Consider the following 116,728-nt stretch of genomic DNA (forward strand, 5'->3'; position numbering starts at 1 on the left):
AAACAAATCTACCCGGCGGTACCATTGTCAATTTTCTAACACTGTCATCAAGGAGACACCATAAATGCTTTCTCCTCATTCAAACAACCTTAAATACTCGTACTGTACATTTACTTAAATTATTATATTGAGTTTAGATTATGTATGTTTTTAATATTGATATTCCCCTTCCCTGAAACTAGGATGAATCTTCAATTGATTAAAGGATTTCACGGTCATAGATTGGGAATTTAAAATATTTTTCACAGTACATAATCAAACTGTTCAGAATGGGCTGCCTCTCAGCTTTGTATTGATCCTCATCTCTTACATACTCACTGACTTCTACAAGTGCGCCACAGCGAGGGATGAACCACGGAGGAGAGCAGAAGAGCTGCAGCAGATTGTTCAGGCGGATCGTCAAGATCAACTCTGTCCGGCAGGCAGTCAGCCCAGGCCACGTCTTATTGCCACCCTCCCCTTTGACAAGCCCAGGGCGATGAGGGCACAGACGAAAATACAGAGAAACAGCGTCTTCCCATGCTGGAATGTATTTCACACACTTCTGCACCTCATCTCAGATGATACACCTTTTAATGCATATCTTGTCTCTCTGTATGCTCCATATTCAACGGTTCAAATTCTTCAACCTTGATATTTTTTGTGCTCTTTATGTTATTTATAGTGCTGTCAGTTTTAATCACATTGATCGCAATTTAATCGCATTGATTGCAATTAATCGTGATTAATTCATGGAGAACTGTCAACAATTAACTTTTTTAAAGTTGAGATTAATTGCAATGAAGAATCTAATCCTCATAAATCAGTCCCAATGTCAGGAAAAAACACTATTATCCTCTAGTTCTTTTCTTTGACCCAATTGGCAGACCTCAATGGATTAATCGCGATTAAATTGACAGCACTAGTTATTTATATTGTTTGCATGATATTTTTACACTGCAGCGAATAGGGAGCTTCAAATGTTATTTTATTTATCATAATATGTAATGGCAATAAATGCACTAATTTGAACATTTTCTGAGCTTAATTTGTATTTAATGATTCATCTGCTTAATGTTCTCTGCAGAGTGCAACATTGGATGGACATCTGATAAATGCAGAATAAGTCATTTCAAGTCAACAACTGTTTACATCTTTGCGCTTTTGAAATTGAATTGACCTCATTAAAATTAAAAGTGTCACATAATGTTTTACAAGAAACCAATTAAAAATCACCTTTATGATTTGTTTTTCCTTTGACAGGTCTTTCTGCTCTCATTTTGTTCATTGTGTTTCCATTTGTCAAAAGAGGAAAAGGTTTTTTTTTTTGTGTGTGTAACAAGAAGACAGGAGGACTTAACACATCTAAACACATACTGTATAAACACATCTTACAACATGCAATTCCTCTTAAGTCCACCTCCAAAAAGACCGCTTTTTGTACAATTTTGTAAACTGAATTGTGTCAGTACTCTTTGTAGCTTCAGTTATAAAACTGTTCTTCAGATCCAACCCACATCTTGATATGCATCTGCCCTTTTTTCATTGTGGTTCGAACACAGTCTTCTTTTTTTTCTTTTTCTTAAAGTTTAACTCCCCCTCAAATTATAACCACTTCTCTTTCCATGAAGGCAGTCTGTGTATGTTTTGGCATGAGGTTGCGTCTGGCTTTGTACATGTGTTATATTCATTCAAAGACTAGTGGCCACTCTGCTGCCGATTGATAACTCCTTTTTTTAGGGCTGGCTGCTTCCTTGTGCGTCACAAGGAAAAATGTAACATTTTGAGATGAAAACAGATCCATTGTCTGAACCACTTTATCTGTGATTAAGTCCTCACACCTGTTGGACAACATTATCAGTCCTCTTCAGCAGAGAGAAACTTATGATCCGAGCCGGATAAGTATTCATTAACATAGAAGGAAAACTGGTTTTCATCTGGCTTTTACAAAACAATATCAACAGTACCTAGAAGACAACAACTGTGACTTTATTCTACATTCATGCATGGTGATGTTAATTAATCGAACTATACCAGAGGTGATGAAACCCTATCAAAATACATGAATACACAGGAAGATGCAAACTCAGCAAACAAGGAAGACAACCGCTGTGGCGGTTTGGGAGGATTTACCGCCACACAATTTAAGGTTAAACTGAATTATTTATAGTTAATGTGTGGGAAAACAATATAAATCACTGAAATGAAACCAAACCATACCACTGAAACATAAGTGTGTTTGTGGTACATTGGGGTCAAGGGTCATGGAGTGGCTATGATGAAATAATTCTGATGAGCAGGTCACAGCAGTGTGCCAGGAAATGACGGCGGACAAACACTGTGTGTGTGTGTGTGTGTGTGTGTGTGTGTGTGTGTGTGTGTGTGTGTGTGTGTGTGTGTGTGTGTGTGTGTGTGTGTGTGTGTGTGTGTGTGTGTGTGTGTGTGGGATTACTCAGTGGAGGGCTGGTCCTTGTCGTCACTCGGCTCATGTATAATTAATGAGGAGGCAGAGACCAGGGCGAAACTGGCTGCTTCTGGTTTCCAGGCATAAATACAAAGCGGAGCCGGTCAGAGGGAAAAACGGCACAAAGGAAAGCGGAGCTTTTAAAACTGAAGACCAGGAGAGTCAGGTAAACAGCTCTTCTATTAGAGACAAAAAGAAAGGAAAAAAAAAAACAACAACACAAAAGACAGACACATTGCTCGCTCCGCGGCGGGGATGTTGTGATTGAAGCGCGAGCCAAAAGAAACGGCTGTTATATTTATTTTTTTTTAGCGCACATCGCTGGAGATCCTGACAGACGCGGCGCGTTATTTACTGTAGTTGTCGGGATCGCGTGGCTCCGGGTAATAACAGATGTCACATTGTTGTTCGCGTTGATAAAGCAGGGAGACGCTGAACTGAGAGCAACCTGTGTGTCGGTGTGTGTGCGGCTTAACGGGACAAATCGACCCGGACTACTATATATTTGTATTTTATTCTATGTATCGTAATGCGGACGGGTTCGGGGCTTTGTTTTATTTCATTTTTTACAAACACAGTCACTGACAGGAGTAAAGTTTGCTTTGTTTCAAAGTGCTGCCGCTTCGGCATCACAGTTTCTACGTGGCAGTGAGTGACTGCTCAGCTGTCCACATCAAACTGTCTGCTTTGTTCCCTGCTTCTGCCTCCTGTCTCCCTCAGCTGCTGAGGAAAGTTTAAGCTTCACTTGTTCCCTCTCATCTTTTGGTTTTCTCATGTGCAGCCCGAGAAAAGCTTCTTTTTTTAAATTACTTAAAAGATCACTTGTATTTTAATACTAAATAGTCAGCAGATTGTTGACAACAAAAGCTCTTTATGTTTTATTGGTTTCTGCTTTCATTGATCATGTTTATTTAGGATCAATTTTCACTTCATCTCTCAACACTTACAGGAGCCAGAAAAAGTTGTTGGAATGCTCACGATATCCAATCAGCCAAAGTACATTTTAAAAGGACCAACAGACAATATAATTTCAACTCTAATGATGCTCTTTCTGCTGCAATAGGGATTTCAAACCTGGGTACCTGTACAGAGGCTGGAGTGGACATCCCCGGTCCTGGAGGGCTGCAGTGTCCCTCTGCTCCAACACACCTGAGTTTATCACAGTGAAGCTCTACAGAAAGCCAAATTAGAGCCAGTCAATACTATTTGGTGTGTTGAAATGAGGGCACGTTGAAATCGTGCATGGACGCGGCCCTTTGGGACCAGGATTACTCATCCCTGCTCTCGCCTGTTCAGTCTTGCAATACTTGTTTGCACCACCAGACGTTGTATTGAGCCACTCAAAGATGCAGCTGACAGAATAGGTTACACAATAACCGAAACGTTTGGCTACTCCACCACCCACCCACTGGATTTAACTTGGACTCCTGTAACTGCCAACCAAAAACAAAAGCTGGAGCCCCATGAGCCAGGAAAAGGACAGGAAAGGGACTCAACACTGCCACCACATGTACAATGACATGTCTTAGATTTTTCATAGTGTCCTATCAAATCAAACCCAAACGAAGCTGTTCACCTTAATAGAAACTGGTTAGAAAGGAGTAATTTATATTTTGCTATGTTACGTCACTGTAAAAAAAAATACAATCCCCCTCAAAATCAACCTCAGGTGATTTATAAAAGAAATTTCCAGCTTGTGTTTTGTTAGTTCAGCTAAGTCACCTAACTCAGACAGAAATTCACAAAGACTCACAATGAAATCTCATGCTGTATATTTTGAGGTAAATTAGTTTATCTGCTTTACTGAGCAGAAAAAAGTGATAGTTTTTCCAGAAGGGAATTGATATACTGCCTGTCAGAATGTCCTGCTTTGCATTGCATGTGAAGCTGATTCACGCAAATGAAATCTCTGGAGGTACGATCTTGTTCAGCAGTGGTCATTTGGTCACAGTGACGGAAATTATTGATATAACAAAAGTATGTTCGGACAAATTCAACTCCAGTTGAGAAACCTGCGCGGGAGCATAGCAGAGAAAGCGGCGTGTGTGTATGAGTGTGTGTTACTTCCACTACATCATCCCAGCTTGGGAAAATCAGAGCTCAGAGGGAAGTGTGGAATGTCTAACTGTTGGCACAACGCCCTCAAACTGCACTGCAACTCTTCATGTGGGGATATAGAAGTGTGTTTCTATGCTTATTCCGACATGGGGCTGGAGGGAGGAAATGCAGGCGGGAGTGTGGACACAGCTGGAAAAGGACGTGTCCTCAATCAAAGGAGGGAAGGAAAGGGGAGCAGGGAGGATGAGAGAGCGAGGGGCTCTGTTACGGTTGTGTCAGACATTCCATCTCAAGTAGATTGGCCCTTCTCTGGAGAGGCTCACCAGTAGACACTCTGTACTGTAGATTGCCATTTCTAGGTCAATGGTGGCCGCCGCTCCCCCCACCCCACCCATAGCTGCCTCCATACCCAGGGCCAGCCCGCACATTAATCTGCGGTGGTGGCGTCAAGTGTGGAGCGGTGACATGTGGTGAGTGAATTAACCAACCGTAGAATTACAAGCGACCAAGGAGCGATGCACAGTCTGTCAGAGAATCCAGTGTTTACAGTGATCAGATGCTTTAATCAAATTTGCCGTTCGTCAGGAACGACGAGAACAATGTCTTTGGTTTGTGGGCTTGTTTTTATCGAGAATGAAAGGCTTGAACTCAGCCTTCAGAAAGTCAACAGCATATTAGAAAAGTAAGACCACTCACTGTAGGGGCGCTGTTTTTATATTCACAAAACAAGCTGAGTTTGGTGATGAAATGGGCTTTATTTTTTATTTAGGTCAGGTCAGCATTAAAATCATAATTCTGTGTAGTTGGAGATGTGAAGCTTTGATCCAGAGTTTTCCACATGATGGGACGAGATGGCATTACAGTGAAAACAATTTAGAGCCAACGTTATTTCCAAGGAAAAACTTCCAGTTGATTTCATGCATTCCTCAGGAACATCATGAGTTGAAAACAGAGTTCGCCGAACAACCTTACATCCTTAGCAGCAGTGAGCTTGACATATGAACGGGTTTGGTAACACGCCAGCGGGATGTGGTGGCAGGTAAAGACTGAAGAAAGGAGAGAAATTGACTACAAAACGTTGTTCCGACTTGTCAGCGAAACTATGAACTTGTACTTTATTAATGTAATTTTGATTTGGAATTGTTGCATATTGTGCATCTTTGCACGCCACCCAAGGAGACAGGCTTGAAAACATTGATGCAAAAGTAGTGTTCACAAAATAACCTGTAAGCAGTCAAACAAAAACAGTGCATTACTGCCTGAACATATCAATACCGAAGTGGAGGTATAAATACTGAGCGGCTCCTCTCCTGTGCTTGGAGAGGAGAGGTGAGCTCAGGCCAGTTGAGGCAGCTCAGGGTAAAGCAGAGCAGGGAGGGAAACTGCAGCTCTGAAGAGGTAAGGCAAGGTTAAGACTGAAAAGTCTGAGCGAGAGAATGAGAGGAAACCAAACTGCACCAGAAAGTCTGGAACTGCTTGATCAGGACTTCATGTCTTTCTGGGATTTGTAGACTGAAAGGTCAAACTTATAGTTGTAAAGGGCGCGTTACTAAATCTTTGATGATGGCTGGAAGAGTCCTCCCATCGAAGCTATGACATCAAGTTTCATCATCGACGTTTTAGCACACACACACATATTATTGAAGTGGTGATAAGAGCAAACACTGATGAATCATTTGTGAAAATATCTTTCTAACATGCATGTGTAACACTACAGAGGAGGAGGCTGACTCAGTGGTTCAGTGGAGGCTTAGAGGTCAGACAAGCGGACTTGGGTTCGGACCGGGAGCACGGTAATGTGGCCGCACCTCTGCGTCCGAGAAATGCGTCAGTGAAGAAAGAAGGAATTTCGCCAAGGGGATTCGTGAAGTGTGATGACTTCAATTTAGTTGAGATAGGTCTTCATTATTTGCTTCATGTGGAAAATTGGTCAAGGAAATGTCTTGCTATGAACAGGTTCCTTTTTCTTTTCAAGTTGTTAAATTGTTATTTCCTTTGGGTATAAAAAAAAAGCTACATAGCACACTCTTTGTAATCATCTGAGGAGACTAGTTGTAAAACTAAACTGATGCATGCTTTTAATCTAAAGTCTAATCTAAGTCTAGAGCCAAATCTAATCTAGAGCCAAAGCCTGAAAAAGTGTGACGCTACGCTACAGTAACAAATGTGATACTGACCAGCAAACAACATCAACGTCTATATTTTTTTGCTTTACTGATTTATACACTTATAATATACTTGCTTGTAACTTAACCAACCAACATGTGCCACCTAGCAAGTATAGAGAGAGCCTTTTTAAATCTTTAACTATGCGTTTAATTTTGAAGTTATTTGGTTATCAATATAATATTGTTACAAAAATAGTTGCAGAGGAGGAACCTCATCCCTCACTGTTCTTTCAAGTCCAAGAATGAGTCTATTCATGTTGATGTTGCATTTTAACTTCAGACTGTGGGAATAAAACCGACACAAGGAAAAAAATAAATAAAAACAACCTGATTTCCCTGTGCGCAGTTTTAAGGCAAAAGTCCTTCATGGTAGTGGAACTGAGGCTACCACAGCGATGGGATCCATGAAGTCGCAGTGTGTTTACATGTTCAGAATGAAGTTTCATCTCAGTCAAAACACTCATTTCCCTAGACTGAACGTCAGTGGATGGGTGACTCTCGCTTTATGTTGGTTCTACATTTTGTCTTGCTCGTTAGAATTATAGTGGTTTGTTTTCAAAAAAGTAAGCAATCTTTTAAATGTTCAGATGAAAGGAGTGTCTGTTTCAGTTGATGTCTGGCAGTTTAAACAGGAACCTTAACACTGATAAAGTCATATGAAAATCTGGTATTGCTCCGAACAGTCTTGCTCATTGATGAAGAAGATTGCATTGGACAGCTGAAAATAGCCCTCAGCACACTCTTAGACAGCATCTCTGTGGTGGAATATTATCAGTGTCTCCTGCGAAGACAGAGAACCACGTTTCAAAGAATGGTCTCCTCAGTAAACTGTGTCTGACCCACATACAAGATGAAGGTCGTGCAGACGGGTCAGATGTCACGTGTTGATCGGTGCAGATTAATAGGTTTTATCCCTCCTCTTGTGCTGGAGGTCAGTGGTCATCTGCAACTCTGGCAGAGTTTAAACATAAAGCTGTTGAGATTTACAGAAAGCTTCGTGACGACGTTGACGTCACAGTTTCTCTCCTGTTGAAGTGCTGGCTTGTGGTTTCCTCTCTTGACACGCTGCTTACTACAGTCTCCAAAATGTCAAAGTTGAAAATAGATCAAAACATCAGTAAAGGTAGCTTTGTTTTGTCACTGTAAGCTGGATTTGTAGATTATGCATGCTTTATTTTTTTCCTGTATAACCTGTTTATGTGTAGGAGTCCATGTTTGACCCAAACATGATTTAATATTTACTGAATCATATCTGCAACCTGACCTCAAGCTGGGGCAAACTCGATGTGTATTTTCGGCATAGTATAACGGTTACTGCCGTCTCTTCGGCGTTGCTGTGGCAACGAGGCAGCGAGTACATGTGTGCGTGCACGAATTGTGTAACGACGGGATCAAGAGTTGATACTGTTGCTCGTGCATATTGGTATGTGGGGAAAACACATTAAAACGCAATTGGATTACAGTGATAGTGATGGGTTTTTTTTTCAATCTTATTTCAAAGAAACCTACTACATGATGTTGGTGCTCAATAAATGTCTCTATCGGGTTAACAGAAATGCCCTCTGTACAAACTCCCTCTTTGTTATGCTCACACACAGCTGTCCATACATTCACCGCGAGCCGTCCTGTCAGTAACAAGGTCTCCTGTTTTCTCTTCCCTCTGCAAATGCTGCTGTCTACAAGCAGTTTTAGTTTAATTAAAGGGACTGTAATAGAGATGTTTTTTTTTGGTTTGTTTGTGTGTAGTCTGTTCTGTTGGAAATAACAGGGCTGTCGCAGGTCCTCTAATTTGGTCCCATGCTCAATAAACAGTGATACGCAGTAAGTAGAGAGAACAATGTAAACATGCCATGGGGGGGAAACAACTAGAATAGATTCAGTTAATCATAGCTATAAACCCAGCAGTAACTATAGGTCATTTTAGAGTTGATGCCAATGAGCTGCACTTATCAGCTATAAAAGAGCTTTTGTGGACAGAACTTAATTAGCAGCGCAGGACAGAAGGACTCCAGAGTTTCAGTAGTGCTGCAGGTGCATTGGTAAAGATAAAAAAAAAAAAAAAAATCAGTGTTAAAATGATGCTGTTTGTTTTGTGGCTCCATCAGTGATCAAATATATATTTTCATATTCTTAATCTTTTGTGCAATACACTGTATATATAAAGGATTAACTTAACACTCACTGTTAGGACTTAAGAAACTGAGCAGCTTGCAGTTAATTAAATGTTTTCAGATCATTTTTTTTCCAACATTGTTTGAACAGTGCGCCTTTAAGTAAAGTTAATAATGAGCTGAAAACATCCATCCTTGGCTTGAATAAAAAAAATTTATGCTTAGAGTAACGTGCTCCTCTTCGGTGTGCAGCACAGCGTCACACATCAAACCAGCTAAGGATTAATTCAAACGCATAGATCATCAGATTCTAGAGAGGTAGCTTAAACTATCTAAGGTCTTTTTATTTGTTTCAGTCAGTGTATTAAAAGTATATTAAAATGTGCATGTGTCAGTTTCTTTTGCAGCTTTCTCAAACTGAAGTCTTTTCTTTACTTCTTCCACAGACTTCATTGAAGAGGAGCTTGGACGGCATGCAAAGTTGTGAAATTTCGTCAGACAGCACTGATGATCCTCTTAGTAGCGGCCTACGTATTCATCGGCAGCCTCGAATAGTAGTGATTGGTGCCGGCTTGGCTGGCCTTTCTGCAACTAAGGTCCTGCTAGAAAACGGCTTCAGGGATGTCACGGTCCTAGAGGCGTCGGACCACATCGGAGGGAGGGTTCAGAGTGTTCAGCACGGTGAGACCATTCTTCCCCCTCGTTACCGTGAACCTCTCTGTTCCCACAAAAAGGGATACTTGTGTCGACAAGACATGCTTTTGTTGCGTGCACACGTAACTGTGTTCCAGAGAAATGCATCGACCTCAGACTTCCATCCTGATAAATCCTTTTGACCAGCAAGGCGGAACAAGTGGAGAGGAGCATCTGTTTGTGGCTTTGTGCACATTAAAGGGGTCAAATGTAAAAAAAAAAAATGCTCATTTTGCTTGGTTAAATGTAAACGTAAATGCCTGGAATAACTGTGTTTGTTACATAAATGCATGTTTTCATGCTTGTTATATAATTGTACAACGTAAGGAAGCGGTCTGTCTTCATTATATAAATCACACATTATGTATGCTATCATTGATATTATTCTAAAGTTTATTCTAAAAACCACACAGCATGCAGTGATGCTATTATGACTTATGATTTATTTTGCTGCTGTATTTCTACCTGTTTTGTTTTGTTTTGTTTTGTTTTTTTCCGAATTATCCAACAGTAATTTTTTATAACCCAGTCTCACATGAACGTCTGCTTCCTGTTTTGTAGGAAGAGCTACTTTGGAACTCGGAGCCACCTGGATCCATGGGGCCTGTGGGAACCCGGTGTACCACCTGGCTGAGGACAACGGCCTGCTGGAGCACACGACAGGCGGTGAGATGAACGTGGAGCGCATCAGCCTGTACACCACGAACGGTGTGGCTCACTACCAGACCAACAATGGGAAGAGGATCCCCAAGGACCTGGTGGAGGAGTTCAGTGACCTGTACAACGAGGTGAGGGGACACGTGTGCACAAACCTGCAAAGTGGAGCATGCGCTAGTTCAATTGTCCGCTCAAAAGGACACGAGTGAACGTCAGAGCGTGAAAGTTGAATTATGTCACATAACGTGGACAGCAGGCGCATGGCTTTCTCACTGGGACGTCAAATGTTTGTACGTTTATCACAATAAAAAGCGTTGGTGTTGTTACCGGAAGAGTAAAGTGTGATCTGCCCCAAAGAAATCTGTCATGAACCAAAATAAACTGGTTTCTTATTGTTCCCTGTTTCACCTTCCTCTGCTTTTTTTCCTTCTTCCTCCTTCTTCACCCCCCCCCCCCCCCCCCCCACTAATGACCTTTCCCCTGTTGCCCTTCTTTAGGTGTACGAGCTGACTCAGGAGTTCTTCCAGAACGGGAAGCCAGTTTGTGCTGAGAGCCAGAACAGTGTTGGCGTTTTCACTCGAGACGTGGTGTGCAAGAGGATCATGTTGGATCCCGACGATTGTGAGAGCACCAAGAAGCTCAAGCTGTCCATGCTTCAGCAGTACCTCAAGGTGCGTTCCTGTCTGTGTGAGGGAAACGCACCTCCTGAGTTTTTAATTTTCATTTTTATACAGCTCCATAGCTGTGAATTGAGAGGTATTGCAGTCAGGCGTGGGTGCAAACATTACACCACCTCACCTGCAAATATCAAATCGTATTCTAAAGTTTGTTGTGACATTCCAAGCATCAGTCTCATCTGATCAGTTGTCCTGCTTTAATTACAATTGTATGGCAGCAAAAAGGTGATGATTTCAAATAATATTGTGAGTGAATTGTGGTACCTCCTACTATATAAAAATCTGATGAGATGCAGGTTTAGGCTTTTGGATATTACAAGATAGACGCCATTTGTTTGTGTTGTGTACAACAGCCTGTAAAAACATTTGGAACTTAAACTACCCCACCTTATACATTTGTTATCTTAACCTTTACGCTTTTTAACATTTGAAGGAATTTGGCATGGACTTCTTCTCCAAATGCTCCCATGCACACAAACACACACACAAAGCAATTTTCCTAAGTCACTCGTTCACACCTGGTATGCTACAGTATTTCATCCTTTCATCTGTCGTCTCTACACCAAACACTCAGGGCCATTAATAGGCATAAAGCTCGGCATATCTCACACACACACACACACACACACACACACACACACACACACACACACACACACACACACACACACACACACACGCTGCCACACTGTCAAGATGTTAGTGAGTATATTAACATATATATTTTAACAAATAGGAATATTTTGAACCTGTGAGCAAAAGCACAGAAAGCAGACAATGTCAAGCCAGAACTCTCCGTTTGTTTATTATTTTAGCATTAAAGCATAACGCCTATTCCTAGTTTTTGTAAATCCGTTAATCACTTGACTATGACTCAGGTTTGAAAGTTCTTCTTTCTTGTCTGCTGGTGAAACCTGTCTTGCCCTGTTTTGCACCTCTGAATCGTCTCAACACACCACACTTAGGTATTTAGGTTTAATGGACTTACTAATAACTTAACCAGCTAGTTTGTCACTGTACTTGACCTCCCTTTTTCTCATCTCTCTTTACTGCTTCTGTGCCTCGGATTTGTCATGTGATAGTGCGTTTGGGCAGGTCGAAAATAAATGAATGCATGGGAAACACTGCTGCAGGTGCGACACATTAAGTACTGTGCCAAAAGCATTTTTTTTTTTTTTTTAATGAGGCCTGTGACTTGTAAATGCCATTGTGACCTCTGCTTATATTGTGTTGTGAAATTTTTTGACATGCAGCCTGGTTCAGTGGCATTATTGACACGCTGACATTTCATTGAGATGGATCTCTCTGTTGGCTTGATCTCATGTTTCAGGTGGAAAGTTGTGAAAGCAGTTCTCCCAGTATGGATGAAGTGTCTCTGAGCGAGTTCGGAGAGTGGACAGAAATCCCCGGTGCGCATTACGTCATTCCTAAAGGTTTCATGAAGATCGTGGAGCTCCTGGCCCGGGACATCCCCTCCAAAACCATCTGCCTGAGCAAACCGGTCCGCTGCATCCACTGGAACTACTCGGCCCAGCATCAGGAGGTGAACGCCGGGAGCGACGACACGCGACTCGACAACAACCACAACGAGAACAACCACGGCTGCCAGCCTCACGAGCACCCTCTGAGCCTGGGTCACCCCATCTGCGTGGAGTGCGAGGACGAGGAGTGGATCACGGCCGACCACGTGATCGTGACGACCTCTCTGGGCGCGCTGAAGGAGAACCACGAGACCATGTTCTCCCCGTCACTGCCCAGGGACAAGGTGTTCGCCATTGAGAAGCTGGGCATCAGCACCACCGACAAAATATTCTTGGAGTATGAAGAGCCCTTCTGGAGCCCGGAGTGCAACAGCATCCACTTCGTGTGGGAGGACGAGGCTCAGCTGGAACACCTGGCCTACCCGGAGGAGCTGTGGTACAAGAAGATCTGCAGCTTCGACGTCCTGCATCCGCCGGAGCGCTACGGCTACATGCTGAGCGGCTGGATCTGTGGGCAGGAGGCGCTGTACATGGAGCGCTGCGATGACGAAACAGTCGCCGAAATCTGCACCGAGCTGCTGAGGCGCTTTACAGGTTAGGACATGTACGCAGGATCAAAGAGCTTTACTGCTGTTTCATACGCAGCTGTACTGATACGCTGCTGATATCCGAATTGTGCTTCTCTTCAAATTACTATTGTTAGTATCGTAGATTTAACATACTGTAAACTATTACTACTGTTTTTAAGATTCTTTTGGTTATATATCATTGATTTCTCAATTATTTTACAGCAAAAAAAAAACCAGACAAATCAACTTCCTCCTTCCAGCTAAATTCTTGTTGCGTTTTGACACACACACAAAAAAAAGAGAAATAGAAAACTAGTTTTTACTGTAACAATCGCCTTGGAGTGCTGAGATTGAGTCTGGCAGCACAGTGACTCATACAGGCCGTGATTCTGGTTGGGTCTTTGTGTTTTTAAGAAAGGATGTGACATAAGCTTCAGCTGTGACGTAATCTGCCTTTTCAGGGCGGAAGGTTGGGAGATAATACAGCTGAATGACTCAGGTCTGTTTTTATTTGTGCACAAATTCAACGCTGTCGGGGGGGAAAAAAAAAAAATACCGAGTCACATGTCAGTTGAGACCGAAAGCCCCCCTTCCTCTGAGTGACAGATTGACACACTCACACGGCGTTTGTGCTGTATGGTTTCTGAGGTTGTGATGCTGTCTGTGGTTAAACGCAGTGCGTCACTTTTTGTCAGCTGGGGAAAAACACTGACTCAGTTCTCCAAACCTATTAAAGGATCTGATTTAGTAAAATCCTGTACAAAGCATATTGAACCGCCAGCTCACGGAAATGGAGTGCTTTTATTTTGTGGGATATCAGCTAGGAATAACAACATGTGCAATATTACGCACACAGAGGAGTATTCAAATTCAGGATTTGCATTGAGTATTGCTGGGATTGTCCCTGGAGTGAATATATGAAGCACAGAGCCCACAATCACAACATTACATGTGTTTTTACTCATTGACAGAAGAAGTTATCAGTTACATTAGAACATGTGTTACAATAAATCAGAATATGGCTGAGGAAAAAGAAAACACACCGTGCGAGTTATGTCACAAAGTAAAAGCTGTGAGAAAAAGAAGAGCAACAGAAGTGATGATTCAGAAAACATCGCACGATTTCAGGGGATGAAGGAATGAAAGAAAAAAAATCTTAAAAAAAAAAAAGTCTGCAAATTAAAGTTGTTGTGATCCAGCTGTAGGAATTCCTCTCACCAGAAGAAGAGCAGCGCCTCCGCTTAAGATTGAGCTACTTCAGTTTATTTTATTTTATTTATTTATTTTTTTTATGAAACAAATGGAATACTACCGAACGACATCAGGGCGTGGAAACGGCAGCCAGACATGAGGAGGAGAAGCCGCAGAGCCTGAAACGTTAGAATCACCACAAACACAGACAGGACAAAACATGAGCCATGACAGAATGCTGTAAAATAGATGGTGTTTGCTGTTTTGTACAGTAGATCAGGTCAAAGTGAGCATTAAAGCAGGGGTTTGATCAATCGTTTGATGTTTGGCTTTAGGTTGGCGTGACAGAATAGTCTCAGATTATCTTTTTGTCCGCTTCAGAAATAGGTCAGCGTCACAACACAGTGGCAGCGACTTTCCCTTTATCACCAGGTCAGTGGACTTCTTATGGATGCAGAATGTAAATTACACAGAGAAACTGAACATGCACCAGCATCTCATTGGGGTCAGAGTGGTTAAATCCCCTCAGCTGTTGCTTCATTACATGTAGCCTCACTGGTGCCTCTCTGCTCTTAGTGGGACACGAGTTGATTAGAGATGGCAGATCCCACATCCCAGTAAACTGCTTTAATGTGCAACCGTCACATTCGCAAGTTGAAATTGGTTTCTGTGAGGATTCGGTTGCTGTAGGACTGGTTTGGAGACGTCGTGTTGTTCCAGAAACGAGACTTGATGACCCAGATGATGAGCCTTTGTTGTACAATAAGGAATTTTTGTTTTTGTTTCAGTGGAACATTGCGATTTCACCCTCGTAAATATTAAAGTCCCTCCCTGCAGTAATAAACTTTAATAGTTCTGACCCCATTTAATCTACTGTATCTATCACTAAGAGGAGACTTAAGGTTCATAATGTCAGGCTCTCTTTTCAAAAACCGTCTGACATCAAACAGGTATGTTGTTTAACATGCTAACACTCTGGAAAATGAGCAGCTTCCATGGCTATGAATAGAATTTGTGTTTATACAACACTCTGTGACGGTCAATGTTTTCAAGCAGCTTGCTCCATGTGTTCTCAGACTCTCCCGGTCCATCCCTCCACAGGTAATCCTGACATTCCCAAGCCTCGCCGCATCCTCCGCTCTTCATGGGGCAGCAACCCGTACATCCGGGGCTCCTACTCCTTCACCAGGGTGGGATCCAGCGGTGCAGACTGTGAGAGGCTGGCCATGCCGCTGCCTTATGCCAATTGCACCAAGGCTCCAGTAAGTACTCAACACTTTTTCTTTTCCTTGCACCTCACAAGATACAAACCTTTTAACCCAAATAGAGCAGTTGAAATGTGCTGATGCATAAAGTGGGCTTTAACCGCGGCTCCTCTCTGGCTGTACTGTCACTGTCTGTACGTGTTTGTTTGCAATCCCTGCCTGCGCTGGGAGGGATTCAGGCCAGGGCGGCAGTGTCGTCTCCTCCGTGTGTCAGCGGGGTAATGAATGCGGATTCTTGGCCACAAGTCTAGACCGCGAAACCTGATGCATTGTGGGTGACGGAGAGAAAAGGGTGTGTGGGGGGTGGGGAGGCTGCGAACACTCACTTGACACTGCCGAAGGAACAGCGCGACCTCTCCGCTGACGTCCTTCAACCCTGTCAGAACTGAACGGAGAGGCCCCCGGGAACGCTGCTTCAGCCTGTACATGCAGAGCGCTAACAAGCCAATCAGAAATAGAAAACCGTGCTGCGGGAAGAGTCCACAAATATGTCAGAATAACACCGAAGGGTCTTGCTTTGAATCTGCTTTTCTGCACTCTTATCTCTCCTTCCCTCGCCCTGCTTGTCTCAGCCCCTACAGGTCCTGTTTGCTGGAGAGGCGACCCACAGAAAATACTATTCCACTGCCCATGGCGCGTTGATGTCGGGACAGAGAGAGGCCACTCGCCTGACTGAGATGTACCGGGACTTGCACAGAGCGCAAACCATAAAGCCTAATATATAAAACCTCTGACTAGTGAAAAACATGTCCAAAACTGTTGAGTTTTTATCTTGGTGATTAAGTTATACTTTAAGTTCATAGCTTGGGCATTATCACACTGATAACCGGTGGGTGTCGTTCATATTGTACTGTAGCTTTGAATCATGCAAATTCTTTTGAGGATGTACTGTTCAAGGGTTGCCAATGGTGCTGTCATTACTTGTCTTTATCATTCAGTTTTTTTTAAATCAGTAATTTAATGTTTTTAATAACATCATCTGTAATTTAACTTGTTTTTGTAAGTGCCTTCTATACGTAACGTTATGGTGAAATAATGAAAATACTAAAAATGAAGAGGGTTTAACAAAATAAAAAAATATCATTATCTAATCATACCATTTTCTTTCTTTTTTTTTTTGGAATTCATTAAAATCTTGCATACAAATTTGGCAGATGTCAGATATCTCCTTTTTCTTCTTTCGGTAAAGAAAAGTTCGACCAAAAGCTTTTTCTGAACAGTTATCAAACCGGGAACAGGAAACAGAAAGTGAGAGCATGTGGAAAGAAAGACTGCAGAATGCTGCGCCGGATGGAGTCAGAACAGACCTCAACCCAGCCGTCACGTCTGCTCAACAACATTATCAGCCCAGTGAGGGGCAAGGAAGCATCAATCTGTGATAGGAATGAAAGAAAACAAGTTTTAAATCTGTATTTACTCCCCTTTTTTTCTCTCAGTCTAATTAAAATCAAACTATTTTGAAAATATTGATTTAAAGGTTGATGAAGTGTTTTTCAGATTCAAATGTATAACTTCTGAGGACTTCTGAGAGGCTGATATAAACCCGTAAAACATCTGATTCATGGTTTTTTCTCTGGCGTTTTGCCCATGATGGTTAAAGCAGGCCAATCAAACAATTATTTAATTAATGTGTCTCTTTGTTCTCTGAGTGCACTGGATTCTTCAGCTGCTGGTTATTTTTATGGTTTGCTGAGGTTTTTCCATCTGCACTTTCAGCGTTTGTTAAAACATTTCTGTTACATAAATGTTTCCAGTTTAAAAAAAAAAAAAAAATCCACCTAATGACTTTATCAGAATAGTTCCTCACAAATCAGCTCCTTAGAATCCACAGTAAGCAACAAACTTTGCTGTAGAATCCACAATGAATATGTAAATTCATCTGCTTTTGACAGATTTTTGTCGCAAAAGTCAATGTACAATGTTTCACAAGCAGCTATATACAAATATGGCTACTGAGATCACAACAAGAGATCACACATGATGCCGTCAAAACATCAAAACAAAAGCGCACGTGAACTTTGCTTTCAGCCACACCTTTCTGCTCATTCCTACCCAGAAAGTGACCCAGTTATGAAACAAAAGTGATTCCTGACTCTGACACTGTCAAGTGAGTAGTAAGTACACTGAACCTGGAGAGCCATTAAGGCGCATGCGTTGCCTCATTGGTTCAAATAGATTTATAATTCTTAAAATTTCTATCTTCCAGCTTACATTAATCAAAACTAAGTTCCAGATGAAAAACTATCTAGTAGTTACCCAAAACTCTAAATACCATCCAGTGAAAAAAAAAAACAGCATGTGCTGGAAGTTTTACAATTTTGAAAACATGATTTTCAAATGTTATATTTTCTTTTAATTGGTGAAAAATAAAGAAAATGGCCAAGACATCGTCGTTCAGCCAGTAATGTATTTTTACTAAATGATGTCCATTTTAAGGTCCTTTGAAATCACCAATGTTTATTTACGGAGTCTGATGCTGTCCCACAGACTAGTAATAGTCTCTGCACACAATGTCAGCTAGGAAGATATCAACCTAATGCTTTGTGAGTGGCTAAATCATGGTCATTTCATGGATCAATATCTTCAAATTATGCAATGTTGCTTTAGCTGAGTCAATATGTTTTCCAGCAAAGTCTCCTAAAATCATCAAACTTTAGCTCCCTGCAGATAACCCATGAACTGATGAATCCACTTTTCAAAGACATATGACCAACTGACTGATCAGCTCCAAAAATTCAGACAAATGAAAATATACATAGACCAACCTACAGCTTTTAAGTTTTTTAGTGTTGGATGTGTGAAGCTCAATAGCTCAAAGGCTAAAACTTCCATTTCAATGTAACTTGGCATTTAGATTAAACGCTTCCCTAATATGAATAACTCTTGTGAAAGCAACATTTGACCCAATAAATTAAAATCCATATTGGTTTGCCATGGATTGCTTTTATCATCCATGAGTGCATGAGCTAATGCTGGGAGCCTTCAGCTGCGTCACCAGACAGTGTAACACAGAAAAGTCAGAGCGGCCAAAAAAAGGTCCAGAAAACAAGTCTCAGTAATTTTCTCTTTGTAAATTACATCAGACTTAAAACGGACAAATTTTTATTAACTGCTGTGAAAACTGAGCTGAACCAGCTACAGCACACATTTTTAACTTGACATGGTTTTGACATGAGGCTGGATGAGCCAGACGCCGGTGCTCCTTTCAGCCTGTTTAGCAGCGGTGAGGAAGTTATGAGCATCGCTACGTGTCATGCACTACTCACAGGAATGAGTGGTTAATCATTAATCGGCCATTCGTTGGCATCTACAGTAATTTGAAATGGTCTGACACATTTCCTGCGGCAGCCAGCACCATTACTCAGGTGTAGCTGCAGGACAGCTCTTTGTTATTTGAGGTCCTGGAGATGCAGGAGAATCTGAGTGGGGGGGAAATAGTAAAAGGAGTCTGATCTTTCCAAAATCGCAAGAATTAATCAAGGAGGTTTTGCTCAAAAAAGGTCTGCGAGACATTAGTGAAACATGTGGTATGAGGCACTCGGATGTGATGACGTTGTCAATCACAGGGATGACTTGTTACGCATAAACACCTGAGGAGCTTAAGTTTCTGTCCAGGATTTGTAATTCAACATAACAGTGCTATTTCTCTTATCAGATTTATTTGAATTGCACCTCATTTGTCATATGCATGTGTGCAGTTCCCAGAAGCCGCTTCTCATAAACAGTGGAGTTGTTTACTTTGTGGTATTTAGTCTTCTTCTTCTTTTTTTTTCCACTTTCTGACTTGGACTCTGGCTACTGGCCGTTTGCCATCAGATATGATGTAATCAAAACGTTTCAACACATTCTGGAGACGTATGAGTTCCTCGGATCGGGGGATTATGTTGACATGAATGCAGAGTGCTAAACAGAAATCAAATTTTACCGTTCAATCACAGCGGACTATAAATCACAGATATTTGCAGGAGTAGAGACACTTGAAGGTGGCGTATTTTGATTTGAGGATTGAGAACGTGCACCATGCGGGCAGTTCAAACCCTGACAGGAAACAGCTGAGGCGCTGTTCTAATGACAAAATGATCTAGATCCAAACACCCAGCGAGGACGCAGAACTGAGAGATCTTCTGTACATCGCTTTGTTGCCAGATATAAAAATGAAGGCGCACCAGATGGTGGTTGAGAGAGAACACAAGACCCAAGATCCAGTGTGCAAACTTCCAAAAGCGTAACGTGCCAATGGTGACAGACGTCGAGAGCCAGCAAAGTTCTTATTTTTCAGACATCAGTTCCTTTTAACAAACAGACTCCTCGGTGTTATCTATTAAACTGTTTGGGGAAATAAAGCCTCTTCACATGTCGGCGCGCCGGTTCCACCCACACAGGTGCTCTCACTTTCTGTCTGATTGGACTTTTTTCTCAGACTGCGTGGGCTCATAAAGACTGATTGACTGAAGCTGCTGCCTGGCTCCTGATACTTAATTGCTCTTCTTAAGGTGGGCCTTTTTGTGCAGGTCGCACAAAAGGAGGCCTTCACTCGGCTCTGAACGCATCAGTAGCAAAGTGCAAAAGCAGAGAAATCAGACAGAAACGGCAACTTAGTGAGGAAGTTGCTCCAAATATTTTGGGAAATAACATAAAAAAAAACCTATATAATTTAACAGGGGTTAAGCATACATTCATAGATTAATCATTCTACTCCACATAGTAGAGGCTGGAGCCGGGCTGCAGAGGCAGGATGGATCCTGGTCGCCATACTTCAAACAGAGAGACAAGAATCTCCATAAGCGTGGGAATTCGTGAGGAAGCCAGAGAAAGCAAACACATGAAACGGGAGCTCATATAAACTAGACCCCCGGGCCGAGACTCAATCTGAGGACAGCAATGCTGTGAGGCTAGTGTGCGAACCGCTACACCACCACGCAGTCTTTATGAATAGTGTCATTAAAATTAACTGAATCAGTGAGAGTAAGAGATTTTATTCCCAGCAGGCAATACACTTCATAATCACATCAAGTCAACTTGATGCAGTGTTGAAAGATGATATCTATGAAATCCAACACTGAGATTATCTAAAGTTGTCTGAGGGGATGGATCTGCTCTAATGGTCCTACCTATTCTAAATGTTTGATCACAATGTGGACAGTCGGAGATCAGTGTCCAGCATCCCACTGTAAAGCTGCTCTCCACTCCCACTGGTTATCCTTTGCTTTTTGTGTTTAAAGTAAAAAGAACAAATGCAAAACACACACAAAAAAAGCATCAACCTTGGATTCCACCATCAAAGCCTGAGGAAAGTGTGTAATGATCACATTCATGAGTTTTGTCTCTGGGTGTCTGGTTTGAACTGCATCATAAGGATTTCACAGTGGTTCGCCGATTTTTTTTTGAAATCCTAAAATTAGGCCAAACTGACAAATTTAGTTTCTGTACTTTTACATCCAGGTCTAAATAACTGAATTCAACATTTATCTGTAGATATTTGCATTACATTTGAGAACAAATATCTATATTTGTGCCTCAAACATTCTTAAAACTGGCTTGTTATTTGTTTAAAATGTCGGAATTATAACTCAGAGTTACAATGAAAGGAACTAATAAGCTGAGATATCGACAATCTTACCGTATTGTTTCTTTGTATTCTTTCTTTCTTCTCAAAAACGTCTGATTCTCATGAATGAATCATCGTGAATCACTTCAGAAGTTTGATAATGACTCATTTCAATCAGAAGACTGTGGTAATCAAGGGAAAGAATTAAAAATAATTAAAAAAAAAAGCATCAATTTAACATAAGTGTGCTTGGGCCCACCCAACCAAACCTTTTTGATATGATTCATGTGTTTATTCACTGATTGATGTTAATCTGTCAGAGTAATCTTTGCAGGTTAACAGCCTTTACAATGACAGCTTAATCATCTGCTCCAAACAGCTGCTTGTGCATTATGATGAGGACCAAACAGCTGACCGACTATGAAAACACCGACTTACCAAGCTTAAAGTGTTCTTTCACACAAAGCTGTGAAATCAGCTGTACTGAGAGGATTGCCGTGTGCTGAGAGAGTGTGTGCAAGGCTGCGAGGCTCAAAGCCTGTTTTCTGTGAGCGGCGCGTACTCGCCCTCCGTCTCCATTCACACAGTAAGAAAGCACAGAGGGAAACGTGTGGGGGGGGGGGGGGGGGGGGGGGGGACGACAAAGTTCTGGCAGGGATCCCGTTCCGGCAGGGAGACACGTGAGGCCGAGGAGGACTTGCTCACCATGGAGCTGCAGCAGTGTTTCCTCGCATTCGTGCCCTGCATATTTTAAACAGCTCTCTGCTGCAAAACGCCACAGATTGTCCTGCTCCTCTGATCACTGCCCGTCAGTTTAGGCAAATGCTTATTTTCAAAAAATAATAAATAACTAAATTCATTTCCACTTCACACTTATGCAGCATGTTGTTCTAGTCTTTTAACCTTTAAGTGTGATTTTATTTCCAAAATAACACACATACACAGGTACAATTTAAAGCAATTTTATTGATGACAACAAATGAGTGAAAATGAGTAGTAAAACATTTCCATCTATTGTCATCGGAGAAGGCTGATCATCGTTTGGGAAGGTGTTAGTCAGCAACAGATTTCATACTGGAGCAAAACGGATGAAGTTCATGGATTGACTTGCCGATCGCGGTCAAAAACTGAGGAAGTACAAAGACAAACTGCACACTTAATTGCCCAGTTAAGTGTTGAGGTAATGTATAAAATACCGTTCGGATGAATGGGCATAGTACAATCATTCAGACATAAAATATGTACATGTAGGTACATAAACACTCGCTGTTTTTCTATTGCACGCTAGAATTCGTTGTAACTGCAACAGAGGACACTTGATCTGAAAAGAAATCATAAAATGGAATAGAGAAGTATGAGGAAGCACCTTGATTCACAGGCGATGCTTCAGACTCTAAATCAACAACGTAAACTTGTCATACTTGGAGGTGCACACAGTGAAGATATGAGCACAAAAAAAAAAAAATATACCTGGCACCTCAAATCTGCAGCTTCGGAGCTCCAGATGCTCCGTCACACCACTCAGCAGGTCACTGTGCTTCAGAAAGCAAACATACCGTTGGTACGAGAGTGAAATTTACAGAACAATGCAAAAGTAAAACGACAGATGCAAAACGCTGGGTCTAAGGTCATTCTTGGCAACGGAAAAAAGCACTTGAAAGCAGTTGAATCAGTTTTAACTTCCCAACTGATGATATGAGACACGGTGGAAGAGGGAGGAGGCAAACTGTACGTCTGTTCGTTCAGAGAAGTTCGTAAGTCTTCACCAAAGTCGTCTTCTCATCAAACTCAACATAAAAGTGACGAGTTTCTTTCTTTTCTTTTTTTTTTCTTTCCTTTTATTATTGTCAGAAGACGTCAGCAGGCCTCTTACGGACAAACACCAGCGTCGTTTCCGACTGAACCGATGACCTGCGGGCCTGTCAAAAGTGTTGAGGAAAAAAAGTGCATCATATTTTGTCAAATACTTAGAAATAGCTGAACATTAAAAACAACACTCTTAATATAATAAACATCTGAAATATCTTCTTTTTTTTTTTAAATCTTCACTAGTGCAACAACAGACTTGTTCAAATAAAGAGAAACGTTATTAACCTGCAGGCAATCAAAGCTTTTTAAACATCTAATAATTTTCTTGCCACAGTAGCAGAACAGTTAAGAAGGCAACTTAATGATTGATGCGTGAACACAAACATGCCAACATTATACACGTCGCTCTTTTTTTTATATAGAAATAAATAATTGAATTATCATCTTTATCCTCTTCTTAAATAATTTCCATCTCTATATGACTCTGATGCACATTTAATATAAAGTATCTAATACACAACTGCAATTTCAACACTACTGTTATACATAATATAGTTCTCTATGTTTATCTTTCATTCAACTTTGGAGATAAAATGCTTACAGAATGAAGACCTGTAAACGTCACCTTTTCCACTCGTAAGTACATGACCGTAATATTGTAGAACATCAAATGTTGGTCATTTTATTTCTTGCTTTTCCTCACTTCTTTTTTTTTTTTTCTCAAACAAACGTTATGTACAGAGTAGCTGATAACGAAGGCAGGATTGTCTAAAACTGAAAATCAAACAAGTGCTTGGTGTTTTTCTCTATTGTGTCAGTAAGGTTTCACACATTTCCCTCAGACATTTCCTCTGTTTACAACCGAGGCGAAGAAAGACTCCCAGTGTAGAATAATATCAATAATAATATGCAGTACTGGAAGAACAGGAGGATATGGACGTCCACGACCTGCCGTTGACCTCACGCATTTACCTGGCACGCCATCGCTGTGCTGTGCGGTTTACACGGCTCCCCATAAAGACCGATTAGGAAGCGGGGACCAAAACGGCAGCTTTGTTTATCAGCCCACGTGGCGAACGCCTCGCTCTGCTAGCAGAGCTGAAATGCAGCACTCTGCCCGTCGTACATTTGATTTTCAGACCTACTTCAACGCTTTGTGCCTGTTTTGCGAGAAGATAATGAGAGCTCTGTTTTAAAGGGGCGCTTAGGCAATTCAGCATTGCACTTTTATAAAGCTGTAAAATTTATTAAAGAGACCATTAAAAATCCACACAAGCAGAGAAAATCCTGACTTTTGGTCCATTGTGTGGTTCAGGTTCTAGAAGTGAAGTGTCCTGCCTCTTCGTTGACGTGTTTGGCCCTGTATGCCTGAAGAACACACACTTTTCCTCCACTCACACCCTCGGCTTTCAGCCAACACATCACCAAGGGTGTTTTCTCGCTCGTGACACACACCTGGTTTAGATCCCATCTCGAGAAGCTGAGCGAGAAGCTGTGTGCGTTAACAAACCGATCTGTATAAAATCAATAGGATTGGGTGCAGAAGCGTGCACAGCAAGTGCCTCTACTGTACATATTGCTACTAATACAGTCAGCTAAACTGCAGCCAAACCAGTTACCTAATTCGAAGGTGACACTGAGGACCTGATCCCCTGGTACTGAGCTCTGCAAAACAGTTATGGTGATACTTGTTCCGTGCAGCAAAAAGGGAACAAGTGTCACGTCTCGGCGAGCTGGCCGCCAGCCAGCTCGCCGCGTGGAAACGCCAGCAGAGGGAGGCAGAGGACATCAGCCGAGGAATAGAAATTAGGATTGTACAAGAGCGCAACCGCTGCCAGCTCTCCGAATAGAATTGGCACTGTTTAGTAGGTATGAAACTCAGATGATATACAAACACGACAACACCTTCACACAACCCCAAGACTGTTCTATATGAAACGCAACACCTCGTGTTCAGTAAGAGTCAGTCACACTCGAGTGGAGGTTCAATAAACGTGAGCAACGTCTGACTGAAGAGGATAAACGTCTGCCTCATGTGGAACCTCCACCCTCCTTAATGGCACATTGGAGAAAATGCTCACTGCAATGAGGACAGACACGGTCACAAATGGCACCTGCAACGCCCAGTCCGACTGTCTGACGCACGAGAAGCTCCGCCTGTACTACAACGGTCCAAAACACTGAATCCAGGTTGCTGAAGGGGTAACTGTCCGTACGAGTAAGCAGAAAGTGGTAAAAGAGACGTGAATGCATCGCGGTCATGCAGAAGACTGTCACGGTTTGTGTGTTACGGGGGGAGGGGGGGGGGGGTTGATGGGGGCTGTCCTTGCTCTCTCCTCGGAGCCTGGAGAAGGTGCAGCACAACATGTGTCCGGCGTGGAAGCAGTAGGAGTTCAGAGCCGCTCAGCGTTCGGGACAGGTTGGACGAAATACAGCAATTCGATCTTTCATCAGTCTCTTTATGCATTCGCTCGTCTGCACACACACCGACACGAAGCTGCTGTCGACCGCTGATCGAAACAGATCTTTTCTGAGCCGCTTGTTTATGCACTTCTGTGGAAGGTTTTGTATTCTTGCTTTTGAGCTGTCGGTGTTGAAGGTAGTCCGAGGTCTGTGTGTCGACGCAGGAGGTTGGGTTATGCGCTCTCAGCCGACTCCAGGCAGTTCCAGAAACGGATCCGACTCTGTGCTGAAAGCACCGTCCAGATCCAACCAAAACATTACCCTAAAAACGAGAGCTTTGATATCTGCAGAGTTTGTTACCTTTAAACACCTTTCATCCGGATCATTTCATCACTGACAGTCCGCAGTCGGACCGTTATTATAGAGATATATGTTTCAGATTTCATGAGTTTGTATCTGTTTTGGATTTGCACAGCAGGCCTCGATCCTAGTCTGTCATTGTCATCTTCTTGGTGCTGCAGATGCATTCAATGCCATGAAGAGGGCTCAGAACAGCAGGGTCTTTTTTTTTCTTTTCTTTTCTTTTTTTGGATCAACTGGAGCCCTGACGACGCCTTTCTCTCTCACCGCTCTTGAACCTGCACGAGAGCCGTTAGCAGAGGCTGTCTGCTTTCACATGGAGGATTTTGGAGAAGCCAGGTCGCTTCTTCAGAGCCTGAAAGGTGAAAGACAAGGACCGGCGTCAGGATCGCACGCCAGGATGAGCAACTTCAGTCTAATATTTACAACATTCAGTTTCCACCAATTTCATCATGCTGAGTTTCCTTTCATCGACAGTAAGAGTACAATCGCTGATGGGTGTGAAAGGCTGAGACGCAGCAGCTTAAGGACGACTAGCTTTCTCATAGAGCTTCACCTTTACAGAACCCCTTTTGAAAAACGGGATGATTAAACATGAGAGGAAGCTGTCTGCTCCTTTTAGAACGCTTGCTGAAAGCCACTGAATGGGATACTCACAAAGACTAAACTGTAAATAGACTTATTTCAACATCAATACAATTGTGGGACTCCACAGCCTTCGATGCTTGGCACGGAATGCAAGAGGAAGTGTGTTTGGTTTATTAATTCACTCTAACAAGACAAGCAGACTTTCACAGGGGAGATTTCTTGAATTTTTCATGAGCGTACCCACACGAGCTCTCCTGCTTATCCCACAAATGCGTATCCCTAACAAATGTAGCACCAAAGGAAATGATCAACTTCTAGTGGTGCGGCATTTTATTGAGCCGTCAAATCTGTGATAGCGGAAAGAACAACTAAGATGAAGTTTGTTTTTTCATGTGAAAGGAAATCTCACAAACCCCAAAACACAACTTAGATGAAAAATGTTGAGTTTGCCCAGTTCGGTGTGTTAGGATATGTTTGTGATCTATTTTTGGCTCAGACTACTTTATTTTTCACAAAGCTAGATTTGTTTAACTCTTAATTTTCACACACAATACATGAAAAAAAATGCAAAATCTCAATCTTTCCACATGTGGTCAAAGGGCATGTAAATTCTATCAAATTATAGCAAAATAAAACGTGGTCAAAATGTCCCAAAAGCAATAAAAATGCCAAAGAGCTTCAAAGTTCAACTTTTTTATTAATGGCAATCTAAAGCTGACCAGGTCAGTGTACTGTCCTTTCAGGAACGGCTGAAAGAACAAAATACAACTTATCATGACCGTTTAATTATTGGTTTTTCTATCTTTGGTTCTGAAAATGTAAAGTTGAAGATAAGGCCTGTAAATCCAAAGTGTGAAATCACCAAGCAGCAGCGGCTTGCGGTTGTTCTTATGGTTCTGAAACTGCCAGTCAGCTGTTACGTCTCCAAGTGTGATTATGAGGAGGATGTGAGTCAAACTGTTACCTGCAGCTTGTTCACCATCTCATCAAACAACTTTCTGGCTTCCGGGCTGTTGGGGTCCTCAAAGTAGTCTTCGATTCCAATCTGGACCACGATGGACTTGAGGTTACGACAAACACCTGGTGACAAAATTCATAAAAAAAAAAAACCCACAATAGCAGTTGTGCATTATTTCTATTAAACAAGACTTTACCAACGTCTCTGTAACAGAGTTATTTAAAGCACAGCAGAACCTACATAAGATTGATGCATGCATTAAATTCCTACATTCATAATATATACAAATGATGACAGCCAACCAAAATTCACACCATTAGAAGATAAAAGGTGAATTCAGGAGACCACGTTTTACTTTCAGCGTCCCGCCGCACTGTGAGAAGACTCTTTGAAACTCACTGTTGAAGTGAAGCAGGGCTTTCGGGGTGACCGGGGTGGAGGTGAGCACCAGCATCTCAAGGCCTTTCAGTCCCTCTCTGCAGACCTCTGCTGCCACCTCCTGGTTGATTTCACTCACGTGGTCTAACTCCAAAACCTGCAGGCGCATGCAGTTCCTCGCTGCACAGATGGGGAAGATAAGGAGGGAAAATATAGTAGAGGTCACTCCAGGACATGAGGACTTGTTTATGTCGGAGCTGGCTGCAGCTGAAATTCAGGCCTATAAGCTGAATGCATGAATACACCTGTTCTCATGAATGGAAAGAAAAAAAAAAATATAATGTAATAAATAAAAAATGTCAAAAGTGAACACTTTTTGATGTGGCACATCAGAATGTGGCGGAAACGTAAGAAATGCACTGGAGCTGATATTAAAGGAGAAAGGAGTGCACCCCAGTGCAGCTTAGAATATTCTATCAGAAATGTTTACCCAGAGAGGCCAGACCCTGAATCCCACAGCCGGCCCCACCCACACCCAGAGCGCGGAGGTGTGGCCAGCATCTCCCGATCGTCTGCAGACATCGGTTACTGAAGCGAGCAGGTTGTTGGCTTCAAGACACAAACATTCGAGAAAATCAGTTTATTAGAATTCTGTTTTGAATGTCACAGTATTTGAAGAAACTGGTAGGTTTGTCTTTGCGTTACCATGGGTGTAGTGGAGCCACCTGCAGGGAAATGATGTCTCTGCATCCAGCTCCGAGAGCCCAGATCACCTCCTGGCCCACTGGGTCTGTGGCACTCCTACAAGTCAACATATTAGAGGATTTCAGGGCATTTTTGAGGTCGGTGGAACATAACAGAAAATGTTTGGGGCTCGATGGAGAGCTGGAGAGGGGGTGTAGGCGGCTGGCCTACCTGTAGGTGACGGCCTGGAGGGCTCGGCAGTAGCAGCTGGCCAGCCAGAGGGAGCGATCAGTCAGCAGGTTGGGGCAGTGTGAAATCTTCAGAATCAGCAGGTTACTTCCCGTGGCCTTTAACAACGCCTCCAGACCCTCCTCCAGACAGCCACTTAGATGGAAATGTAAGCGAAGGTCAACATAAAAACACAGACAGAACAGAAGAAGTCATTCGCACGCCGCTCAGCCTACCTGCACTTCAGCTTTTTCCATCCATCCATCCATCCATTTTCTACCGCTTATCCGGGGCCGGGTCGCGGGGGCAGCAGTCTCAGCAGGGATGCCCAGACTTCCCTGTCCCCAGACACTTCCTCCAGCTCCTCTGGGAGGATCCCGAGGCGTTCCCAGGCCAGCCGAGAGACATAGTCTCTCCAGCGTGTCCTGGGTCTTCCCCGGGGTCTCCTCCCAGTGGGACATGCCCGGAACACCTCCCTAGGGAGGCGTCCAGGAGGCATCCTAAACAGATGTCCGAGCCACCTCAGCTGGTTCCTCTCGATGTGGAGGAGTAGCGGCTCTACTCCGAGCTCCTCCCTGGTGACTGAGCTCCTCACCCTATCTCTAAGGGAGCGCCCAGCCACCCTACGGAGGAAGCTCATTTCGGCCGCTTGTATCCGGGATCTTGTCCTTTCGGTCATGACCCAAAGCTCATGACCATAGGTGAGGGTGGGAACGTAGATTGACCGGTAAATCGAGAGCTTCGCCTTTCGGCTCAGCTCCTTCTTCACCACGACGGACCGATACAACGACCGCATCACTGCAGCCGCTGCACCGATCCGCCTGTCAATCTCACGCTCCATCCGTCCCCCACTCGTGAACAAGACCCCAAGATACTTGAACTCCTCCACTTGGGCTAGGGTCTCTCCACCAACCTGGAGGGGGCAAGCCACCTTCCTCCGGTCGAGGACCATGGCCTCGGATTTGGAGGTGCTAATCCTCATCCCTGCCGCTTCACACTCGGCTGCGAACCGCCCCAGTGCATGCTGTAGGTCCGGGTTCGATGAAGCCAACAGGACAACATCATCTGCAAAAAGCAGAGATGAAATCCTGTGGTTCCCGAACCGGAACCCCTCCGGCCCCTGGCTGCACCTAGAAATTCTGTCCATGAAGATTATGAACAGAACCGGTGACAAAGGGCAGCCCTGCCGGAGTCCAACATGCACCGGGAACAGGTCCGACTTACTGCCGGCAATGCGGACCAGACTCCTACTCCGGTCATACAAAGACCGGACGGCCCTTAACAAGGGGCCCCGGACTCCGTATTCCCGGAGCACCCCCCACAAGACACCACGAGGGACACGGTCGAATGCCTTCTCCAAATCCACAAAACACATGTGGACTGGTTGGGCAAACTCCCACGAACCCTCGAGCACCCTATGGAGGGTATAGAGCTGGTCCACTGTTCCACGGCCAGGACGAAAACCGCATTGTTCCTCCTGGATCCGAGGTTCGACTATCGGTCGGATCCTCCTCTCCAGTACCCTGGAATAGACTTTCCCGGGGAGGCTGAGGAGTGTAATCCCCCTATAGTTGGAGCACACCCTCCGGTCCCCCTTTTTAAACAGGGGGACCACCACCCCGGTCTGCCAATCCAGAGGCACCGTCCCCGACAGCCACGCGATGTTGCAGAGACGTGTCAACCAAGACAGTCCCTGCACATCCAGAGACTTAAGGTACTCAGGCCGAATCTCGTCCACCCCCGGTGCCTTGCCACCGAGGAGCTTGCCAACCACCTCAGTGACTTCAGCTTGGGTGATGGACGAGTCCACCTCTGAGACCTCAGCCTCTGCTTCCTCCACGGAAGACGTGGCGACGGGATTGAGGAGGTCCTCGAAGTATTCCTTCCACCGTCCAACAATATCCCCAGTTGAGGTCAGCAGCTCCCCACCTCCACTGTAAACAGTGTTGGCGGAGACCTGCTTTCCCCTCCTGAGGCGCCGGACGGTTTGCCAGAATTTCTTCGAGGCCGACCGATAGTCCTCCTCCATGGCCTCCCCGAACTCCTCCCAGACCCGAGTTTTTGCCTCCACAACTGCTCGGGCTGCAGTTCGCTTGGCCTGCCGGTACCCGTCAGCTGCTTCGGGAGTCCCATGAGCCAGCAAGGCTCGATAGGACTCCTTCTTCAGCTTGACGGCAGCCCTTACTTCCGGTGTCCACCACCGGGTTCGGGGGTTGCCGCCACGACAGGCACCGGAGACCTTACGACCACAGCTCCGAGCAGCTGCTTCGACAATGGAGGTGGAGAACATGGTCCACTCGGACTCAATGTCCCCAGCCTCCCTCGGGACATGAGAGAAGCTCTCCCGGAGGTGGGAGTTGAAAGCCATGCTGACAGAGGGTTCCGCCAGACGTTCCCAGCAGACCCTCACAACACGTTTGGGTCTGCCAAGTCTGTCCGGTTTCCTCCTCCGCCAGCGAATCCAACTCACCACCAGGTGGTGATCGGTCGACAGCTCTGCCCCTCTCTTCACCCGAGTGTCCAAAACACGCGGCCGGAGGTCAGATGACACGACAACAAAGTCGATCATCGACCTCCGACCTAGGGTGTCCTGGTGCCAAGTGCACTTATGGACACCCCTGTGCTCGAACATGGTGTTCGTTATGGACAAACTGTGACTAGCACAGAAGTCCAATAACAGAACACCACTCGGGTTCAGATCGGGGAGGCCGTGCGATCCAATCACCCCCTTCCAGGTCTCACTGTCGCTGCCCACGTGGGCGTTGAAGTCCCCCAGTAGAACAATGGAGTCCCCAGTCGGAGCACTGTCCAGCACCCCTCCCAGGGACTCCAAGAAGGCCGGGTACTCTGCACTGCTGTTCGGCCCGTAAGCCGAGACAACAGTGAGGCACCTATCCCCGACCCGAAGGCGCAGGGATGCAACCCTCTCGTTCACTGGGGTGAACTCCAACACATGGCGGCTGAGCTGTGGGGCTACAAGCAAACCCACACCAGCCCGCCGCCTCTCACTGCGGGCAACGCCAGAGAAGTGGAGAGTCCAGCCCTTCTCGAGAGGTTGGGTTCCAGAGCCCAGGCTATGTGTGGAGGTGAGCCCGACTATATCTAGCCGGTACCTCTCAACCTCCCTCACAAGCTCGGGCTCCTTCCCCGCCAACGAGGTGACATTCCATGTCCCTAGAGCCAGTCTCTGTGTCCGGGGATCGGGTCGCCGGGCACCCTGCCGTCGGCTGCCACCCAATCCACACTGCACCCGGCCCCTACGGTTCCCTCGGTGGGTGGTGAGCCCACCGGAGTTTTTCACACAGGTCAAATTTTATTTTTATTTTTTTTAATCCTGTAATATTCCCAGCAATATGCAAGTAACAACATGTCTCATCAGTCTGTGTTTGAGGAACCATTAGGTAAGTTGCACAAATCACTCTTTTGCAAAGCAACATGCTTTTTGAAGCCAAAATAGTAGATAGTGCTGCGTTAATTAAGCCTCACCGTGTGCTTTTAAGGTAGTCCTCCTTGGTTTCCTTCTTGCCTCTCTGTCTGGGTTTGAGGTTTTGCAGGATTAGCGAGTGCGTCTGTGTGCACCACTGAGACAATGTGCTCAGAAACTAAAGGAGAAATAAAAACATTAATGCAGTGAGAGTCCCGCATGCTTCTTAATATTGATAACCCCTGACGTGAAACACGCACCTTGGAAGAAATGCGAGCGTTTTCTAGCAGCACTCTGGTCCACACTGCGGGGTGGCGAGCCACAAACTTCCAGTTGCGGCAGACCTCAGCAGCTCTCAGCAACGTTTTAGTATCCAGGTAGGTGAAGATGCAGAAGAGGGCCGCACGGATCTTGAGGATCTCCGGACTGATCACCTCATTTGATTTGGACGGGCTCTTTTCGTGGCGACAGGGTTTACTGTAGAGCCCTTCAGACCGACCTGTGGAAAGAAGAAGACTCATCAAAGGAGGAGCAGGTTGTTCCCAGGCACGTACTGTAAAGGAAAAGGTTTGATTTTGCTGCTTGGTTTTCAAATCTTCAGTTACTACTGCTCAACAGACATTCTGTCACATGGTGGCGCCAGACCTCAACGAAACCACAACAGAAATTACATAATTTTTTTTTTCCTCCCTCTACTTCTTTCTGCTGCTATCTATTCCTTGACGCCATGTGTCCAATCCAGGCCCGGTTTATTCCTCCCAGCAAGATTGCTCTCAGATGACTCATTTCATCTCTGGCCTTGGAAGGCGTCTGCTTGAAACCATCAGGGCTATGAACCATTGCTTACACTTTCACTCTCTCTTCCTCTAACCATCATGCACGCGCACGTGCACGCACGCACACACACACATACACGCGCCACCTACGCTCAAGATTTCCAAATGAACTAAAAAAGCCAGGCTGTGTGTTTTGCACGCTGAGGAAAAAAAAAAAAAAAAAAAAACCTGTGGTCATGCAGATACATACCATATAAAACCTGGCAGAGACTCTCCCAATAAGGAGAACAGCGTCAGAGCAGAGGAATGCCAGGAACATGTTGAGCGTTACGTGGAGGAGAGCGTTTCATTTAATGGGGAAGCTATAAGCCGTTCAAAGCGAATTTGTCACAGATCTTTGGCCCGGTTCCGCTCCCTCCAGGACCGCCCCGGGCCCACCTTGTATTTATGAACCCCTCAACAGGTGGGAAAGAGCAGCGCTGCTGCAGCAGCAGTCTTAAAATTTGTTAAAAATCATATCTTGCAATGCAAAAGCAAAAGCTTTTAAAAGATATGCAGGAATGTGCTGAGGAATCCTCCCTCCATCAGCTCACATGAGATTTTGGAGAATATGCTTTTTCGGTCAGTGAGACATGCAAAATATTACAACTGGAACAACTCGACCTGACCCACATTCCCCTATGGCGTCCCCTATGGTTATTTTGTAAGCCCTTTCTTCTGTGAACTCTTGCTCCCATGTGTCTGAGCCGCTGGCTGGATATTAGACTGCAGAGGGAGCATGTGAGATGCATGATGGGGATTTCTAAGAATAACCAGTTCTAGTGCTCTTAACAGCTTTCCCAGAGAGCCCTTACTTGTGTTGGGGCGGTACGCCGCCCTGCTGTGGTGAGGATAGGGTGCGGCGGACTGCTGGACTTCGGCCACGGCTCTCCTCTCTTGTTCCCACATCTCCACTTCGGATTCGGTGGTTCGGGATCCGACGTCAGACACGTCCCCCTCCTCGCCTTCGGTGCTGTTCCTGTAAGGTCGCCGCTGCCAGTTCTGGATGGCCTGTTTACGGAGACCCCAGTTCCTCGACGCGCAGCCGGGGGAGCGCTCGTAGCCCGCGTCGCCCAGCCGGCACTGCATGTGGTAGTACTGGGCCTCGGGACACTCCTCCATGGGATGCATCTCCACGCTGTCGCTGTCGTAACCTCCAGAACCCTGCGACATGGACTTCACCCTCCCAGATGCTCTGTGGGAAAGCAGGAGGTGGGAGGGTTTACTATGAATATACTTTATTTTTAAGGATAATCAAATGCTTGAATGCCTCATAACAACATGAACTGCAGGCTGAATAATGACTGAAGAGACCTAATAAAAAGCCACTACCAGAATCTTCAGGGGAATGTGTGTGTTGACTTTCTGTTATTGAGATAAATAAGAAGAGCAAAGCCTTGTGTTTATGAATCTAGCGTGCGGCCACAGTTGGCAGCTCTGACTCATTTACATATAAACACCTCTGTAAAGTTGTCAGGTTGTTGTTGTTGTTTGACCGAACCAAGAGAGACAACAAGAAGTCAGACAATAATACTTACTGCTTGGTAAACACAAAATCTATGGTAAATATATCACAGTTAGTGTTAAAGTCACAGTTTAAAGTCCACAAACCACTGGCATGAAGCAGGGGCATTTCAGAGGACGTGTAAAGTAAATTAATTGCAGTAAAAATCAGCTTCCATCCATGCACAAACTGATACAGTACTTAAAATAACCTCACAGCTCACATGAGAAAAGAGCAGTTACAAACACCAGCCTGTTAAAAGTAGGGCATTTTTCTCTGATTCTTCTCTCTCTCGCTGCTGCCTCCTCTTTTTCCTTGTGTTGCAAAGCATTCAAAACGAAAGCGAAACAGGTGATGCTTTCTTTATGCATGGAGGAGGTTTAAAATGCACATGGTGCCAAAAATACAAGGTCAGATCTTGCGAAATGGGAACAGTGGTGTCTTTGGTTCGCTGCAGTCTGACGAGCTCCAGGTAAACACCGACATGAGCAACATGCCTTATTGTTTTGTCAACATTAAATCGGCATAATGTGCGGCACGCAAGGTGATGTCGGCTCGACTGCCATCGCATAACGAGAGCCTTCCGACAGCTTCCACTTCACTGGGTGCTTGGTAACAGAGCGGAGGAAACATTTCCTTTGAGCGAGAAGAAACCTGATCTCCGAGCGCGTCCACGAGGCACATTAGCATCCCAGTGTAAACATATATAGCTACTCAATAATCGCTGAGAAACACGCTCCCTCTCGTCTCCTTGTACTGTGTTGTTTACGAATGCTTGAATCAATATGAACAGACTAACACGGAGAGCGGAAGATTTTATGTCCTGGAAGCATTGTTCTCATCTGGGTATGGTGTGAAAAATGGGGACTGCCAGCTACTCGCACTCTCAGTGATGGATTATACTTACAAATGTAGATTTTTGAAGAAAAAAAAAACAAACCACATTTAGTGCAGTGTCGATTTGTTTAAACAGTGTGGGAATTGCAACTCAGTCTGCAGCAGGTATGAAGAGAGATTGTGAAACCTCAAAGTCTCGGTGCACCTGCAGAAGCAGCTCGCAGCTGCCAGAAGTTCGGATGAGGAAAATTTATGGGACACTGGTATTTGTTATCCTTGCCTATAAAATACAGAGGTCGGCTGACATCTGCAGTGAGGCTTTCATAAGTGCTGGAGCCTCTTTTTGCGTGGTTCTGAGGAACTGTTAGGACTGGAACCAGGAATAATGAACAATCGTTTAATATCTTTGTTTCATTTTTCATAGTTGAATCTAATGAATGAACAAACTCACAAAGTTACAAGAGGTACAAGAGAGCCGCACCAAATCCTGACCCAGAAGTTGACCTGGATCTAAAAAGGTAAAGGGGGCACCTTCTCCAGGTGGAGGAGTTTGAGTATCTGAGGGTATTTTTCACGAGTGAAAGGAGGATCTCAAGACCCCAAACGGACTGAGTGGAAATGCATGAAGATGATTTTTCTTTGGGAAAAAAACATCTTGACATAAATTATATTTATAACTACAAACTGGAGTAGTGAAAAGTTGTTTGTGTGCGTGCATGTATGTGTGTGTGTGTGTGATTTAATGGGGAAGGCCTGGCAGGTTCAGTTTGACGTCACACTGGGAAACACGTTCACATACCAACTGGGGATGACAGGGGTGTTAGTCAGATTATGGCACGACCATGTGGCTGCAGTCTCCAACCGAGACCCAGAAATACTTCAATCGCGCCTCATGTAGTGAGACGTCCCACCTGCGTCTGAGCGCTGCCACAAAGTGAGAGCCTCTGACTAAAAATGGGACCTATTCCATCACACAGCTCTGTGCCTCATACTTTCCACACAAAAAAACATAAAAACACACACGAAGGTTCTATGAAAATTCCCAAAAAACATAAACGACTTAGCAATCCAAAGCCAAACAGTTCAAGCTCGAAGTGACGCGTTTTGGTGAAGTACCCTGACATATAGAACTGATGAAGGCAAAACAGAAATGAAACTTTAAGAAAAAAAAAGCAAATTCAAATTCTCACATTTAAGAAGATGTACCCAAAGAAACATTTGGCAGTCTTGTTTCACAAATGAAACTCTCCGATTTGGCTCCAGGGCTCATTTTCACACAAATGTCTCAGTTATTCTTGTAACTCTCACAAACTGTGCTCACGCTATAAAAGCAAAACTCTGTGATGTGTCAGATTTTTATTAATGGCCCCGAACCCCCGACCCCTTTGTTTTAGATGTGTCACTACTAACTTTAAAGAACAAATCATTTTTCATGAAATTGTTTAAAAAAAACCAAATCTGATACATTTTATAAATATATATTTTATACATTGTAGCAATAATTTTGGAAATGAAACAAAGAACACAGTATAAGGAAAAAAGAAAATAACATATTTTAAAATGTGGCACTTTGACCTGTTTTTTGCAGTTTTTCTTGGGGGTTTTGTTTTGTTAGTTGTTTTTTTTTTTTCTCACAGTAAATGTTAGTCTCCACTGCGCTCGCAAACATTTAAGCACAGAGCTCACTGCTCTCAGAGGCTGCGGCCAGCGAGAGCGGTGGTCGTGGTCAGAAGCTCGGGGACTCCGTCTCAACAGCTCTCAGATTGGATTTCACTACCGTCGCTGAGAAAAATGAGCTACAGTACTTTCATCGACAGCCAAGAGCAATAAAACCTCCTGCTGGACCAACAAACACGAGAATCAACACACAACTTCGCAGTTATCTGATGATACGGCACAAAAAGTACAGATTCCTAATCGCGCTGCGTTTGAGGGGGTACATAAAAGCTTGGAGATCTTTCTTTCTTGCCTAAAAATACCAGGGAGGGGAGCGTCATGAAGCCCGCTGCAGCAGGGCGAAGCTCTGGACTGATTACATGTCAGGCTGAGCCGGTGTGAGACGTGTTGCAGCAGCCGGTGGCTTACCCTGTGCTGGGCGACGACCGCCGCTCTGACACCTGGTACATTCCCCTTGTGCTCCCAGAGAGGCTGGAGTTCCTCTGGAGGGACAAAACACAAAAAACAAGTTTAAGCTCCCATGTTGTACAGTTTTTCGGCATTTTGACAAAGGTGCCAGAGGTCCGACAGCATCGTATTCAAAGCGTATTGCCCTAAAACCAGACTGCTGACAGACCGAGCCTTCTCCTCTTTTTACCCTTCATGCAGTCAGTTGTCGGAGGACAGCGGAGGTATTTTTTCTCTATCTGTTGTTTATTCCAGCTCATATTTTGCTCAGGACTGTCAGGGTTTTGAACATTAGGAGCAGTAAGATGATTTTTTGTTGTATTTTCTATATAAATAAATGTGCACTGAACTGAAAAACACACTTTTTTGCTTCCATTGTTAATTTGTTCTACAAATAAAACCTGTATATAAGTTTTGACCGTTATTACCGTTTAAATGATTCCAGAAGGGAAGACAACAAAATCATGTTTGTCAGTTATCGGTGGACGGTTTTCAGAACATACCTCTGGCTGAGGCACGTCAAACTTTCATTAAACAGAATACAATTAATACAAAGTCACCAACACCTTGTATTACTGGATAACCCATTATTTCTCTTTAAAACTATTGAAACGTGTCAAGAACATGCATTTATGGGAGGAGCAGCAGAATGCTCCCAGGAAAAATCTGCTTATAAACCATCAAACAAAAATGTCCTGTTTTGTGCTGTTTGTGTGGATTCATGTTTGCCACAATCAAAGTCCTCCTGTGTTTGTTATTCTATTACATTTTCTATCGTGACATCCCCACAGACTGAGGCCAGCAGAACTAACGAGCATAACTGCTTTATTATAACAAACAAATAAATGGTTTTCCATTAGTCTCGGCAGTAAAATATAAGCTCTATATTCTGGCTTTAGCACCAGTCAGAAGGTCAGCCATTCAAATTTATTCCGGCTCCATCCAAGTTAGGGTCACACATTTAAAATTCTCCATTTATCAATCATCCACACAAACCTGCACACCGACAGCAGCTTCAGCCAGCATTTCTCTCTATGGTGTTACAGCAGAGGCAGCGCAGTGCAAACCACTTCTCCACTGCACCAAAATTTCAGGAGAACACAGGGAGAATCAAACACGGGACTTCCTTCTGCGAGGTGAAAGGACCGACCTCTACGTCACTGTGTCACCCATAGATGTCACTTAAAACTTAAAAAAAAGAAAACTCCCAGGAAAAGTGTTTTGTAAAAAAAATATCATGGGTTTACTGTAATAGAGATAATATTTTATATTTAAAGAAACAAACAAACAAACAAAAAAATAGTTCTCCATGACAGAAACAGGAGAGATGAGGAGGCAGAAGCACTGTGGAGGAGAGAATCATTTTATATGTGTGTAAGATGATTTTTTTCTTTTTGTATTAGCGGTTAATGAAGCCTGGCCACACTAAATTTAATAAAACGACTGCAGGGAAGTCACTATAATCATGAGCAAGAACCAAAAGACTGGAAAAACCCTCCATCACAGCAGAGCTGTTGCAGTCAACATGTCGAATGGACCTGAGTGGCAGGTCGGTCACTCCTCCCATCAGCGCTCTGCAGCGCTGCAAAGACACTCCGCTCCCCCCCCGCCCCGACAATATAAAATATTTGGATGTATCTCTGGCAGCAGGTGAGAGTTATTAAATGTTTCTGGTTGTAGGTGTGCAATCTCTCACTCACTGCAAAATCCTCCCAGTCACTCTTTCACACATCACTCAAAGGTACCTGTGCACTCGTGTGTGTGTGTGTGTGTAAAGTGGTGCCAGGTGGAACTCTGTGTACCAGACCGGCAACGAGCCACTGAGGGAAAATGAGCACAAACACAGACACGGCCACTGCCTCTCCTTTTTCCTTTGCTTTTTTACTCGCGCAGCTTGTTTCTGGCCCGCTGCCAGGGAAAACGGACCTCTGAGAAAAGAGGCAAACAGCATTTGGGCTCTTGTTCCTGTAGAGACTGCAGCAAGGACAGACCTGAATACATCCATGAGAACCAGAGCTGATAAAACACTCATCAGACGGTAACTCTGGTGGCACATGTGTCTCTATTTTCTGCTCTAATATCTACTTTACGCCAAATATTTAGAAAACACAACTATCAGTTTGAGCTAATAACACATGAATTACCACCTGAAGTGTTTCACGAACAAGTTATCCGTGTCGTTCTCTCACTGCCGGTCCTAAAATACCTCTGTAGCTCTACATCCGCTCTCCTGGGAGATCCGGGCGACCTTCTCATTCCGTACAGGGGAATGAAGACTCTGACGGCGAAGGTGCGTGGTTGAGTGTGTGACATCTCTGGGCTTCCCTTCACAGTGACACAAGGTGCCAGGCAGTGTGTGACTCTGCACTTGTACTTGTCACGTCAATTATTCAGTTTTTTTTTTTTTTTAAATAATAATCATGCAGTCATGAAAGTGACAGACGTTTAACCCAAATAGAGGCTGCTTGGTTTGAGAGACATTTGAGGTCAATCACAGGTCGGATGGCTGTCTAACTAAACTTAAAACATAAGAAACTGTACATCCAGTCTTTTTTGTTTTTGGAAATTTTAGCTTTATCTTCCACTTTCTCCTTTATGTCATGTTTGCTAATCTAAAGTTGTGAAATTATGAGAAAGAAAGGCTCCTGGGAAAGACCTCGATCTGTTTCTCCCAGTCATGTTGACCTGATGCTGCTGTCAGCGACTGTATGAACACATCGCATCAGCGAGCCGAGCCGTCCGGTTGACGCTATCTCCGCGCTCAGCGACGGCGATCCAAGCAACAGATATTTACTCAGCTTCACTCAAATAATAAAGCTGTGAATTTCTGTCAGGCAGATCTGTAGCATCTCGCATCACATTAAAAATCATGCTGAAACCTTGAGCTGGAGCAAGAACCGGTTTCCATGGCAGCACACACATTTGTGCAATGTGAAGCAGGTCACCTTTTCTCTGGAAGTGTTGGATAATAATTTGAATAAGTGACATTTTAAGAACAGACGCTGCCTGCTTGTGAGATATTTTTTTTCCCTTCTAATTATTGTGTAATAAGGCAGATCGAAGGAGAGAACTGGTACAGTTCAAGCACTGAACCCAGACAGAAGAGCTGAACTGCAGTTTCCGCAGCAATAGATGTCTTTTTATGAGCGTACACGCTGGTCAGGCGCACTCTGCAGCAGCAGCTCTGATGCTGAATGCTAAACAGGCAGGGATCGAGTCGCGTGTGTCACCTTGTGAACACGAGTCCCACCTTTATAATCCTTTGGAAAGCAGGCATGATTCGATCGCCACGCCGTCTCACACACTGAATATCTGTAGGTCTCAGCCTAACGGTAGATCTCCCCAATGGCTCAAGATTACTGGTCACACTGATACCAGTGAAATATTATACAGGATGTCCACAGATCCAACAGACTACTGTGAAACATGAATAAGAACCTGCAGTGTTTATCAAGTGCTGGTCGCTAATAAAGTGAAAAGTCAATAGCAAAGCCAGCGTGTGCTCCACTGCTGTAAGGAGTGACCTGCACAGTTTACCGGCTGAATGATTCATATTTCTGAAGGGCTGCTTTTTGGCAAAAGAACTGATTACAGCCACCGAACTGCCATGCAGGTGTTTTCTGCCTCTTGGAGTTAAAGAGCCGACAAACAGCTGTCCGTCCATCCAGAGAAGGTAAAACTTTCAGGATCTGTTAAGTCATAATGAAAATTATTGTTGATTTGTTATATCAAACAGAGTCCGTCTCCTTTTTATTTTGTTCTAATGAACAGAGAAAATGAAAAACGGAAATTTAAAATTAGTTTGAGCCTTTTCACTAGTACTCTATAATTTGAGTGTCAGCATCTTTTCTCCGATGATCTAATTTCCCATATAAGGCGACACTGAGAGCCATGAACAGTGGCTTAAAAGCATAACAATGTTTAAGTGTAGTGAAGAATAAAGTTCAGTTTGCAGCACTTCCTCTCTGACATGCTCTCTTTAAATACTACAAATATATTAGACTTTTTTTATTTCCTAGAAATGTTTAATTATTTGAAGCTTTTTTTGTAAAAGGTCACTCCTACGCATCACTCCAAGTAGGAGTGAGGTGCTTAACAACTGTGGTGAAGTCTTCACTTTTCAAATCCCCTCACCTCCCAGGAGCATTTAGAAGTGTAATACTCAGATGTTTCAAAAATGAAGGCCTGACCTCAATCTTCAGAGTGAACCGGAAGGTCCTCACCGTGGAACGTCAGTATTTGACCTTACATATGCTCAACTGGCTTGACAGAAGGAAATCGCTGCAGCTGGCAAGAGCACAGTCTGCTAAAACAAATATCACTGATCATGATCGTCTTTCATTTTATCGAGCCAATGATTGGATTTAAAACATTTAATGTGTCAGAACAATTTCAGGAGCAGTGCTTCCTGCCTCTGTCTTAAAATGTTCATTTCAAGATTCTAAACCATTTTCCATCCACCCAGATATCCTTCATGTTGCATTATCTAGACAACAGCTCTCCGGTTCATCACGAGGCTAAACCTTTTTCCTGCAACATCACATAAAAGTCCTGTTGACAGCGGTGATGTACCGAAGCTGGGACGGCAGAGGGAAAAGCGCCGCCACAAACAGAGACTCGTCCAATTATGAAATCATGAGGTTATATCATTTTACAGACCAGGTAGCGCACTGGCCGGCATATCACGCACAACCACACAAACCTAGCCTCAAAATCAGGTTGAAACGGTCCACAAAATGAAGCCACAGTGTGCTTTCACAGTGTGTTCTGATCGTCACTTTATCACTGCGTATCCTCACGTGCGTTACCTGGCGCCCGTTGCCCTTGGAGGCCTGCAGGCTGCAGCGCCCCAGGCTGCCGTTCGGAGTGGTGCCGCAGCTGCTGATGATCTGCAGCTGCTTCTCGGCGCGGTCCGCCCGGTCCAGGAGCTCCTCGATGAACTGCTGCAAGCGCACCTTGGCGTTGGCTTCGCGAGCCGCCGTCTCCTGGAGGAACTGGTCGATCTGGGCGACCTCCCTGCGGACGGAGCAGGAAGGGGAGCGGCATTAATGGGACGCTCTTTAAACCGGAGGGTTCACTCTGATTTACAAACCAGATTTTCAAGGGTGAGACAACAGATCTGCAGAGAGGTTTCCTGAGGCATTAATTCTTCTATATTACAGTATTTTTATCTTGAACAGATTGTGCTCATTTGACTGCAGGACGTTTTAGCGCACACACACACACACACACACACACACACACACACACACACACACACACACACACACACACTGGCTGTCCTACTCTATATGCATGAAGGCTATTCAGACTGAGGGCTGGCGACAGAGACATTTACACAATGCGAACACAAAAAAGTAAAAGGCAGAGCGCATAGTGGGAGAGAAACAGGGTAAGAGAGCCGCTGGATATTTATACTGCAGACACAGCAGGGCCAAGTTCCCGTCATTTCAAAGGACAGTACGTTACCCAGACACGGAGGCAAACAACCCAGGAATTCTGAGTCCTGTGGCAGTCTGCTCACCGTCTATTTCCTCATCTCTCTGCAGCTAGTCTGTTACGACATCTGCAATTTATGAATGAATCATTACAAATGCGCACTTCCTGCCAATAAAGAAAAAACCTAAATGTTAAGATGTGATTAGATATATCATATTAATTTAGATTGGATTATGATTTACATAAAGGAGCCCCGAATGTTTGGCATCGTGTGATCTGAGTTGGTAGAAGTCCAAATCAGCTTCAAAGAAGCAACCTGTAATATCAGAGGAGAATCACATTCCCGACAGCAGTGTTTACTACATCAAACACAAATTCACCCAGATGTACATAAATTTCACCCCAGCAATTCCACCTCTGTCAACAAACAGCTCAGCTGATCCTTTAAATGTGCAGGAGATGATTTTTTTTTTTTTTTTTTTTTTTTTTTTTTGGGGGGGGGGGGGGCTCTCTGGGGCAGCAGAGACAGGCTGAGTTTACAGAGCATCAGCTAATCTTAAGCTTTTACATGGCTACGGATCAATTAGCATGAAAATTGCATTGCGCTTTCCTTTGCAGATTTCCTTGAAAAACAATGTCTGCGGTGTGTGATCACCGCTTCAAGACGTGTGAGTGGAAGCACACAGAGAGAGGAAAGTTTTTCATGAGGCTGCAGGCTTCAGGTTTTAGATTCATTGCTGTTAACAACCTCTTTTCCACACTAACAATATGAATTTGTTGTTCCTGAATGAATCACTAACACTGCAATTTATTGTCATTTTAACACAGATTGTTTTTGTGTATATACGCCCGAGGGTGGTGGGGCGGTTAGCACTCCCACCCTGGTACAAGTCCAGGCCTGGGGCTGTTTTTTATGGAGCTTGCATGTTATCCTTTTGGATTTTCTCAGGCTACTCTGAGTTTTTTTTTCAACGATTATAAATCAGATGTGAACATTGTAATTTGGGGTTGTCTATTATACTTGGTGATGTGAAGCTACATCTGAGACAAACGGCTTCAAAACTTCAAAAACTGACATCCAGACCTTTTCCTTCTTATGTTCCTGTGCAAACAGTTATCTGCTGTCTCTGCTGTCAAAACAATGCAGCCAGCAGAGCCTAACAAGGTACATCCGCAGCCTGACCTTGAGAAGGCTAAAGGGCCCTTAAAAAGCTCAGCCCATTACTGCAGACAAGTAAGAGAAGCATAGGATCTGTGCCCCGTCGGTTTAAATAGATTTGCGTCGTTCACTGGGTTGATTACTTCCACGTCTTTCTCATGTCGGACATCCACGACTGACAGCCATCCTGAGCTCTCGACGCAAAACAGCAACAACACGCCGAACAAGTTTCCATGAAATGAGGACATTCAGAGGTAAAAATAGTTTGCTTTCTGGCACAGTTCACTTTTATTATCTTCAGGCAAAGATTACAAAAATATGACTCCAAAATTAGTCACAGCGGATGTCCGTAAGACAGAAATGAAAGTGATCTCAGGTCTGTGAGCGAATAAGTTGTGAATGACAACATCTAAAAATTAGAAATCAATCATGTATATGATGATTAAGACGGAGAACATATTTCAGGTTCAAGTGCATTTGCTAATGCACTTGGATCTAAACTGCAAGAATTTGCAAAGAGAAAAACAACAATGTCATTTTTACCTCATTAAAACATCTGTTGCTAGTAATCTTCAATATCTGGGATATTATATTTTCAAAAAGAAGTCACAAAGAGGCAAAAATTACTGTTGAATTTATTCTATAAAATGTATGGTGTGAATGTTCATCTGAAAATGACTGTTCAAAAAAACAAAGTACATAAATTATTACCAAATAATATCTACAATCTGTGTTCACAGTTTTCACTTCAGATAAAATATCTCGACCCCCCCAACAAAAAAGAAAAACAGGATGCAGAAAAGACAGATCAGAAGAAAACACAAATTACTTCAAACCTGAGTTATCAGAGCTCAACTGGGAAACTGAAATTCACAAGGCTCATTATCTATTCACAAACATCTTTTTATGACAAACATTGTTCTACGATAAAGCACAGAAGGAAAATGAAATAGACTGAAAAACAAGAGAACAGCAAAATGCCCAAAATAAATATGTACCAGATGAAGACTTGATAAAAACAGAAAACTAGGGAGGTAGAGAAAATGAGATCATAGAGAAAAGTGGAAAAGATAATTATGGAAACAAAAATAATACCAAAACTAGAATTTGGCACTCAGAGAGCGAAGACCTCTGCCACAGCTCAAATCAGTCACCAATAACAATAAGAACACCATATATACTAAAACAACAATGTGATTGGGGGTGTGATCAGAGCGGAGCGCTGCGGCGTGCGGTGACTCTCTCTCTCGCCCTCTCTCCCTGTGTGTGTGTGTGTGTGTGTGTGTGTGTTTATCTGAAAAGGAAAACCAAAAAGCAACATAATTTGTTATTTTACTTTATTTTAATTTGAAAATTGACCGGATTCTCTCATATTTTCCGTTCCCGACTTCCTGTCTGTTTCATTGCAATCTGTCCATTACTTTTTCTGGAATCTTGCTAACAAACCAACAAACCAACCAACCAACCAACCAACCAACCATCAAACCAACCAACAAACCAACAAACCGACATGATTACATAACCTCCTGGCGGAGGTAACCAGTTCACAAACTTGTTCTGAAGAACAAATACACATATGCACGCACACACACAAATGCAGCCTGACAGCTGTCAATCTCCGAGCGTCCGCTGTCCATGGTGCTGAAAACTGAGATAAAAAGTCACTGGCTAAATCTGTACCATCTTTGATACAGCTTGAAGCAAGATTAAGGAACTTTCAGTTTTCGTTGATTTTGGCGGCGCCAGTGGACAAAAGCGGTAGTGTTTTGCCTGAAGGAATACTACAGTTCCCATGAGGACTAGCGCGTGACGTTGTAAAATGCTGCTCCCGGTGGCATGCTGTCGGACTGAACTCGCCTACATTTGTTTCCAGTGGCTGTGAGAAGGACGGATAGTGATGAGGTAATGAATCTAATGGTGGCTAAACAATGTTATATCATGATGTGACGCATGCCGTAAAGCAGTCCACACATTTGAAGTTTTTTAGTGTGCAGGGTTCCTACCACCCTCCTCACAGTTGCTTAGTCCAAGTGAAAGCAATACTGACGCCCTCAGCCCGTGACAGAGGGGTCATTCAACTAGTTGTAAGTCGATGTATCATCACAAAAGATATTAAAATGTTTTATTAAGGTTGAAAAGTTCCTTAGTGTAGGTTTAAATATAAAATGAACACAGCTGGTCTAAAATTACACAACCTATTCAGATAGATATAGACACGGCTATCTATATCTTTTGGAATATTAGAAGAAAAATAGACTCGGCGGTCTCTTATAGTTGAGAGCAACACAAGGCACATTCAAATAGGCAGGTGTTTAAGACCACAGCATTCTGATAAAGATAATATTTTTGAAGGTTTCACTGACTCACCAGTGGCTCCGATGTTAGGTTTTGGGTAGTACCGCTAGCGGCTAGCATAGTGTTTTGCATACTTCTCATCTTCCCTCAAAAGAGTTCAGATCAAGTGCAAAAGAAAAAAGTGGCTCATGCCGCACAGCCAATCAGCGCTGGCTTACAGCTCTGATGCATTCATGGACAGTCGTAATATAAGAATTGGCAAATTGGAGCCCACACTCATATGCGTATACCTTCTCGCACACACTGCACATTTTATTATAATAATTTATTTACAAGTAAATGTGAACACATCACATGAAAAGGGGCCCTATGACCTTGTGGGCCCTGGGGCGACCGCCCCCTTGCCCCCACTCTGACTCCGCGACAGGATTGTACTCAAAGAGTGTCATGAAAAATAGATCTAAATTGTGTAACCTGAAGTACTTTCTAGATGAGGAAAATGAAATTGGTAACATGAATGACGTGGGAAAGGTTCAATAATTTAAACATCAAATTGAAGTCAGGCTGAAAATCAACAGCTAGAATTCAAAGGTTCAAAATGATAATACTGGAAAACCGTTCCTGTTAGTGAGAGTTAAGATGACAGTGCAAGAGGAATGCAGACAGTAAATAGATCATTTTTATACAGGATTAATTGTTTTCTGTTAGAGGAGCTGCCGATAATGATTTCTAAACGATAATAATACAGTGAACTGAGATTTTTAAGATGTAGTGGAGAAATGGAAATGACAGAAGTCTGTGGTCTCTGGGAATAAAGCGTAGCAGTTTCTTTAGTTTTGATTTGATGATAAATGTATTTATTTGCAACCTCATTTTTTATCAGTAAAACACTTAAATGTGAGTCTTTTGTGTCTGTCTTTTTAAGTGACTCTCTGGATGTGAGGTCAGCTTATTAGTCGTCCTGCTGGAGGCCCTTATGTCTTAAAAAGACTTCTGTCCTTTTAATTTCCTCCAATATCCAGAACTATATTTCCTGTTTATTTTGATGAGAACAGGCTTGACTGTACAGATTAAATTAGGTTGCCCATATGAGGGGAGAGAACCAACAGTGACAGAACAATTACTGATGGGAATTTCTTTTTTCTTTTTTTTTGTACAATACAAGATTAGCTTCATATCTAATCAGATTTACATGTAACAGTCTCCTGTCAAATCAAACCTTTGATCTGGAAGCTTCACAGGGAGATCTCAGCGATCAAGGCCTCCTCTGCCTCTTTGGGCCAAAGGTCTCCTCCTGATCCCTGATCTCACTCTCCAGCCGTTCTTTCAGAGTTCTACATTTGCTTTTCGAATCAGCCTCATTTTGGATCATCTGCGTCTCCAAACTAGTATGTTCTTCTCAGTCATGGCTGCGACTCCGGTGTCTCATCGATCTCATCTTTTTCCTTTTGTGGAGACTGAGATTTTGCTGGTAATTGTCATGCTGAGGTCATGCTGAATGTTTTATGTTTCTTTCTGCAGCAGAGATGCCTTTTTCATCAATCAGTGAGTGGAGGAAAGCTCTCCATTCAGTGAAGTGAACCGACTCCCACTGAACATGGCTGGCTCTGGCCAAGGCAGCCTGTTCGTTGCTCTGCTGTTTTGCACAGCTTGTGCAAGTTGAGCAACACTAGAGGGCGCAGGCAACATAGCTGTGGGTGTTTCTCAGGTGACAGAAAAAGGCTCAATATTAGGTCATAAATCCTTTGCAAATATCTTGTTTTCAGATACGAAGCATAAAAACTGCATGCAAGTCTCTGAAGTGTCAGTTGTGAATTTTGTCCCTGTCTTTACACCTCTATCTGAGTGGATGGTGACCAATTAAACTGTCCAATCAGGGAGTAGTCAGCTTTCAGTCCTCCTGCCCGCTGCAGACTCTTGAGCGGGAGCAGAGTTTTAGCGTGGACCGAGGTGGGAAAATATCTGAAACTCAAGTGGGCTGTAATTTATTATATTATGGGAATTAAATTTCACATTTAATGCCATGAGTTTATTGAAGGGTGCAACTGTCTTCCTATCCAGCCGCCTTGGTCCCGTCCAGGTCAGCGGTTATTCAAGGATCTGATGGCCCAAGGATGAAAACTGTTTAAAAGTCTGGCTGTGCGGCCTCCATCGACCTGCAGCACTTGCCAAAAGGCACTGGTTGGAACAGGTGATGAGTTGGGTGGGAGGGGTCTTCTGAGGACGGCACTGGTCCCTCTCGGGCATCTGGAGCTGGCAATCTCTTCCAGAGAGGACAGCCGATGTTTTTCCACTTAAAACGCTATGATGCTCTGTCTTTTCTGACATCTTTCTGTCAGAACCAGCGATGACTTATTAGCATTATAATCTAAAATGGCTTTTCTGTTGGACTGAAACACACTCTCTGGATTCCACCCTCCATCCATCACTCCGCCCGTATCAAACTCGCTCAAACTGTCTCTGCTATTAATCCATCACCTTTAAAGATCACTTCCTGGATTATATATTCCACCCACTGAGAAAGGCCATCATGAAAAAAATAATCAGTCTTATTCACTTCTCCAGTCAGTGGTCATAATGTTGCGGCTGACTGGTGTACGTACTGTATACTCGAGTAAAACAGTAATAGACACAAAGGCCCCTTAAGAATAGCGAGAACATGCCTCTTTCAGCACTTTAAAGGCTCGTGTGAGACTCTGTCAAAGCTGCATTCATCATGTTTCACATCAATGGTGCCAAATGCTAAAAATGCTAGTCACCTAACTCTTCGTTGCTAAGCAACATGAAAAAAGAGAAGAAAAAAAGACTCCCACGAAATGTCTTATGCTGCTAGCTGTGCCGTGCAGAAAAATGACACCAACCTGATCACTCCTCCTGCTCTTAAAAACCCTGTAAGCACTTATGGAAAGTGTGCAGAGCACCCCGGGTCCGGCTGTTCGGTTCGGTTCGGCTCTCTTCACCGCCTTCGGCTCGCAATTTGGTTTGGAGAAAAAATTTCATTCACAAACAATACACATGGAAACAACATCCACTGGAAACACATAATGATAAACATTACACTATAAGAGTGGAAACGGAATGAGTAACAGAGCCCCCGAAGCATGGCTGCTAAGTGTTTTAATAGCAGCTGGAATAAATGAGAGCAGCTGTAATCAGCAGAAACTGAGGCCCGAGGAGAAGTGAAACACGGTGCGACTGTTATCTCCGCCTGTTAGACTCACTCGCTTTAGAAAACAGCCTCATTTTTTTAAGTCTGTCACAAAATTGTGTTGAAATATTGTTGAGATCTTCCCAATCATTTAGGCTTGCTTGACAACATACGATCAGGTTAATTTAATGGTTCTGATTTCACTATTGTTCCAGAAGATAACTCTGGAGTGATCACATTAAATAGCGATTGCAATTAACTTGTTTGTAATGTTTATTGTTGCTGTTTAATCTGTGGTTCATTATACAGGCAGCCAAGGACATAATCAACAGCCTCAACGCTTTAGAAAGACTGAAGTACAAAGGCACAACATTTTAAAACTGCCGAACATTCTAAAACTGTCCCACACTTGTGTCCAGCCTGGTGGCTTTCAGGTGTGGGCTGCTGATCACCGGCAGGAAGGCTCTCTCATCATGTTGTCTGTCAAAACATTGACAGATGCAATCTATTGAAAAGTCGAATATTTTATATGTCGATTGAGGGAAAGTTATTTTGTGATATATATCTTTAATGTTTCATCGCCAAACCCTATAAGAAAGAACTCAGTGTTTCTGTATCACAGGTCTGGCATTAAGCTTTGTATGCGCAGGTAAATGTATATCCTCTTAGTTTCTTAAAAACAGGCTTTACAAATATGAAATACATTACTTTGCTTAAATTATTTATTCATATTTTGATGTATCAAACAGAAACGGTTGGTTGTGCAGTGACCCTGACCAAACCACTGTGTAAGTCTAGGTTAGGATTTCTGTATCTATATAATTATTGTTTATAATCTAAACAGTAAGACAGTAATTTAGCAGTTTCACCCTCCCCTCATAGTGAAATATCCCTTGTTGAAGTGCAGGCTGGGGGATGTTCTGTATGGAGCTTGCTGGTTCTCTCTACGCATGTGAGCGTTTTCTCCAGCATCCTCTCATAAACATGCATTTGAGGCGAACTGATGACTCTGAACTGCCCCTAACCGTGCACGTGAGCGGTTGCCCGTCTGTGTTTGTCCGATGCTGGACTGTTGATGTGTTGGAGGTGTACACTGCTTTTGTCTTTGTTTGTTTTTGTGTGTGTGTGTGTGTGTGTGTGTGTGTGTGTGTGTGTGTGTGTGTGTGTTCTTGTATTTCTATCCTTGTCGGGGCCAAATGTCCCCACAAGGATAGCAAAACGTGGAACGACGTGCCTTGTGGGGACCTTTTTCCGGTCCTAAGTAGGAGAAACAGTGTTTTCTTGACCATGTTGTTGTTACTGAAAAAAGTAAAAGTGCAAAAACATTTCTTTAGGGTTAGGCTTTGTTGTGGTGTGGGTTAGGGTTAGGGTAAGGGTCAGGGTTAGGGGCTAGACATGAATGGGAGTCAATGGACGGTCCCCACAAGGATAGAAATACAAGACTGTGTGTGTTTGTGTGTGTGTGTGTGTGTGTGTGTGTGTGTGTGTGTGTGTCTCGTTGGCTAGGATCAGATCCAGCACCACAGTGACCGGAAGATGGATAGAGCAGATGGATGGATGGATGAATGGATGAATAGATGTTTATGAAAGCCATGAATTGAGTAGAATACTGGCGGGTGAGGGCAGCGCTCCCTCACTGCAGTTCAGGGAGTGGTGCAAAACATCATTTGTTTAGCTGAGCATATTAGGTCTATTTTCTCCACAAAAAAAGCAAGAAGAGCAGAGCATATTCAGGATTTTATATGATATTCAACACACACACACACTCACACACTATAGCTGAAGTAAACGTCAACCCAGAGGCTTTATTTGCTCCTGCAGCTCAGATGGAGAGGGAGTGCCTTGTGCAGCATTGGAAACATGTCGGCTCGCACGACACACAACACAACATGGAGGAATCTCTCTACCCTTCTTTTAGAAAACATGCCCACCATTCACTGACTGGCGAGCCTGTTTGCAAAGTGAAGCTGTCAGAGCAGAAAGAGAGCTCGTCTCATTAACAGCAGCGTCTGAGACAGAGAAACATGGCGAGGCTTCTGAAGGCCCTCTAATGAAAAGGAATCAAAGCAGGAGTGTGATGCGCAGCGCTCACAGTGCCGCGGACTCTTTGGACAGTGAAAAGTTTGGCAGCTGCCACGTCTATGATGAATAAAGTCTAAAGTGGTTTGCATTTCATTGCGACGGAAGTATTAAATTATTGAGGAACGGAAATGCAGTGCAGTGTAGAAACAGTATCTTCTACTCCAACACTGAAGGATCCAGGAGATGCAAACCTCCAATTTTTTGAATAATGTTCTAATGGCCAGCAGTTACAAGCACGCATTGCAATCGGGGATGATTTAGACATAATTTGTGCGTCCTAATATCTAATATGCACTGTCTTCACTAGCATGCATTGAAAGAATATCTGCAGTACAGTGATAACACCTGCTTTCCTGACAGACAGGCCAGGCTGCAGCGAGTGTGTGATCGGCTGTGGTGAATATCTGGCCTCGGCTGCGGCGGGATTTACGAGCAGCGCTGCCCATTGTCAGTATCAGATGAGGGAAATTGACATGTGTTGTCCTTGAGGATGGGTGAGGAGATCTGATGAGGAAGTAGCACGCAAGATCTGAGGCCGGTCTTTCAAAGGACATGTTTCTCCTTTCCTCTCATTTTGTTTGGACTGACATGAAAGGTTGAAATGACTGCTGGATATTATTCAGATAAAAGATGGATGGATGGATAAGAAAGTAGCACAGCAGAGAATAAAGAACCTCTAAATTTATTTGGAGTGCAGTGACCGGAAATCAGATACTGAGAAGAGTCTGTTCTTTCTTTTTCTAATTAGTTAAGATGAATCAGGGGTTCTATGTGGAGTTTGCATGTTTTCCCTGTGCAGGTTCTACATCTTTCCAGAATCGAAAGTCACGCTTGTTTGCTTCAGAGGCAACTTTGAACTGCCTTTAAGTCGGAGTGTGCGTGGGTGACTGCCTTTCCCTCTGTGTGTTTGCCGTGTGATGAACCTGTCCAGGGCGTCCTCTGCCTTTCACTCAGTGTCAGCTGGGATCGGCTCCTGCTCCAAACCTCTGCTCAGCTGGAAGTTACTCAACACAAAAACTAGACACAGCAGGTTAGTATAGCTGAGTATACTGATGGATTTTCACCATTTGCAAAGGATTAAAGTAATCTTTCGATAAAAAAAAACAACATATTTTTTCTACATTGTGAACTCACCGATTTTTAAATGGCTCGTCAGTGATTCAGTGAAACAATAAGTGATGTTGAACTGATTTCCTCTGTTCTGTTATCCTTTTCAACCTTCCATCCAGCATGTGAAGACAGACTCATTCCCTCCATTTAGAAAAAGGCAGCATAATGAGTTACTTTCTTTTCATCTACCGGAAATGTTCGGCCTCGTCACCTTGCTGCCGGGTGACTCAGCCATCTGTGATTTCTACAGGAGGTCAGATTTTGAGACAACTGGTCAACACACAATGAAATTTTTGTATCCCACCACTGATCTGAGCAGAAGATGGGATGAGTCGTTTGCATGTCTTTCATCAGCTCCTTCCTCTCATCCTTTCTTACATGTCCGTCTCACATCTCCATCTCCACTCCTCGCCCTCCATGTTCTCCACACATCTTTATTTCCTGCGTGTTTGTGGGTAATGCATACAAATGTGTGACATTATGTCATGACGACACAATGTAGCCCACTGAATGTGTCTCACCAGAAAACACACGGCTTGATCCAGGTGTCAAAACAGAATGACACACAAGCAGCTGTCCTTTGTTGAAGCGGCGGAGGCTTGTATTCACACGACCGTCTTGTCTTCCTCATCCATTCTGTCCAGTCAATCATCCCTGCTCTTAAATATTAATGAGGCATAATTTGGAATTAATGGACAGAGATGATGACAACTGTGAAAGGAGGCTGACCGGGGATTATAATTAAGATTTAAACGCAATCCTTCAGAAGATCATGCCTCATTATTCGTGCCTGTTACAGCTGGATGTCTTTGCTATACGGCACTATTTGCTATTTCAGTTACGCACTGGAGAAAATCAAACAATACTATCCATTACTTCTTGGTGTAATCACGGTGGATATCTGCTGAGAACTAGACTATTTGATTCAATCAAACACAAAATCCTAATTTCAAGTCCTAATTATTTCTACATGTTTGTTTTGGGCACAACTACTCTCTCTTAACATTTACAGTTTCAGCTCAGCTATTTTCAGTTATATATTGCATTGATTAAAATATAGACGTCCCATGTAAATGGAAATAAAAAAAAAATCATTTTTTAACACTAATAAACCTCAAGTATATTGAGACTGAGAGGGAGTACCATCTGCTGTGACCAGTTTGAGTTTGTGGGTAGTAAAGAGAGAAAAGAACAACAGATAGCAAAATAACAACAATAATAAGAACAATTAAAGCCGCGAGCGGCGTCAAAAGGCCCTCGCCCGCCGCTTACCTGACCCGCCCCGTTTCATTCTTTCATTGATGTTTGTCAAATTTGGCACATTTCCATGGCAACAAGTAAAATTGATTTGATGGGAGATTTTTCACTTTGGCCCATTAGAATAACATGGGGAACTTCAGCCATCGCCACGGCAACACCGTTGAAATTACAACATGGTTACCATTTGCTTTTTTGATCGAGACGACATGAAGGAATTATCACCCAAATTCCATTCATTTCTGATAAACTAATAATTTTACTTCCCATACAGATATTATTTTGATTCTGTAGGGGGCGCTGTAATGCCGATTTTCAAAATTTCACTGTGTATGTGTCCAGGAAGGATGGATTAATCAGTGCTTAAAATTTGGTTTGGATTGGAGTCATTATGTAGAAATGGCAGCCATTTATCACACTGAAAAAATGGCAAAATTTGACATCAACTTTGCGGCGTTGCCACGCGGAAACCGTGATCTGAAGATTTGTGAATTGGATAACTTTTAATTGTCTACTTGTGTAGATGGTGTCCACCAAATTTCAGCTCATTTGGAGAAGCGCGCGATCAAAACGAACATTTTGTACGAAGCCCTGGAAAACGCTGACTCAGCATTTTTGAAAATTCAATCCCAGATAGCTGCTTTCCTGCCGTTTTGGAGGCGGGGTCATAATAATATTTTTTGTTTGTCCCGACAACGCGCATGTGTATACCAAATTTTGTGGCTGTACGACAAACTTTTTTGCGGACCCCCTCCCATTGACGCAATGCATTTTGGGTTTTGCTGGTGGCGCTGTAGAGCCAATTTTTAAATCCCAATATTGAAATTCATATTAAAAAAAATTTTTCGCCGGAACTGAATTTTGTGCAAAGTTTGGTGAGTTTTCGAGCATGTTCAGGGGGTCAAATTCCAGTTTAAAGAGCAGAAGAAGAAGAAGAAGAAGAAGAAGAAAGAATTAAAGCCGCGAGCGGCGTCAAAAGGCCCTCGCCCGCTGCTTGCCTGACCCGCCCCGTTTTATTCTTTCATTGATGTTTGTCAAATTTGGCACATTTCCATGGCAACAAGTAAAATTGATTTGATGGGAGATTTTTCACTTGGGCCCATTAGAATAACATGGGGAACTTCAGCCATCGCCACAGCAACACCGTTGATATTACAATATGGTTACCATTTGCTTTTTTGATCGGGACGACATGAAGGAATTATCACCCAAATTCCATTCATTTCTGATAAACTAATAATTTTACTCCCCATACAGATTTTATTTTGGTTCTGTAGGGGGCGCTGTAATGCCGATTGTGAAAATTTCACTGTCTATGTGTCCAGGAAGGAAGGAATAATCAGTGTTTAAAATTTGGTTTGGATTGGAGTCATTATGTAGAAATGGCTGCCATTTATCACACTGGAAAAATGGCAAAATTTGACATCAACTTTGCGGCGTTGCCACGCGGAAACCGTGATCTGAAGATTTGTGAATTGGATAACTTTTAATTGTCTACTTGTGTAGATGGTGTCCACCAAATTTCAGCTCATTTGGAGAAGCGCGTGATCAAAACGAACATTTTGTACGACGCCCTGGAAAACGCTGACTCAGCATTTTTGAAAATTCAATCCCAGGTCGCTGCTTTCCTGCCGTTTTGAAGGCGGGGTCATAATAATATTTTTTGTTTGTCCCGACAACGCGCATGTGTATACCAAATTTTGTGGCTGTACGACAAAGTTTTTTGCGGACCCCCTCCCATTGACGCAATGCATTTTGGGTTTTGCAGGTGGCGCTGTAGAGCCAATTTTTAAATCCCACTATTGAAACTCATATTAAAAAAAATTTTTCGCCGGAACTGAATTTTGTGCAAAATTTGGTGAGTTTTCGAGCATGTTCAGGGGGTCAAATTCCAGTTTAAAGAGCAGAAGAAGAAGAAGAAGAAGAAGAAAGAAAGAAAGAAAGAATAATATTTTTTGCAAAAACAATATGCTTTTTTTTTTCTGCCATTATTTCGCCCACATGTTATATATTTTCGGAAAGGTCTCGACAAGCCCGACGCGTCTGTGAGGTGTTTGAGAGTGTTAATGCCTGTGGTCGAGCGCTACGCGCTCGACAATTCATGTTTGTGTGTGAGAGTGTGTGTGCGTTTTTTGTATTTGTACACGTGTGTATGAGTGCATGTCGGGGCGTGTGTGTCTGGACATGTTGGCCTATGTCTGAGGTCGAGCGCTATGCGCTCGACTTGTTATTTTTGTACGTTTGAGTGTGTGAAAGGCCTGTGGTCGAGCGCTGCGCGCTCGAAAAGTCGTGTGTGTGTGTGCGTTTTTGTGTTTGTACACGCGTATGTGTGAGTGCGTGTCGGTGTGTGTGTGTCTGGACATGTTGAATGATGTCTGTGGTCGAGCGCTGCGCGCTCGACTTGTCATCGTTGTGTGTCTTGAGTGTGTGAAAGGCTTGAGGTCGAGCGCTGCGCGCTCGACGAGTCGTTCTCTGTGTTGCAGAAACAATAGGCCCTTCGCCCTTGGCAGGCCAGGGGCTCGGGCCTAATAATATTTTTTGCAAAAACAATATGCTTTTTTTTTTTCTGCCATTATTTCGCCCACATGTTATATATTTTCGGAAAGGTCTCAACAAGCCGGACGCGTCTGGGAGGTGTTTGATAGTGTGAATGTCTGTGGTCGAGCGCTACGCGCTCGACAAATCATGTTTGTGTGTGAGAGTGTGTGTGCGTTTGTTGTATTTGTACACGTGTGTATGAGTGCATGTCGGGGTGTGTGTGTCTGGACATGTTGGCCTATGTCTGAGGTCGAGCGCTGCGCGCTCGACTTGTCATTTTTGTACGTTTGAGTGTGTGAAAGGCCTGTGGTCGAGCGCTGCGCGCTCGAAAAGTCGTGTGTGTGTGTGCGTTTTTGTGTTTGTACACGCGTATGTGTGAGTGCGTGTCGGTGTGTGTGTGTCTGGACATGTTGAATGATGTCTGTGGTCGAGCGCTGCGCGCTCGACTTGTCATCGTTGTGTGTTTTGAGAGTGTGAAAGGCCTGAGGTCGAGCGCTGCGCGCTCGACTAGTCGTTGTCTGTGTTGCAGAAACAATAGGCCCTTCGCCCTTGGCAGGCCAGGGGCTCGGGCCTAAAAATGAACACTGTGCAGAGTGATCAGGAAAATCAGCCTCAGAGTCATAAATATAAACACTTAACAAACGTAGGCAGAGATATGATATAAAAAGAAGGAAGATGTGCAAAAAGGCTCACACACATGACCGAGAAGACCATCATCCGCCCGGACTCCCCTCAGAAGAACATCCCTCTTCAGTCGCTCCTCTCATCAAGGCCGTCACATGTTTGACCTGCTGTCCTCGAGCAGGAGCTCAGCCAGAAAAAGCATCACTCTCCCCCGAGGACAAAAGGATGTGAAATATACAACAATCTACAATTCGACTTCCCAATACAATGATCATTCTATTCACTTCATGGCAACATCGCTACAATAATTTTGCTTTGGCTGCATGTTTATGTCTTGATCTTTGGTTTTAATAATAATTTATTGTGTTCACAGATCTGACCCGGACAGGTCGCTTGCCTATGACAGCACGGACGTACACGCACACAAAACTATTACTGAACCCCCTCCCTGTCCCATTCTTTTGCTTTGTTTAGGCAGATAAATGAATTCTGCTGAAATCACTTCTAAGTCAGCTCTGAGTGAGACTCATTCATTATAATTCAGTCTCTGAGCCCTACTCAGACTGACTCTGTATTCTGATAAAGCTGCTTTGGTTTGAGCAGACTTCGCTCTAGACCACCACAGTCCTCCACAACACTCAAGCCTCAAAGTGAAGGAGAGTCCAGAGACGAAGTTTCCTCCCTCTTTGAGACAAGTGTCAAGCATTTTTGATTCCTCCACTTCTTTCTGCCACTGTCTCCTGCCTCCGATATGCATTCTCTCTTCTCCCCGCCTCCTTTCTCCATCAGGTAGGCCTTTTGGGGGGCTTCTTTCACCTCTGCATGCAGTTTCCCTTCATCAAACTGGAGCTTACTTTCACATACCGAACTGACAAAGAAGCACGATCGTTCACGTTCAGCCTCTTCTGTTTTATTCCGGATCCATCGTCTGCAGTATGAAGTATCCGGCTTCGGATTTTAAATCATTATGTTCTCCATCCAGTCACTAACTGTACCAGATCGGTAATGTACAGATGGCTCCAGGGCTTTTTTTTTTTTTTTTTTACTTTTAAAACAGCTGGTGGAAAATTTAAGTGTGAGTGTTCTGAACAAAGCTTTCACACAGAAATTATTTCTGGAAACAGGAGCACTTATTCATCAGTGATTTCCTCAATGTTACCAAATGTTTCACCTGAGAGTGAGGTGAGAAGGAAACACAGATTTTTTTTTTCTTTTTCTTTTTTTTTTTTTTTCTTAACGATGCCTAAAACCCAACAACCTGCAAGCATGGAGGTGTGAAAATGGCGGCCTGCCTCCCCGGCTCCCCTCGTGACCGGCTAAAAGCAGGAGCGTGTCTGTCACCTTGAGGCGTCATCCTGGAGGTGTGTGTCTCACTGCGAGAGCGAGGTGAGCTTGTCTTGAAATTAGGATTGACAACAGGAAGCAGCCACATCCCCATCTCCCTCCCGTCATCTGTCAGAGCGCCGCTGCCTTCCGCTTCCGCATGACTGCTGCTATACCAACGCAGCGTGTGTTTTCTTTCCCCCGAATCTCCCCCATCCGTCACGTTTTCTATGCTTCGGCTAAAAAGCCTGTTTTTCTTTGCTTTGCTTCTTTCCTTGCTGCTGACTCTAGTCTGTCCGATTGTCTTCCTTTCCCATCAGGACTTGAGGAGTGAGATTCTGAGTGGTTTGGCCGGCAGGCAGTCTGCTGCTGCACAGGGAGGAACAGACAGGAGGGGCGTTCCTGTGTGGGGTCCGTCATGCGCCGCCTCCTCGTGGGACATTTGTGTCTGTCTCCAGTCAAACGATACTCTGATACAGCTGAATAATTAATCACGACAAATTACAGATGCTTTGAAATTAAGCTGCCAATACACAATTGACCTGGTTTCGCTTGCACACAAAACCAGCTCGACAATGCTTTTGTTGAACAGATAGCTCTGTGCTCTAGTGATGGCGAACTCGATTCCCCTTTACCGATTCAAGGTTTTATGAATCGCTCAAGTGAACCTGGTGTCTCCGTCATTTGAGCACATCTGACTTGAAGAACAACATAAAAAAAGTTTTTTTTTAAGGTTTTTAAAATGTATTTTATAAAGAATCAAACAGATTTTTTGGATTTTATAACTTCTTAGATAGCTTAAAAATTGTTCAGTTGATGGAGGGAAAAAGGACTGAGGACCTTCCAAAAGAGCAAGGAGAGTGTCTGAGCAGGGAAAATAAGGCGCGAGATGGCGCTCACCACTGAAAACATTTCCCCTACACTGAATGAAAGATGAGCACTTCAAACGGAAATTCGACAGGAAAGATTTAACAATTTTTGAAAGTGAACAAAGTAGTCTAGAGAGGATAAACAAAAATATCATATGAATTCAGATACTACCAAGAAAAATCTGAAACTATAATTTTTGAAGCAAAAACACTGTGTTATAAATAATAAATTTGCTACATTACGGGCATTTAAATTAAGAAAAGAAGAAATGGACAGAGTGATCCATAAAATCAAAGATCCTACAACAGAACATAAAATCCAACAAAAACGCCACTGTTTTTGATTATTATAAAAATCTCTGCACTTTAAAACAACCCAAACACACAAAATGGATAGAGAGATTGATTCCTTCCTTAATTCTCTCAATCTTACTAAATTTCTGATCCACTATAGAACCGGAGAAGGCTACATCACGACTCAAAGCAAACAAATCTCCAGGAGCAGATGGACTCACAGCTGAGTGGTATAAAACTTTCAAAGAATCGTTCGCTTGTTTCCATGATACAGGATGACAAAGTGTATCCAGACCCAAACCTGCTCTGTGTCTCCACAGCAGAGACGAGGGTTAAAACGTTAAAGGCGAGACGAGGTTATTGAAGCATTATCGAAGGAAGCGACGGCCGGTGAGTCGATCAAACCAAGGCTATAAACTCTTTGCCTTAATTTTAGCTCAGAGACCTGAGATCATTCTTCCAGACATCGTTCAACTGCAGCCAGGTAGGATTTATCAGACTGAGGCAGGGTGAAGACAATATCAGCGCACTTTACATGTAATCAATCATATATAAAAGGACAATATTGAAGCCGTCACATTAGGTTAAGATGCTGATTATGTATTTTTAGAGTTGTATTTGTTCCACACTCTGATTTTCCTCCTCAACTACTTCTTGCTTACAAAGAAAAAAAAAAAATTAGTTCCTGGTAAACTAAAGTCGGAATAAAATCAGTGGAACCTTTTAAAATTCCAAACACTGCAAAAGACACTCAGACACGTTTCAGCCAATGAGTTGCTTCATGTCAGTTTAACTTCTGCTGAGTCGTCAGTTCTGCTGCACATTCACTGCCTGTGATGCTCTTTTTCCACCTCAGACCTGTTCTGTATTTTAGAGTCTGAATGAGCGCACTGTTTGAGCGCCAGCTCCTCCTCCAAGAGGCAGACACACTAGAAGTGTGTGTGTGTGTGTGTGTGTGTGTGTGTGTGTGTGTGTGTGTGTGTGTGTGTGTGTGTGTGTGTGTGTGTGTGTGTGTGTGAGTGTGTGTGTGTGTGTGGCCACAGCTTCTCCCTCCCTGACATGACAGAGTGGGATTAAATAAAATAAAAAAAAACAAACTTCTTTCTTCTTGCAGTGGAACACTGTTTCCACCCCTTGTTTTAAATTTAGATGTCGATACCACAAGGCTATAAAACAATCGATATACAACATATGTTCATCCAAAGTAACACATGTGAGTCACAAGTGGACAACTGAGTTCAGATAAACTCTAATGTTGATGGTTGCATGATGGAGCTTAAATTTATAATTATCATGAGATCAACATGAGCAGTAATCATTATATACGGAATACTGACTGAACTGTGATAAATTGTGAATTCATACTCTGCCAATTTACAATGAAGGAAAAGTGAGATTCATCATGACTGATTCACAGAAGTTGTGTGAATAACTCTTTTTAAAAAAAGGGTCAGTTAGCAGCCTTGACTATTTCGTACCTGATGATCACTGAGCAAAGGCGAAAAGCATAATAAAATTCAGGAAAAACTAATTAAAAGAACTAAGTTGACAAACTGTTCTGCTTCTAAACTGCCGTGAGTAGGAAATGAGAAAACAAAAAAGAAATAACGTCAGTAAAAGCTGGTGTGAATGAAGGGCAAAAGAAAGAGCAATGTTATTTGGAATTCAATTCATCTTCAATTCAGCTTTATTTATAAGGAGCCAATTACAACACAGTCATTTCTCGACACTTAGGAATTAAATAAAAAGCCAATAACATTATCTCCCTGTTTGTATTTAACATGAATGGGCTCATTATTGTGATACTCAACAATACTGCCTGTTCTTCTAACATCAGGCCACCTCATAATCTCCCATAAATCAACAACATAACTGACCTCAACTTTAATTTCAGTTTTTCTTTATGGTTCAGAAACTTTCCAGACTGAATGATAGTCTTTTCAAAAATTCTAAAGTCTGCTGAGAAATGCTGAAAATGTAACCAAAATCTAATATTTCTTTCAGAACTGTTTGACTGCCTCGAACATCCAAACATCGTCTCAACACTGTCTGATCTGAGACTAAAGTCTAGGGTCAAAGTTGATCAATCACTTAAAAGACATCACCCAGTTTTCCTTTATGCATTTCACAATAAGAAGATTAATCCAGGAAATTATTTTGGCCAATTTTCACAGACCCGCTTCGTGACCCATCGACCCCTCTGACCCTCAAACCGTGGAGCAAATCCTGGTCATCAGCAGGGCTCAGTGTGAGGACACACACTTCACAGACAGGAACAGCGTTTTATTTTCTTTACAATATCCGATATCTTCATTGGATGAGGCAAATGACGGCAGCACATGCTGATGTATTCATATGTATTCATTTAATTCCCTGGTGTTTAGGAGACACCAAAAGCATGTAGAAATACATGAAAATATACCTCTCTCTCTCTCTCTCTCTCTCTCTCTCTGTATGTGTATATAAATATATATAAATATATATTGTATATAATATATAAATATATATTGTAGCGACCGCGGGGGTCGCTGGGGGCGCTACAGGGCCGCTGCCCAGTGGGCTGTGTTGTGCCGCAAGGCACCCTGGGAAACGGGACTGAGTTCGGGGGCCGTTCCGGGCCATTTGTGTGTGTTTTGTGGTTTATTTGTGTCTCCCTTCATTATGGTTGTGTTTTGCTTATTGTTATGTGCTGTTTGTGCCCTTTTATTTTCATCATGTGTCGGACCGTGGGCCAGAGGGGTTGCTTGGGGAGTGACGTGGGGCCTACGGGCCGCCATGATGTTGTCTCGGTGTTGGTGTGTCATGTTCCCTTGCTTGGTTGTTTTAACTATAAAGCTTTGGTTGAGCAATAGAGCAGACCTCGCCTCGACTTCTTGCCTGCAAGTCGCCGCTCGAACGCCACAATATATATATATATATATATATATATACACATATATACACATACATACACACACACACACACACACACACATATATATGTATACACACACACAGCAGTGTGTTTGTTTCATTAAAGGTTTTTCAGTCTCTGACTTATTATTGACATTCAATCCTCATAAGTAAACCCAGGAGAAGCAATTAAAAATGTGAAGTTGATCAAAAGACGAGACATTCCTGACGGTCAACGGTTCATGAGAACACACGTCAATATCTTAAACAGAGAACCTACAAAACCAACAAAGAACCTACATTTGTGGTTTGAACAGCTTTTTTAATGTCAGTTTTATTGATTCATATATTAGTTGGTTTAATAAAAATAATACATGAAAAATATTTCTGAAATATGTTCAGGCTCTTCATTCAACATACTGAGTCTTTGAGTTTTTATGTTTTCAGAGACTCTTTGACAACATGGAATCTGTTCAAAGTTAAATAACAAGACGGCGAAGGTGTGAACAAATTTGAGAGATATAATGGAAGCGAGAGCATTATCTTTATTTATTGCATTTCATTTTCACATTGAGTTTCCCTCACCTAAAGCTATTTTTTAATTTCACCCTAAGGTTGTCAGACGGTCTGTCTGCGGAGCGCACAATTGAACATCCCGGGATTAATTTTAATAAAAGTCCCTGAAAATCAGAGAAATAAATCCTGTTTTTTTCTTTTTTAACTCCCTCTTTGTGCCACGCTGTGGGACCACTCCAAATCGTGTTCGACTTGCTTCACAAATGCTGCGATTTACATCCAAGTCCTCTGTCTATTTACAGCAGCTTCACTTTGGACTGTGTGGCGGCGTGGCAGCTTGACAGCGGGCCTGGCAGGATGCTGTGAGAACAACGAGACGTCTCTGCTGCCGGCCCAGCTGCTCCCTCGGAGCGGCCGACCCGCCCTGGAGGACGCCGCTGCACGGCGACGGCAGCGGGAACAGATGTAAACCACATCTGCTGACTGAGGATTACACCGTCAGCGGAGAGGTGGAGGTGAAGTAGAGGAGGAACGATAATGTGCTTTAGATGAAGAGCCAGATCGGGCAGCCAGCACGTAGTCACAAGTTGAACGAGCTCCAGAAACGTCCTCGCCAAACACTCTCCAGCATCAGAGCTGGGCAACTGTCTCAGACCTACGTTTTTCTAAAAAATCCAATCCTGACATTCAGACTCTTCTCTCCGCTCTGACGGTTTGAACTTCTCTCTCGCGGCTCCTCATTTCAGACAAAACTATTTCTGTCGTCTTTCTTTGCAAGCAAGCAAGTAAAACTGCTGTGAAGGTCTTCGAACAGAGCTGGTCTGACAATATTCCACAGTGATCCGCTCTTCCATTTGAATTTCAACATTCAACTGGTGAAAGTTCTTTCATTTCACCAGGAATTAGTCCTCAGTGGCCGTTTGGTTTGTGGCCATGAACTGAGAAATTCTTCATATAATGACCCTCAGTCTCATCTTTTTATTATGTTTTATGTTTCATTAAGTGCATCACGCACAAACAAAACAATGAGGATCACTTCTTGCTTCGAAATGATTTTAAGATGTGAATCTGAGGCGTCCCTTTCCAACAACCATCCCCAGACTGGACTCATCAGCTGCTGAAAGCCGGTTTGACACATTACCGGGTCGCCTCTCGTCTCCATTCACAAAGCTGAAATATTTGTTTGCTCTGTGAGGTTTTTTTTGAAAACAAGTCCTGCTTTTTTCAATGAACTGACTGAGTCGAAATTTCATCTGTCAACAAAATTAGTCCTGAGGACTCATTCTTAAGCCACTTGTAAATACAGCATCATTCATCTCAGCAACTGTAAACCAAGCAGTGGTATTAAAGAAGATAAAAGAAGTATGACAGCCTTTTCTTGTAGTTATTTATCAGATGACCCAACCACCTCTGAAAACCCAGACAAGCACAGGGTGAACATGCAAATTCCACATGAAAATCATCAGGACTCAGATTCATGCGATCACAGTGCTCACCACTACATCACCATGCGGCTCCCGAGACTGTTTTCACTTCGCATTCAATCAACCGAACTCCGTCACGTAACATTAAATCTGCTGCACGTCTCAAGCTTAACGGACAAGAGCATCTCACTTACTGCTGCTTGTGGTTCAGCTCGGCCTCCTTGTTCACCAGATCCTGCTTGAGGTTTGCTAGCATTTCCACAGAGACGTCCACCTGCCGAGACAGCTCCGTGGCCTTGTCCTCCAGGTCTTGCTTCTCCTGGCTCAGCCGCTCGCTCTCCTGCTTGGCCCGCTCCAGCTCAGAGCTCTTCCTCTCCAACTCAGCCTGAAGACGGCCGACGCGGGCCGCGATTTTCTGTTCCACCTACAAAGCGACGGCAATCATGAGCTAAATAACACGACATGCACAAGAGGCCGTTCATTACGGAACAGTAAATAACACATCAATCAACAGAACTTTTTTTTTCCTGTTTCCTGTAAGATAATGACTTTTTTGTTTTTCAATGTAGAAACCTGATTACAAACGTGACCAGTGACTTTATATATCAACCCTATAAATTCAGAGTAATCAGGGACATGATGGCGGAAGGTGAAATGAAATCTCAAAAATATAACTCAATTGGCTTTAAATCAAGAATCATGTTATTCAAGTGATTATTTCATTATTCTTCACTACAGACCTTCAAAAACATGCCTGATTACATTCTTTCTGAGCTCCTTGTGAGCAACATTTCAGCTTATGTCCATCATAGATCTGACTGAGTGACTGACTGGTCAGAATCAGTAAACTCGGTAACTTTCCCACTCTAAAGTCCACATATTTTTTTAATTGCAGTGAGCCTATTTACCTCCTCAGACAGTTTCTCCAGCCGCTCGTCCAGCTCCAACCTCTCGAACGCCCGCGCCTTCAGTCTGGCCAGGCCTTCCTCGTAGGCTGCCTCCACTGCACTGGCGGCCACGTTCGCCGCCACGGCTACGGCCGTGCCGGGGTTTCCGTGAGGACCCGGGTCTGCGGACGTCATGGCTTTCTTCATGAAGATCTCCCCCAGGGGAAACTCCACATTCGGGATGTACCGAGCCGCGGTGTTGGAGTTGGCCGGGGTCAGACTCAGGTCATCGGCACAAGGAAGCTCGCGGCAGGGGAAGCGGCGCTCCTTCAGAGCTGAGGGCCGGAGAGGCTCAAAGGGGTCGTTATTGTTGGCCGGCGTGAGGAGAGCCCCCTCGGCCACTAGAGGCAGCAGAGCGGCGGCGTCGCACACACTGTTGGACTTGGACAGGACGTAGAGGGTCTCGTACGTGTGGTTGTACTCCAGGTGAGCGCGCAGTGACGACAGGCTTCGGAAGCGCTTGTGCTCCCCGCAGCGAGGACAGCGGTATGGAAGGTCCAGAGAGGCCATTCCGTGCAATAACTGCCGGGGGAGAGGAGGGGGCGCTCACGCAGCACGACGGCGGCGCCAGTGTGGGGGCGCAGAGGGCGAGCACCCGACGGATCCTCCCATGGCGAGGAGGGGATGGCTAGGGCAGGTCAGCAGGAGCGAGAGGTCCCCCGTGCAGCGGAGAGGCAACGCCAGTCACATGACCACACTGGGCGGCAGCATCGTTTCACTTCATCGCCGTGGCGCCCGGGCCAAGGGTCCTGGAAAGACGGAAACAGCAAAGGTTAGGTTCGAAGGTTTTTTGACATTTGGAAAACTGAAAAAAAAACAAACTGTTTTAATTCCTGAAATCCAATTTCACTTCATTAAAAATGACAATTATGTCTTGCAATACAACTGCAAACCACAAGATGGTGTATTGAGTCGCTCAAAGAGGCAACAGAGGAAAAAAACTTCACACATTGATACAATAGAAGTTAATAAGGTGGCGTCTTCTCTCCATGTTTACACTGCTGTATACTGCTTTCATATGAGCGTGAGCCTCCCTGTCTTCATATACAAAGGTCATACAAGCTTATTGCTCCACCCTAATTTGGTGTGCACTTTGGTTCAGAACTAGCCAGGGAGAAATCACCCTCAAAAAGCTCTAAGTGGTGTTTAATAAAGCCTGCTGTGAAATGTTATCAATCCTCTCAGTGTTAATTTAATTTGTGGCATATTTAATGTAGCTTTTTGAGTGTTTGATTGATAGTCACAAGTGTTTAAAGGTGAGCGCCTTTTGTCTGTTTGTCTGTTGATATTTTTCAGCGATAGTGTTTCCAGTGAATACCGTTACTGTGAATGTCAAAATGTTGAAAATAACATTTTTTGAAACAATATTTTCTCAGTTCTCATCAGTTTGCATTAGGAAACAGCATGTAAGCATTACTGTGAGCGAGAAACCTGAAGTGTGCAGAACATGGGTATACTGCAACACATTCGAGATGCACGTCAACTTTCGAAAAAAAAAAAAAACCCAAAACAATTTGATTGCGAGTCAAATTGCAATCGCAGTATCTGTTTGAAAAATCAGAAGCTTTTTCAAACTGCTCACGCCAAGCACATACCGACAGAAATCAAGAGCCAAAAAGTGCCTCTAAAACATGAAGTTTGCAGATTGTTTTGACAAAAAAAGCAGCAACAACAAACAAATCAAAAAACATAGAACTAAACAGGCTAAAACAAAATACGCTAAAGCCAGTGATATAACTGAAACGTAATCCATTCATCTTCTAAACCAGCCCATTCAGTTCACTGCTGCACCGCACAAACGTGTGAAGACTAGAGAGCAAACATAACAGAGTTCTTAAAAATACAATAAGAAAATCCAAAAATTACAGACAAGTCTATTAACGTGCATCTTAAAAAGTGATTTAAAAAACGGAAAGGCAACCTCAACTTTCAGTTTACACCCAAAAAACTTGCCAAAACAAAAGTCCTGGAACTTCCTAAAGTATTGTCCAACACAACAGCTTTGCTCTCTTTGTTTGAGTTAAAAATAAAAGAATCTAAATTTACTCTCAGTGAATGAGCCGAGTTGTAAACAAAGCCAGCGACAAACCAGGTCCAGCTACCATCCAGCAGCGAAAATGAAATTATTCATGACATTCTCATGTATATTTGCAAAAAGTGATTTATGGCTTTAATCATTACCTACATATTTTATTATTTTGCTCATTACAAAACTGAACAAAAGCATTTATGAAGAAAACAACAGAATCTAACAGAGCAGAATAGAAATACTTTATCAATTCCTCGGGGAGTTTCTTGTAATATACGCTGATCCACATAGAGTAAGTCAAACAGACTTGAGAATAGAAGATATTAGGTGAACATATTACGGCAAATGAATGCAGTTCACACCAATAAATATTCTTTAAATCGCTCAATGACGACAGGGAGCTCAGTTGTACTCATGTCTTCACTGCTGAAGTCTCTCACAGAGCAGAGACCGCAGCCCCGTCTACCTCCACTCTCTGAGCAGGATTAACGAGCTGCAAGTTTAGTGGTCAAGAAATACGAAACCTTTACTATGCTTAGGGTTAAAAAGCAAACTCCCACGCAGCACCCTCAAGTACTCAGAGGAAGATGTGGGGAGGAGTAGAGAAAATGGAAATGGATCCATTAGTGAGAGTGCTTGTTAGTGGCAGCGTCCTTTTCCTGGCTCGAGTCGAAGGGGTCAGACTGGATAATGTTAAGTCCTTTACAAAGGGATCTGGTAACGCACCCCAAGAAAGAAGAAGTGCTGTCTTTTATCTGAGTGAGATACTCAACATGCTGCCTTTTGCTGTGCTTAAATTTTTACCTTGGGAGATTACTGTGGGGCAGTGGAGGCCGAGAGTAGAGAGGCCGATTGCAAATTTGCAGGTTTGATCCCCACGGCTGACCGGTCATAATAATCATAAGTATCATAAAGAATGACTAGTTGGTTAAAAACATGCATGTAAAAATTAACAAATCATTTGAATAAATTGCTTTCTTTGAGGCTAGAAGAAGATGTTAAAGATCCATAATTACATGTGAGAAAACAACACACTACATTGCGTTTTCTTTCATCAACTCTTTTTAACAACACAGTGAAATAAAAATGCAGCATTTCACAGCCTGTATTGATTACCCTGTGCCATGTTCCCTACAGATCCATTTTCTCATCAAGCCGGTCTCAGGCACTCATGCACCGACAGTGAATACCTGAGCCAGATAGATGCTTGAGCCCTGAATACACAGGGAAAGCATCTGGAGCAGGGTGGGGGGGGGGGGGGGGGGGGGGTGTCATGGTGTTCCTGAAGCAAAACCCTTTACTGTAAAGCAGAAACAACATGTGGCATCTCAAGAAAAGGCTTAAAGCTCCTGAATATTCTGCAGGCGCTATGCAGGTATTGTGTATTATTTTATTCAGCTCAGAACATCATTTGAACTTCGAGGTATCCTATTATTAACAAACTGAACCCACACTGATGTATGACGTCACATTATTGCAAAGTTAATTTTTTGGTTTGTTTTTAATCAACCTCACTGGCAGTAGTCAAAAGATCAAACTTGCAGACCTTCCACAAACAATAAGTCCACATGGTGTGAGTAACTACTGCAGCTGATGCAGGCTGTATTTCATTATGGGCCATTTGGAGTCTTACAGCTGAGGAGAGACTGGAGCTTGAACCAGAACAGACTCTCGGAGTTCGTCCCTCTCCCAGAACTATCAGCAGCCGTTATTAATGAGCGGAGCGGTAGTCACCGCGGGTGTAATCACAAATCGCAGATGCAGACTGTTCCTCACAGTGGGCTCACGCGCTGGAAATCCCCAGAAGTCACAGAGACTGTTATTAGACGTCTGGTGAGGCTGGATCGGGGAGTGTACTGGCAAGTCGTGCCCACTTATTAAAGAAAGAGGATTTTACAGACACAGTCACTACGCCGCAGACAGCAGGCATTCCCATCTGCTTGAAATTACTCAGTGAGGCATTGAAATAGCCAGGAAATAGAAGGAAGTGAGGCTGTTCGGTGGCCACATGTCACATCCTGCCACTGAGGCTCCACCGAAACATTCCTGAGGACTGCTCCTAATACTTTAGTGAGAGGGACCCGGGCTTCGAGGCATGGAAGTACAGAAAACTCAAGAAAACAGAAAGAGAAATAGTATAAAAATGCAGTGCTTCGTTTGATCTGAGAGCGCAATTAAAAATATCTGACAACCATTTTAAATCGGTCTTCTCCTTCTGTCGTAATCAGTACCAACCATAAGTCATCAGTCCTACAAGAGCAGTGATCTAATCTGCCTCCCCACCATTCAGAGTTTCCCTCTGACGCCCAGCCGATAGACTGTGTGACCGCACAGTCATCGGCTCTACAAGTGATGATATAAGACTGAAAAGAGCAGAGGAAAACGCTCAGTGAGTCATTCTTTATCCTGCACAGATCACGTGCACGCCGCTAAAATCTCATCATTTGTGCACCAGTACTGCTTCTACATGCAAACATACCAAAGCCCTACTCTACAGCTATCCCCCAGTGTTTTTACAATATTAAACACAGATACAAACATTACTGCTGTTTCAGGAAAAAAAACTGGACTCATAATAAACCATAATCTGATAACTTGTAGTTTTTTTTTTAAGTTTTCTAGAGTAATGTGATTATCTGGAGCTTCAGTGTTTTTCAAATAATGTCCTATCTTCCAAAGGCACTTTTCTTGGAAACAATTACCATCTAATTTTCATTGTTTTCCGAACCCATACAAGTTTCCAGACAGTCAGACGAGGCAATAAAATCAGTCTCTGTCTGACCTACAAGAAACGGAGCGAGAGCTTCAGATTGACTGCGGTCCTGTGCAGCAAGGTCATGAGAGAAATTGATGTTATCTGGGCTAAATGGCTCTTTATCTATTGCTGTTTACATCGAGGCAGCAGCCTGAAATCAAGGGTGGGAGTGTCGGGGGGGCGGCGTTTAAAGCAATGGCATGTCAGCGCTTCTACAGTCTGGTCTCATCACAACACCACCAGTTTCTGACATAAGGTTGGAGGTCAGCTGTGGAAAGATTTAAAAGGGACAGAAATATGTATCTATATTAGACATCAGTAATAGGAGCTCTTCTGATTTAGGAAAACTGGACCTGAGTTACTTTACTTACTACAAAATAAGAGTGAGCAGGTGTGTAGGAAAGTAGGTTTTGTGTTGCTCTAAAATATCTCCATTTTTCTTTTTATGGTCATGTTGCTTTAGTGTTGCTCTCACACACTCACACACTCCCTGAGCTGCCAGCACTTAGTGGGTCAGACTCATTAAGTTCAGCTGAAGTTAGATCGGTTCATTCGGGGACTGAGCGCCTTTGCCTGGTGGCGTCACGGTTTTGGTGAATGTGAGTGTGTGTGTGTGTGTGTGTGTGTGTGTGTGAATGCAGCAATAATAGAAGGATAATCAACAAAAGTAATATTATTTTTTTAAAACTTCAACAATCCAAACATTTTCCACCAGTCAGTTTGGGACCAATATACACACTGTTGAATCTCTAGAGCTCGTCTGTGAGGACACACACGAGCATAACACAATTCACAAATTTTCACTGATGGTGGCAGCAACGTCTCGAGAAGTACAGCAAAGCGCGAACACAGGCAGCACCTTCAGAATGACAGTAATCTGCGTGTGGGCGAGAGGCACACGGTAAAGAGCTGCGAAAATCACTGCAGAAATGCACTCCATTTCCCATCTGATTACGTACACCAACAAGCACTAATCAAGAATGAATAGGCACTAAATAATGCTTTTTACACATACATATATTCATATCTGGCTGATATGTACTTGGTAGTATTACTAATGTACTTAATGTAAATTTTATGTTTAGGTTTAACGCTCACAGGTGCTGTCACACAGCGAGAAACTCTTCCATCAATAAAGTCAATATAAACAGGTCTCTCAAGCAGCTCTTATCAATTCAAGTTCGAGTTTCACAGTAATATTGGAAATTCCAGGTTTATTTGAATACCGAGGAGTACTGAGTACTGAATAATTCCTCCTGTGTCCCTTTAGATTATACTTATACATATTTTCTTGAATTACATCGCCCTCTCATTACTACAGACAATACAGCTGTAACAAAGGCTGTGAGCAGGAGCGACGGCGTTTTTTAATCAAGTACGTGTATATTTGCAGAGTTTTTCTCATCAGGGTAAAGGTTTTTTTCTTAAATGATAACAATGCTTTTGATATTATAATATTAATTTGACAATAGAAGAAAATGTTCTTCTATAATAATAATATTATTATTAATATTAATAATGAATGTATGAATTGAAACCCTCGGGCTTTCCATGTGAATGTTTATGCTGAATCTGGATTGTGCAGCTTATGGTTGATGGAGATGAAAAATCACACACTGGTATAAAATAAACTTAATAAGGTATTCAAGTTCATGACGCTTTTCATTATGATCCAAATTAACTATAAAGGTTGTTTTTTTTCTGCCTGAACCACTTGGCAACCAATAGAAAGTTAAATTATGAAAATATGCTTTTTTGAGGTATTGCAAACGTGCTATTATTGGTTATTAGATGGGCTGACAGGGAGAAAAAAAAATCATATCAGTGCATCTCTTATGTGTAGGTGAGACAACTCAGGCAGCTTGCAGCACAATCCTTAAACTCTGCACCACATGAATAAAACATTAGCTGGCTCCAAAGCAACAGCGATAACATGGCAGATGAGGACTCGGCTCCGAAGGATGAACACCAAATGCTCTAACTGGACTGACTTTGTTAATAGTTTAATGACATGAATCATCACTGAAGAGCAAAGTGACACTCAGTTTGACAGTCTTTGTTCAGCAGAGCTCCATCGCACAGTCAGGTGAGATCTATTCTCGTGTGCCTGTGCTCTCTGATAAAGATTTGTTTTGCTGGGAGGTGTGAGGAGGGGAGTTACTCAGGGTGCATCACAGTCATCACGCCAGTCCTCTGCAAAGCTTCACCCAAAGACGCTGCAGCAGTGAACTTCTCAGCCAGATAGCGGCTCGCCACAGTACAGAATACCAGAGGTGGCGAGCTTTGATGAGAGGTGTGACACGAGGCTCATCCCACGCTTGAACAACGGCGCGGTTATCCCTGCTGGCTTTCTTCATGTAGAAGATAAGACCCTCCCACTGTCACTTCATGACTTTACCATGATTAACCTTAATGTCCAAGCAAACTGACAACACCATGACAAAGTGAGTACAGCTCCCTCTGCAAGGAAAACAAGAGTATCAAGCACTTTCAACCCCAAAGAGAGCCCAGATTCAGATAGGAAGTGACATGAATAAGAAGCCTTCAGAGCTCTCACATGTTCCCCGGACAGGTGATCGTACGGCACACAGACTTCTTCAGAGGTGAGGGTTCCCTCCGCTCTCTGGGCTACATATCCGTGTCAAAGTGTGTTAGCCCTGAGTAAGCCACGGGACTCCAATGGCATGACAGTCACACAGCCTCGGGCCTCTCACCTGACAGCAGAGGGCAAACCGAAGAACTCACAATGGAGGAAATTCACTACATCCACTATTGTGCTGACAGACACTCTTTTGAAGACAGTCCATCACTGTGTGAAGGTATTACTCCTTTTGAACATGTGATATTATAAACTCAAAATCATCCGGAAACATGTTTTATATATATATATATATATATATATATATATATATATATATATATATATATATATATATATATGTATTCCAGATTGAGACTGTCAAATACAAATTTTACTTTTCCCAATAGTTTATTCTACATCACTTTAAACATGTAGCCATACATGTACATTCCTTTGTGAAAACAGTTCACATAGAGCTCAGGTCATTTATAATACTTTCATCTGAAAAAGTTTGAAGTGACACTCTGCTTGGAAGCAGGATTAACCACAGCAGCTCAACCTTCCTGTAGAAGTTATGGCACGCTGCCTGGCCTTGTCAGTTGGTCCTTCTTCATGAAAAGAACTGAAGTATAACCCATGACTGCAGCTCTGCTCAACTTCACCAAGAGTTATCTAAAGTTTCTGCTTAGTGTTTGCTGTCAGGTCTGCAGCTTCACTCCTCTGATCCAGGCCTATCGCTCAAATGGCAGACAGCTGTCTTCAGCAATATGAAGAACTGCAAAAGAAGAAAATTACTGTAAGGCCTGTTTGCCTGTTTGTCAATAGGAGCAGCTACCAAGACAGCACAAGGATCAATTTAGCAACCAGAGAGAGAGAGAGAGACAGAACTGACTTCAAACCAAAACTCGTTCTAATTCAAAACCATGTTCAAGAGCCACCGAATGACCAGAAACACCTGTTCTTACACTTTTAATGAGTGAATCCTTAGACATGATGAAAAAGTTTTGAGGGTGTGTGAAATAACTTAAAGTTTCACCTTCAAGGATCCAGAAGCACAATACTTAATGTAAAAAGGCATCTGATAGATGGAAACCCATCAAAAGCAGGATGCACTCAAATCCAGCTGCTCCGTTTGATTTAATACTGTTAAAGTATGCAGAATTTCCAGCTGAGCACCACTTTTATATCACATAGAATTGAGGCTTTGCCAAGATTATTCCCTAAAGCACCAACCAGCTGCAGGTAGCATCACTATCTGATGATTATTTCAGTTAATATTTTCCCAATAACAACAAAGTCATATTCGCAGACTCATAAAGGTTCCCTTCGGTCCTCAGATATTTAGAAGGGAACGCAGTTGTGCTCCATCATCCTGAAACATCAAGCTGCTGCCATGTGTAACACACTGACCTCTGTGAAAGGCATCACACAATGTAATCACTAAATTATATGATATTCCCAGTCACAAAAGTTGATATCTGTCATTTAGCCATTTCTTTGATAATACAAGGACAAAAGAAGACACTATGCAAAAGCCTGTTGGTACATCTGTAGCCACTGAAGCAGCCTAAATATTCAATGACTAACCAGAATCCAAATGCAGAAAGAAAGCTAAAACTACATGGTTACAAAGATCACAGAGGGTCTGCGGTCCTTAAAGGTGGTCTGAGAGGAACTAAATGTGATTCAGCACTACAGGATGGATCAACCTCAGCCTTTATGGTGAGGGATTTCGGGCAGATTGCCAATGTCTCGTCCAGTTGGTAATCGGGTCTGAAGCTTGAGATGATTATCGCTGGGCTAAAGGAAAACAGACTTAAAGAAATATAAAGTGATGGACGGACCCATTCTCCCACTCACCACTGTCTCCTATTGATCCATACTGTTTTCCACTGATACAATTACATTTTATCTGGCAATACATACCAGGAGAAGGTTGTTAAACACACTAACAACACAGGCTCCCCGCTGCAATCTTCTGTGGGCAAACCCATATATATTTATTGTATGGATTTAGTATTGAGCACATAAGAGAACTGCAGGCCTGCTAATGTGTCTTGCAGTGTGTTTGGCCAGCATTATCGAAGCCATTGCTGCCTTTGCAAACAGAAGTGCTTATTCAATTGTTCCTCCTACAAAGGAGCGCTCCAGTATCAAACCACAGCACTTTTAAGGGTCTCATATCTTCTGAGAACACAAGTGGGCTTTGCAAAGTAGTTTTAGACATGAACATTGTTGCAAAAGGTGCACAGCTTCTGCAGAGAACGTTTGAGTGAAATGATGCAGAAAATGGCCTTTATGATTTCTGGTCACATATTGACAGTCTCTAAAGTTCTTGTATGTTTATTAATTCTCAGCCTGCACTGGCATAATATTCAAGTTTTAAGTTATTAGATTTAACATTTCCTACTCCCACAGGGGTGAAACAGGGTGCTGATGAACAGGGATGAACAATAACGTGTGTGAGCTTTGAGAACACACCATTATCTGATGATTTGGAAACCTTAAAACACCGCGGACCTGATAAATATCGCAAGATAATAATTTCCTCATTAGTGTCAGTATCTCTTCGCACTGTCTTTGGCAATCACAAGCTGTCCGAAAAGTTTAAAAGCCCCAGGCCGCAGTCATGAGCCTGATCCTTGATCTCAGGGTGATGGTTGGATGAACATGATTAACAGGCAGGCGCAACAATAACAGAACAGCCGGGAGATTCCTGAGCCAGCTGTGCAGAAACAGGCTTGTTTTAAATGAAGTGAATGCTCAGAGCAAGTCATAAATTAATAATTAGTTATTAAAAACAAGTTGGCATCAATGAAAAATATACACATTATGCAGACAAGTGTGGGAAAAGTACTCCACAATGAAAGACAAATGATATATATTGTCCAATGAGAATAGTTTATATGTTTGCAATTGCCATCATATCCCATTAAAACATACTGTTGAGAATAATGCTGATATAAATCCTTAAAGTATTTTTTAACTCGTTGTCATTATACTGCTGTACTATAGAACAAAGTTACATAATAAGAAAATGCATATTAATGCTGCATGACTTAACTTATGCAACAAGTAAAGTTGTGAGCAGCTCCATTATCACAGAAATGTGGATGAAATCTGGATTTTTCCTTTGCCACATGAGCTTTTTCACATAATTTTAACTGCTCCACTGAGGATCTTCACAATGTTTTAGCGAAATAGTCCGGACTGAGATTGCCAGGGTGGTTTGTTGGAGAAGCAGTTGTCCCTGAGCCTGCTCCAGAGTCCCAAACAGTGCTGGAGAAGCTCACTGTCCACCTCTCCATGACTGTATTTTACCTAGAGAGCCATCCACCTTCTGGATCTGCCCTGTCCACGTTCTGTTAGCATTACAAAAGCTCATCACTAGGCAAAAGGTAGGGTAAACCCAGGACAGGCACAAGACCAACACAAGATTATATAAAACTCTAAAGCTCTAAGGCTAAAAAGCACCAATTAACTAGTATATTGTGGGTGAGAGAAAGCCAGAGACAAAACCCACACAAGCACAGAGAAAAGATGCAAAATTCACATTAACAGACCCCAAAATCTGAGTACTCCTGCTATGAAGCAATAGAACTAACCACTGCACGCCCATGGCCATATCCATGCAGGTGACAAAAACAAACAAGACTGATAACTTCAAATATGTTTTGGTCAAAAGGTTTCAAAAATGTGGAGGGGATACATTTTCAAAAAACTGAAAAGGAGAGACCTGTCAGAAAACCAGTTGTTTAAGTTATGACAAATAGCAATAACATTTACTTTTACAGCAGAGAAACATTTCAGAACATTTATTCCTAATCTGCTTTCATTGTATTTTGTGGTATTTTGTCAAAATCGAGAACAATGTTATTGCAGATACACTCTGAAGTATAACAACTTACCCATGAACAGACTAAACCCGACTATGTATCTCTCAAAAGTTTCTGGCACACCTCAGCATGTCTATGGCACTGAACCCTCATCCTATTAACCCCTGCTGAATGAATCCTGAAATATTAAGAGGGTGTTCAAACTTGCTCCATATGTGGCAAGCGTCGAAACATCAATATCATGTAAACACCTGCAGGGGGGCCTCAGTGTGAGCAAAGATTACACTATACTGTGCATGAAGTGAATCCCAACAGCTTCTATTCTGTGTCTCCATAACAGGCCAGCTTACAAACTAGATAGATAGATAGATAGATAGATAGATAGATGCATGATTACTTGCATGACTGCTACAAACTGCAGGTATGCAATCACAAAATCTGAACAAAACTGCGTGACCTGGGATCTGCATGCAGTGTATACATGCATGTTGCATGTGGCTGCAGTGCATGCCTTCAAAAACTTCAGTTAACCACCAAACCTGTCTGTTTTCTATTTGAGTAATGCTGTCGCTATCTCTAATGTCTTCCTTTCTCAAGCATGACTGCTCCAACTTCTGTCACTCCTGATTCACAGCGACACAGCAGCACAGATGTTAGGGTCCACTGACTGTGAGCTCTCTCATGCACTGTAGTCAAATGACAGTTTACCAAACTCCAGCAGCCTGGCAGTGAAGAGCTTGTGCAGCCGGGAACCTACCAGGAGAGTTTGAGGAGCCTCGTGGGAATATTCTGATTAGAGTGTGAATATTACAAAGTCAAGACTTCATCTGACACATTTTTTTTCCCTCCCAAAATCAAGAGTGTGCTCAGAGGGACATGTAAATTTCTTCTGTGGATACTTAAAGCTGACATTCAAATGCACTGAGAAGTGATGCAGCCTATGTGCACGCTCAGTAAACACATGTAACGTGCACGCGCCACACAACATGTAAATATTTCCCAATACAGTAAAAAGCGGGTCAAGTCCCCTCACTTCCAGGCCGAAAAGGCCAGTCAAAGTCCCCTCAGTGCCGGCGACGTGACAGTAAACATTGGCACATCCAGCGTTAAAGAGAAAATCAACGCTCTCCATATCTGCACTGCACATGGATCCATCTCAGGCGGTATCAGGTGGGTGTGGACGAGCAGCATCACCGGATAGCACCGCGCGGCGATGGACGCCACCGGAACGACCCAAACGCATCGCACGGGCCTGGTCTCTGCTTCATTCACGCCGACGGCGGCAGCAGCTGTGCCCTCTCAGAGGAAAGGGCGACAGCCTGGCGCGAGCCCCGCTTTTCTCCCGCTTTTCACAGCGGCGCCGCGCGGCTCCGGAGCCGGACCGGACTCCCCGACGCCGCACAAAACCGACCGGAGCACGGCGGCGTCAATGGAGCAGGCAGCTGCAAACATGCACTCAACACACCCACACCCCGACACGGAATGTGATCGCAGGAGAGAGATTTTTTTTTTTTTTTAAGACAGAAACACTCACCTCGTAATCTTCTTCCCATTTTCTTTTTTTTTCCGCTCCAGCCCTCAGTGACGTCACAGCCCTCTCTGCAGCAGAGAGCAGCAGCAGGCCTGCAGAGGACGAGCAGGAGGAGCACGAGGAGGAGGAGGAGGAGGAGGAGGAGAGAGGCAGATGAGACACGCGCTCTGAAAGAGAGAGAGAGGGAGAGCAGAATCACAGAAAAATACCCTCCATCCTCTGATCAGTCAGAGCACACCTGTGCTAGCTGTACTCGTACTGTAGGCTGTGCAGAAAGGACTGATTACACCTTGTCCAGCAGCTCCACGAGAGACAGATAATCCCGCAGGCTCACACTGCATCTCATCCTGCTGATGCAATTTGGGCCTACCCACTGCCTGTGTGCTTGGTGAATCAATTAACGTCAAAAAATGTTGTGAAACATTTTTCCTTGAGTCATAGGTGTTCTTTTTTATTGTTTTGCATCTTATCACAATCCAGCAAACACATTTCACAGTTAATGTGAAGTCTTGAGCCAAAAGAAGGAGGAAAAGAAGAATCTTGCAGCTCAGCTACATGCTGCATGTGGGTGATTGTGTTGTAGCTGTAAAGCACTGTGGCCGATTAGCATGATCTGCCAATTGTGTTGTGAAAATAATGGATACCTTATTTGCGCAAAAATACATGGATCACTCTGCACATTACCAATACAATACTTGATATTTATACTTGTGTGAGGGCAGAGCACTGCTGGTCAAGTCACCAGTCCACACAGACAGATAACCACACGCACTCACATCCACACCTAGAGGCATTTTAGGGTGACTAACCTCACGCAACCCACACACACAGGGAGAACATGCAAATTCCACACAGCAAAGCCAGCTGGTGTGAGGTCCAACACATGGCACACAAAACACACACATGAGGATTTGATAAAGCAACTGAAGCTAGACACAGATGAAATAGAAGGTGTGTGTGTTTGTTTGTGTGTGTGTGTGTGTGTGTGTGTGTGTGTGGGGGGGGGGGGGGCAACATAATGTTAAAATTGTAATCAGACAAAACAAAAATGGAGCAGCATGAATTATATGTCTCTGACAATGAAGCTGTTGTGGAGCTGCAACACATTTCCCAACCATTGGGAAAGTGGAAATTTGGGTTTAAGAACCCTTGCACACAGAGGCAGAGCATGGGTCTCAGCACAGAGGGGGCGGAGCATTCTCAATGGGCCCTTATGATAGTAATTTTACCATTCAAACAATCCCTCATGCTACCATCAAACAACACACTAATGCTCACTTTTATTGAGCCAAGCAAACCTATATGCCTCAGAAAGCAGAATAAAGTCACAAAGCAGTTCACAAACTTGTTCTGAAGAACAAATACACATATGCACGCACACACACGAATGCAGCCTGACAGTTGTCAATCTCCGAGCGACCGCTGTCCATGGTGCTGAAAAGTCAGATTAAAAACTCACTGGCTACATCTGTACTATCTTTGATACAGCTTAAAATAAAATGAACACAGCTGGTCTAAAATTACACAATCTATTCAGATAGATATAGACACAGCTATCTATATCTTTTGGAATTCACGTATATTAGAAAAAAAATAGACTCTGCGGCCTCTTATAGTTGAGAGCAACACAAGGCACATTCAAATAGGCAGGTGTTTAAGACCACAGCATTCTGATAAAGATAATATTTTTGAAGGTTTCACTGACTCACCAATGGCTCCGATGTTAGGTTTCGGGTAGTACCGCTAGCGGCTAGCATAGTGTTTAGCATACTGTTTAACTTCCCTCCAAAGAGTTCAGATCAAGCGCAAAAGAAAAAACTCGTTCATGCCGCACAGCCAATCAGCACTGGCTTCCAGCTCTGATGCATTCATGGACAGTCGTAATGTAAGAATTGGCAAATTGGAGCCCACAATCATATGCGTATACCTTCTGGCGCACACTGCACATTTTATTATAATAATTTATTTACAAGTAAATGTGAACACATCAAATGAAACGGGGCCCTATGACCTTGTGGGCCCTGGGGCGACCGCCCCCTTGCCCCCACTCTGGCTCCACTACAGCTTGCACATTTCCAATAACTTTTAAAGCTCATTCTTGGAATTCTTGGAATTAGTAATTTCTTGACAAGGATGCTAGCAATGCTGGAAAAACAGGGAGGACTGCTTTTACATAGAGTTAACTACTGACAACACTGAGGACAGTGTGGAGAGTGGGCTGTTAGCAAGCTGGACCTGATTCAATCAAGGGTGAAGGAGCAAGGCACGGAGGCAAGGGCGAAGCCAAACCAGCTCCTGAAAGGAGAGAAGATTACTGGGGAGCACAGCAAGCCACAAAAATAAACACAAACAGTGCACAATCAGATTTATTAGACAATACCAGACCGAAAATATGAGCCAAGACAGTAGAGGGACGTTCTCCTCACTCATAACATCTGCTGGGATCATTTTGGAGGAATGTGAAGACAAATGGTGGCTCTTCAGCAGAGTGGTTCTCAAGCAGTTCTTCAACAGAGTGATCATTTAATAAGTAAGAAATTACCGCTTCACAGCGAGTGTGTTTGGACACTTGACTGTTGCTATGACAAAAGTGTAATGATACCACAAACACATTGAGTTGCGGCGGACAAACGTCAAAATATTATCCTGTGCAGCATCACATAATTGATTGAAACATGGCCAACCACTCAATGAAAATAATCTCTACTGTTCTCTTTATCTCAACAGTGCTGCACTGAGATCAAGGCTCATGTTTCATGGAACACAGACAAGCCATCGACTTGAATGAGCCTTTTAATTCAGCAATAATGCATATTTCAAACTTAATAGGTTTTACTGAAGGAGTTTGATTAGCTTTGCAGCAAATTTATACATTGAGTTAAAAAATAAATAAATAAAAGGTGAAGTATGAGACATTAGTGCAAGACAGACCTAATGCTGGTTAGATTAAATGACTGATTGACATTAATATGTAGAATGAGAAAACAATGAATTATCAAGAAGGATTTGACCAAATACTTAAGGGGTTTGTTGGATATTTGAATCACAACTGTTCTTTGTTTTAGTCTGGGTCACATGATGATGTGGTGGTTATAGGACTCTCATCCTTTCAGCAATGATGTTGTGGGTTTTAAACCTGGTCAGGTTTTTGCATGTTCTCCCTGTGTATTCTTATGCGAAAGTGAGTGTGTGTTTCTGTGTTTGCCGTACAATGAGCCGATGATCGATCCTGTCTTCATTCTTTATCTGCTGGGACAAAGGATGAAGCTTTAGAGGATATGAATGAGTAGAATTAAAGAAATACACCGTCAAGGGTTTTCCTACGACGACTGGGAACATGGAACCTGCTTTCATTTTTCAGGCTGTGAGGCTTTTCGGGAGTGAATCGCAAAATACTGTAAATAGCAAATATGGTGGTGCAACGTTTATCTGTTTAATAGTAAATAGCTACTAAAATTAGATTTAAGAAAAGTGTGTTATAATGAGGATCATAATTCTGGCTGGTAATCATATGACTGATCACTATAAAGAGAAGAAAACAAAAATGTTTTCCACGAGTAGAAATCAGCTCGGAGCACTTTATTCACCAGCTGATGTTTTGATCCCATGCGTCATGGAACAGGGCTGTTTTCTGTATACCAGCCTCTTAAAAATAGCTGTGTGTTTACAGCAAACACTGTTTGAATCTGTCATCAAACAAAACCTCAAACCAGATATAGTCACTGTGGGTCCTCCACAGACATCAGTACCAATCAGACAATATCCAGCTTGATCCAGTTATGTAGGTTTCTCACCCTACATTACACTGTACAGCAGCTGACTGCGCTAAAACAGTGTTGTACTTGTTTGGCAGCTTACAAGATGATTACATTTTTTTTGAATAGTCTATTCACTGCACTTAAGAGCTCAGTGTTGAAGAAAACAAACTAGTATTGAGCAAAACGGAATATTAATGTGGACATTGGAAAATAAAGAGGGCAGATGTGCTGTCTTTATAAAGAGAAAGAAATAACTTTGGCGACAGGAGCAAGAGGAAGAAATACAAACATTATGAGAGAATCGATATTGTATTCTAATTATTTAAGATAAGCTTCAGATGTAGCCTTCATTTAATCAGTTTGGAATAACACAAAACTATGAGTTAAACTCCTGGTATACCTTCTAACCTGGGCTCATTTATGAAGCCCAAATCACAAGACGGTCTTATTTTTTAATGTCAAAGATTCTATATTTGATTTAAGATGGTGATGCTATTCACATTTTCACAAAATATAACAATGCTTGAAATAATAATAAGAAAAAAACAAGCTCAAAGTGAAAGAGCCTCAAAGCTAAAGTACAGATTAATTATATAGGAATAGATTGTGTGTGTAAATCAGAGAGAGAGAGAGATAGACAGAGAGAGAGAGAGAGAGGGAGGGATGTATGAACTGTCATTTCAGAGCTTAAGCACCACTTCCTGGTCAAAGATGAGAAGTACACCGAGCACAGACTCCATGCTCAAGGTACACACACACACACACACACACACACACACACACACACACACACACACACACACACACACACAGAAATAGAAATGGAAGGGAATCTTATGGAAATATCCATATACAGCAATTTACAATTTCACTGCACTGACAGCGACACTGACATCGTAACGCAGTCTTTAAGATTTTCTATACTGTCAAATATGAGAACTTAAAATCTCTACATCATTATTATGCTTTGAGGTGGATGTGAATTATCTTTTTATTGTGTCTGATCTAAGAATGTAAAATAATCCCAATACATTGAAATAAAAGAAAACGACTGTGTTTTTGGATGTAGTTTGAAGTCTGTTCTCCAAACTGATGTCTGAAATATGAAAAAGCCTGGCTGAATATTGAAAGAGAAACAAAGGCTTCTAACCTTTTTGTGTTCTGGCTTTTTTTTTTTTTTTTATTGAATTCATTTAGTCCACTCAACTTTAGATTATTATGAGCGGGTACACCGAACATTAAGGTGTCAAATGGGCCATAATTCAGCACACTCTTGCAGGACTGTCAAATTATTCATGCCAAATGTTAGCATTTTCCTCACTAATGTTCCTTAGTAACTTTTTTCAGTAAAACTTGCAGGAGACTAAAGTCAGTGGAAGCTTGGAGGCTCACAAGATTGTGTCTTGATACACTGCGGTACAAAGGAATATGGATCACATATGTGCATGGTATTTCAGAGCAGTATTGCCCCAGTTATTCTTTGTAAGTGATGTGCAAAGATGTGCAAAGCATTCACTGGCATACCTGCAAGTGAGATGTGAAACGTTTGTCTCCTGTAGGACGAGGGATGAGTAAACTTGTTCACATTACTGAGAACCTTAAGACATAAGTGTAAATTAATTCAAATATAAATTCAAATGTTGAGTGTTAAAATGACTAATATACTTGGACAGTAACCAAAGGGTCTTCACACTACCTTATCTGAGACAGTAAAGAGAGAAAATGGAAGGAGAGAGGAGAGTTTGCATGTTCTCTCTGTGCATGTTTGGCATTTGTCCAAATTGCTCTACCATGCTTATTCACATTTGGTCATGATGAATCTCAGCTGTGTGATCCTGAAAGACAGCCCTTCATAGATGCTAAGTGAAGAATGTGCAGAGGATTTAAAAGCATTCCGCTGATTATTATGAAATTTACTTTCAAATCCAGTCACATCACAAGTGAGTTTCCATTATACTCGGCGACACTGTCTGCTACATCCTTCCCTGCATTTCACAGTAACAGCTGACACCTTCAGGCTGTTTCTGAAACATATAACCCTTCTATAATTAAAAAAAAAGTAAAAACCCAAACCTGTTACATCAATCTCTACCCCTCTACGCCCTCTACATGCCGCTCTCATCCAGTCATGACAGGGAAAGACTGACACACAAAAGCTTAAAAACTCTCTCCCTCAGGAGATTTTGATAGGATGAATATGATGCTGGGCCGTTTTCTCGTTCTCACGTCAAAAAGCAAGGCAAATTTAGACCGAACACCTTTATCCATCCCTCCTTATTCATATTTATGAGAAGTGACTGACAAACTCATTGTTGGGTAATTACAGTGTGGTGAACCTTCATTGTCTTTAGATTGGTAGAGACTGAGACATGCTGTGCTTTGGCTTGCTGCACTAATGCAAACCTCTTCCATGTAGATATTATTAGTCACTGTTTGCTTAGCAACCACAACACATGTCTGACATTTTTGTACAATGAAAACGTTTCGCCTGGAGTTTATTTTATTTTGGCTGTGAGAATGTAAAAAAAAAGAAAGAAAAAGAAAAAAAAGGTGACAAAGGAGAAGAGGCCTGAGAGAACAGTGGAAATGTCTCATTATTGTCATTATCCTTAATAATATGCACAAAGCTCAGGGTTGACTATGTTGCAGTTATTAACACTAATGTGACTGATTAATTCTGAAATCATATGTGAAGTGGGCTGAGGAGAAAACATCTGCAGCACCAGGAGGGATTAAATCCTCTTTTTATGAGGAACTTCTATTTTATTTGAGGATATTATCCTGTTCGCCTATTTCCTACTGGTATGTTCTCCAAATTACTGACACTCTCTATCTCACCTTGAGATTCACTACATTCTGAAAGGTAAATGTTTGTGGCTTACATACCTGACAGTAAATGAATAAATGCATCATTAAAGCTCAACTGTCCCCACACAATAACAAATATTGCAGTTTGCTCTGTGGGCAGTAGGGGGCACCAGTAATATACAAGGACAAACTTACCAGGAACAGGGATTTGGAGAAATATTATTTTTAAGTCACCAGAATTATATAAAATTAAATATTATAACGTGACTGCAACAATTAAGGCACATATTATGTGTTGATGATGTTCCTGTCAATGATTTCAGCCTGTTATACCTCAGAATCGAAGACAGCAAAAAGGAAATGCATTCTAATAATTAATGAAATACTGAAAATATAAATAAATAAACGTTTCAGTCAGTATAAATGACTTAAGAGCCATATCAGTTTTCAGCAAATGCTGAAGAGATATTTTTACAAATCACAGTACTTGCTGATCGGAGACCACACATTGTGCAAAAATGACAGCTAGTCTGGCTTCCTCAAAGGCTGAGAAATTCTTGCTACATCAGGAAGTCAAATGGGCTTTTGCTGTCTATTCACACTCAGGGTAACACAATGAAACAACATAGAAGCCTGCGGGAGCTCGGCCAATATCAATATATCACCTCAAGTGCCAATTATACTCATTACAGGGATAAAATGTGATGAAATTGCAGGCCAACAGCTTGAAATTCATTATCATTTTTCGCACACAAGAATTGCAACTTCACTCTTAGTGTATGCTTTAAGCCATCCAGCTGGGAAAAAGAAAAAAGAGGGGAAAAAATGGAGCAAGAGGCCAAATAAAAGGTTAATTTCTAAAAACCTTCAGAAATCTGATAATATTTAGTCACTGTGGCAAGCATCACTGCTATTACTTCCACTGGATGTTAACAATTTTATCAGCTTTGAGAGATGTTAATGGGTCACTTATTGAGGATAAACACATTACTCAACAGGCACAAGTGTATGTTTAAATTGTCTCAGTGTCTGAAATTGTAATATATCTGGATTTCAGAATGATACTAGAGACACTATTAGTATTTAATCATCCATAAACCATTGCATTAATAATGACAGAAAAATGGCTGAATTGAATTAAATCATTATCATAATCTATGTTTACCAGAATAGAAGTGCAAAGAAATTAAGCAATTGTGAAATGTAGTTTTGCATTGCAGAGCTCTACGGCTTGTACTGACCGCGATCCTTACAATTCAAACCTTACATCATTAAAATTTATATTTCAATAATTAAAGAATATCTAGTTTTGTTTCTGCATTATATTCAAGAAAGTGTTTCAGCTCTTTTATTAAAAAACAACTGAGTAATTCATTTCAACTGCCATAATGTTATCATTTTAAAACAGTAATATATAGCTCATAAGTGATAAAAAAAAAAAAAGAAAAAAAAAGAAAGAGCATGCATACATTGCAGTAATGCATTAATGTGGTGAGTGGAGGCATGGTGATGGACAGGGGCTTTTGTGCTCCCTGCAGCTCCGTACATGCCTGTAAAGGCATTATTGAAACGATTCCTGAATGAAAACCAGTCTTAAGGGCTGCAAACACATTAATGTCTCGGTGTAGTAATACACGGGTCGTATAGCAGAAGGAAACATGTATCACAATGACAACGATTATCCAGATCTCTGCATTCTTAGCTTGAGCCATGGATGTTGCCATAGTAACACGAGTATGTCTTATCAAGTACAGCCCTTGTGATTTTTCACTGCAACTTATTTAGGCTGTTCACTGTAGGTATGACAACAGGCTATTGAGTTGTTGCATTCATTTCCATGTTAATAGAGTTAACAGCCATTGTGTGTTAGCCTAACCTTTGATCCTGCCTTGTCAAATTGTTGTCAGCTAATATTAAATTAGGTCCGTGATGGAGGCTTTTTATGTAGATGATGTAAAATGCTTTAAAACTATAAATAGTCACAATTCAGCTGAGCGCTAATGTGATGGTCTCTGTGACATCAAAACATTTTTTTTGCTGCATCTCCATGATCCGAATGTGAATAGCCATTCATGACAGGATATTCAGAGGTGCTGATTGTGAATATTCATCTTTTTCAACATGATCACGCCGTAATTTGAATGCAATGCGTCGATGAGTCAGTGTGTATGCAGGCAGATTTCAGCGGTTTGTTCCTCAAGATATGAAAACTGTTGTGCTAAACCATTAAAAGGTTATGATTTCACCAAACTATTATCCAATCCCAAGTAAAAACAACACAGACCGGTGACTTAAAGTTCCATCACCGCCGGCCTGGAGACACGCGGCACTTTTATCTCGGCGGCATTCTGCTTGCATAGTATAACCGCAAAGAGCCGATTTCATTTGAACTTGGGAGTCACTTTGTAGCTCCCAACTTGTCACACACTTTTGCTTCCTCCTTCATTGGAAATAATGAGGCTGTTTGATGTGAGGTCACCATGTGCCGTAATGAGAGGAGTACACTGTTCAGGACACATGAAAGCTCTTCAGTCCATTTGGACCGTGAGCGGCCATTATGGCGAGGGACCGAGGCACCATGGAGGTCTGCTGACTTTATGGAGGGGTACAGGATTTAATGATCGAGGCAACAGCTAAATCTGTCGCCCTTTTAACATCTCGTGGAAGGAGGGAGAAAATATTTCGGAGGTGTCGAACACAGAGACACCCGCTGCATTCGAGGGGCATTATGAAAGGGCCATAGGAGCAGAAGCACGGTCGCATTAAAAAAAAAGAAAAAACAGAGAGACAGAGAGAAATATGTGCAGTACAGCTACAGTAGGAGATCACAAATGAAGAGAATCTGCTCCATAAATTAAAGTCCTTGATTGTACCAGCTCTGCAACTGTTTAAGTGATTGTTCAACTTCAATCACACTTCTGTGTTCGTCCGTCATGATAATTTCTTTGAGGGTTATTCTTTGTTTAAAAAGAGTGCTGTTTTCACGACCTGCAAAGTGATGAGTCCATAAATTATCTTTTCTCTCGTCCTCAGGCAGGAAGGACCACGTCCACCTCTCATCATATCAATCTCTTCCTCCTTTACAAGTCGCCACTGTCTGTCGTGCCAGAAGAGACACAAACACAGTGAGTGGATGAGTAGGAGGAAGGAGAGGCTGATGGTGATGGAAGGATTAGCATCTCTTCATTTATCGGCAGGACGGTGGAGGAAGAGCCCCAGCTGGGATCGGGTTAATATTTCTCCAGGTTGAGTTTCTGGGGCTACATTGTGATTTGTTGCCTCGGTGGTAAGGCCGAGCGCCAAGAGACCGGTTAATGGTTAGACGAGCCGTCCTGCCTCCCCCCTAAACAAAGGAAGGGCCTGCCTCAGCCGCAGAGCTCCTCGGAGGACCGGGGACCCCGTCGCTGCCTCCGTCACCCCAAAGATGGCAGCTTCTGATCGGTTAATGGTTAACCGGCTTGTTGGTGCATCAATCTTGAGGAGTGACAAGGAGTATAAATGCACAAATACACAGACGGTGGGAGCCCAATGCTGATGCTGTAAACATATCTTGTTAACAGGAAGCAGACCCTATGCCGCAACAGCATTGAGTGACAGGATCACAGATGACTAACAACAACAGCACTCACTCCTTTTTTTTTTTTTTTTCCTCTTCTGTTTCCGAACTGGGCATTTGTGCTGCTAATTCTTCAGGGCATAAATTAGCATTATTCTCCTTATTAATGCTTTGCAAGGAACCTGGGAAGCATGTCGGAAACATACCAATAAATATACGTAACTCACGAAAATTTGCCCTGAGAATGCATACATTTTTATTTTCTAAAAAGAAGATACCCTCACAACTGTTTCGTTTTGTGCCTCATATTGTGAACTACTAAGTCACATTGTTAAATTACATGCTGGTTACTTGCAGCACAAGACGGGGGAATTTGGGAACCTGTGGAGAGAGAGAGGGAGAGGGAGAGAGAAAAAGACAGAGACAGAGGGGTTTGATTTTTAAATGTGTACCACTGATCTGACTCATACATATGAAAGCCTCCATTTAAAGCACCAAGAATCACAGGGAAGGGACTCAACCTGTCTCTCGGGTTTCCAGCACTCAGAGATCAGAGGCAGCTCCCAGTCTGATATACGGCCGGCTCTTTAAGGCTTCAGAAACATACCGCATTGTATATATCGCCCCTGTGTGACCCCAGCATGGCTCCTATACACTCAGACGGGGAGAGACGTCACTCTGTGTGCGCGGCCCCCCCGGGTGAAAGTGATAGTCAGTCACCGGCTAAAAGCCGGCGGGGAGCGGGGGAGTGCCGAGGGTGGGAAGGTTTGAGGTGGCCATTATGCTCTGCTGGGGGGGGGGAAAGGAGAGAGGAGTCAAATGGGGAGGGGAGTGAGGGGTGGTACAGTGGGATCATGCTGCTAACCAGAGGGCAGTACAGTAACTTCAGAATCAAGGGCTTCTGCTCGGCATTAAACAGTGTCAAAAGTGCAAGATACCGCTAATAATATTACTAATCCACTTTCCCGCACAAGATACCGACAACACAAATGAGATCAGCTGATTTATGATCATATTTGTTCCTTTAAACATTTCTTTATTAAGTGTTCCATTTGTAGCCGGTTTGAATCTAATTTAGTAGTCAAATGATGCCTTGCTTTATTGGTTAAAACCGCAGATGTCTTTGGAGACAGATAATATATTCCTCTTGCAAACAATGCTGAAACAAAAAAACTGAAAGCTAAAGAGAGCTAAATGATATTCCTGAGACGGGTGAAGCAGCAGCCTCCAAAAAGAAAGGGAATGGAAAAAGAAAATAGAATATAAGGAAAGAATAGGACTGAATCTGGGACGTATACAATAAAATATAAATACACTCACACACAACTGCTTTGCGATTTTGTCTGTATGATTGAATCCACTTCTGAATCTTGAACAAAAAGTAATATGGCTCTCGGTTTTCAGTTATTTTTTTTATTTTTTTTTTTACTAATGGCTCCAATCCACGACTGTCAGAATTCAGAGGGTATTAAAACTGCTATTGAGGCAGAGAAAGCACATAGCTGATGTTGAAGTAGCTACATTTTGCATACATTTCATGGAGCTCCAAAGAGCCGCCCTTGATTTTGCCGGTTAATTTGGATGCAGAATACATACTGCGGCTGGCGTTTGCGGCTGGTGTGCACATGCAAATCGTCGCCCTGCTTGACGCGAGGGTGCACTGTATGAGCGTGTTCAGCCCACTCATTTTTTTTTTTTATACTACTAGTCTTTATGTCCCAGCACAGCCTCCTCTCCCAGTCTCTGATTCCATCTTGGCAATGACAGACACACACACACACACACACACACATACACGCACACACACACCAATGCACTCAGTAGGCCTCACTCCTTCCTCTCACTGAAACACACATGCGCACAGTCTTTCTGTGACTTCGACACGTTCTCTCTGCCTCTCTATGGGTGAGCCATCATTATCTAGAAAGAGTGCCAGTGTTTGGCCACAGTATGCCTTTTTCCCAGCGTTGAACTGAACAGCTGAGACATAGGCTGCTGGTAGTGACACGGCTGTCACAGACATGCCTCATTACTGCTGTTGCAAATGTCAAAGCACTAAAGTAATCACTCACAGCCCGACTGGACACTTGTTCATATAGTAATTTATTTTATGGCGAGAGGGGTTAACGCCTGCGTGTGTATATGATGATGTTATGAGATGAGTGGATTTTACACTGTTTTTCTTTGTTATTTTTTGTTTGAGATAGTTTGCCAGGCGGCAGCATGCTAATGTGACAGCAGATTGCTGGATATTTGCAACAAGTAATAGCAAGGTAGACATTTTTTTTAAAGGCAAGCACAAACTTCCTTCAGAGTTATTACTGTCAATCCAGGAGGCTTTCAGCGCTTTCAGCTATGCTATATATGCACCTTAAGTTGATTTCTTCCATATGTGTCTCAGAATTTGTGCTGGGCAGCACACATTCTCCGCCTGGTTAGGATTTTTGCAAAAGGAAAAAAAAAAAATTGTATTTATATACAGGCAGGCACTCTTCACCTCTGCCATATTGTATACCATGACTGATATATGAGATCATAGTTGGAGGAAGCTGTCGGTGCCACCAGCTGATTGGGTTAATGGTTAACTTTTCATCCTGTTGTCATTGCAACCCGCTGTCACAGCCGTCTTCAGCAGGCGGGACCACAGTCGGTGTGGCATTGTTATAGATGAAGGGGAGAAAAGCTGATCAGTGTTGTGGGGAGAACACACGGGGAAATCTGCCATGCTACTTCCTTTTCATCCCTTTCAAAAACACAAATTATTTTACTTCAGGTTGCGCCCTCTCTTTGGAAAGGTGTTGCGGTGGCCTCTGTCCAAAAAATCCAGCTTTGAATGACTTGAGGCCGGTGGCCCTCATTTCAGTTGCGATGAAAATCGAAATAGATTTCCAAACTGACCGAACAACCCTGACTTTGTATAATTTTTTTTTTAAAATTGAGTTTGTTTGATTGTTTTGCTTGACGACATGATTCAGTAAGACTTCAGAAAAACTCAATGAACCAAGTCGAGAGAAGGTCCAGTCATCTGGTGAGTGACTCACAGTCTTGTCCAGCCTCACTGAGCACTAAACAGGTACAGACAACGGAATTATTAGTTCTTAATAACGACTCCCGTCCTCTGTGACGCGGATTTCGCCTTCTTCCCTCTGAATGGAGGTTTTCAGTCTCAAGGTGCAGGACAAAGCGCCTTAAAACAGCTTTGTTCCTGTTGCTGTCACAGAGCTCAGTCAGAGGCAGTGACTTTCCACTGTATTCTATTCCTTAGCTCTATTTAATGTTCAGAATTGAAAAAAAAAGTTGTTTTTTTCCCCAAAGATTGCTCTTATTTATTTAATTTTTTTGTATTCTTTTTTTTTTTTTGTTTTGTTTTAGCAAAACAAATCTACCCGTGAGCATTAATATAGTAACCCTGAACCTTGAAATGTATCTTTGAGGAATCAATCAAGGAACACCGTATACAGCTGCACTCAAAGAAAACCAAAGACCCTCAAACGACACAAACACACTGATGTGGATAAAATTCATCTAGCATCTGGCTCTCTCTCTCTCTGTCTCACACACACACACCACACACACACACACACACACACACACCACACACACACACACACACACACACACACACACATCAGTGTTGATGATTGGCATGTAAGACACTAAACCATATCCATTTGCTCAAGGACACTTAGACATATGGACAGATCTCTATATTTAAGATTTCAGCCAGTTTGTGGAAAAGCCTTTGAGTTAAAAAGTATCCTTAATTCATTGTTGTTACTTTTTTCAACCCTACAGACTGAGAGCCAGAGATCGAGGTAGCCACTGAACCCAATACATAAAAAATAAAATAAAAAGAAACTCATGAAAAGCTTTAGTTGATTTTGATTTCTCTCTTGCCGATGATGTTCCTTCCAGTATATTTTATTTCATTTATACAGTGAGAGTCTTCATTATAGGACACAGATATTTAAAGTCCAAAACAGAAGGTGCACTATCAAGTTTAATGTTCTCTGCAGCACAGGGCGCTGGTCCTCGTATTACATACAGTTGATTATTTTTCACACCAGATATTTTGTTTGCTGAGGCTGTTTATCTCAATATAATTCAGGATGATTCTGTATTTGTTGAATGTAATGGACGGGAATGGGGTGCTGCACTAAGTGCCTTGATTTACTGAGCTGGAAGGAACGGAGTCTTTATTGACCTCACTGTCACTTGTGCTTTTTTCTGTTATGACAAACCAATAATGTGCAGTATTCAGACTCACTAATGAGATTAGTACAAGATGCAAAAATGTCAAGGAAGACAGTCATAGAAAGATGTTCCGCCTCATCTGTTTCCTTTTGTTTCGTTACTGGTTTATGCATGCTCCTACTTTCTAGGCAACAAAAGAATCTCCAGATGATACTATGAAATAGACTCAACAGGTGAACTTTTATGTTCTTTTTCGGTCAAGAATAGAGTGTTGGTTTGTGGGCATGGAATTCATGCTTGAGTGGTGTTACTTCTTTTCTCGGCACGGTTGCTTTTGTTCCTGCCTTCATCAGGTCCTCCTGCAGGTCTTTGGCACAAGTACTGAGTTTTTCTCAGCTGTTGTTTACAAATGTCTGATTCTCCTTGAAGAAATTTGGCTTTTTCTTCCACACTGTAAAGGTTTTTCTGCACTATTAGAAATTCTAAATTACATATATTGATGCCCGCCGTTTCTCTTAGATGAATTCATGTTTCTGATCGTGGTAAAATCTACAAAGCTCCTCTCTTTACTTCGGATTTGGTCTCCACCAACTCTTCTATTGTTCTGTTAGACACAAAGGATTGTGTGTGATTGTGTGCTGGTTGATGTGATACTGGTTGAGCACAATGACTTTGTTGAGATTCATCACATAACGGACCTGTGTGTTGTAATAAGCTTTTATTTTTTCCTTCGAGAAGTTAAAGCGAAGCAAAAAAATATAAAAACATTTTACATAACCATTGAGAGAATATATCGCTCTGTTCGTTCATCACTATAGACAACTGCTCTTTTTTTACCTTTTATAAAGAGTCACACGTCTTGTTACCGTCACACAAAACCAACATTTGTTTAGCAGAAGTTAATGTGCTGTTTACATGCAGTGGAACGATTATTTCCATTGACGGTTCAGATCCTGGAGGAGGCCACGGGAGATACACAGCTGCGCTATTGTGCTGTGGTTGTATTATAGCTGTATTAAGGTCTCAAACCTGTAATGTTCCAAGGGCAGCTGTAAATTTCCCAGAGTAATTGAATTGCTATGAAGTCATTCATCTAGGGTATGTCTCACTGCTTTCCATTCACTTCAGGTGCAGCATATACTTTACCTTTGACAGAAATATGTTGTGCACAGGATAAATGTGGCACTCTGGACTCCTTGACCCCCTGAGTTGACTAGTAATTTATAAAGTAGCAAACAAAAAGTTATTATTTTCTTTTTCTAAATCTCGTGCTTTGCCTGATCGGTAACGCAATTGGAGAATTTGGGAGCCGAAGAAAAGGAAAGAATTAGGCACTTTAAAATGTTTGCATAACGAGCGCCTTCTCGCTGCAATGGTTCTCTTCTTTTTAATCACCTGCACTCTCCAGACCACCTACACCCTTCTTCATGATCAGATACAGGACCGACGGGCTGATGTATGATCCGAGGAATTAATCTGCTAAGCCTGATTGCCATTACCGCCATGCGATTATGCACCTTGATTACCGAGCCCACCCCAAGGACCATGACGTGCCCTGTTGCACATTTTAAAGGTGCGCATAAAATTATGTGGTGATTACCCCACAATGGATCAATCCACCAGCGAATGAGACTGTGTGGCCATATAGACCGTCTCAAGTAGGACTGTGATTATTAATAGGCACTTCAGGTGACCTGATACCCGAAGCTTGAACCACTAAAACTGCCTCCGATCCTTCGTATACACAAATAAATTCATTTTCATACATTCTGAAAGTCATTATTGGATTATTGTTATCGAGGTAGAATTGTTTGGAGTTCAAGCATGGATAAAAGGGACGCTGGGCCCTTCAGGGACATCTAGAGCCGCTCTTGTTCCCCTCTTACGCCAGACTTCAGACATTTAATGGCGGCATAATTGTGGATGGGCATCACACTTGGGATAACAGTATACTTTAGTCATTAGCTTATATCATATAGAGGCATTTGAGATTAGTATTTGAACTGTCTATGATGCAAAACAGAATATAAAATGAACAATATTTGAAGTTTTGTCTGCCAATCAGAAGAAAGAGTGCACTCGAGTGTACAACTAATGAAAATGTAAGTACACATCATTCTGAAGTGACACTTATCCTCAGAATTTGGACCTTACTAATCCCTCGCTGTCATTTTAAAGACTTTTTATTTAATCCTGAGCCAAAGTGCTCATTTGGTACAGCAGATAAATAGTCCCATTGACTTATCCAGAAGCAATCCAACATCAAGCGGTTAATTGGATGAGACAATAAAAGAGTGAAATCACATCTGTTTGAGGTTTTTTTATCTGGTTACATGTGAAATAAATTAGTCACTCAGACTTCAATGCCCCCGTCGTTTTCCGCCCATATCCAGTGCAACAGTTCTAATGTTAACATGTTTGCATTAGCAATGCACGGACAAGGATTTAATGGGATTGATGTGCTACCTTTCACAGTGGTTCACCTTCTTAGAAAGCATGGTTCTCAGTGGTGGTCGTGTGCCCTCACTGCACAATTACTTAATGGCTCCAGCAATTATGCATGTCTGCTAGAGTAAAAAAAAAAAAAAAAAAAACATAAATGTCAGTGAGTGGAAAAGAACGGATGTCTTTTGTCTGTATTACAGCAATAGTTAAGAAGATTTAGGACATGGTGAACACATTCAATAAAGACAACACTGCTAAAGCTGTACTCACATGCTGCAGATATATCAAGGGCCATTTACAGTATGCAAATGTGAATTTGAGCTTACAAATGCACAATTGCAAAAATTCTATCACTGGCCAGAGTTCAATAACTCTCGAGTCTTCAAGTGTCTAGATAATGGTCACTGTGACTGCACAGCACAGCAATTCAAAGCCTCGACTATCCATCACTGGACAATGTTTGCCACTAAAACAACACGGATAAGGGAGTGCGTGTTGATGTTGGTTGGGCTCTGTGCTATTGTTAGTGACGATGAGTGATAGACAGGAGAGGATGGGTACATACTATTCACAGTGCTCCATGTGGCAGCTTGCATTTTCACACTGGTACAGTATGTTGTCAGCTACAGACAACGCAGGCACTTACGCACTGCCGTGGGCAAGCAAATAGCGTTCTGCCAGCCGACTGCGTCACGGACACATGCATGTCCTACGTACCACCAAGGAGTCCCTCTTATACATGCCTGCATTGCTTACATTTATGAATTCTGAAATCTTGCATCCTTGAAAGATGCAAAGAGTGCAAGTCATCTCACACAGATCTGGCACATTTACAATTCGCGCTAAATGTATGCATCATATCTGCTTATTGAAGACATCCTCTAAACATTTTTGCAGTTTAAAAAATGTTTGCATGATCATATAAAGGAGAATGGCTTCCACCACTATTTTTTCTTTGTTCTCTCTATTCCCCCCGAGGCACAGAGATCACTAATAACATTTACAAGAGTGAACAGGCAGTTTTGACAACAGAAGATTTCAAGTTGGTCTTTCAGTGAAAAAAAAAAATCTATAATAGACTTTGATCGTGTTCAACAATTAGGTGAAAAAGTGGATGACTAAATGAACAAAGGAATAAATGAACTGATGTTTCAGATTATTACACTAACATGGCAAAGAAATGTTCTGAGTAACAAGATTACAAGACCCTAACAGTGTCTATCCCCACGTTTACAAGGTGAGTTGATTCAAAATACAGTATTTACTTTTTTTTGCCTTGTGAGTCACACAACACACTCATGATGCTTAATGTGTCAACCGGGTTGGAGTCCCACATGTGGTTCATTATTTTTTTTGAAAGAATTATTCCTTTTATTGCAAAAAAAAAAAAAAAAATGTGTTCTGAACTCTGACTCAGGTTGGGCAACGTGAGAAGTGGAAACAGTCATTTTGATCATGGCAAACCACACACAAGAAACCTGCTGCTTTCAGAAAATGTTTATTTTGTTCATAAACTTTTCATAAAAATAACAACATCAATATTAATTTAAAGTATTGTAGAAACTGTGTATATACAAAATCTTTACTTGAACAGTTAATATAACTTAAGGCGAGTTAAAATACTTTTTTGCAGAACCCTGTTGGTGACAGTTTCACCAAACTCTCAACATTTTTTCCTTTTTTTTTTTTTCCTTTTTTTTTTTTTTTTTGCTAAAGTGAAACATTCAGCATAAGGTATCTCCAGCAAAAGACACCAGGAAATAAAGTCCTTTCATCACCAAGGTAAGTCTACAGAAACTCGCAGCAATGTGTGCTACCTGATTACTTAAAAGCAATGTTTCTATGATTTGCTAGTCATTTCTAGCTTGATTAAACATACATCTGTACATACTGAAAAATCCTTTTTGTTGAAAATCCGTACCACAACAAGAGTACATTCCCTTTTGATTGTAGCTCAACAGGTCAATGAAATAACTCTCATCAAACCAATGGTGGGATGAAGTGCCAAAACTGTTTCTGATATCAAACAGTAACATTTAAAATACTGTGTTACTTAAACAATAGCCCTCAAAAACCAAGACATTATTCGTGATTTAGAATACATTTCACCTTAGAAAGGACGCTCAAATATGATAATTGTAAAATATACAGTTGGCTATAAAAATACAAAGAAGTACATAATACAAATATATTTATTTTTCCATTTATGATATATATTTCACAACTGTAATAATCCAAACAATTTTGAACACAACACAGAGACCAATGACAAAAAACACTGACGGCAAAATAAGAAGATAAACAAACACTAAATCTGATAAAAGATGGACAGCTTCATGGTCAAAGCCATAAATATGTTAGCCTACATTCATGTCAATCGCCTTCACAGTGAAGTGAAGGGGAACCTTGACAGTGGTTGATATTCCGTTTAAAGGAAAAAAAAAAAAAAGAAAAAGAAAAAAAACACTGACATAAACCATGCATTTTAAGAAACATAGTCCAAACCATTGCTCTAAGAATGCTAAAAGCAGAAAATAAGATTTTTAAATGGAAATATTAATAATATGTAAGTGCAATCCATCCATTCCCGGAGACGAATGGAGGTCGGAGCTGTCCAGATGGAGAGGTGCTGAACAGCAGTCATGCAATGCCGAGCAGAGAGAGGTCTGGCTCTACGGAGGGGAACAGCAACAAGTCATCGTTGTTCTGTTCACTGACTTTTACAACTTATGCATCTTTGCATAAAGTCAGCAGCATCAGCAGCAGCGGGCAGTAAGGCCGAAGCAGTCCTCCTCTCTCGGCTCTGCGCCTCAAAAGCTCGAATAGTCGCAAAGCCTCTCTTCCTTCAGGCATCGGCTTGCCAGTCTAACCAACTCTGGCGTCAGGTGGCTCATCTTCCAAGACGGAAAGATCCTGCTATTCTAAGTGAGGGGCGCGCGGCCTGGTCTTCAGATCCCCTCGGGAAGAGTGAACGGCCACGCGCCGGTGGTCACCTGTGGCTTATTTCCATTTTCTCCTTCTGTTTCAGATGTACGCGTCCGTGCCGTTTCCGCTCGTCGCTGCGGGCGAACCGCTTGCCGCACACGTCGCACGAGAACGGCTTCTCGCCGGTGTGAGTCCTGGTGTGGGTGGTCAGGTGGTTCGCTACGGCTGAAGCTGCGCAAGCAGATGCGGCACTGGAACGGTTTTGTGGCCCGTGTGGATGCGGATGTGCCGGTTGAGCTCGTCCGAGCGCGAGAAGCGCCGGTCGCAGCTCTCCATGGGGCAGGTGAAGGGCTTCTCCTTGGCCGGGCCGTGGGAAGCCGCGCCGCTCTTCCTCGCCCTCGGGGCCTTCGTCGCACGAGGGAGTGTAACTTTGGGCGAAAGAATCTGGCAGCAGCGAGGAGTAGAGGATGGAGTCTATGGTGCTCGGTAGAGCCGTGGTCGTGTATAGGGAATCCACACTGGTTCGATGGTGGGGGGGCTCCGGGAAGGGCTTCAGGGTGGAGGACAGGCCCATCGGCGGCGGTGGCGGGAGGTAATTATTATAGGACAGCGGACTGGAGTAGCTCTGAGAACAGGTGTCAGAGAAACACGGTTCCTGCTTGATGCCCCCCTCCACCTTAAACTCCATCTCCGGGTTGGGGGGGCAGATCGGGGGGAACGTGTCTAAAAGTTCTTTTACATCCATTTGCTGGTCGGGGGGGAAATCACTGGACATCGGGAAAGTCTCGGTCTGGAAGCTCGTCTCCAAACAGTCAGATTTATTAAATGTTCCCCACTCGTAGCAGCTGCTCTCGAACTCGTTTTTCACCACGACGGGGAAAGAAGCAGCTTCTGACTTTGGTTCGGTTTTCTTCTGGCTGGCCGCGCGGGTCGAGCCGAAGCTGAGCTGGTTGCTGGACGGGTCTGCGGGCTGGCTCCCGGCCTGGTCGTCGGAAAACCTCGGGCAGGTCTGATCCGGGGAGTACACCGGGGGGGTCGGTCCGGAGCAGGTGTAGGACTGCCTCTTGACGCCCGGGTCTCCAAAATTGCCATTGCTGCTGTCCAGGGGCGCGGGCGACGGGTAAGTTCCCCGGCTGTTGCCGCTCTGTTGCACTTCTGAAAGTGGCAGCGTGGATATGCCCACGATCTCGGTGATCATGTTGAGGAGTGTTTCGGTGCTGCACGGCGCTCCCTGAGATGCCTCAACATAGAAACTGCCGGAGTAGGCGAGCGAAGAGGGGGTGTAGGTGTCTTTCGGGCACTCACAGGGGTAAAAGCAAATTCCGAGTTGGAAGCTTCGGTTTTGAGGGTTGCTGGGGTTCCTTCTGTTGGATTAAAACGAGAGAAAACTTTGTAATCGCGGGTGTTTTATATCCGAGAGATAATCAATGATGAAAAGCCTGCGTTACATAAACATTTGCGCGTATTTTGGCACAGGAATGCCTCGGTAGCGACCGCTGATTTTCTTGGCTGTGCTGAAAGTGCTAGATCTTCATGTCATATACTTATTTTCATTTTCTACCCCCTCCCCCGAAAGATCATGCATGCAGATTTACCGACTGTGCAAACATGCGAACTCACCGTGGCCAAACTGGGCAGGTACCCCCCCGCTCTGCATCGACGTACACCTCCTGGTTATCTTTCCGTGCCGTGTTTTCCATCCCCATGGAAGAACTGGTACAATTCTCAAATTGAGGGTAAAAGAATCTTTCGCATTCAAATCCATATTGTTCAACATAATGATGCACTTAGAAGTCCGTCTCTCCCAGGGAAAAAGGTAAAAGGGAAAGTAAATTATGCAAATAACTGTTTACTTTCAGCCCCCCTATGTTGGTTTTCAACAAATGATCCAAAGAGGTCTGTGTCAAAAGGAAGTAAAAAGCAATTAAAGATATTCCTTTTCGTCTCTGCTCCTCGGTAGGTATTTGCTTGCTGTGGATTTCACATCAGCGACTTCCCTTCTCGCTCCTTTTATACACTTTGGCAGCTCCCTCGGCCCTCCTCCCCATTCATCAGCTCCAGTGAGAGGATTCCCCGCTGCGTGTAAACTTCATGCCCATATATGGACAGAGGATGTGACGGAGTCCCCACCCCCTGAAGTCCCCCCTCCCTCCTCCCTCCCTCCGCCGGACTGTGGAGATGGAGTCTGACGTTGCAACAAGTGGCAGGCAGGGCAAGGTGGGAATGGAGAGATTTATTTTGACTATTAACGACCTGTCAGTTTAATTGGGGGGAAAAAAACACACACACACAGGGAAGCGAGCTGAAAGCACGAGGTCGTTACTCTTGACAGCAGAATCATCTCCAGCAGACAAACAGTGTGAATAGGGAAAATTAAACAACTGTTAAGGCAAAGGGAGACATAATACACTAATATGGTACCTGTGGCAGATGTGTCTGATCTGTCCTCAGTTTTAAATCTCTTTTTGCTCTAAAACACTGTTGCATGTGGAGCTCCACATGAACCTCAGTGTTTATATCATGTTTTTTCTTTGGTATGCCAAAGCAGGAAGCGACACATAACAGCACGCTGGGCCTCATGTGTAATCTCACACAACTCAAACATAGTCAATCGAAGACTTTTCGAACCAATTTGGATGTAAGCTTTACAGGAAAAGACTTCGCGGAGGTCGATAGATTTTGCAGAGAACTCAAGGTAAAAGCTTAAATGACTTTCCCTGAAAGAGTTTTGAAGAGAGAGGGAAAATGGCATCAAATATGTGAGCAGAAATGAGGCACAGACTCGGAAATGTCTGATTAAAGTACAAGAACAGTATTGTCTGTGTCCTTTAAGACTCGAGGTCGAGGTCGTGTTTTGGCAGGTATTCGCTGTGATGACCACGCCGCTGACAATGTGACAAAAGTTGTAACGTGGCAATGGGAAATGCACAAAAACAGAAGGCTACACACAAAAGAGTGACTCAGTTCACACGTGTTCATCTCCGGTCCTCGAGGGTTTTTTTTTTTTTTTTTTTTTTAAATAATAGAAGACACCAACATGAAGACACCAGCATTAGATTTAGATGTGCTGGTGGGGGGGGCACACCTAAAACCAGCCAGAAACACACTTGGATCTGTCGAAACATCTTGTAAATACGGACCAGAAAGTATTTTATTCTACAGAGACGCACTGGGCCACAGGTCTGCAGCCCAGTTGAGCTAATTCCTCCCCTGACATTTCCTTTTTCTCTGCGCCGGGGCTGCATGGCCTGGATGTTTTCTAGCCGCACTGAACTCCTCATCCGAGCCGTCTGCGGCTCAGATTTTCACTTTAGCAGATTTTCACTTCCTCTCGAGCCGCCGCCAGAAAATGTGGTCGCGCACACGATCAGGGCGAGTGACTGCAGAGCCCGGTCTGAGCGCACCCTTGGCCTTTAAAAGCATTGAAGGGAGTCGATAACACCCCTGAGGTGTTCAGTGGTTGAACCCAACTGTTCACATGACATTTCAACCCCCAAAGCGTTTTTTTTCTTTTTTTTTTTTTTTTCTGTTTCGCATCTGTTGCCGGGTGCACTCCGTGGTCACACTTCCTATTACAAAAAGTCGATACTCTTTCAGAGGACGTGGCGGTCTGCAGCAGACCTCTGGCTCTGTCTGGAGGTTCAGGACCGTGGATAGCGACGGTGGAGCATTCAGCCGTGTAATCACACATGAACCCGCAGCACACCGGACCCTTTGCTTTCCCGCTGCACAGCAGGTGGTTTCTGTGGAGGGCATTCTTTTACATGAAATCAGCCCAATCACACCGCAGACGGCTCTGCGAAAATGTACAGTCGCAGCCAACAAGGAGCACCGGTTTCCCTATGGGAAAAGTGGTCAAAACAATAACCCATCCTGATGAAATAGTAAAATGTTATTTACTCTTCCTTATTTGATGCTTTTACTTCAAATTATCTAATCAAACTTTCACTTTTTACTCACTAAATATCCCAAATCACATGATGGCATAATGTAATAATAATAACAATAACAAAGTAATACAAACTGGCCTTTACTATCTGGACTATTCTGTTTGTCATTAGCAAAGTGCAAATTTCTCAACAGTGTTATATATGCTTGCTATTGTGTCACATTAAGATTAGTATGATTGTTTTGCTCATAGTGTTACTGTTTACTTTTGAAATAGCATTAGAGAGTGGTGGGATATATTGAAAAGAAGGCAATACCTTACTTATTTCTCTTAATACTTGGGAGTTATTTCCTTCCTCCAAGGTTTAATGACCACACTGTTACAGCATTATATTTGAGATGCATTTTTCTTATCATTGAAGTAGACCAGTGGGTCTGCAACTCACTTTATTAAAAAACCATTTGATGTAAACAGTGTATTAAGTTGGTCTACATGACACTTCTTTTTTTTTTTAAAGAAAATTCTTTCTTTGTCTTCACTGGATTTCCAATTAAGACACCCCAGTAAGTAATGCTTTATATTACGGGCTTAAAACTGCCTTGAAATGTAAAATATGTATTTCAAAACATGAATAATTGCAATTAACTATGGAAAATATGTGACTACTCGTGATTCTAAAAAAAGAATCTTTCGACAGCCCTGTGAACAACACATCTGACATTGAAAATGACACCAATGTACAAAAATATTATTTATTTTGAGTTTTATAACCAATGACAGATTTCATTTCAACAAAGGGAAAGAGCCAAGGTTACGATTGTGTACTATCACTGGTATCATTGAAGTTTTTGCTTGGATTTCACACACTGTTCAAACCTTTATGATCACACAAACTAGTAAAAAGCGACACTTTTATTTTCAGAGCTCAAAAGAACAAATGAGTGAGTCGTCAGTTCCACTGTAAAACTGGTTGAACGGTCTGTATTTCATGATGTTTGATGGATTCTATGACATTTGTATAAAACCAAAGTAAAGTTGTTTGAGAAAGGCAAAGTTTCAATTTGTTTATATGCAACAAAATGTGATCCATAAGGAAAACAACAGCCTTCAGACATGAAGACGGTTCAATCATGCTTTTTGGCTGCGTTGGTGCCTCTGGTACTGGAGGCATTGAACAAACCAAAGAATGAAAACTTGAAGACTGCCAAGGCGTTTTAGGTAGAAATGTATTCACCGATGTCAGAAAACCACGCTTGAGGCGAAGATCTTTGTTCTTTCAGCAACACACTGACCCAAAGTACACGTCCCGCAACACAAACGAACGGATGATAAGAAACCGGCCAACAAGTCCAAACCTCAATCCAGCTGAAAACGCCCGAGGAAAGCCGATATCTGCCAGAGACAAGTCCTGAAAACCTAAAACAGGATGAAAGCATCACAGAGAACGGTGTCAGATAGGGTGACCAGACAGGTGTGGAAAAACCTTGAGAAGGATTCAGGAGATGTTTAAAGGCAGGAGTTGGTGCTTTAAAGCCTGAAACCCAATGTCTGTCATTGGTGACAATTATCTTGTCTTCAATGAGATTAAAGCTTACCTTTAAAAGTCTGGCTTTAAAAATGTTGCATTCTCTATGAAGAGATTTTCGATTATGTACTTGTACTTGAAGATAAGTGGTGTCAGTCATCAAATCTGTATTTACTTCATTCAGTGGTTAATATCAAATATTGTGTTCCTCAAATAAAACTCTGTTCTGAATATATCAAGTATTAGAATACAATAATGTTAAAATTGTTCTCTAATTTAGGTACAATTTCAGTTTACTAGTGCAAATATATCTAGGACACATTTAATATTAATTAACAATTCTTATAGAAAGTATTCAAGAGTCCATGCAAACCACCATATCAGCGTTTTCAGTGTGAATATCCTGAACCACTTGGAACCACTGGGAAGACTACAGACTTGAAAGCTGTCCAGAAATAGGGTCCAGTTTCCTCCAGCAGACCGAGGAACCTGCTGGCTGATAATATTCTGAAGGCTTTAGCTTTTGCATGTTCCTGAGAGGAAGTGTGTCTGCCTGCACTCGGCTTCACTGTATCGTTTTGGAAAAACCAGACACTGGAGAGGGGGTCTGCAGTCCTCCGTGGTAATTTGGGGGATCTCAAGGGGAAAAAATAGTTTGGTTACCCAGTCCAGAAGACACTCATAGCGCCCCCCTCTCACAACGAACAGCCCGACACTAACGAACAAGTTGATCAGAAGGACAAATTGTGGCAGTGAACGGCGCTCAAGCAACAGGGATGATTGCAGCCTTGAGGAGGATGTTAAGCTGAGTCCACACAATAACTGAGGGGAGCTTCATGAGCAGTGAAGTGAGTCTGGAGCCGGAGCGTCAAGAGCCAGCATGCACAGATGTGACCAGGAAAAACATTTTCGGTGTCAAATTTCTGCCTGAAATAGTCGATATCAGACGAGTCTTCGTTGAGCTGACAGAGGGAGAACAGGATTACTGCTCAAGATTTTCTTTCAGGTTAAAGGAAGTATATTTACTTGAATGAAAATCAAGGCGCAGAATTCTGGATGAGGAATAAGAGGAGCATAATTCCAAACTGCTTTCAGTCATTCATCATGTTATCTGCTGAGGTTGGTTAAGCTCGTGTTCTTCTCTGTCAGCTGCAAAGTTTATAAGAAAACTCTCCAGAGCTGTTTCACTGACCACGGTATTATTGAGCTTGATTGGATGACCAGTTCTCCTGACCCGCCATCAGTGGGCTATTGTCATGGGAAAAAATGAACGACGCCACAAAACAGACAAGACGAAGGCCATTACAACTCAGCAGTGTCAAAGATTGACCACGTCTCATCTCCAGGCATTAATGCTGTCATTCGCAAAGGAAGCCAAACCAAGAGATAAGCAAAGACATAAATATTATCATAACTTCAATTCAGAGAAATTTGGGAGGATTTGGGTTTGTTTTTCATGAAACGTAAAGAAATCACAAAATTAATCATTCATATTGAAACCTATAAGTATATTAAACCACTAATTACATCAGTTTTCCTATTAAAATCATATATTCCAAAGGAACAGATAGAATATAGAAATTCACCTGTAGCTTTACTTTTTGAGACTGGATTTTGTTTGATCTGAGAAACATAATTCACTTCTCTCCCTCTCTCTCCCTTAACAGCCATGAGAGCACATGGCTGCACACAAGAAAGAATGTGACAAGGTAAGTGAACCAAAACCAGACAGTCACCACTACAGACAACATTTTACCAATAACCACAGGATTTTCTTCTCCATATTTGAACTGTAATGAAAGGGCTCCTGTGAGCTCAGATCTTAGGCCATTTGAGCAGCATCGGAGTGCGCTTTGTTAGGGCGGAGATTAACTGACGGTAAGAAAGATACTGGGCTATATGGAATAAAAGATACTGTGTCGACTGAAGCACAGATGCAGAAAAAAAAGACTACTAGACATAATAAACAGCCAGCTCATACGAGACTGCTCAAATTTGATGTTATCTCCATCAATACCGACGAGCGAAAAATGTATCAAAGGATCTCTAAGACGCTACCCTGTCATCTTTTTAAGGTACGGCATGATAATAGCGTATAAGCTCTTTCATTGCAGCAGTGACATTCTCCAGAACAAATCGTTTTCACCCCAGCAATGCACTCTAATTCTAGGCCCAGAGATGTTTAGCTTTGAGGAACTGCCTCCAAGTAATCCAGAGACTATTAAAACCAATCTGATCACACAGAGTTCAGATCACGGGATGCTGTTATGATAACTGCAGTGTGGCTAACCTCTCTCCTCCAAAAATGCCACAGCACTGGGACTAAGTAATGGATTTACGTAATGTTAGCACTTACTGACATTATAGCGCCGGGGTAAGTCTATACCTGCAAAAATTAAATGAAAGCCTTTGTTTTATTCCCTCGCATCAGAGCACTGCGAGACGAAGCGCTCCTGTTCTTAGGGAACGGCGTGGTGGGTTGAGGAAGAGCGCCGAGCAATACAAAGCTGCTTCCATTTTAACAAGGTATTGACTTCAAAAGGGGTTCAAAGTGGCTGGCTGCGGAAGAAGATGAAACACTGCCTTAATAAAGAATATCTCGGCACTTCTACTGAATGGACAGTTTCAGTCGGGCATAAGTGGAACATTATTACCACAGTCCAGATCTAAAATAGGCTCAAATCAGGCCCATGCATTCATTTGTCTATCAAACTTTTCAACATGAATATTGGCACCTCCTTAAATGTGGCACGAGAGTGAGTGTGACACAAAGGGATGCCATTAGCTTTGTATGTTGTTGGGTTTTTTTCTAACCCCATAAACATAAAGTACTTGGTCAAAAGACCACAATAATGGTTACATTTGCTGAATAGACTGAAATAATATGTAAACCCCCAGAGATGTCAGCCTTAGGCCTGTAAAGGAAAAAAATAATGTCACAAGGGGAATTAGTTAAGGAATCACCCAGATCAGTGTGAATCATCTCAGGGGAGCATGAATTTCTGGATTATGTTTCACAATGATCAAATAGTTGCAGATATATTTCAGTCCAGACTGGAATAATGAACAACCCAAGCTGCCAAATGGCAAAAAAAAAAAAAAAAAAGAAAAGAAAAAAATAAGAATGTACTAACCAAACTGTCATATCACACCTGCTTCAATGAATGGGTTGCCAAATATTGCTTTCATAGCTTCGCCACAAAGAAAGGTGAATGCTCTTTTTCCCACTGTGTATGTAACCCTGTGGCCACGATATTTTCAGGTTCACTCCTGGATAGGGAGTGGGAGTTTTTCTTGCAGGTGGGTGTCTGGTAAGAGTTGAAGAGGCAGTAAAGAGTGACTGCCCTCTGGGATCTCTGCCTACAAAATGAAAGACTGGGTGGGCACAAATGTTTGTTTTGTGTTTCTCTGTTTTGGACTGCTGATATTCTCTGTCAGTGTTGATTAGATTAACAAAAAGCTTCTATGCAATACCCTCCATAGAACTTGCTTTTTTGTATACGTTGTGAAAAAAAGAGAATGGTGAAATTAATCCTGCAATAAAATAAGATATAGATCACAAACTGAAATTCAAAGCTGTTGCAAAACTGACCTGAGTAGTTCAACATGGCTCACAGCGCTCAATCTTCAATATTAGAGTTTTGAAAGCCTCCAAAAATTAGGATTTACATCTCAGCTGGAGACCAAAGATCAACGCAGGCAGAAACCTTGCTGCGACTAATATTCTTACTGATGTCATTTAATGATTTTTTTTGTTGTGAGAAATAGTTTGCGATTCTGCGCTCAAGCCAAATTAGCTAAGAAGATGGATTTAAGTTGTTATTGGAAATCAGTAGCCAGCTTCTTTTTCATCCATGGATTTGCATTGGAAACGGAAATTCTAAATTTAGCGGAAAGTACAGCTTGACTGTGGTTTGTTGATCTCAGATTTGAACAATTTGAAATCCAGACTAACTTTGAGAGCGCGAGTAGTTACATAGAAGAGTCTCTAGGTGTTTCTGGTGTCACACACACGTTGTGTTTGAAAGAAAACAGTAATTTTATCCGCATAGTAGTCGCTTTAAAATGAACGTTATATACGGCAGCTCTTGAAAACCTCAATGCCTTGGCATTCTGTCAAACCAACAATGCAGCCTACACTGTTTGAGAGTAAATAATAGAAGGACCTGATCCATACCAGGAAATCCACTGAGATGCAGAGGCTGTCGCTGCCGTTTAAGAAAAAAAAACACACACACAAGCATTTCAAACTCAACACGCAGAGATTCTAATAAATACAAGACTCTGGATCTACAAGACAAACATGGAAGAAAAAAAAGCATCCCTGACATCTGACACATAAGGTATGCTACTGCCTGGCCGGTGCTTGTGTATCATACAGTACACACATTTACATTTAGCCTCCAGTGCTGTGTTGTACTTTTGCCTAATGTCTACTTAACTTTGTGGATGCAGAGTGCTTTTTTTTTTTTTTTTGACAATCCTACGAAAGCCAGGGTTGAAAAGAGCCTGAGAAATCCATCTGCCTCCCCCAAATCACATTCTGACATGTCTCACAGTCAAATCTCCCCCCGAGGCGTTAGATGAGGGAACATCTTCAATCTAAACCTGAGTACAATAGGGCCCGTAAGACACCGCAAAAATGGATTGGGAGTGCTAAAACCACAGAAACCTCTGCCGGAAACACGACTTTCTATAAATACGAGATACTCGCCTCGGCTGCCAAGTTCGTTATTTTCTCTCCCTCTCCCTATCTCTCTGTCATGTTGGGCTCTGCATAGTTATATATACATCATCTTTCAAACGCTGGGCAATTGAAAGAAAAATAGCACGAATAAGAAAAATAAAAGCGGCGGAAGCGTGGTTCTTCTTTTGAAGGAACATCTCCCTGCTGCTCTTCCTCTGAGAGTGGGAGTGGGTTAGGGAAGCCCGGTACCAGGCCCCGATGCTGCTGCCGCCGCCGCCGCCGCTGCTGCGGCTGCCGCTGTTGGTGTGGCAGGTTTCCCGTGCGATCCAAAAATACTTTCACACTCGCCCACTTTGGTCCCCAGCCGCCTGTACTCTTTGGTTCTACAACAGGGATGGGTGAGAATCGCATTCCGCTCTCCAATCGTGATTGCGGAATGCCCCAGTGTTTCTTTAACCATGCCCCCAGACTCCTCCACACACGCTGCGCTCGCATGGCTCCCACCTTGCCCTCTTCTCTGTAGGATCCATGCACACAGAACTCTGACAGACAAACTCTTGGGCCCGATCCAGCTACTGCACCTGCTGTTACCTAACTGCCTGCATTTTTCTTTTTTCTTTTTTTTAAAGATAAATCCATCAAAAACAACACTAACATGTCACATCTTGCAGTTTTACACACGGCATTTCCACAATTGATTAGAAAGACAGAGGATGGTTATTAGATAACAGCAGATAAAGAGTCAAAATGCAAATATCTTTGTTATTTCTCTTCAACAAATACATCAACAATCCCCTTGGACTGAAGCTCAATAACATCCACTCTACACAAAATCATTATCACACAACATGGGACTAATTGCATGTACTTTTGACCAACAGAAGTTAATAGGTCCACATATTCTAGTCTCTGACTCATCTGCACCCACACTGATTTCTATTTGTTGCTCTTTCTCTTATCCAGTGACTCCACAATGTGTGTGAGGAGATACGAACGCTAATAATTAGAAAGCATTCCTCCCGTCGCCGCTTTATTGATGCACATACAGTGGATCACGGGGACATGCGACGCAAACCGATTCAAACAAATAGCTAACAGCAGACATGTGAGGAAACAGATGAAGAATGTTAAGAGCTTGCAGCTAACAAAAGTAACTATGGAAACGGCCAGCTCTACATTGCACTAGCTTCCACAGCTCTCTCCAGAAATAAAAACTGTTGGGCTAGGAGTGAATCAGGTAAAGACAAAAGATCCCGGGTGAACCTATTTATAGTGGGCCTTACATAACATACATAGACCTATGTTGGCTGAGGCAACTTTAGCACTAAACAGTATGCTTTCTAGGGGGCAAAGGCAGGGGGTGGAGAACTGGAGATGTTGGCTCCTGGAGAGACTTTTATACAAGGATTCTAGATATTAGGCAGCGTTTAGTCCAGTGCGGATGGTGCTGCTCATTGCAGCCGATTTTAATCGACAGAGGGCGGCTTACGCTTTTTCTGTCACAGAGGACAAGCACCTCTATTCCGCCCTGGGGTCAGTGACGCCAGAGCTGGGGAGCCGCAAACATTTGCATGCAGAAAACTGATCAGAATTGACCCATTAAAAGGCGTGTAGCCACCGGGCTCGAGGAATGTGCAGGACTAGAAACAGAAAAGCGCACGTCACGAGAAGCAGAAGTTCACAGCCATCTGGCCCCAGAGCCTCCTGTATTTCTACGAGGGGCAAAAAGTTATGTCAGAGGACAACGCACATCCACACACAAGCCTGCACACTGTTGTGTGTCCTCGGGACAAAACATCAAACATCTGCAGTGAGATAACGTGAACATGCAAGCCCACGTAAGCACACAACCTGCGCACGGAGCTGCAGTAAAGCTGTAATGTATGAACGGTGTCAGTGATCATCTGGAAACACAGCCTGTCACCATATCTTAAATCCAAATTGAGCCATTAGCATAATTATCCACTTATGCTGCTTTAATTCTAAGTAGCTCTCCATTGTAAGTAAAATGATAGCTAAGCTGTATTGAAAAAGCCACTTTACCACTCACAAATGCCTTATTAATTAGCTCCCTCTAGCATACGTTCTCAGCAATTACATTCAATACAGCAGTCAGTGCTGTAGAGTGGGGAGGGGGGTACTGGGGGGTGGGGGGGAACTATTAGACAAGTTGATAATTACTCTGCACATGTATAATGATTCAAATCATTTAAAATATATTTCCACAACGTGCAGCAGCATTTGGGCCCCTGCACATACCAGTCGATTCACTGGCGGCTGGAAATCACACAAAAACGATATAGAAGCTGTGATAAGGTTGGCATGATATGCAAATGAACAGTCCCTGAGTCATCTGTTTATTATGCAGTCACATTAGTTAGCTCTGATGCTGTTTGGCTATTATCCCATCTCACTGTGAAAAAGGGTCTTGGGTGAGGGGGATGGATTGCGCAGTGAGTGCTTTAGTCACACAGATTGTCCGCACTCTTCAAAGAAATAAATGCATTTTCGACTGTCGTTGCATTGAGCGGACGGAGAATCCATTTCCTCTGACAATAACGGCAAAAGGCAGAGGATACGGCTCATCCGTCTCCCCAAATCCGACGTTCTGCGCCAACGGGTCAAAGGGTCAAACTCTTGAGCTTGTGTTTCTCATGACTGAGATGAAGGGGATCGTTACACATGGACGGCATTTAAAATCCATACACACAAGAAATCAGTACGCCTGATGCTTCAGTATTGTAAAAAAAAAAAAAAAACACATAAATGATCAATTTTGAAACCGATCTGGAAAGATATATCCAGGCTTTTGCTTTAGTGTCATTATCACAGCTATTGCCTACAGTAATCATGGAAAGAAACACGCTGTTGCTCATAATACATTCAGCTAAACTACCAATCTGCAGCTTCACAGTCTATCTGCCGTTCTGCTAACTGATACAGGCACTATTTTTAGCCACGCAGCCTTAAAGCACCACACTAAGCCTTCAGCTATACAACTAACACATTTAGCCCATTCAAAGGATTCACAAAAGTCTAGAGGTTGGAGTCCAGTGGTCATGCACATACTGAGAGCCCGTATTAGTGCTCCAGGTACTGGCGTTTTATATCTGGTGTCAGAGTATTAATAAGAACACTGCCGCCGTACACCCCGGCGTGTGAATGTATGCCAGCATATGTCAAGGAGTGAAAAGAATTTGCCATCTATGTACTCTTCATGCCTTTTGATGTTAGTTAATGAAGTACACAGTCCTCACAACGACCGCACACCATGGAAACCAGGGAAAATTAAGCAAATAATAATTGAAAAAAAAAAAAAACAGAAAAAGAAAATAATTGACGTCAGTTAGAGGCCTTCGAATGTGCCATCTGACAAAGGATAGAGGACCGGGCTGTTGTACTTGAGGTCACAGTGTGTTGAATCTACTATCTGACAGAGAGGAGGTGACATCTGTGCACAACATGTGAGGTTTTGTTAAATGCATTTTCAATGCTCAAACTGGAAGGAGGAGAAAAAAAAAAACGTTTGACTATGAGGTTCAGACATGCTGCCGCTCTATTACACCGGATAAAATTAATATGTATATCTTAGACTGGAGAATTTCTCTTTCTGGATGATATGCACTGTGAGATGATACATCATAATAAAAATGTGAGGAATACAATAAAGTGGCCACGTGTGTGTCACCTCTGCTGGCAATGAAAATTAACCCAAGGTTAGATTTGAATTACAAATTTACACACATCAAGAATTACCCATGCAGACTGATTTCATTTATTGTGCAATACCAGTAGTGCTTTCTCCATGGTAGAAAGAGTCGGAGTCAAAATGACCGAGTTCAAAACACAAGCAGCGATTAAAAAAAAAAAAAAAAGCTACACTTTCTTTTTCTTTTATTTCATGCTGAGATGAAACCCAATAAATTATTGGCTTCCAATTGGGATCGCACAACAGTAAAAAAAAAAAAAAAAAAAAAAAAAAAACAAGAAATAAACCAACAAAAGAATATTCAAACCATTTATTTTTTAAAACAAAACAAAAACCGGTTTCACAAATCGAGGTTGTGTTTCCTGCCAGTCAAACCACAAGCTGTGTGTATAAAATATGGCTGAAAGCAGTGATTTCAGAGGTGCTGGGCAAGACTGGATGCAACATTTGGTTGCAAGACTACAATTAAACAATATCAAAATGTCAATCATTAAGACAGAAACGCAAAGAAATTGGCAGTCCAACAAGAAAATGGCACAATAACAGAAGAAGGCCCGTATTCCTGGAGTGAGAGCACAACTTGTCTATTCAAAACTGTCTTTTCAGCTACTGTGAAAGAAGGGCGACACTTTAGATTATTGTCATGAGTATTTGGTAAATTAAGACCTGAATTTTATTGACAAAAAATAAAAAATAAAATTGTGGCCTTGACAGCAAATCAGTTTAATACAAATAACTTAAGAAATTAAACCAATAAAATTTCATCAATTACCATAAATCAAACAGCAGGCCGACATTTGGTATTGTGGCATAATCATTTTGTTTAAAGGGTTAAACTGATGTTAGCTGACGCTTTGTAAATCACATGTATGAATAACAACGTTATATTAGCAGAACAGATTAGAGAAGAAACAGACACCATTTCTCATTTCAGAATGAACTCCAACTGTTAATCATTTACATGTTTGTAAAAGTTCAATGATTTTCATCCATTGGCCAATATTTCACCATTATCACAAAAGCTTGAATCCTTTTTTTTTTTCTTTTTTTGAGGGGTTGGTTAAATGTTGGTTTTTTTCTCAATTTAATATATCAGACAGGACAAGTGAAAATACCACAAGTATAATTTCACTGTGTAAAATACATCCCAACTATGTAACTAAGGCAGTAGTTGGCTCCACATAAAGAGAGGGGAGCTGCTTTGAAACTTGTCTGAATAAGTGTGGGAAACCTGCTATTTCTAATTAAATGCTTAATGAAGAGGAAATGTGATCATAAAAGATAATCTGTGGTGATCTTGTGTAGTCAGCCAGATTACATTTACTATGTCATAACACTCCATGTAACTTACCACTTCCTGATGAATGAACCCCAATATCTTAGAAACCATAATATTAAATGTCCTGACTCAGTACTGTTCGGCCATCATTAACACTGTCAGGGACGACCAGCCGGTGAAGGGGTGGCTTCCTTGGCCCCTCCCGGTGCCGTCATTGTACTGTTCCCAGATATAACCCGTTTCCACATACTGTCTGTAAACGTTATTGATAATGTTAGTCCTGAGTTCCTCATACAGAAGAGCTGCCTTCTCTTGGTACGGCCCTTCTGAACTACTGTAGTGGTGGAGGGCTCTCACCGCCAAGTAGTTGATATTAATCCATACTGCTCCCTCCAGTAGGGGGCGTCGTGTTCAGTGTTTCGTTTCATGTACAGGGGGTCGGCCTTGGAGAGCGAGCGCAGGCCGTAGGGTGTCCACAGCTTATTGGAGTCCCTCATGTCTCGGAGGATGTGCTCCAGCTTGGGCGAGTCGGGCTGCAGGAGGTGCAGCAAGAAGGGGAACAGGCTGACGTAGCCCATGGCGTTGACGTACTGCAGTTTGGGCGCCCTGCGGACGGCGCGCACGAGCCGCGCCACGGGGAACTGGTGGCGAGGCTGTCCGGGAGGGACGTAGACTTTCTCCTGCTGCAGGGACACGGCCTGCGTGTGGTTGCCGAAGTCGCTGAAGGCACGCAGTTGTTCGGACCAGTGCAGTTCGTTCAGCAGGCTGTTGTCGCTGAGCACGGTGTGCGTGCGCTCGTAGTCCCCGTGGGGCTCGTCCAGAAGCTGAGCGATTCTCGCCATGATGCCGGAAGACAGGGCCATCCAGCAGTGCAGATCCACGTGCCGCTCGTCTGCTGAGGGGTGCGAGGCACGCGGGTAGTCGTCGAGCCCGGAGGTCAGGGTCTTGGGATTAAGAAACAGATTGGTGTCTTTGTCTCGTCCACGCCAGCGGTAGGAATTGGGCAGGGGCCCGGTCTGCGTGGTGTTGTACCAGTCGAACCAGGTTTTTAGCCTGGGGAAGAGCCGCCGGAGGAAAGCCAGGGTCTGCTGAGATGCTGGAGCGTCTGAATTTGAAGAGAGCTGTTCAGTGAGTTCCTGAAGAGCTAAGAAGAGAGTAGGTGGGTTGGCATTCTCGTTCCGCTGAACAACAAACTCAGCTGGGACTTTGCTGCGCGCTCATCTCCAAGAATTTGCTCGCGGGGGATCCAGCCCTCCATATTCATCAGGCCTATCCAGTGGGCAATAGCCTCCCTGGTCACTTGGGGATCCCACTTGCTCAGGAGAAGCTGGTGAAAACCTTCGTCCCAAAGGAATCCTCGGGGAAAGAAAGAGCGCGAGGGGACGGCAGTGAATAGAGCCCCTTCAGGGTACAGCAGTGGGTAGTCGTTGTAGACTGACTGCACCACAGACTGGCCGTAGAAGTAACCCATTCCGCCCAACATATTGCTGAGCGCTGCCTTGCCAAATTTAATATGTGCCTGGCTGAAGCCTTTTCTCTCAAGCCCAAAAGTTTTCTCAAACTTTGCGTTAAACTCAGATTTCCTCTTCTCCAGCTCCTGCGTCATGATGGACCCCACCAGTTGGTTTGGACGATGGTGGAAGCTTCCCGACTCGAACAGCACTTCGATCTGAAAAGGCAACTGAACCGTCACCTGGTGAACCACAAAGTCACTCTCTTTCCTTTCGTCGGCGGGTTTCCGGTTGCTTTGGTGGTGGGGGGGCTTGTAAGTGTCCACGGCAATGTAATGCCTCTTCTCGCCCGAAGGGGGGCTGTAGACGAACCTGCGGTTCAGGCTGTGCTTCACAATGTCAGTCAGCTTCTCCAGTCCAGGAGAAACCGTCTGAAGGTAGTTGTAGCTGCAAACATAGGAGACATACGTTACCCGCCACGTGCTTTCAAACAGGCGAAAAATCTGGGCTTTTAAACTTGTGAATGTTGTGTGCAACTGAATTCAACTTTGAAAAGGAATTTACAGTATTATAAATTTATGCGGCTTTTAACACACTGTAGATTAACTCTAAATGACTCATGCTGGACTGAGAAGTGGAGGCACTGTTCAAATTTTCTTATTCCAAACAAACATTCCTGCCTAAATAATAACTAATAATCACACGATTGTTGTGAACCCCATCAGTGCACGCTGTACCTTTCCATTTCGGTCCTGTCTGGCACTCTTCAATGTGAAATGTCCCTGTAACTGTTGCGAGCAAAGGTCTGATCCAAAGAATTTAAAGAAAAAAGGACAGATTTTTCTGGAGGTGGGAAAACACCTTCACTGATGAAACGCCTTTATGAAAAGGCTCCAGTTCTCTTTGCTTCATCCATTTCTCCAACAATAAACATCACAACATTCAGGAAACAAAAGATGAACAGCTCGTTCTGCTGCCATCTAGTGGCTGGGTTTCTTTCTTACCCCACAAGCTAAGCAGCAGTTCATCACTCAACACTTCAAGTCATTTAACTTTCACTGAACAAGTGATCATATTTGGCAATGCCCACGATTTTTCTTGTTTCTTCCGAACAGTCCCAGAAAACGGGAGGATTAAGGTGTGTTTAACACTGAGAGGGAAGCTTCTGAAATTCTGCCATTTTGCATATCTTTTACATAGAGGCTGGCCTCTCCTGACTTACTAGAGAATTCTGTTCAATGTTTTAAGAAATGCAATCCATTAACATAAAAGAAAAGAAAAGTTATCACAACAAGCCTTTTTAAGTGATTCAGTCCAGCAAATTTTCTTTGCTGAATATCCTCAAACGTGTCTCCAATAACTCCACTTTCACTCGGTTCCCTCCAGCTTCTTGTCTTTGTAATTGTCCTGCGTGTGTGCACTTACCTGGCGTATTTAGCGCTGGTTAACTCCCCGGTCACGGGCTTTCGGAAGGTAATTTTGAAGTTCCCGAGCTCCTCTGAGAAGCCCGTGATGGAGGCGAGGCGGTTCCTCTCCTCCACGTGAGCCTGCAGGGAGCCCTGCGTGTCTGCAGCTGCGTAAAACATCAGGGAGATGACGGGCGCTTGGGGCGCAGAGCTCTGGTGGGTGGATAAAAATCATCAATTATTTCTAAGTTACGACCAACATATGACACGAGATGCACTTTATTTTGATCATGTGACATCTGCACGGGAGCCGAATTATGACTCACGTCCTGCTTGGCGGTGATCCTCCAGGTCCAGTCTCCTCCGTTGTCCCCTCCCATCCTCTTGACGAACTCTGTGGTGAGCGTGAAGTCATTGTCTCGAATTTCCTGGACGCCAAAGGTGATTCCATCATGCATCAGCCAGCCATAACTTTGCAGATGATCCCCCTGCTCGCAAGTGTGCCTCAGATTCATGTCCAAGTCAGAGAACTGACGCATCCACATCATGCCTGAGGAGAAATGGGAAAAAAAAAAAAAAGGAAAATGAGTCAATTGTAAGCATGAAGGATTCAGAAACAAAACATCAGTCAAATTTTTATCCCACATGGCATAAATCATGGAGATGAATAAGGTTACATTTCTAAACTACGAAAGTGCGATCCTGGATCAACAGTCTGAAAAATAAAACGGGTAGGAAAACACACTATTAAATACAGAAGCGTTAATTCACTCCAAGTATTTTACCGACTTCAGACGTAAGTGCGGTGAAAAGGCCATCGAAAAAATACAGCATAGATTTTAACAGGATCAGGAAATATCACATCTAACCGGTCACATCTAAATAGATTTTGGCGAACAACATTTAATCATTTTATTCTCTGCATTATATTCTTCCAATTCACTGAAGCAATGTGATTTTGCAGCAGATAAATCTGACGGCGCACCTGTAACAATGGACCTTGGACTCCTTGTCTTCATGCCAAGTACACTGAGGTCGATAAGAGCCCCAGAATCTCTCCGGGAAACCTTGGCGGTGCTGCTATTGGCATCCAGGACGGGGGCCGACGGGTGCAGCGTCACCACCCGGTTGGCCAGCTGGATCGCATGTAGAGGGCGTAGAAGAACCAGATGAGGCTGAATATGCAAAGGCCAATGGAGATGTTGATGAACAGCTTCCAATGTCAACTTTCTTCTTCTTCTCCTTGCGGTGAAATACGGAGGGCTTCTCATCTTTCCTGGAAGCGGAACAGCTTCTCCCGTCACCCACCCTCTTCCTCTGCCTGCCCATCCTGCCCTTCGGAAGCTGGAAGTGAGAGGAGACAGACGCTTTTTCACAACATGGTCATTTAGCAAAGCAAACTGGTGAGCAAAGGTCCACAGCAAAAAAGGACTTCTTCAACAACTTGTGAAATGGACCTACTTTCTCTAATGTC

The 116,728-nt window shown here is 42.9% G+C and overlaps 4 protein-coding genes across 4 annotated transcripts in view; 1 reads left to right on the forward strand and 3 right to left on the reverse strand.

Annotated features, from left to right (window-relative positions):
• Positions 1-2,519: 2,519 nt before the first annotated feature.
• LOC115390028 (spermine oxidase-like) lies at positions 2,520-16,140 on the forward strand. Its single transcript, XM_030093681.1, has 7 exons — positions 2,520-2,609; positions 9,227-9,461; positions 10,035-10,261; positions 10,628-10,801; positions 12,138-12,882; positions 15,150-15,310; positions 15,886-16,140. The coding sequence occupies exons 2-7, from the start codon at positions 9,254-9,256 to the stop codon at positions 16,036-16,038; spliced, it is 1,668 nt and encodes a 555-aa protein (XP_029949541.1). The 5' UTR covers positions 2,520-2,609; positions 9,227-9,253; the 3' UTR covers positions 16,039-16,140.
• A 9,539-nt stretch (positions 16,141-25,679) lies between these two features.
• Positions 25,680-65,572, reverse strand: LOC115390014 (F-box only protein 41-like). Its single transcript, XM_030093666.1, has 13 exons — positions 64,852-65,572; positions 64,138-64,367; positions 41,782-41,989; positions 36,935-37,008; positions 33,324-33,703; positions 31,954-32,192; positions 31,756-31,871; positions 28,273-28,425; positions 28,063-28,158; positions 27,848-27,966; positions 27,379-27,537; positions 26,986-27,101; positions 25,680-25,788 (listed from the first exon to the last, which is right to left on the reverse strand). Exons 1-13 carry the CDS (start codon positions 65,398-65,400, stop codon positions 25,726-25,728), a joined length of 2,502 nt encoding a protein of 833 aa, XP_029949526.1. The 5' UTR covers positions 65,401-65,572; the 3' UTR covers positions 25,680-25,725.
• Positions 65,573-97,331: 31,759 nt separating this feature from the next.
• On the reverse strand, positions 97,332-99,014 carry LOC115389770 (early growth response protein 4-like). Its single transcript, XM_030093348.1, is given in 6 exon segments — positions 97,332-97,387; positions 97,390-97,522; positions 97,524-97,571; positions 97,573-97,728; positions 97,730-98,672; positions 98,929-99,014. Coding segments are annotated over 6 exon segments (1,422 nt in total).
• A 13,114-nt stretch (positions 99,015-112,128) lies between these two features.
• The window catches only part of LOC115390012 (mannosyl-oligosaccharide glucosidase-like), a 7,208-nt gene continuing 2,608 nt past the window's right edge, over positions 112,129-116,728 (reverse strand). The window contains 10 exon segments of the mRNA XM_030093664.1: positions 112,129-112,789; positions 112,792-113,613; positions 113,616-114,295; positions 115,274-115,467; positions 115,581-115,804; positions 116,240-116,283; positions 116,285-116,318; positions 116,321-116,392; positions 116,395-116,469; positions 116,472-116,598. Of these exon segments, the coding sequence (XP_029949524.1) occupies positions 112,527-112,789; positions 112,792-113,613; positions 113,616-114,295; positions 115,274-115,467; positions 115,581-115,804; positions 116,240-116,283; positions 116,285-116,318; positions 116,321-116,392; positions 116,395-116,469; positions 116,472-116,583 (2,520 nt within the window). The 5' untranslated portion in view covers positions 116,584-116,598 and the 3' untranslated portion in view covers positions 112,129-112,526.

The sequence above is a fragment of the Salarias fasciatus genome, chromosome 6, assembly GCF_902148845.1.
Source record: "Salarias fasciatus chromosome 6, fSalaFa1.1, whole genome shotgun sequence".
Taxonomy (NCBI): domain Eukaryota; kingdom Metazoa; phylum Chordata; class Actinopteri; order Blenniiformes; family Blenniidae; genus Salarias; species Salarias fasciatus.

Bases quoted from the DNA above. Each gene is read 5' to 3' on its own strand.
- LOC115390028 (XM_030093681.1), top strand. From the start codon at position 9,254: ATGCAAAGTTGTGAAATTTCGTCAGACAGCACTGATGATCCTCTTAGT. The intron at 10,802-12,137 runs GTGCGTTCCTGT...CTCATGTTTCAG, and splicing joins TGCTTCAGCAGTACCTCAAG to GTGGAAAGTTGTGAAAGCAG. The intron at 15,311-15,885 runs GTAAGTACTCAA...TGCTTGTCTCAG, and splicing joins CCAATTGCACCAAGGCTCCA to CCCCTACAGGTCCTGTTTGC.
- LOC115390014 (XM_030093666.1), bottom strand. From the start codon at position 65,400: ATGGCCTCTCTGGACCTTCCATACCGCTGTCCTCGCTGCGGGGAGCAC. The intron at 64,368-64,851 runs GTAAATAGGCTC...GTCGCTTTGTAG, and splicing joins TGGAGAAACTGTCTGAGGAG to GTGGAACAGAAAATCGCGGC. The intron at 27,967-28,062 runs GTAACGCAAAGA...TGTGTCTTGAAG, and splicing joins GTGGCTCCACTACACCCATG to CCAACAACCTGCTCGCTTCA.